Source organism: Lepidochelys kempii, chromosome 2 (assembly GCF_965140265.1).
Source record: "Lepidochelys kempii isolate rLepKem1 chromosome 2, rLepKem1.hap2, whole genome shotgun sequence".
In the NCBI taxonomy this organism is placed as follows: domain Eukaryota; kingdom Metazoa; phylum Chordata; order Testudines; family Cheloniidae; genus Lepidochelys; species Lepidochelys kempii.
The window spans coordinates 158,140,845-158,255,064 of record NC_133257.1 but is presented as its reverse complement, the minus strand read 5'-3'; the positions used below and the strand labels follow the sequence as shown (position 1 = coordinate 158,255,064).

General features: G+C 42.6%; 1 protein-coding gene across 1 annotated transcript; it reads right to left on the bottom strand.

Moving 5' to 3' along the window:
* Window positions 1-10,263: 10,263 nt before the first annotated feature.
* LOC140907199 (palmitoyltransferase ZDHHC11-like) lies at window positions 10,264-101,414 on the bottom strand. The gene is given in 13 exon segments (XM_073332579.1): window positions 10,264-12,683; window positions 19,741-19,828; window positions 25,946-26,054; window positions 33,803-33,861; window positions 36,956-37,077; window positions 43,698-43,853; window positions 45,324-45,448; window positions 48,140-48,241; window positions 49,204-49,382; window positions 57,917-58,138; window positions 101,182-101,212; window positions 101,214-101,240; window positions 101,242-101,414. Coding segments are annotated over 13 exon segments (1,743 nt in total). The 3' UTR covers window positions 10,264-12,333.
* Window positions 101,415-114,220: the final 12,806 nt, after the last annotated feature.

The window sequence follows — 114,220 nt, the reverse complement described above, 5'->3', positions numbered from 1 at the left end:
AATCTTTGATAGACATGGCACTGCAAAACAGAGTGGAAAAGGGCCATAGAATTATTTTGAGTGCTTTCAAAGGTGTGTACACTTCAAACCCAAATACTTCAAGCAGATGATTGCATGATGTATTTACTTGAGAATTTGCCAAAAATTTCTTCAAGTGGCTAGCCCAGTTTCTCTTTTATTGTTCTATCTAACTGCCTTCTAAAAGGTCTGAGTCAGGGCATACAACAGGGAAGAAGTCTAGAGGTTAGGCTGCAACTCAAAAGGCTAAACCCTCAAACAGGATTATGGATTTATTTCCTCAGTTTCTAACTGTTGAAAGAACTAGCCTTTTAAAAATAAAAATAATTAAGGCCTCCCTTGCAAACCCACTCCTTAGTCATTTTATGCATGACAGTAGTCCCATTAAACTCAGTAGGATTTCTCAGCTGTGTGCAGATACTCCTGTGTTTAACTGTCTGCAGGACTGAACCTAAGCAAATTGATGCCTAATTCAAGAGAGTATCCCAATTCAGGAAAGCACTGAAACTCACCTTTAAGTCCCTGTGACAGAATACATCCCTGTATTCACACCCTACACACTACTGTAATCATCTTTGTACAAGGTTTGCCTTGTAAGATATTTGAAAACTCAATTTGCTGGTCAGTATTGTCCTGATAAAATGGGTGGTAAACATTGTATGTGAAGTTATAAAAGTTCCCTGTGTGATGTTTTTAGCGCATGTTCCAAACCCCACACCCGTCTAGGCAGAAGACAGGTTTGTCTTGAACAAAGGAGTGTATGTTTACTGCTTAAATGCAAAGTAAGGCAAACAGCATAGGCACCGACTCCATGGGTGCTCCAGGGCTGGAGCACCCATGGGGAAAAATTAGTGGGTGCTCTGGTGCATCAGCAGCCAAGTTCCCCTCATCCCACCTCACCTCCTCCCCCTCACAAGTGCGCCGCGTCCCCACTCCTCTGCTTACCTCCCAGTGCTTAGGACTTTGCAGGAGGGAGGGGGGAGGAGCGGGGACATGACACGCTCAGGGTAGGAGGTGGAGAAGAGGTGGGGCAGGAGTGGGGACTTGGGGGAAGGAGTGGAATGGGGGTGGTGCAGGGCCGATGCGGGGGCAGGGCCAGGGGTAGGGGTGGGGTCAAGCACTCACTGGGAACAGTGAAAGTCAGCGCCTATGGTAAACAGAGTCATCAAGCAGAAAGGGAAAAACCAAGGAAGTTCAAACAGGTGGAAAAAACCATCAGGGAACAGCCTGGTTCCCAGCTGGAAATGTTTTCAAGATGGGGGTTGAAACTACAAAAAGAAGGGGCAAACACCCCAAGATACCTTCCCATCTCTCACTTTTTGTCTCTGGCATTGCACCTAAAATGACAAAGGAAAATAGACATTGGACTCCGTGGTGGGGGGCGGGTCCTGACCTGAAGAATATCGTCAGTAACCTTGCTGGCAGCGTGTGGTTAGAAATTCTGCTAGACTTTAATGTAGTTTAAGTTGGGCACTAGTAAGTGTTTTATTTTTATTGTAACCATTTCTGACTTATGCCTCATTACCTGTACTCAAAATCTCTCTTTTTTAGTTAATTAACTTGTTTTATAGTTTCATCTAATCCAGTGTGTTTAAGTTGAAGTGTCTGGGTAACTGTATTTAAGATGAGATGGTATAATATTCCATGAAAGGAATAATGGACTTAAAATATTTGTACTATCCAGGAGAGGGCTGGGCAGTATAGGACATACATTTCTGGGAGAAGAGCCAGGACTGGGGGTGTGTTGGGGTCACCCTGCAGTATAACCAAGGCTGGTGAGAGGGTATAATTGGTAAGCTGCCGTTAAACACAGACACTCGGGCTTGGTCTACCCTACCAGCTTATGTCGGTATAACTATGTCGCTCAAAGGTGTGGAAAATCGGGAGAAGCTGTTCCGTCGGCATCAGTAGTGTCTTAATGAAGCACTCTAGTGGTGCAATTGCACTATGCAGCTGCACCATTGCAGCAGTACAAGTGTAGACAAGCCCTCTACCTGTGGCTTTCGTGCAAGTCTGTCTGAGAGGCCCACATGGGAGCTACTTCAGCAATGCTTTGTAAGGCACCCAAGGTTACAGAGCAGAGTGACGCAGCCCCCCACTAGTCTGAATTGTATCCTGATATGTCACAGTCTCTCTGCTGCAGGTGTATAAGGTGCTTTAATGGTCAAATGCATAACTGAGACCTGTTGGCTGCACTTGTCTGCTGTATCCATCTGCCACACAGATTATAGCATGTGCAGGAATGCCTTAAGTGAACTCTGTCCCTCCCCTGTGTTTCATTCTGGATCAGGCAGGACCGCAGGTAGGGCTGTGGTGGGCATTTAGCCTCCACCTCACTGAAAATGTCAGTAAGCATTAGCTAGGCAAGTACTGCAAATCATTACAGCAAATATTCACTTACATATTTAAACAAGATAATTGAATTTGTTTGGCTCTTGTATGTGTACAGTTTCTATGACTATTCCAACCAATTAGCTTCCTGGCAGGAATGCTTGTCAGAATAGAGGGTTTTAAGCCTTTAATACAGAATAGTCACCGAAAGTACATTTCAAACTTGTAATTTTTAAGGTTTTACGTATTTTACGTATCTTACTGATTTTAAAGGTTAAACGTACCCACTCAGGGAAAAGCAACTTGAATTTTGAATGCTCAAAGCTAATTGCTCACAAACAACATACAGATCAAGAAATCATTCACAGACAGTATTGAGGGTGAAATTCATCCAGGATCTGCAAGAGGCCTATGTACCACTTATGCCCTCAGAATAGGACTTAAATCCAATTTAATTGGTGCATAGACCTTTGCACTAGGTGAATTTCACTCAGGAAGAGCAGCCACTACAGGAATTTTGACTTACAGTGAATCATTTCAAATTTGCCAATTTGCAACCAGAGTAAGGTTAGGGTGACCAGATGTCCCGATTTTATAGGGACAGTCCTGATATTCAGAGCACTTATTACCCCTCACACTCTGTCCTGATTTTTCACACTTGCTAACTGGTCATTCTAAGTAAGGTAAACAGTGAATACACTATTCATGTAGATTATTCACCAAGAGGACATTTTGAAATTCATAACTTTGTAGATGCTAAAAATCCTGGTCTTAGGCTGTAGTGTAGAGAGAGAGCCTATGTTGCTCATGGGTGTGAATAAACCACCCCCGAGCGACATAAGTTACACTAGCATAAGCGCTTGTGTGCCCAGTGCTATGACTCCCGCCGACATAGCTTCTGCTGCGTGCAGAGAAGCAAATGAGTGGGCACCTGGCCAAAAGAGCCAATGGGAAGGTAGAACTTTTAAAATTGGAAAAGAAACTTTCCTTTTGTTGTTCTCTGGGCTGCAGGGATGGAGCAGCAATGCTGTGTATGGCTTGAACTAGGTATGAAAATTCATCTTCCATACCTAGAAGAAATTATTTGAATAGGGAATGTTTAGACAGACACAATCAGGTTTATATTTTATTTTGGCTTGTGGATCTCCTCTGTGCTAACCCCTGATACTTTTGTTTGCTTGTAACCTTTAAGCTGAACCTCCAAGGAAGCTGTTTTGGGTGCTTAATTTTTGAAATTGTTTCTTTTAAGATCCAACAAAAAGCCTAAGTTCCAGATGTATTTTTTTCCTTTTTGTTTTTAATAAAATTTACCTTTTTTAAGAACAGGATTGGATTTTTGGTGTCTTAAGAGGTTTGTGAATATGCTGTTTGATTAGCTGGTAGCCACAGCTAATTCCTTTCTCAGCTCTTCCCTGGAGGGGGGTGAAAGGGCCTGACGGCACCCCCCCCCCCAAGGGAGGAATTCCCAATTGCTCTTTCCTGGGTTTAAAGGGGTTTTTTTGCACTTGGATGGTGGCAGTGTTTACCAGGCCAAAGTCAGAGAAATGCTGTAACTTTGGGAGTTTAATACAACCCTGGAATGGCAAGTATTAATTTTTAGAATCCTTGTGGACCCCCACTTTCTGCACTCGGAGTGACAGAGTGGGGATTCAGCCTTGAGAGTTGTACAGCACCACCTAGCAGAATGGTCCATGAACAGGGCTCCTAAGCCCTATGGTAATACAAACAACAAATAGTTTCAGTATTGATTGATTATGTGCTTGAAGTAAAATGCTTTAAAACTTACAGTTTCACATTTTAGAGAGTAATTTCCATCAGTAATGCATTACAAGAAGTCTTTGTACATTGTTTTTAGAGCAGAGTTTTAGAAAATATGCCATTCCCCTTTAATTTAATGGGTAGCAACTTTCCCATATCAACTCCTACTAAGCCAACAAAAAAGCGATGCTGTCACTAGCTGTAGAATATCAAACTATGAGAAACTCAGGAAATGACTGATATGATCATTCCAGTAGCTAAAATAATTTTTTAAATAAATAAGTGTTGAGAAATCTAATACGTTTCCCAATAGAGGTGGAAATATTGCCTCTGGTTTCATTATTGAAGAAGCAGCAGCTAATCTTAATATCAGACTCTTCATTATGATAAAAGTTGTGTAAGTACTAGCCCAAAAAATGCAGTCTAGCTTATTCTGAAAACATCTACATTCATAGGAAGGCACCAACTTCTTGGTGGGGAGGATTGGTACTGTATTTATAAATTCCCAATATTTAAAAAAATAGCTTTCCTTATTAGAGAATAATTTACTTACAATGGTCAGTTAAAAACCCAACATTTGTACAGGTACCACATAATAGGTATCTGACCTTACCCCAGCTTTTGCCTTTACTCAGGACAGGAAACAGCTCGAGAAATAGCTGAGCAAATTTCATATATGGCAGTGGGGTAATTGTTCCTAAATATTGGAAGAATGCATTCATTTATTATTTTATAAATGAGCCCCTAAGTAAGCCTCCAATCACATGAACAATAAAACACACAAACATCAGTTACACAGTTACCTCTGAATAGGGTCAAATGATAAGCTCAGGAGACGTTCATAATAGGAAAAGACAGAGACCAACGTTCCCTCTATTTTTTCCCACCCATGTGCGGAATGAATTTTGTTATGTGCACCGATATGGAGGTGTGGCAGGGGCGGGGCTGAGGGGTTTGGGGTGGGCTCAGGGCTGAGGCAGAGGGTTGGGGTTCAGGGGGTGCAGGCTCCAGGTTGGGGTGCAGGCTCTGGGGTAGGGCTGGGGCAGAGGGTTGGGGGGGTGGGGTGAGGGCTCCAGCTGGGGGTGTGGGCTCTGGGGTGGGGGTAGGGTGCAAGCTGCCCCAGGGGCTGCAGCAGAGAGAGAGGACTCCCCTCAGCCCTCTCGTCCCACAGCAGCACCTGGGCTGGGGGACAGCATCTCTCCCTGCTGCAGCAGCGCTGGGGCTGGGGATGAGGCGCCTCGCCCTGCCACAGCCCTGGAGCTGAGAGGGAGAGGTGTCTCGCCCCGTCGCAGCCCCGGAGCTGGTGGGAAGCGTGCGTCCTCGCCACACCGCAGCCGGGTTAAGTGCGTGGCCCCCTGTGCCGCTGCACAGGAACGCACCTCAGAGAGAATTTAGACAGAGACGTGATAACAAGAAAAAGCACAAAGAAGAATAAAATCAGAAGTACATAAAAATACATCCCAGCCAAAAAATTAAGTATCAGATATGAATGTGTAAGAGAGATGAGACAATTTACTACAACTAGGGTAGCAAAGCATTAGGGACATCAGTTTGACAATTTTCCCCATTTATTTTGCCCAGGAGACCCATTTCACCCAGCCTGGAGGCCAGAGAATAGGTATAACTTAGATACAGGTGCTGAGTCTTGGTCTTCTGGATGGGGGGTTAAGTCCCCAGGCACAGAAACAAACCACTGTGACAACACTCAAAAGGTTAAAAAGTGTATGGAGGGGGAGGGGGGGGGGAGATTTACAAAGCAGAGATCATCATTTTTAGTATTTTCCAAACTCTTGATTCTTCAATGTAAAGAAACATTATCCTGAAACTGTTTGGGCCTGGAGAGAGGCAAGTTTACTTGCTACACACACTCTTTTTGTAGGGAAAAAAAAATGGAGAATTTAGATAATTTCTTTCCCATGTTTCATAGGCCAGGTACAGAGGATGGAATCAAATCCAGCTTCTGTTCCATCTGTAACAAGGCCACGAGTCATTCAAAATAATTTTTTTGATTGACCCAAAGGGAGGTTGGGGTTGCTCGGCCTTCAGAAAAGCACTCAATTTCTATTCAACAACTGTTTAGAAGTTGTAAAAGACTTTCCCCAGCACCTAATGCAGTCGCTCCTTAAAAGGACACTGAAGACTCAATCTTCACCATAGGTCTGTACAGAGAATCCCTCTAGAATGGGTAATCCTCTTGGCAGTGACTTATTCCCAATTTAGAAGTTGCCCATTCCTGTTTGCACTGAACTATACTGGATGAGTGGAACAAGTTCTCTCTTTTGATACAGCACACGTAGACATTTCAAAACCACTTTCTTTCAGGAAAGACTGAACACCACTCATGAAATATGCCTTCAACAATGGATTACCAGCAGCAAACAAGCAAATTAAAGAACAAACAAAAGTTCATCACTCTTAAAGCTCTGTCTTCAGTGTACGATACAATGAAATGACTCCAAGGATTTAAAAGAATTTGATTTCTTGTTAGAATCACATAGCTAGACATGTCATTTATTACTTTTTTAAATGAACACAATTTATTCTGAATATATGGTTTTGGAAAATCCCCAAGAGTAGTTATTGCAATGACCTCTCCACCCACCCTCTCATTTTATCCCACTGCTGTCTAAATCACTTTTATTTATTTAAAAAAAAAGTCTTATATGGTCTAGTAAAAGTGAAGTTGAATATTTATTCGTGTACCAGAGTAATTTTATTGTTACCGAGACTAGTGTAGTATAAAAATCCCTTAGTGAATGCATATGTTTATGGACACACGAACATATTAGTATATGCGCACAATTTCAAATGGTTTTGATCACAGTTGTGTATTGTGTATTACATTTTGTGCTTTTGGTTTTAACGCATTTCATTCAACTGTAGACCTATCTGTTTATCATGTAATGCTATCCTTCTAAAAATGAATCTGCTTTACATTTAAAGGAATACTAGTAGATCTAGGTTCAATCTGCTGCTAAGTTTAATTTCCCTCCATCTGATAGAGCTGACATATGGGAATTCTCTGTGACCACCTGGTTCCAGTCCCATAAAGGCCCTGATTCAAGAAAGCACACACTTAACTTTCAGCACTTGATAAATTCCCTTAGCCTTCAAGGTGACTTAATTTAAGCATTGATTAAGTACAATCCTGAGTGGGGATGTTTTCCAGAATCAGGGCCATAGTGATCAAAATGATTGGGAAAGCCCCCACACCTGCAGCTCTTATAGAAACCAGGGAGAACATCTCCCAGGTACCCACAATCCCATACCATCTCTCAAGAAGAGGCGGAACCCTGGGTCACTGATTTATATCTGTGATGGGAGAAAACATTACCCAAGATTCTATCACTGCATTTGTTCTCATTAAGAAAAGTGGCCCATTAACAAAAGTGGAATTGGCCCATGTGCTTGCATTTCCAACTTGATGGACAGAAAGATTTTGCTGACATAGATCAATTTGCTGCCTGCTAAGAATCACGGATTTGTAAGTTGAAAGTAATTGTTGGAAGGAGAGAGAGATTCAAATATTTTTCCTGCAATGGCAGCCTTACACAAAATTAGGGTTTATTAGGTTGCCGCAAAACAGAAGATTTTTCTATTCATTTAATAAAAATGAAAAATTGAATGGATCCAGAGAGCCTGGATTGCTGAGCAGGTGTACAGCGCTTTTGCTTTGTTGTGTGTCAGGGGTTGTTTCCATTGCAGAAAGTTACTGCAGTTTTTCCAGAATCATGATAGCAACAGAAAAACCTAACAGCAAGTTAAGATTTCTACTTGTATTATAAATACGCACTGCTTTTTCACTGTGGCACAATGACAAAGCTGCCATGAGCTCACCAGGTGTTTCCAACTAGGTGATCTTCTCAAACTGATACTGCATGAACGATTGGAGCAGGGGATCACTCCAATAGCTTCCCTGTTGTTAGCTTTAGATTAATAGATTTTTAAGGCCAGAAGGGACCATTACATCATCCACTCTGACCCCCTGTATATCAGAGGCCATTATATTTCATCTAGTTACCTCTGCATTGAGCACATTTGTCTACGTATCAAAACTGTTTTTCATGCAGCTTGTGTGAAAGAAAAGCTATTATATTATTAACTTGACGTGTATTCTCCCCCCAAAGTGTTGAAAATACTTTTCTGTTCATAATATATACCTGATCATACTGCCAGGCACAACTACAACATACACTCACAAATCGTGGATAGACTAACAAAAAAACCTGAAGACACCATCCCAGAAACAACTCACCTGAATCCACCTCCTCAGGCCAAAGACTGAGTGAACAGGCATTGCAGTGGGCCTGCGTGCTACAAAGGGTGACGTTTCATCAGGAAGTTTAACCCTGACACACACCAGGCAGGATGCTACAGGTATGGCTTCACTGCAGAGTTAACTTGGGTGCTTGACACCTGGGTCTGAGCATCTGGATCAGCCTAACCTGAGTGAGAGCAGCTACAGTGCAAAGCCATATCTGAGTTACTGAGTCCTCACTGGGGCTGCATTCAGGACTTCTGGGGCCATATCCCATGGTTCTTTGTGCTGCAGTAAATTGAGCCACTCTCATTCTCTCTCAGTGAATTGTGGAAGAACTCTTGTGTCCTTCTGGGCACACAGGCAGACTTATAGGTAGGCATTGAAGGATTATCAGCACTAAAGGAGTTAGCTCACATCCTCAATGCCAAGTGGGCAGGTTACTAGTGAAAGCTGAATCCAGGCTCTAAACCACATCCCCAGATGGGCCAGTGTGAGTTTAAGACATCACCATACTCTGGGGAGACTGTTTGTGTATGGATGGAAGGGAGATAGTGGCAATATCAGCGTAAGAGCCCAAGTTAACTCTGCAGTGAAGACATACCCTGTGGAATGCCAAACTTCCTATTGGCTCTTACAGACTGACTATCTTACACATAGACAGAGACCAGTTGCAAAGACTAAGAGAGACAATATGGCTAGATAGATTATAGCAGTACTATTGCATTTATAAGTTATTTCTTGTTGTTCGTTAAATGAGTTATTTTGAAACCATGAGCTCCTGGAGACATGTGAGTATGTGAGAATCTCAGCTTCCATTTTAGAAGTTTGTTTCTAGCCCTCCTGATTGCAGAGAAAAGCTTGAAAATGTGAAACCTAAAAGCTCAAGAACCTGAAGGCAAATAAATGGAATGCAAAATGTAATATTTTTAAAATATCATGATTTTTTGGCATCTGTTTCATGGTTTTTGAATGGTTGGAATTCACAATACTACAAATGGGGGGGGGGGTATTCTTTTAAGAATATGCCCTCACCAGCCCTAGACGTACAAACCTTATATCACAATGTGGCCCTGATCCTGATTATGTTCCTGTAGTAGAAAAAATAATAATAATACTGTCAATCAGCTGATCTTAACTATCAGGATGGAGCACAGGGACACAGATAATCAAACTCAAACCATACAGGATTAAACTAAGCCAACCCACTGAGCTGCAGCTGGAAATGAATTGAAAGCCAGTGCAGCTTCAGACCATCTAGTTTGGTATCTCAGGAGAACAAAATACTTGCCAGAAAATGTCCCTCTTTATTCCAGTGTCTGTGCAGGGATTTGAGTTGACAGGAGCATTTTTTTAAACTAGATCTGAAAAGGAGTGCAGGAAGTCGTTAGAGGGCATAGATGCCTGATCAGTGGTCATTTCCTGTTTTTATGCATTCTTCTGAAATCAGGAAGCAAATATCCCTCAAAGTACATAATAAAATATTAAATGAGAAAACATAGAACAACATTAGAATGAAATTAACCCATCTGTGACTCTACAACTCCATTAGTTGTTCACTCTGTGTTTGTCTTAAAAAAAAGAAAAGAAAAAAGTGTCCTCAAAGTATACCTAATAATAATGCCTAGCTCTTATAAGGGTACTTTTCATCAGTAGATCTCAAAGCACTTTACTACAGAGGTCAGCATCATTATCCCCATTTGACAGAGGGGAAAACTAAGGCACAGAGGAAGGAAGTGACTTGTCCAAGGTCACCAAGTGGGCCACTGGCATAACCGGAAACAGAGCCCAGGTCTCCTGAATCCCAGGCCTTTGCTCTTTCTATTAAGTCAAATGGACGTAGCACAGTCAGGAAACAGTTTGGTTATAGCTGGGTTGCAGCGAGTGTGCTTGTGGCAGATGTGTCTAGTATTTTAGATATTACCAACAACATTTAAAAATGTTATTGCCCCCTATGTGTGCAACAAGAATGTTGTTTAATAAAATAAAGTTTGAACTTTTAAAACATTTTTACAATTCCTATGAAAAAACCTGAATTTATTGGATGACCATATTCCTTTAGAACAATTCACTTCAACTCACACAAATAATAAAAATTAAATAATCAGCAAAACTCCGCTGTATAAATAAAATATATTTTGCCCATATATAGTGAATTTCAAATATGCCCCTTTCCCTGTGAAAAATATAGGTAGATGTACATTTTCAAAATGAAGATTGATCCTAAAAAGGAAAACTGTAATTTAGAGACCACCACACTAATTGAGAGTTCATTAAAATGTTTCAATATCAAAAACAAATTAGGAAAAAAATCACTTTTTTGTAGACATAAAACAAGCCATTTGAGAAAATGAGAAATAGTTCAAAATACAAGTACAGAGAACTTCATCCATTTTCTTCCAAAAACTGGGTTTGGGAAAAGCAGCTACCTAAGGCAAACGTTTCTAACTGGAATTTTGGCAATTTGTAGCTGTAGTTTTGAGAAACAAGTTATTTTCTTTAAAGCAGTTTGAAATGTGCATATTGAAAACAGACTTGTGATATCTCGGAGACCTGTCATGTTATGCAAAGGCTGATTATTCATCCTGGCTGTCTTGCCCATCTGATCCCTCCAAACCCATCCCACTCTTTGGTCTAGTGCCCTCTCTCACGTCCTCTTCAAAATGGTCCTTGCCCCTTCAACTAGCCTCTCCTCAGCACAGAGGTGGGCAAACTACGGCCTGCGGGTCACATCCGGCCCGCGGGACCCTCCTGCCCAGCCTCTGAGCTTCTGGCCCAGGAGGCTCACCCCCGGCCCCTCCCCTGCAGCCTCAGCCTCAGTTTAGTGTATTAAACTGCTCCACGTAGGAATGTGCTACTGGTAGCAGTTACGGAGAGCAATTTACTACACTACACTGGCGCAACGCTCTGGGCAGCCGGGCAACACTCTGGGCGGTGCGGTTGTTGCGTCACCAGCCACTGGTGCTCTGTACTGTACGGTAAGGGGGCAGGGAGCAGGGCGGGTTGGATAGAGGGCAGCGGAGTTCGGGGTGGTGGTCAGGGGGGGGGGCGGTCAGAGGGCAGGGAATGGGGGGGGGTTGAATGAGGGCAGGGATCCCGGGGGGGCAGTCAGGAAGGAGGGCGGGTTGGATGGAGTGGTGGGGGGCAGTCAGGGGACAGGGAGCAGCAGGGGTGTGGATGGGGCAGGGGCCCTGGGGGGCTGTCAGGGAACAGGGGGGATTGGATAAGGTAGGAGTCCTGGGGGGGGCCATCAGGGAGCAAGAAGCAAGGGGGGGGCAGATAGGGGGTGAGGGCATAGCCTCCCCTAACTGGCCCTCCATACAATTTCCAAAACCTGATGTGGCCCTCAGGCCAAAAAGTTTGCCCGCCCCTGCCTCAGCAGGTGAATAAGCTCATTCTCACTGTCCAGCTGCTATTGACTATTGGCTACTTCTTCAGCAAGAGCTGCTATGATCTCCATGCCAAAGTCCTCTCTCAGTCTCTACAGCCACCCATCTGCTGTTGTGACAAGGCGGATGATGGGGTAGGGCCAGGCAGTAGGAGATGATTACTCATGTGAAGAGTGCAGGCAGGAAGACAGGGTGACTCTGAACAAGGGGAGGCAGAGCTGGATAAAAATTATCATAGGTAGTTATTCCACCTTGGCCCTCAAAGTGGCTACATCCCCTTCTGCCTCTTCTTTCAATACCCCTCAAACAGCTAGCATAAAATCGGGAATTCAGCCATTCCCCAGAAGATAGTCTGTATCAAAATTGTTCACCTCTCACAAGCCAATTGTAACCAGGATATCTGCTTTTCTGAAGGCCATCTCGTCTGCCTTTCTAGATCTGTACTTCTGGCTACTTCCCAATATGAAAAAGGTTCCAGTTGCTCAAGTCTTTATATTAGTATCGTGAATTGGTCTCTGAGAAGTCTGCCTTTCAGTATTTCACAGTACTGCTGTTTCTCAGAATGGAAGACGTGATGCATCAGACTGCAAGGGAACTGTGCGTTGAAATTGGCTCTGAGGAGTCATTTTGTTTTGGTGAAGAAAAAGCGGCAGTTCCACTTTGTGCCATTTCAATGCCTTCTTTTGCCAGTGCTGTCTTTTTGCAATGATTGGCAGATTCCTCTATAGAAGCATCTGGCCTTCCACTTTCAGGGGGACTCAGTACCTGATCGGAGACGGCCAAAGTGTTTGCATTCACAGAACACACTAGAAGAGTGCTGTTCCTTGTGGATTCCTCATGGAGATTTCGCGGAGATGGGATCTGCTTCATGGAGCCAAGACTTCCCCAGTGAGATTCCTCTAACGACTGGTTGCAGTTAGACTGTAAGTCTGCTCAGAAGCAAAGTGAAAATGAATTTTGAAAGTGCTCTGTGGGCTAGCTTTCAAAAGTGAGATTCAGGCCTTGAACATTATATAGCAGTGATTTACTTTTTACTGGCTTTAAAAGCAGAAGAAAATACAGAGTCACAAGTGAATATTTTTGTTCTGTTTTAGTTGAAGTGTTTAAAGAAAAATATAATAGCATTTCAATTTAAGGTAGCCCAATCCAGTGATACTCAGACCGCGGCTCGTGAACTGCAAGGGGTGCGTTAATGTGTCTTCTGCAGCTCTTTGCAGCACATGATAGTAAAACACTGTGTGACTTAATTATTAACCAAAGTTATTAACCAATCAGGATGCTTTTACTATGTTATTAACCAATTAAGTTATCAATTTGCACTCAGTTAACAACATATTTGCTGTAAGAATATATATATGTACACCCTAAGTATTTTCCCAGTCATACTGTTTAAGTATGAATAGTACTCTAGTAAATGAAACAATGAATTCATACTACTGAGGCTCTTTTGGGTAATGCTGATTGCTAATTTGGCTTCTGAACCACTTTGGGCTGAGTATCAACAGTCTAATCATATGTAAGGAGCCAACAAACAGCTGGAAACAGGGGAGTTTGAATAGGAATTTGTAGGAGTTGGGGAAGGGGGGAAGAGGGGAGCGTGTGTGTGTGTGTTTTTCTCTCTCTGTCTCTCGCCAGGAGCTTAGGCGGGAAGGCTATGACAGGCTACAGAGGCAGGAGTGGTAGTGACCCAAGGAATGGAAGAAACAATGTGGATAACTGGATGTGGAAGCTGAGGGATGTACATTATCCTGGAGTGGGTACCTGAAAGGTGCTTTGTTTGGTGTCCAGTGCCGCCTGATAGATCTGATGGAAGAGAAGACTGGAGGCTTGGATCCAGGCAGAAACTATGGCTGAGTTTTGAAGGGGACTTGAGTAGATGATGGAGGGAAGGCAAGTGGAGGCTAAACAGAAACTTCAGAACTTGCAGATGCAAGCTGGATGGGGGAACTTTGAGGGTGGATTGCTGGATGAGGAAAGTGGCCAGTGGAAGCATGTGATAAAAGTATCAGGCAGAGGAAAAAAGACAGGATAGTGAAGGAGAAATAGAGCACAGGGATAGGTTTACTGAGTTGGAATATTAAGAAGGGGCGCAGCAGGCGGTAACAGAAGGTGGAAGGGCAAGAAAGAAGAGAAAAGCGGCTAGTCCTAAAAGAAGAGGGGAAGAGTCAATGGAGACAGCCAGAGTTCAGAGGCCCAGAAGGACAGAGGATGAGTTGCGGAAGATGGCATGTGAGAACAAAAGACAAGGGGTCTTGCAGCCGGAAAGAACAGAAAGAGGAAGGCCAGAGAGCTGCACCAGGAAGAGTCAGATCTACATGACTGGGGACTCCCTATCAAGAAGAACAGACAGGACCGTCACCAGAGCTGATCTGAAGAACAGAAGGGTGTGCTGTCTACTGGGAGTTAAGATATGGGATGTGTACATAGAATCATAGAATATCAGGGTTGGAAGGGACCCCAGAAGGTCATCTAGTCCAACCCCCTGCTCGAAGCAGGACCAATTCCCAGTTAAATCATCCCAGCCATGAGGCTGAAGAGGAGCCTAATTGGAGCAGGAAAGAATCCACTGATTATCCTTTACAAGGGGACAAATGACATAGCCAGATTCTCACTGGAACACATCAATGGAGACTATGCCAAGCTGGGGAAGACTCGGAGAAACGGAGGCTCAGTTGATCTTCAGTGGGATTCTACCTGTCCATAGAGGAGGAGAATGAAGGAGAGACAAGATGATGATGATTAACAGTTGGCTCAAGGAAGTGGTGCCATAAGGAGGGCTTTGGGATGTTCAACCACTGGGAGGCATTCACCAACAGAGGACAGTTCTCATGGGATGGACTCCACCAGAGCAGGGTGGGAAATAGACTGCTGGGATGGAGGTTGGCACAACTGATTAAAAGAGCTTTAAATTAGGATCTCGGGGGAGACTGCTAGGAGATGCTCACGTAATCTCCACGCCCGATTCTAACGTGGAGTGGGAGGAAAATTAAAGAGAGGACCCAGCAATGGAGGAAGGAACGACAGAGGGTAGAAGAATGGACATCAAGAGGAAAAGATTGTTACTGTCAGTGGTATTGGCACCGTCAGGTAGGCGATACTGGCAGGAGAATGACTGTACCTAATTGGGCGAGGAATCTGGGCGAAGCCTAGTACAAACAGTGAAGATGTCTGTACACCAATACAGGGAGCCTGGGTAACAAAATGGAGGAACTAGACCTACTGGTGCTTAAAACCAGATATTATAGGACTAACAGAAACACGGTGGAATAGTAGTCATGACTGGAGTACAGTTATGGATAGGAATGTGCCGTGCAGAAAAGGCAGAAATAAAGGTAATGGTGGAGCAGCAGCACTGTACATTAATGACAAGGTAGACTGTAAAGAAATTGACAGTGATGGAACGGATAAAGTGGTATCTGCTTGTGTCAAAATCACTTTGGGAAAGAAAGCTAACACAGGCTCCACTGTGACAGTGTTTGGAGTATGCTACAGACCCCCAGGATCCAATCTGGGATATGAATAGTGACCTTTAATGAAATAAATACTACAGTGAATTGGTGTGATTATGGATGACTTTAACTTCCCAGATATATAGATTGAAGGACAAGTTCTACTAATAATGGTAGGGCCTAGATATTCCTGGAGTTGATAGCTTACAGATTTCTTCATCAAATCAACATTTTAGATTTAATATACGTAAATTGCAAGGTCCTCATAGAAGAACTGGATGTACAGAACAATCTTGGTTCAAGTGATCATGAGTAATTCAGTTTAAACTAAATAGAAAGAAACAAAAATAGGTCAGCAATTAAGGTCCTTGATTTCAAAAGGGCAAACTTAAAAAAATTAAGCAAAGTAATAAGGGAAATGGAAAGGATCTGAATGTGGAGGAGGCTTGGAAGTCAAAGTTGCAGAAGCTATCTGAAGTCTGCATCCCAAGCAAAGTGGAAAAAAATTCATAGGAAAGGTTGCAGACCAAAGAGGATGAACAAGCATCTCAAACAGATGATTAAGAGGAAGCAGAAAGCCTGCAAGGAATGGAAGATGGGATGGCTCAATAAGGAAAGCTCTCTCTTGAAGGTAATAAAAGCGTAGGGTTAAAGTGAGAACTGCCAAAAGCCAAGCAGAGTTGGACCTTGGAACTGAAATTAAAACCAGTAGGTAATGAAGAGCTATGGGGTAGTGGCAGGGTGGCTAATGGAAATGAGGATGTGGAAGTAGAAGTTACTACCACATCCAAGGTTGAAGTCATTCTCAAACAGCTTAATGGGAGCAATCGGGGGCAGGGGGGCAGGAAAGGGGCAGATAATCTCCATCCAAGAATATTAAAGAAACTGGCTCATGAAGTTGCAAACCCAATAGGAAGGATTTTTAACGAATTTGTAAATTCAGGGGTTGTACCCAATGGCGGGAGAATTGCTAATACAGTACTTATTTTTAAGAAAGGGGGAAAAATGTGATCCAGGAAACTATAGGCCTGTTAGTTTGACCTCAATTGTATGCAAGGTCTTAGAACAAATTTTGAAAGAGAAAGTAGTTAAGGACAAAGAGGTAAACGGTAATTGAGATAAAATACAAAACGGTTTTACAAAAGGTGGATTGTGTCAGACCAACCTGATCTCTTTGACTATTAGCGCTAAATATGCCCAACAGCCTGTGATGGGATGCTAGATAGGGTGGGATCTGAATTACTACAGAGAATTCTTTCCTGGGTGTCTAGCTTGTGAGTCTTGCCCACATGCTCAGGGTTTAGCTGATCGCCATATCTGGGGTCAGGAAAGAATTTTCCTCCAGGGCAGATTGGCAGAGGCCCTGGGGGTTTCGCCTTTCTCTGCGGCGTGGGGCATGGGTCACTTGCTGGAGGATACTCTGCACCTTGAAGTCTTTAAACCACGAGTTGAGGACTTCAATAGCTCAGACATAGGTCAAGGGTTTGTTACAGGAAAGTGGGTGAGATTCTGTGGCCTGCGTTGTGTAGGTGGTCAGGCTAGATGATCATAATGGTCCCTTCTGACCGTAAAGTCTATGAGTCTTTCTTTGAAAAGATAACTGATTTTTTAGACAAAGGAAATGCAGTAGATCTAATCTACCTGGATTTCAGGAAGGCATTTGATACAGTTCCACATGGGAAATTATTAGTTAAATTGGAGAAGATGGGGATGAATATGAGAATTGAAAGGTGGATAGGGAACTTGTTAAATGGGACACTACAACAGATCATACTGAAAGGTGAAGTGTCAGGCTGGAGGTTACTATTGGAGTCCCTCAGGGATCCATATTGGAACCAATCTTATTTAAAACAGTTTTATTACTGACCTTGGCACAAAAAGTGAGAGTATGCTAATAAAATTTGCAGATAACACAAAGTTGGGAGGTATTACCAACAAGGAGGAGGACCGGAAAATGTAAAAAGACCTGGAAAACCTTGAAAACTGGAGTAATAGAAATGGGATGAAATTAAATAGTGCAAAGTGCAAGGTCATGCATTTAGGGACTAACAACAAGAATTTGAAGTTGGGGACTTATCAGTTGGAAGTGTATTGGGCAACCACAGGATGACTATGAGCCGCCAGTGTGATACGGCCATGAAAAAGGATAAAGCAATCATAGTGTGCATCAGGTGAGGTATTTCTAGTAGAGACAGAAGTGTTAGTACCACCGGTGAGACCTCATCTGGAATACTGTGTGCAATTCTGGTCTCCCATGTTTAAGAAGGATGAATTCAAACTGGAACAGGTACAGAGAAGGGCTACTAGGATGATCCGAGGAATGGAAAACCTGTCTTATGAAAGGAGACTCAAGGAGCTTGGCTTGCTTACCTTACCTAAATGAAGGATGAGAGGAGAGATGATTGCTTTCTATAAATACATCAGAGGGATCATCAGGGAGTTATTTAAGTTAAGGGTCCACGTTGGCATAAAAGAAAATGCAGATAAACTGGCCATCAACAAGTTTAGACTTGAAATTAGATGATGGTTTCCAACCATCAGAGAAGTGAAGTTCAGGAACAGCCTTCCAAGGGGAGAAGTGGGGGCAAAAAAACTCCTAATTGGTTTCAAGACTGAGCTTAATAAGTTTATGGAGGGGATAGTATGAGGAGGTTGCATACAATGGTATGTGACCCATCTGCAACTGCTAGCAGCAAATATCTTCATTGGCTGGAGATGGGGCCCTCAATGGAGAGAGCTCTGAGTTAATACTGTTCAGTGAATTCTTTCCCAAGTGTCTGGCTGGTGGATCTTGCTGACATGCTCAGGGTCTAACTGACTGCCATATTTGGGGTCGAGAAGAAATTTTCCCTCAAGTCAGATTGGCAGAGACCATGAGAGGTTTTCACCTTTCTCTGCAGAATGGGGCCTGGGTCTCTTGCAGGTTTGAACTAGAGTAAATGGTGGATCCTCTGTAACTTGAAGTCTTTAAATCATGATTTGAAGACTTCAGTAACTCAGCCAGAGGTTATGGGTCGATTACAGGAGTGGATAGGTGAGGTTCTGTGACCTGCAATGTGAAAGAGGTCAGACTAGATAATCATGATGTTCCCTTCTGGCCTTAAAGTCTATGTGTCTAATGTAATGTTTATTTCTCGACTGTCTATGTTATGTTTTTGAAAAAAGTTGTTCTGTTTTAAGTACAGTAAATCAGAGTAAAGCAATAATGGTGAAACTGACTTGTGATAGTTGATAGATTTTCAAGAATTATGGTAAAATATAAAGTTTTAATTTTCAGAACCAAAAAATGTCATTTGTGACGAAGTATACCATTGTGGAATTATTTTTCTACAGAATGCTAAAATGCAGATTTTTGGATACTAGTTTTGTTACACACTCATAAATCTCACTGTTACAGTTGCAACAGAGCAAGTAGAATCATAGAATATCAGGGTTGGAAGGGACCTCAGGAGGTCATCTAGTCCAACCCCCTGCTTAAAGCAGGACCAATCCCCAATTTTTTTTGCCCCAGATCCCTAAATGGCCCCCTCAAGGATTGAACTCACAACCCCGGGTTTAGCAGGCCAATGCTCAAACGACTGAGCTATCCCTTCCCTGTGTAGTGATGATTTTAGCAATGAAAATCTATTTGTCAACTCTAACCTCTCTGTGTTATATGATACACCTAAAATATTTCTTATATTTACAATAGAAATAGCTTCAGTAACTTATCTGTTGGAAAACATTGACTTTAGCCAACAATAGCAAATTTGTACTAAAAATTGATTTACGAAAGAAAATGAACAAATCATACATGCATAGGAATAACTTTTTTAAAAGTTATCTTAGTAAGGATGTTCAAGATAAATTCAGCCCTGGTGGAAATCTATGCAACTCCAATGAAGTCAACAGAGTTGAACCCAGTTACACCAGGGCTGACTATGGGCCTCAAAATGTCTCCTAAAAATACCGAAAGTGATTACCCCACATTAGCCAACCCCATTTAAAGTTAGAAGAATGAAAAATGCATTAAAAACAATCCATTTTACTTTGACATTCTTACAAAACTGGATTTTCTACAAAGAAAAAATACTTCTTGGCTAAGCCTTATAAGAAAGGTGGTACCCCATAGCAAATATCATGGCCGTTATAAACTTGGTTTTCTATAAAAAACCCACACAAACCCTGAAAGATAATTAACTATAGTGTTGCTAGCAAGTCCCTCAGCAATGACTATAATGCTCAGCTGTCAAGCAGCACTGGAATACAGTATTTGCTGTGGTGATCAGGAGATAGTACAAGAATACATTATGTATATACATACATCAGTTATGTTGTCAGTATGTGTCCCGGTTAAGATTAGGTTAAATGAATATTTAGACCTTAGAGGGAAAAGCTGCACAGTAATTTTTCCACTGAATGCATCCGATGAAGTGATCTGTAGCTCACGAAAGCTTATGCTCAAATAAATTGTTAGTCTCTAAGGTGCCACAAGTCCTCCTTTTCTTTTTTAGTAATTCTTCTGTAATTAAAATCAAGTGTTATAAAAAGGTCTTACCTCCAAAGTCTGCCATTTCAGTATCACTTATTTCCTTGTTCTGATGAATATTCTCACACAGAGTTTCTTTAGTCCTTTTTGGCACGGTCTACAAAAAACAAATCAGATTCGTAAATTAATCCCAGCTATAGATTGCCAGGTCACTTGGGCGGAGTCTAATGCCAATATAGCATGCCACTGCGGTTTTTCAGAATGATGAAGGCCTCTCCTCTAACAGCCTCTCAGAAGTTTTTCCAAGAGACTCACGGAGTATGGAAACCAGGAGTCACCTTGATTTAAATTTTACATTGAGCTTTTGCCCAGTATGCCCACTATCACTACTGTTTAGCACGATGGTGATCTCCGCAAGTTATAGCACAGCAGGTACATAGGAGCACAGGCCCACTGGTCGGGTCTAGTATGGGAATTCCTGTCTGACAGTGGCAGGATACAGCATGCAGCAGTGAGTCTCAGAGCCCAGGTCGACAGATACGGGACTGCAGGGCTCAGGCCACCACTCTAAAAATAGCTGGATAGACACTGCGGCTCAGGCTTTATCTCCCATTCTAAAAGCCTAGCTAATGTACTGTCACAGGTTCTCATTACTAATATAAACGTCTTATCCTTTTTGAATCCTGCCCCCATCCCCTCTGGGCTGCTGTGAGAGGCAATGTGGAAAGCTCTCCACTGCTCCTCTGCCCTCCATTGTTTGTATCTTCACCTCCCAAGAACATCACCAGCATGGGCGGGGGGTGAATCGCAGGTTTGGAGAGGCTTGCCCCTGGCCATCTCCCTTCCCCCACCGGAGCCCAGAGCCCCCCATCCCCGACAGCCCCAGGCTGCCCGAGTGACCCCCCCCACCAACCCCGGAGCACTTGGTGGGTGGGCAGACAGTGTGGACCCCAGCCCCGGAACGCCCGGCTACCGCTGTTCAGAGTCCCGGGCTGCAGACTGGCTCCCAGTAGGCCCAAACTGGGGCAAGGGCGCTGGAGCCCTCCCAAAAGTCGAGGGGGCAGGGGCCCCCACATGAGGTGGAGGCAAAAGCAGCCCCCTGCCCATGTCCCAGGCCACCTGCCCAGGGCAGGTGAAGGGACCCCAGCTCCCCACACGGTTCTCCCAGTGGCTGGGCTGTGGCTCCGAGGGCCCCCACGGCCCGAGCCGGGTCAGGGAGAGCCGCACGGGCAGCTGGTGTGGTGTCGCAGACCCTCCTCCTGTTCCAGGTAGCTGGGGAGCCTGGCAGATGGGGATACAGGCTGGGGGCTGCCCCACCCGCCCCACACATCCCGAGAAGGTGGAGAGTCCCGCTGCAGCTCCCCACAGCTGCCCGGGTTCCCCAGCCAGGTTCCATGCTGGCCTGGCAGGGGTGGAGCCTTGGTGGTGAAGAGGCCCCCAGTTCTGGTGCCACTGGCCCAGGGCCCCAGCCATGTGAGAAGGAAGAGCCACAGCGGAGCATGGCGGGAAGCAGGAGGGAGTCTGGGGGTGGAGTGTGGGCAGGGCTACGCAGGCCGGTTGGGTAGGCTTAGCCTTCCCCGCCTTTGATACCTACCGCCCATAATCACCAGTGTCCGCCTTTGCAACTTATCAGGGCTGTTCCCAGAAGCAATGGGAGGTCAACATGATTCATGACAGTTCTGACACTTTTGCCCACAAGAATCTAAATAGCAGAAGTGAAACTGACCAATGTCTTCTCATCTTTACACAGCTGCTGCTTACAAAGCTATGAGCATCAGTAGATGCACTGGGGCTGCTTGTGGACAGCATTGCATCTGTTGTATTCAGATGACATTTGGAAACTTATTTTCATTTTCTAAAAGGTCCTTATGGTTATGCAAATCAAGTTCTGGAAAAGGCATGGCAAGGGAATGAGTGGATTTTTCAAGCCTTATCAAGATATGGGGAATTTATCTATGCAAAGTTTTTTAAAAAATCAGAACTGGCACACACAGAATTAAGTGATAGTATTACTTGCATGATTACTACTTTTACTGTAATACTTGGCATTTTTTTTTAGTCTTCACATATTTCCAGTAAAGAGCTGTCCACAGACTTCTACCTTTCCTTATCTCAACAGTCATCAGAAAAACATGTGGCTGCAAAAATAAATAGCTGTGAATAAATTAGTGAACAATGAACGGCCCTTTCATGCTAAGGTCTGGAACACTTTATGGTTTGCTTAACTGTTGGGAAAGGGACTATCTACAATAAGTTTGCTATGACAACTAACAGACTGTTTACTTATCCTTTCTTCCCTTTCCATTACTCTTCAATAATATTAACATCTGATAAGGATGAAAAATTAGAAACTATGTATAAACTAACACACCAGATTGTAAACTTTTCAGGGCAGCAATTGTGTGTCTTCTTCGCGGGTCTGGAAAGTGTCTAGCACCCTTTGGACACATCCACAATCTAAAATAATGTTAGGTGAAGATCAGCAAATCTCAAATGTAAGAACAGTTTGCAGACCCCAAGGAAACACTGTTCCCAGGCACTTAAATTCATAAATTTACCCTGTGTAGGAGGGAGCCATATAATTCCCCATTATTTAATGAAGACCAAAGAAAAGCAAGGCAAGAGAGCAGAGGAGACTTCTGTGTTTTTTCCACCTTACTATCCACTTTGATACTGGTTGGAGTGTTTTCTTGTGGCCAGGATACTGACAGCCATTTGCTACTGAAACTTATGGGTTCTCATCAGATCATGTTTACTTTTATGTCATGAATTTTTCTTTGTGCAACAAGTACCCCAGTGAAGGTGTCCAGTCAGTAATTTTTCCATAGTTTAGATGTTTCACCATTTCCTAGTCCTGTCAAGCATTTTCTGTTGGGTGAGGATTAGAGGCCCAGAGCAAGCCCTGAAGAATAGCCTCTATGTGCAGTGTGCCTTATTTCTGAATTTTCTAAAGGCTGTACCAAACAGCATGTAAAAGGTCCAAACTCTAATTCTATAAGCTAACCACCTCAAAGACAGCAGTTCTTTTCTGTGGCAAGAAGGGCATCCTCAACCACAGTTCCATCTCCTTTCCTGTCCTGCTCAACTCATATCTCCCATTTACCTTTGTTGTCTATAACTCTGGAAACATCCTTGACTCTGAATTCCCTTCTCCTGAAAATCTGTCTTATCACTTGTGGTGACTGACTGTCCAGTTACTCACCCCTTTTACAGATTGTTCCAGATCTTAAAAGTCGTTAGCTGCAGTTGGAGTTGGAGAATGAACGTAGGAATGGAGTGGACTTGCTGCAGTTTAGAATAAGGGCCCTAACGCTGTGCTAACTTAGTTCACTTTGTTACAACTGTTGTTTCTTACTCCAGCTGAAATAATTTGCATTTACTTGAAGGCATGACTGACTTCTCTCGATCAGGAGACAAATCACTACCTCCACCACAATGCCTATGTATGCCACTGTCTCTACTCCACCTCTGCTGAAACCCTCATCCATGCCATTGCCATAACTACTGCAACTCCATTATCCATGGCCTACCCAAGTCCCAGATCTCCCGATTCCAGCACAGAGACGGCTGATGCTTTCCTAGTCTTCATGTACAAAGCAGCACCATTTCATCTCCTCACTTTCCTCAAGTAGTTCCACTGTCTCCCCACTCATTTCAGGCTCCAGTTCAAAATACCCATCCTTGCTTATTAAAACCCTAACATGGACATGTTCCAATCTCTCTCTTTGCGTCTGCTTCAACACTTCAACACCTGCCTCCTTTTTGTCCCCTCACACAGCTGGGTCCAGGAGTCTCCTCTCCTGCAGCTCCTCCCATCTAGAGTAGGATTTCACACCACTCTTCATACCTCTTCTGCATTTCTCAATATTTTGAGGAAGTATAGGTTCTGCTGACCATCCCTGCCAGATCATGGTCTCTGTCCTCCTTCCTGAGATACAAAAGCCAGTGGCATGACACCCTGGTTACTTACCTGTTTACCTACCAATGAGAGCCAGCCACCTAGGCTCCAAAGAGATGCCACAGAGAATTTATGGTACAGAAGGAGCACAGGCAACATCTTACACATCTGTATTTTCAAAATAAACTACACATAATGCTCCTGCCTGTTGTACACCTTTAAGGCATACCTTAGAACACAGATGCATAAGGATGGTCATTATTTGTCTTCTGATGCACTTCCTGGGCAGATGGAGACACTCTGCCATAGTGCACCCTAGGTATTCACCAGCAGTCAAGTAACGTATGCGCTCTTATATGTAATGCCTGAACTAAAATACTCATAGCCCTGCCCCCCGGGCTTCAGATAAGTCTTTATCTTCTTTAAATAATCCACAGGAAAATAAAAATCAGTTTAAGACTCTAGAAGAATATTCTCCTAATCCTTGCTATTACACTAATACTACAACATAAAGACAGCTCATTATGCACATGTGCGTACACATGCAAACATACACCAACCTTCCCAGGTAAATCAGTGAGATCAGCGGTTCTCAACTGGGAGTCTGTGGCACCCTGGGGGTCCGCAAGACCTTTCAGGGGAGCCGCAGGGCCCCCTGGCTGAAACCTGGTGCCCCAAGCCCTAGCAGTGGCGTGGGGCAAAAGCTGGGAGCCCTGGCACCTCCCCCCAGGGCTGAAGCTGGGTGCAGCAGGGGAGCCCTAGTGTGTCCTCCCCCCAGGGCTGAAGCTGGCAGTGGTGTGGAGCAGAAGCCAGGAACCCTGGTGCCCCCCTGGTCTGAAGCCGGGAGTCCCGGTGCTCCCCCAACTCCCGCTGAAGCTAGGAACAGTAAGGGTGCCCCGGCATCCTCCCCTCAGGCTGCACCCCTCAGGCTGAAACTGTGAGCAGTACAACGCTGAAGCCCTGAGCCCCAGTGTTGCCCCCAAAAACTGCAGTGCCTTACCCAGAGTGGGGCAGTCCCGGGGGCATCTCCCCCCATCTCCTCTTCCCCGGGTCCTCTCAGGCCCCACGCTCTGGCCAGGTCATAGGTCAGAAGTCAGAGCCAGGCAGTGCAGGGCAGCTGCTCCTCTGGCCGGTGGTGCCATGGAGCCGGCAGTTGTGGCATTCCCCCATCCGCTGCTGGTGCCCGGGGGTGTGGCTGCTCCTCAGCTCCTAGGCCCCTGTGACTGCTCACGGACCTGGCTCCAGGGCAGTGGAGCTTTCAGGACGTAGCCACCGCAGGGGTAATCCTCCCAGCACACAGCCCCTACCTACCCCCTCCCTGTACACTGAGCAACCCCTCTGCCCATGCCCTGCCCCAGCTACCCCCCTCCTTGCACCCTGAGTGGTTTTCAGACTTTTTGAACTGAGTCTCTCCTTTGAGTTCTATTTTTTGGTTGTGTCCCCCTTGGGTGGCCTGCTGAGGTGTGTCAGGGAGTGGAGGTAGCACTCCCTTCCTGGACTGTATTGTGCGGAGCTGGCCCAAGCCCTGCCTGCCCTTCCCCTGCTGCCAAATAGAAGTTAAACTATGCCTATGCCCAAGGCTCCCCCTGCCGTCCCAGAGCCCGGAGTCCCCCTCTGCCACCCCTGCTGGGCCCTGGAGTTTGTATAGCATGTTGAGGGGGGCCTCAGAGAGAAAAAGGTTGAGAACCCCTGAGTTAGATAAAAGGCAAATGTCAATCCAAATAATGGAGGGATCAATTAGATGACAACTTTTCAATTAGAATCCCTTGATCTAAAACATTTAGCTATAAATAAAAATACTACTGAAAGAAAATCTGCAGTTTAATTAGAAGGTTTACAGAAAGGAGAATGCTAGGAGGACAGTAATAGGTAACCTGAACAATACTATTTGCATGTAATCAGAGAATCTCATTACCCACCTTGCTCTGGTTAGGTAAGATTGTTTACTGGCTAATCAAGCTATTTATGGCTAATTTAGTTCATCTCTGCTTATTAGGATTTTTTTGCTGAATTACTACAATGACTGCCACTTTCTCCAAAAGCCTTCTGATGAAATTATGAGAGAGGATAATGACATTAAGGATTTCATAAGGAGACTCCAGTAATTTTATTAACTGGTTTTCATCTCTCTAATTAAAAGTCTTGTGTTCAGCTCTAAAGATTTTGAAAATGGAGGTCGGGGCAGTGGATTATGTGCTACATTTATACTTCTGACTATGTTAAAACTTAGTACAGTGCGCTCCTGCTCTTTTATCTCTGCAAGGCTTGCATCTGCTTCATCTTTTTAAGATGGTCTGAATTCTGATGGTGAGATTCATTGCTGATAAATTAAGATAGAACATTTTTGCTTGTAAGTAATAAATGTATCATCATTACCTCTGGACCAGGAGACAAATTGGTAAAGGAAGCAATATCAGATGCTTCAGTACATATGACACTTGGGTATTTAATGGAGAGCTGTCCAGTTTCCTGATACCGTAGAGCACTAGAAAAAAAAGCAAGAGGAAATAAAAAGAAATGTCAGCTAAAGCAAAGTCAGTTAGGAATTGAATTTCACCCTGATTTTACAGTCTCTATACTCAAGCAATACTTCTATTGACTTTCTGCGCAGGACAAGACTTGATCCCTTATTTGTGAAAGGTGGCTTATGTGCAAGCATCTGGGTATTTATTACTTTTTAGCTAAAAGGTTCTCAGTGCCTACAGTAAAATTTCATTGGTATCCCAGAGTTGCATAACATTCAACAAGTCTGTAAGAACAAATGCCTTTTAAAACATGATTTAACAGAAACCTTCCTTTACCTCTAACTCATCATTAGACATATAAAACTAAGTTGAGAGAAAGTCAATTTCATCTTTTAAACCCAAAATTACAAAATATTTTTACTAGACTTTAATTTCTGAAATGGCTCATTTGAAAGGTCTTTGTCATGGCAAAATAAGTCACTTGATTTTCTCCATTTTCATTCTCTGAGAATATGATTCAATGGTCCAAAAAAGGTAAGAAGTTTTATGTGGAAACTGACCATTTGCTATAAATGTGAAAGAACAAGATAGGCTAATAGCAGAGAAGCGCCACAAGAGGCCACTAATTAAAATGATCATTTCTAGGGCCACTGCATGATGGATATACAAAAGAGAAGAGACGAAATTCTAATATTATGCAGAATACTGGCCAATATATCTAGAACTGGGTGCCTAAAGTTAGGCACTTAAATCCACATTTATGATCCCAGGTAAGCTGTTTGATTTTCAGAGGTGCTAAATACGAATATTTCTGCCTAAAGTCAGCAAGACTTGTGAATGTTTAACTATGAAAATCAGGACCCTTATGTATCTGGATAATTCAGGCAATTCAGTTTGAAAAATCTGGCTGCTTTGCGTTTAGATAGCATCTTTTGTCAAGTGATCTTGAAGTGCTTTGCCTACAGTCATTAAATTTCCTAACACCCTATGGAGGCATTCCATCTACTTTACAAATTGATCAACAGGCACAAAGAGTACCATAACATATATAGACAGTATCCTCTGCTGGCCTCACCACAGAGGTATTCTGCCAGCAATTTAGAAGAAAGCTACAATTCCTATCTTATTGGAAGTAGCGATGCAGAACAGAATCTGGCAGAACAGTGGATTGTGAGAAGATCTCTGCAGTACCACATCTTAATATTATCAGTAAATATCTCTGCAGTTCTCCCACTTCCTTGATCAGAGATAAATTTCATATAATGTAATTTTATAAATACAGTTAAAAGTATGGTATCTTTACTTCCTTGATTGTAGTATACAGTACAGGAAGTAACATTTCTTTAAACAAGTGGTTTTGTTCGGGGCTCCATTGCACATATGCCTCTCTCCTAGAAGAGAATACTTCATACCATTAAGATGCTTAAAACTGTAGCAGGGCAAATTTTCATAAACACTCAATTTTTGCAGTTTCTTTAATGTGTCTTCCCAATCATAAATATGTTTCCCTGATGAGCATGATTAGCTATCCACCTCTGCAAGAATTTAATATTTCTTCCTAATATGCCCTCTGTTTATTAATTGTTTAATTCATGGGTTTTTTTTTATTCTCTTATGTTTCCTTAGCATCAGGTCTGCCTCTTTGACATTTTCTGTAATTCTGTAACAAACAAAGGTGCTGTTAATACACTTTTATATTTGCCTTCCCAAGCAAAACAAAACAAAGAAATGCAGGCTCCCATTTTAAAAATAGACCTTATTTACTAAATTTAGTACTGATTTATTGCAGATACAATAAGAAAAGCACAGAAAGCAAAAGCATCACTCTTGTTAACACAGTTATTCAACTGTCAATTTACGAGCCATGCCAAGGAGATACTATTTAATAAAAGTAAGAGTAGAACCAATTCAAGCAACCACGACGAGAAATTAAACTTAAAAGAAAAACTCCATGTAACAGAAGAGGAGGAAATAAATTTTGGCAAGACTAAAACTGAACAAAACATGTTGCAATTACTCTAATTACTTTAAAAAGTTATTTTAAAATTTACAATTAATAAGTGTGAACAAAAATAAGATTTTCCTCACATAGAGGGCCAGATCCTGGTGAAAACTTGCACCGGTCCATTGAAGTCTATGGAGTAATGCTAATTTACACCAGCTGAGGATCTGGCTTGTAGAAAAAATTATTTGCCACTAACCGCCACTGTATTTCATTGTTCATCAGGCTGAAAATTTGTGTTATTTTATCACTGATGATCTGTTCATTCAATTTAAAGTTACACAACACTTTCCTGAATTAACAAGGCTACCCTTGTAATGTTTTCAGAGTTATGAGAAAGCAGTCCTATAAAACCCGGGAACCAATTTAGTTTAGTGGAGTAGTTCAAGGTTAGTTTAAATCCCCGTGAGATAGAATGTGCTATGAGAATACCTGGTTTCACAGCATTCTGCTCTTACATGTACTTTTGCTGCTGGAGAACATTACATCAGAGTTAACATTATAAAACTGCAGTCCTCCTTCAGTGTTATTCTCTGTTGCTTAGCTATAGCTTCAGTCAATTAACAGTTCAAAGGCAGCCAATACAAAATATTTGGATTTTCATTAATACTTTCCAAGCCTTAAGACAAAGAAAACGCCTTAAAAACAAAGCTTTAAAATAGCAGTTAAGTTTGATATTGACATCAGTGACGCAGAGATTACACATGCCTAATTACAGAGCATGTTTGCGCACACACCTCTGAACACCAGGCTGTTAGATAATTCACATTGTTAATGGCCTATTAGTTTTAATTTTTACAAGCACCTGAAACAATAATTCTTCAAAATACTGACGTTATTTCATCCCCTAAGTATGCTGCTTCAGGTTTTGTTGCATCTTATCGTCGGAGAGTTAAATCAAGCCTACAGGAGTTATATTATTGGAGATTGTGGGTATATTTAGCATAGCACTGCAATAGTCAGGGCCAGTGGAAATTCAAGTGAATAAATGAAATCAAAACTTTGATTCTAGAATTTTTCCATATTTTTTCTGTTTTTAAATTAAATACAAGTTCCAATTCTTCTCTAAACACAGAGAGCTATCAAAGGGAAAATACCATAATTTGTAGAACTTTAAATCAGATGTTTACTCTATAAAAGCACTGAACAATTACAAACACAAACCAAAATCCTGTTATTTCTTTCTGGTGGGGCTTCCCTCTCTATCTATTATTGCACCACTAAAATCAACAACCAGCCATTCAGTTTGTGTCATCCATAGATGTGAAAATATCCACAAAGCACAGGTAAGCATTATTATCCCATTATTATTATCTCCTTTTACAGATGAGGAAACTTAAGAGCAGCGTGGTTAAGTGGCTTGCCCAAAGTCACACAGCAAGTTCATGACAGAGCTTGGAGTAAAACCTATGTCTCCTAGCACACAGTCCAGTGCTATATCAACGGGTCCATGCTACACTTAGAATATAAGCTATTCAGGGCAAGGACTCCTTATCCATTTGACAGCACCTTACAACTGTACAGAGATATAGGAATTTAAGAGACTGCAAACGCAGTTAATAAGATCTACCATTCTACTTCAAGCAGAAGATCCAATGATTTCAGCTCTGCATTTGAAAGCATGATAAAGGCAGAAGAGTCTGGAAACATATTTTTACATTCAGAGTGTTAAATTAATTCCTTTTACAACAACATTAAAAAAGAGAGAATAAGAGAACAGACATAGATGTTAAGTATTGTTGTATATGTTTTAATAGAAAAGATATTAATATAAATGTTAGGGCTCAGAATTTATAATTTATGGGTGAGTGCAGACTTGGCATTCATGGGTGAGTTTATTAATATAATGACTTAATGTTAGGTGGACGGACAATCAAACAAAAAGGAAAAGGGTATTCTGATCACTGAAAAAAGATGTTTCTAGTACAATCTATTTACAGGAAACATGAAGAAAAATTATAAATACCTGAATACTTCTTGGACACAGTTACTATAGGTCTCTGCAGGACAATCTAATAGAAAATGGGTGGCAATACTTTTTTCTAAACACTTCCCTTTTATTGTTTCAGCACAGCGCATAGATACAGAGAACAGATGTATTTTAATTAAGGGGTCCTTGAATGGTAAAACTTCTCAATTTAGCCAATGTATATGCTTTCTATCAAGGGCAAGCTTCTTTCTTTTTAAATCAATTTTTGGGAAAGAGCGATTATTCTAGAGGGGGTTTTAACAAGGTGTTTAATCCCACTTTGGATCAATCGAATATACACACAGGGCATTCAGGAGGAAAAACAAAAAGGCCTGGTGATTGAATAGAGCTTTGTTCTATGACCCCAGTTTAGAATTAAAAAGCTGGAATATTTCCAGAAATATATAGAAGAAAATGACAATGATGGTTATCAATTAAATGTTCTCTGGGATGCTGAAAGGTAATAATAAGGGGGATCCTTATAAATAAAGCATCAGACCTCTGAGAGCTCTTGAAGGAGAGAGTTTGGTTAAAGAACTTTCTGTTTTGGAAGGTAAACATAAGTCTACAGGATCTAAAAGAGTGTATAAAAAATAATTTCAATAAGAGGGAAGATTAACCTGTTACAAACAGGCAAGGATGAGCAAACACTTAAAAACATTAAACAAAATCATGATGAAAAGGACAATAAAGCTCATAGACTTTTAGCCAGAAAGTTAAAAAAGAAACAGGATAAATCAGCCATCCCTCTGATTAGAAATAAAAAGAGATTTAGTAACTGGCATAAAACAGATTTATGAAACATTTTCCACATTTTGCATGTTTCAGAACATCCAAATCCTGAACTTATAAAAAACATATTTGAGAAGTGTGAAACTACTTCAGCTCTTGGGGATGATGTGGCAGCTCTTGGTACGCAGATTGCTGCAGAGGAAGTTGAAGTTGTAATTAAGAATTTAAAATCCAATAAAACTCCAGGTTTCAATTGGTTTTCTGGGGAGTATTATACAGCTTTAAGTGTTGTTTAATGGCATATTGCAGGGGAATGAGATATCAGATTCATGGAAAGGGGCAAAGTCTGTCATTCCTAAAGAAGGAAATGATCTTACCAATTGTGCATCATACTGACCTATTTCTTTAATTCATGTGGATGCTAAAATTTATGCCAACGTACTAGCAAACAGATGGAGTCTCATCAGATATGTTCACTCTAACCAATTTGGGTCTGTTGGTGGCAGGCATCTATCTGATAATATCAGAAGAACTCTGAATTTGATCTATAATGTTAATTCTACCAGTTCTAATGTGCACGAATCTCTTTGGGTGCTGAGGAAGCCTTTGACTAGCTGGAGTGGGAGTAGTTCAGGCAGATTTTGGTAAGGTTTGGTTTTGGAAATCAGTTTTATAGGGGCACATTGGCCCTATATAATCATCCTCAAACGTCTGTTTTGGTTAATGGTCATCAATCCCCTCCTTTTAATTTGAAGAAGCTACAAGATAGGGGGGATAACCGGCAACCCTGATTGCTTTGGCAGTGGAGCCATTTGCAATGAATGTGAGAAACAGATTCCCGGTAAAGGGTATCGAAACGCCTTTTGGATTAGAACACAAAATAGCTTTGTATGCTGATGATGTCTTGCTATATTTGTAGGATCCAAAAACCTCATTAAAAATGACAAAACAACTGACTTTGGAATCTGGGCCGGTTGAGGATTCAGAATAAACTACAAGAAATCTGAAATGTCAATAATTCATATTTCTGAAAAGGTATAAAAACCCTATGTTCAGCGACATAACTTTGAATGGATAAAGAAATCTTTAAAATATTTAGGAATAAATACTATGGAAAAACATACAAATATTTTTAAGGCAAAATTACCCTCCAATATGGAATAAAATACTTGGAGGAATAGAACACATCTGAAATTTGAAATGTCCTTTCAAAGTTATTTTTGTTTCACTCTATCCCTGTCTGTATCCCTGACATGACATCAAAAACATGGCAGGATGTGCTATTAAAATCCATATGGAAAAAAAGAAAGAAAAAAGGGTGGTTCTGTATAAAGGTGTGTATAAGCTTACAAAATGGGGTGAAGTAGCTTTCCCTAATTTGGCTTATTATTATGCATCACAATTAAAAGATGTGATCAACTGGATTAATAACAGACCTTCCAAATAGTGGGTGAAACTTGAAGACTGGAGCCCAAATATAGCTATTCATAGTAATTCGTGGGTTAAAAAGAAACTTAGGTCACTAAGATAATAATTAAAAAATCACCCATTCATGCAGCTGACCATAGCAGCTTTGGACATTTTTTTTTTAATTTCTTGTTGCCAAGGGATTCTTCCTTAGCTACTTTAATTAATATTTCCTTGGAATAAATTCCTTATTATCAGAGTGATTATTCATTGTGAGTAAGAGCTAAGATTACTCAAAATCAAACAGCTGTTCCTGGGTCTTCAGCCAGGTTGTTTGAATATGAATCTGATCCTGAATATGTACAATGTTAATATTTTATTGTACGGTTGCCTTAATAAAAAGAGGGATGGTTTCTAGTTTCAGGCAAGCAAGATAAATCAGGAGTCATGGAAGAAACCAGTCTCAACTTGCCTTCTCTATTGCAAGAAGTCATTTACTCTAACCTGTGCACCCAGTGTGATCTGCCTCCCTCACTACTTGTACCAAATTCCTCCTCTAAACTGGGAACCACTAATGGGGAAGCTAGATTATATCAGGGAGGTCAGGCAGGAGAGAGGAGACTTGGGTTGAAATCCTGGCCCCAGTGAAGTCAATTGGAATTTTGACATGGATTTCAATAGAACCAAGATTTCACTATATGGTGTACGGAACGGGGAGATAAGGCCAACAGCAGATTGCAGAGAGCATGAAGAAGTCAATCACGTTGGGTGGGAAGAGTGCTAGGATAACAAATTGGTTTCTCATTTGGGAGAGAAAGGGAAAGGAAGATAGATTTTAAGCCCTCCAGCGAAGAGCTTTAGGGAGGAGTGTACTCTACTGGGCTTATCATCCTGGACAGCTACCCTTCTTCTATCTCTTCTGCCTCAGAAGTCCCTCTCTCATTGCCTGCCTTCTGACCAGCCTATCTTAGCAGACTGTCTGTGCTGAGCACAGTTCTAGACAGGAAAGCAGGGTGACAGCATTCCAAGAATGGAGACCACCATTTCCACTAAGTTCCCATTGTGGAGAAGTAAATTATGAGAAAAAGGGAAAAATCTGATTATTTCTTTTAAATGCAGCCATGCTTGAGATGTTATCAAAGCTGCATGTGAAGTCTGGAGTTGCCATGGACTCTAGGCTGTTAGATCTGAAGAGACAAAAAAGAGTTAGGCTCCCAGGACCACACGTTAAGAGGGGCCACTTTCCAATGCTTCCTTTTCAAATCTTGCAAGATGATTGTCTGAAAACGTCACAGAAAATTCAATTGTCCTCTAAGAAATTAATATGCTAAATTTTGGTGAAGCAATCTAATCTTTAAGGTATTTAAAAGAGGGATTTTACTCCTGAATTTCCTACAAATCACAGTGCTACCTTTACTATGAAGCTGCTACCACCACCTCCACGATTTGGCTTTATATGATACAAAGTCATTATTGCTAAATACTAATGATGAGTGTGGTATTACACCACACATGATCCCTGCCCCAGACATCACACACTGATTTGAATCGAACACCAATTTTTAAATTTTCAGATAAAAGTTGTTAACTGTAGTTATGCACAGCTAAGGTAGGCTTTAAACATGGATACATTCTATTTAATTTTGTATTTAACTTACCCAGATCGAGATGAAACTGAAACCTCACACTCCTTTTGTTGACTTGATAAAGACAAATCCTAAAAAAAACCCAAAAAACAAACAAACAAAACCCCCACCACCTGTTAGAATTTTGTGCCTCTAGACAGTCTCTAGACAATATTTTTGAAAGGTTTATATTACTTTGAGCAAATGAGGTAAAACAAATATTTATATAATGCTATTAAAATACATTTTTAAAATAGTACACTAATTTATTAAACAAATAAACAAACTCTTTACTTGTTGAATAAGTCTCATTCTATGGGTGGGCAAAAATCTCCTGTTTTAATATCATTGATCTTATTTATCCAGCACTCAACAATATGTTAGGTATCTCTCTCACACACACACTCACACACACACACACACACACACACACACAGAGTCTGTGCCCCCAAAAGCTTACAATCTAAAGGTCAGAAACCACATTACACAGAAGAAAACAAGAAATGGGAAGATTAGAGGAAAGCAGGAGGAATGGGTGTCAACATTTTTACAGTAGGTTATGCATTCTTCTTCTTCTTCTTAAGATTGTAGATGTTGAGGTTTCATTTTAAATGTTCATTGGATCAAATGTTCAAAGCAATACTTGTACCTGAAAGTCAGAGCACACAACATATAGTGGCTCTTTGAATATAAAGATGACTATTAAAGAAAATAGTTATTATGATGGACAACAGCATTTGCCATTTTTAAGACCAACAGAAAAGGCATTCTTTCCCACATGCTTCACTGATCTAGATAACCAATCTGGGGCACCAGGTTAGTCTCTCATTTGCACGGATGTTATTTATTAGGAGGTCAATATGCTGGTGTTCTTCAACATGAATACATTATTAGACAATTCACAGTCAGCTGCAAGATTTTGCTTTCTGGTGTTGTTGATGTTACAGTGTTGCCACTTACGATTTTAAACAGAAGTCTTATGATATTTGGAGCTTTTCTTAAATCTCCAGCTCTTGGACTCAAGTGATTGCACAAGTCAGCTTTCATTTAAGGGAAAAAAAAAGTTGGAAATGTGTAGCCCTCAGGATTGGGAAGGAAAGCTTGAAAACATGAACCTGAAGAGCTCAAAAACTGGAAGGCAAATAAAAAGAACTCCACTTTCAAAACAAAACAAAATAGAATGCTCAGAATTTTAAAGCCAATTTCATACATTTTGGGGGCATGAATCAAGACTTCTGAATGCTAGGAGGTGGCAATATTGATGAGACAGAGTTTTAGGTTAAACTGCAGACATTCCTCATATCTTTTATAATGTTTGCCTTGTTTGCTTTCCTAGCTTCAGCTCAGAATATTGGCATTCTGTAGCCCTTCAGGTGCTAACTATTAACAATTTTTAAATGTGGACACAAAGCCGAAGTCTAATCATATGACCTCAGTGTTCATGGTCTTTCTTTGCTTCAGCACCTCAACATTGGTGATTTTGCACTGCCACTTAGCATATGCACTCTGGTGCTGGTGAAACTTGTCAGGAGGACATACTGAAAGAAAACACGCCCAGAATGTATATCCATATAAACGGGTGGTGAAGGCAACAGTCCAGTACACCATCAGCTTGTTTTTTTAATTTAAACCCATGCTGGATCCAAATTGTTTTTTGCAGGTGTTTTTAGGTCCATGGTTTAAGGTCCATCTTTCAATATGAAATAGCACTTAGTTGTCTTAGTCCAGCATTTATCAAGCTACCTACAGTAAAACAATTTGCTGGAAAAAAAATTCCCTTATCAGCATTGTGGCTGACTTGGTGAAAACTTTTCCTGAGCTCATAGAATATCAGAGTTGGAAAGAACCTCAGGAGGTCAGCTAGTCCAAGCCCCTGCTCAAAGCAGGGCCAATCCCCAACTAAATCTTCCCAGCCAGGGCTTTGTCAAGCCTGACCTTAAAAACCTTTAAGGAAGGAGATTCTACCACCTCCCCAGGTAACCCATTCCAGTGAAAACGTTTTTCCTAATATCCAACCTAAACCTCCCCCCACTGCAACTTCAGACCATTACTCCACGTTCTGTCATCTGCCACCACTGAGAACAGCCTAGATCCATCCTCTTTTGAACCCCCTTTCAGGTAGTTGAAAGCAGCTATCAAATCCCCCCTCATTCTTCTCTTCTGCAGACTAAATAATCCCAGTTCCCTCAGCCTCTCTTCATAAGTCATGTGTTCCAGCTCCCTAATAATTTCTGTTGCCCTCTGCTGGACTTTTTCCAATTTTTCCACATCCTTCTTGTAGTGTGGGGCCCAAAACTAGACACAGTACTCCAGATGAGGACTCACCAGTGTCGAATAGAGGGAAACAATCACGTCCCTCGATCTGCTGGCAATGCTCCTACTTATACAGCCCAAAATACTGTTAGCTTTCTTGGCAACAAGGGCACACTGTTGATTTATATCCACCTTCTCGTCCACTGTAACCCCTAGGTCCTTTTCTGCAGAACTGCTCCCTAGCCGCTCGGTCCCTAGTCTGTAGCAATGCATGGGATTCTTCTGTCCTAAGTGCAGGACTCTGCACTTGTCCTTGTTGAACCTCATCAGATTTCTTTTGGCCCAATCCTCTCATTTGTCTAGGTCCCTCTGTATCCTATCCCTATCCTCCAGCATATCTACCACTCCTCCCAGTTTAGTGTCATCTGCAAACTTGCTGAGGGTGCAGTCCACACCATCCTCCAGATCATTAATGAAGATATTGAACAAAACCAGCCCCAGGACCAACCCTTGGGGCACTCAACAGGTAGTGATCAATGGCTCCATGTCTAGTTGGCAGCCAGTATCAAGTGGAGTCCAATGATCTAGCCAGCTTTCTATCCATGTTATAGTCCATTTATCCAGCCCATACTTCTTCAACTTGCTGGCAACAATACTGTGGGAGACCGTATCAAAAGCTTTGCTAAAGTCAAGGAATAACAGGTCCACTGCTTTCCCCGCATCCATAGAGCCAGTTATCTCATCACAGAAGGCAATTAGATTAGTCAGGCATGACTTGCCCTTGGTGAATCCATCTGTTAGCTATCAAAGAATCCTTCCTTCTCAGGTGATAGAATCCCTAGATTTCTGGCACACCATATCAATTTCCAACACTAACTTTGCAGAACTCACAGGCACCAGAAAGAAGATGAATTTCTGGATGCAAGGTCCTACCTGTAGGGGATCCATTCTGACAGATGTATTTTCTGTCACTTCCACATCACTTTCTGGGTCCCTGGTATTCTGTGTGCGTCGCTGCTCTGTGATATAGTCAAAAGTACTCAGCTTCTTACCCACTGTTTACAACAAAGAACACAAACTACAATTTAATTTAAACTTATCCCATGTAGCTATGCAATTTACAGCACAAAAAACTAGCACCACATTTTAAATATATGGGATTATCCAACCTCTCTACACCACCTGAATCAAGGACCCACAATGTGTATTTCTTTTTTTCTGCATTTATATTTAGCACACTTGAAAGGCTGTGAAGTGGTCATTTTGTTTCATCTCTATCATCAATAGCATCTAATCATCGTAGCACTTGGTAGAATTATATTTCCTTATGAATATTCTATTGTGATAAACTTCAGCTTCATCAATCATCATCATGTGGGAATTGGCATTAGAAACTGTAAATCAACACACTTATAATGATATAACAGTGGAGAAGTGTCCCTGACATGTTCCATAGCGTGATTTGGCTGCAACCAGTTGTTACTGGCAGAATGACAGACAAGTTTTCAAGAGGCTGCACTAATACAATGTTCAGAGCACAGGAAGTCCTGAAAAGATTAAAAGAAATTTTAGGTGCTCACAAAGAGAGAAACACAGAGTTAAAAAGCTTCCATCTAAGCTTTGAATAGCAAGTAGAGCTGTTCAAACTGAGCTATTTCATTCTGGCCATGTCTATGTGTGAAAGTTCTCTTCAATTTCAATCCATGCTGATGGAAACTTAAGTTTCACTTTGGAATTTCCAGTTAGAAAGAACCCAGTATCACTAAGTACTTCTCCACACAAAGCATTGTCAACCTGTGGAACTCATTGCCAGGGGATGTTATGAAGATCAAAAGTATAACTGGGTTAAAAGAAGAATTAGATAAGTTCATGGAGGAAAGATCCATCAGTAGCTATCAGCCAAATTAGTCAGAGATGAAAACCCATGCTCTGAGTGTCCCTAAGCCTCTGACTGCCAGTTCCTGGGATGACAGGGAATGGATCACTCAATAATTGCCCATAACTGTTCATTCCCTCTGAAGCATCTGGCATTGGCCCCTATTGGAAGATAGGATGCTGGGCTAGATGTACTATTGCTCTGACCCAGTAAGGCCATTCTTGTGTTCTTAAATAAAATGCACTCAGAATGGCCAAGTTTCAACCCTGAAAGCATGCCAAAAGTCTGTGCAATTTTGATACAAGCTTAACATTTACCCCAATTGATTGTTAATCTTAGCAACTCTGCCTACATATATGATTGGTATTCAAGATGGTGATGGAACATGAAACCAGATGAGATTCATGTGGTTTTACACTTCAATAAAACTTTCTTTTGCCAATTTCTACCATCAAGTCTCACACAGTAACCGAATACTGGTACATTTCCACAAGAACAAGGAAAACGTAATGGATCATGAGTCTGATTTCTTTTTCTCATCCCTTGTCTCTGATCAATACATTTTGAAATGAATACAGTTAAGGAAAAACAAGTGATTTAACTTTTTACATCTGCTTGCTGTACCAGTAGTTCTAGCAGATTTGGAAGAAAACCAAGCCACAAATTTCTTGCTCCCCCATTCCTAATCAACAGCAACAACAGGCCAAGTAGCCTGAAGACAAGAGGAAAAAAATCCCTGATACCTTTTTAAGAAAGTTCTTTCACCATTTCCTGTAGCAGATTCTGTGCAGGCTGAAGCATTGCTCTAGAGAAATAGGCTGTGTACACAGGCACCCCTGAAAATTTTTCCCAATGTACACACATCAAACCCTGTGGGGCCATGCCCACTGCAGCTGATGGCCCCAGCACCTTGCCTGCCCAGTCTGTACCATCATCAGCCCTTGCCTTCTAGCCCGGCCCACCCAACTGCAGTGTTACTCCCCATCTTGAGAGAGGATGCAGGCTGTTGGAAGTGGGGCAAGGACGGGCAGGCCCCTGGGGTCGGGGGGAAGCCCTGGTGAGGAGGAGTAACATTGGCTGTTCCACTGCTCCCGGATCCTTCATCACGACAGAGGGGCTGTGAGGCCAGAATTGAGTGGCATTGCGACCCACACCCCTATGCATGGAGATCACAACACCATTCATACAGTTTTGGTTCCACTACCCCCTTGTCACAACAGAGACCTGGTGGGGCCAAACCTGAATGGGCAGTGGGTCAGCCAGTGTTGCTCCTCCTTTCCACTACCAGAGGTATGCACGATTGCAGGCCCCACTGCATGGGTACCTGGAGCATGGGACCAGACATCATGAAACCCCTCTTTTTTTCCCTGTACCAAAGTTCTGTTTGTGTCAGGTCTGGGTGACCTCATTATCCTTAAAATGGACATTTCTACACAAGGATTTTCAGCAAGTACCTTTGCATTCCTTCTGGAAAGCAAGTACAACTGACTTGGTTAGTCTGTTTGGTAGTTCCCACCCCTGGACAATCCCTGTGCTTGACTTGTGGATGAACTGGAAGTGGTTGTAAAGATCTGCAGGAGCTTGATAGGAAATTACTGGGTAATTCTGCCAGGTGTTTGTTTGTTTTTTAAACCAGAGTATTTTCCTTTTTCCTGCACTTGCGGAATTCCTGAGGCCATTTTCACCGTTCCCTGTTGTCACTCTGTTGTTTTCTTTGAGCACCTCACAGCCAACTCAGCTGCCCTTGAGTCTAAGCCATGAGCCCAGTGCAGCTCTCCCTGGCTCCATGTCGGGGTCCCGGGAGGAGAGACATATGTGGGGGAACAGTTGAAGAAGCAGCCCCACATTTGTCCCCTAACTTTGGGAGCAGAAAAAGAGGAGCTGTGGCAGAGTTTAAATGTGTGTCCAGTTCTGGGATGTTTGAAGGCCCAGAACAGGCTGCCCTGCAGCAAGGAAAAGAGCCTCTCTGGGGGGCATGAGGTTCAGGTGACTCAGGAGGGGGCTTCCTGGCTTGGAAACATGCTGCCCACAAAAGCAGGAGTTAGAGCCATAAACCTGTTAATACCCTGCCCAGCTACAGGAGTCCTCTCCCATGAGTGACTCCAGGCCCATTTTTCTTTATTTCGGGGCACTGTGTAGCTTTCGATCCCTGCTTGAGAGAGAAATAGACCTGTGGTGAACAAGCAAGCCCCACATATAGAGGGATGACACCACCAAAAGCGTTCATTGTATTGTCTCCACCTACTGGCTGGGAGGTACTATTCCCAAACATTTGCATTGATTGACCAAGAATCAGCAAACTTCCCTCTAATCATAGCCTGGCTAAGAAAAGTAGATATAAATGCAAGTATACAACAGTGTAATCTTAAGTTGCACTAAAATATAAATGTTTTTTTCTTTGTCAATGCCTTTTACATATACTAGTTTATTCTTTTTGGGTGCATTGCAACAATTAAGTGCACATATCTCAGTGCTTCAAAACGTTAGAGTGGAATTATGTAGTCTCAGTAGCAATTCCATAGTTAAGGTGTTAAGACTTTTTCATAAAGCTAAATTTTATACCATCTGTCCTCTAACATCCATCAGAAAGTGTCTTTCCACTTGAATTTTTGTATGGTTGATGTCCTGACAGAGAAGAAGCATGTACTCTAAAGCTAGAGATGGACTATGGCCATTTAAGATCTGAAACCTCCAAAAATCACTAGTATTTCATTTTGCATAAAGTTTAACTTATTTGCCATCTCACATAAACAAATAAAAACAACAACGTTAACCTACAAATTCCAAATGTGTTGCATTTACTAATCCTTAAGGAGAGTTAGCAAACAAGGTTCTATTAAAAACTTTGCTGGGAAGTTAACTGAATACTGTGTGCACTGTAGGGAAAAACATTCCAAGTGCTTCAGAAATTCTTCACAAAAATTATAGCTTTCATCAAGAACCATGCATAGTTTTGAGCATCATAAGAACTTTTATGCATGGATAGACATTTATGACTAGATCATAAGCTACAGTGACAAATCCTGTATTGCAGAGAGTTCTATTTGATGACACAATAAGTCACTTCCATCTCTTCTACAAAGGAGAACTGACATGAAAAAATGAATCATAGCATTAGGTTTGCATTTATAGCAAGTGATTTCAAAGGGTGATTGTGGGAACGTACTATACATTTCCCAATTTTCAAACGTTTGTTTGGAATTCAGATGTTCTAAAAAATGTATGTTAAAATAAATAAATCTTTATTTACCAGCTTTACTAAATTAAAGGTTTTCTGGGAATAGAAGTTTTGTGGCTATTAAATTCAAAGAATATTTGCAATGGTGTGAATATCGTGGATATTTAATTATATCCTCCAACCTACCTACACAGTCCAAACAGTTAATTTTCAAGAGGTATGTGAATATCTGTTTCAACAGGTATGGATAATTTTTAAACGTATCATGCTTTGCCAAAGCAATCAAAGGATGATTAAAAAAATATTATAAAAGTCAAAGTCTGATTTGTTGAGTAGTCGCATGACTATGGCAAAACATTGTCAAGAAGCACATTTGAAAAGGTCAAACACCTTGGTAATAATTATTTTAGTACTACCCCATACTCTGGACTTTAAAAAGAAAAACATGAAGAAAGCTAGGCTACCAGTGAAGTACTCTGGTACCTTTAATCTGATCAAATACAGTAAGAAGGGAAGAGAGTCACCGTAAAAAGCATAGAATGCTGTGGATTTCAATAAAGAGGCACCCATGTCACTGGTAATTAATCAATCGGTTTCCTTCGTGAAAAACAAGAAACACTCAAAAGCTCCCAATTTTTTTTTACTTAGGTAAAAATATCTACACAGAGGAAAAACATTACAATTAAAGTATGGAATGCAGCTTTGCAAAGCACGCTGTATAAGAGAACCTTTTAATGTTTAGTGTACTTCTTGACATGCCAATATCTAGAATGCTTTTCCAGCTCAGATATTTCATGGTGGTAAAAATGTCTTTGCTCTGGAAAAGGAAAGATTTGAAGCTGGTTGTGTTTACACCAGGGGTGAGATTCTGTGCTATGCCTCAAAAAGAGGTGCGGCACAAAACTTGCAGTCCAGGGTGAAGGTAGGCTGTGGTGGCATTAAAAGCCACCTTTGTGCCCTTCCAATCTGGGCAGATACAGGGTCTGGAGAAGCCCCTGGGGTAGTTAGATGGGCCCCCTTGGCTCTCTGAAGTTTAACAGCAACGTCCCTGGTCTGCCTTCTGGGCCACAGTGGTGCTTGGAATTTCTGCAATTCAGTGTGTCGTGGCCCCACCCCCAGCTCATTCCCCATGCCAGGGCTTGCAAAAGGGTCCTTGGAAGATGGATTCCTAGCTCTCTTTTGTAGTGTCTCCTCTGGGAGAATTCTCCCCCAGCTGGAACCAGGGCTTTTAGGGCTCCTTTGTGCCACTCCAGTCCTTTTACCTGGCATAAGCAGGCTGGTTCTTCTCACCCCACATACTTGCAAAAACAGAAAGCACAACTGGCAAGATCAATTGGCCATATGATCAAGATCAAAACGCCATTACATCTTATATATCACTTCAACTGAAGTGCATTTGTGGAAGTGAGGCAGGAAGAGGTGATGATCAGGAGAGGGGTGGAAAGAGGGAGAAATAACCATAAAGTGAAACAAAAGCAGCAGAGAGGCCAACTAGGCAGGCTCAATTCATAAGTTTTGAAATTACATGTACTTCATATTATTTTGAAAACTAGTTAGGAAAACATATTTGAAAACAAAAAGTATAAATATTTTAAATGGAACTTAAAATGTATTTATTTGGTAACTGCAAGACGATGCATTAAGTGATGCACTGGCACTGAATATACTCTAGATGTTCTCCTCTACTCCAGTAGCATATAAAAACTTTCAACTTCACTGTACCTAAAAACATACGTTGGATGCATTTGCATTTTATCGTTAATGAACTGCTATGCATATCCACCAAAGCAGTGGACAATTAAAAATGAAACAAACAAATATTAAAGGAAATATTCTTCCAACGCTTCTGAATGTCTGTATGTCAAACAACATGCAAATAAGAATCAAGTTCTTCTCTTTGGAAAACTGAAAAGTTGAAGGGACACAAGATTACAAATATTGGTCCGTATTGACCAAAGGAAGATACTGAAAGATAGTTAGCTACGCGAAAAGTATATATTTGTAGATTAATAGATTTTTAAGGCCAGCAGGGATTATGATTATCTAGTCACAAACTATCGAATTTCACCCCATAATTCATGCATCAAGCCCAGAACTTCTCATTGAACTATCATATCTTTAGGAAAGACACATAAACTTGATTTTAAAATGCCAAATAAAGAGAATCTTTGATCCCTCTTTAGACCCTCTAAAAGTAAACCCTTTAAAAGGAAGCAGAATTATTTCTTTCCATTTATAGGAAGAGTATACATTTCATTTTGTATGCAGGATTTTCCACAGGGGTGATGTTCACTCTTTGATAATTAAGCTAATTCAAATAATCAGTCTTCGTCTTTTTCTGTTATTGGTACATTTTCTGGCCAAACTGCATTTGTGCATGCAAAATGTAACGTATTATTGGGGACATAGTTGCCCAACACTTTTTGTTATAACTCTCTGTTATCAGTTGCTTATCACCAATGAGCTTTGGCCACTGAGGCTGAAGTTTTCCATACTTGGGTTTATAGATATTTAAAACAAATTAAAAAGATGGAACCTTTATAGTTGTTGATCGCAACAGACTGAGAAGGATGTTCCTGAAACAATCATTGCCCACCTGCTTATCGAGAAATATTACATACAGAGGTAAAGATGAAATATCAACAAGTGTCCCAGTAGCAGGAGCGATGCAATTCCCAGGAGCACAGTGATCACCGCTATAGTCAGGATTCCAGCTGCTGCAGTCTCCGCAGGAGCAACAGGAAGAAAGGCCAACCATGTGTTGTTTCCAATGACTCCTACCAGGGCAAAGTAAAGGGGGAAAATAAAACACTTCATCCTTCTGGTAATGGAAATAGGAAAAACCAAGTTACCCACAGTCTCTCCTACAGCTCAAGTAACTGTCCCTTAACAACTGGGCTTTTTGACGGTTCTTTGCACAAGGCTATTCACCTCTTATTTGTTTTGATTTAAAAAACTTTCTAAAACAGAACCAGAAGGATAAATAGACTTCCTAGCTCTGTTTACTGGGACTACTCATGGGTCCTCAAAAACTGAAGATTGGGGAGTGCGGGAGTGTAACAGACTGGGGGTAAAATTTTCGAAAGCAAGTAAGTGAATCAGGAGCCTAAGTCTACTTGACAGTCAATGGGACGTATGAGGCTAAGTACTTCATCACTTTTGAAAAATGGTACTTAGAGGTGCTTTTAAAAATTTTACCCTAAAGCACTGTCCCAACATTTCTGGAGATCTGGATTCACATCTTGATTCAGGTCACAAATCCAGTGGTTTGAGCCAAACCCAGCTCACAAAGCACTGGCTAACCATGGCACAATTACTTTCTGCTCAAATTGAATCTCAGAAATGGAATGGTAGGAAGGTATTACAGATCAGGATCAAGGTATAGCTAGAAGACTTATACAGGGAAGCTTTGCATCACACACATCTGGTTCCAGCAAACCCTCACTTGAATGAGTTTCAGATAGACTTATACTTCTCCCCCATCCACCCAACTAATTTCTGGAAGTCTAGAAGTCATACATCTCTCTAAATCTACTAAACATGTGGTAAATCATTTAAAATCGCCTTGTGTTTAAATCTCCATTTCCAGTGTTATGGAAGACAGAAAAATTGATATAAATATCTTTTTTAGATATTATGTATTTAAGAGTATTTCTCATAGAGCTAGAAACAAAATTTAGATTAGGCCAGTGGAATATCTGAGTAATTTAAGGGTATTTAAAAGCACTTTTACATTCTCTTTCTACATATCTACATGTCTACTCCTAAGACATGTGTGCAATAAAATTCCTCTAGTTGAACGTGAAGACAGTTTAAATGCATATGCTTTACACAGTAAGTTAGTTGACTACATAGGCAAAACACAGCAGCCACTGTGGGACCCAGAAGTCCATCATATACAGGGACTTGTTTTATTAAAGAACCAGGTCAGGAATATGGTGGTCTGTACATAGGGGTTATATTTCCTAATCTTGGGAAAAGGTATGAAATCTTTAACTTTCACCAAGAAAACCATAAGAGAGAGGCAGAAAAGAACTCACTTTAATTTCTCATCTAAAGAATGACCATCTTTAACATCCCCGTACCCTCCCAGCACTGCACTAGCGTCAACCAACAACCTTCTGACCAAGAAGTCCTATTGACATCTTCTTTCAATGAAGTTTATACATAACTGGATCTCTGGGAGCGTACCATTAGATAAACTACGTCAAAAGTACACAATATATTTTAAGTCAGTGGAAAAATACTTTCAAACTGAGGTGCTGTGCGTAGTTGTGCTGGATTCACAAAGTACTGGATGAAGACATAAAGGATCACCAGTATCAGGAGGAAGACACCAAGTACAGCAGAGGCAACAGCATTGAAGAAAAACCTATGTACATAAGAGAAACAAAACACTATACTCAGAGGATGACCAGGCATGCAGCTTCACAGAAATGAAGCTTTTGTGAACTTCCACTAATTTAAAAGAACAGTATTTGTTTATTTATAAAATATCTTTCAAGTAAAAAATACAAGAATGAAATTATATCAATCTCAGTTAAAATACTTCATTCACATCCCCAAACACACCCACCCCCACACAAATGAACACTTAACTCCCTCCACTCCTCACAGGCCATCCTCTCAAGCAAAAGCCTGTGTAACCTTATGCCTTTAGGCATCTACTGAAGGTAAAATAAATAATTGGGCTCTGTTGGTCCAGTGGTATGAGTTTCAGTATCTTTGGCTGCTCACCAAACATAGCCTGCCTCCAGCACCCAGATGTTTAAACCCGACAGCTCGTGTTTCTCAAATAAACTTAAGCCAATGGAATAGAAGAGGCAAATTTGTAAATTAGCCAAGAAGGAACCAAACAACATGGGACTTCCATAGATGAAAACAGACAGACAATCTGGGTTGTACCATGATAAGGGAACCAAGGTTCACCAGTGCTGTCAATTGTAACTTCAGTGGCTGTGATGGAAGAGAAGAAAACTTTTTTGTCTCCATTACAGCCATTGCATAAAACTTCAAAAGTGATTTATGATATGATCAATCAGATTTAGAGCTTGGTTTCTGTCACCAGCACTTAGCCTTCTGCTCTTCTCTTTCCATTACCTTTATCACAGGCTGCCTGAAGAAAAGGTTGACCTGTGAGGAAGGTGCAAAGCTGGGGGTATTAGAACTCTACTGACAGTAGAGGACAAATAAATCAGTGTCTAACCGGACCACTGAAAGAATAGCACACATGCATTGACATTGAATATTCTCCCTTAAAGAGCTCTGAAACCCTACTGGGCCACCTGTCTTTGTGGTTAAGCAAATAAAATGGTTCCACTGTACCAGAGAGAGCAAAGGGTAAGCCCTGATGCCAAACCAAAATGAGAACATTGACCACCCCCAACCCCTTCAAATCAGAGATAAAATCCAAAGCAAGCTAGCTTTAAATTTAGTGCCAAAACCCATAAGGGAGTGCCCCATGGATGTCATGGTACAATATGACATCTAAGGTCACTCCTGAAGTATCATCCACATTTGCAGTGGAATCACCCAGAAGAATAAGCCTCTGACTCCAACACACGGTTGTGGTACTTGGTCACAGCTACACTCTAAATCCCTTATCCATCCACTACTGTCCAATAAACCGTAATCTGTCTCAATAGGGTATATTCCCCCAGAGTATTTTATAATGGCAACAAGACTTTTTTCCACCCAATGACTCCCAGGCCATCTACAACACACCTGTTACATCATGGGATTGGAAGCTTATACCCCAGAGCCATTTGCTACTAGCCAGGGTAATGGGACAAGGTCAAAAGATTGTTCCACTCACCGACCAAATTAAAATAAATCCCTCTAAACATAGCCCCCATTCATCTCTCTAACATACACCAAAGAACCTCACCTACTTGTCATTTTCTAGAGTCTGTTTTGAACTGTGGCAAAACAAAGAACCACTCGAGTTACTGTGGCTTTACTACAAAATATAGATTTCAGTCATTTCCCACTCACACTCCTTTTGCTACTCTTCTGTTCAAACAATTCATCTTTTTCTTTTCCATTCAGCTTGTGGCATTTTAAATGTGAAGAAGAATTTACACAATTTTCACCATAAATCATATTCAGGGGCTGAAGTAGCTCACATTTTGTTCTACTCTTTTTGTAAGTGCTCACATATATATCTTTATATATCCATAGAGTAGGTAGCAGGATCTCACTCTAGACCTTCTTTCCTCATGACCAATGATGGGCTACTTTAAAATGGTGGGCTACTTTACAAACTGAAGACTGGCATGTAGAATTCAAAAACAAGGGGGATTTGGTAAAATAAATATCACATGGGTTTGCTTAGGTCTATTTTACCTTCCTTACAAGATATTAACTAGAATATTTCATGCCTAAGTATATTGTATGCATTTCTTTTCTTCACTCTGTTCTATGTAGTATAAAATCCAATAAAAGAAAAAAGGAAATTAATTTCTTTACTGTATTGTTTTTGGACTGATGCTGCAAATTTGAATAAAAATGAAATGCCTATAGTACAACAAAAGATATTTTTAAAAGCACAAGTTTTATTAATTACAGGATAACAACAATACACTTAGTACAGATCAAACAATACCGGCTAAGGACACTTATTTAATTCAAAGATCAAGGCCTGCAAGATAAGAATTAACTCTCAAATTGGTAGGGGAACATATATCTGCCATAGCTATTGTGACTAGAGATAGTGGTCAAGCAACTTCATGGCTAACACATAGATTGGTACAGTGGACTTATTAGAAACAACTGCAAACACAGTAAAAACTAGATGTTTCTGGGCCATATGGAGGAGGAATGGGATATATTTAAAACTGATTTCCCAGGGAGGAGTCATTCACTTGACTTCATTTTTCCACCATTGAATAAAAGGCTGCTGACATAGGAATGCTCCCTCCAAATCAGCCAATCTCTACCTAGCAGTTAAATGTCCTCAAAGGGGGGTGGGGAGGTGGAAAAAGCATCTGGTTCATTACACTTAGCTTCCATTGATTTCTCATGGACAAATCAATATTATCAAAGCTAGCCCGTATTGGCTTACCAGTAATTTCTGCCTCCCACACAGTTATTGAGCCACTTACAGTGGTGATCGAAGTCCGCAATGCACTTATTACAGGCACTACAGTGTTTGGCTTTTGGCCCTCTAAAAACAAAAAGATATAAATAAAATGGAATAAGAATTAGTCAGCAAAATAGGCCACACTTATGGAGACATGGGTAGTCTCCAACAGACAGATGTCTTGTAACAGGTTTATATATTACCCCCAAAAAACAAAGAAATCACAAGCAGTCCAAGACCACATAGCCCTTCCCATCCCCCACAATTCCTCACCCCCTCGGCATTCTAATCAGGATTTCTCTGGCTGTCCTTCTACATGGCCTGTGCACCAGCAAGGAGAGAGAGTCTCCCTGCTCTCAGTTTGTGTCTGATACCCCAGGATCCCTTGGCGGGTGGGAGGAGCGACTGCAGATAAAGTCCCAGTAAGGCTATGTCTACACTATGTCTTATGTTGGCATAAATGATGTCGCTCATAAGGGGGTGAAGAAATAATCTTCTCTCCCCTCCTGCCCACCCCCCCCCCCCAGCAACGTAAATTACACCTATTTAAGCGTTGGTGTGGACAGCATTATGTTGGCCGGAGAGTTTCACAGGGATGGCAAAAAGCACACCCCAGGGCAACCCTCCTGCCAAATTTCAAGTCCCTGCTCTGAAAGGACAGGCCCTCAGCAAAAAAGTTTTTGAGAATTTTTTTTTTTCTAAAAAACATGGACAGCACAATTCTCAGAAACAGACGAATCATGTTAGCTGAAACATTAAAATCACCCTGGAGCAAACCTCTGGTATGGAAAATTTCAGCCTGAAAGGTGAAGTCTGTGAAAGTTAAAAGCAATTGAAAATAGGATCTTATAAGGGAATTGTCAGGCAACTTCAACTATAGATGGTGCAAATTCAAAGCCACAAATTTCTTACTAACAGGTCAGTTTCTCTCCAATCTGGCCAGCAGGAAAATGACTTCACAACAGCAAAGAAAAATATAAAACATCTCTGGATTTAAAGAAAAACAATCCAGATCTTTTTGATATGTTTTTACTGCATAAACTTACACGTCAACTTCACAGAGATAACAGTGCTGGTTCTGAATGACATGCTTGTGCTTGCCTCTGTCAAAGACTGGCATGGGGCTGCTGTAGTTTTTCTTGGCCAGCACATTATGATCTGCTGGGTCAATGGTGATAGCAACAAGGTGAGCAACTAAGTGATGCACAAAAAGGACACCGATCACCTGCGTTATTGTTAGTTAAGGAGAAATTAAGTTTTGAGGATAAAGAAAACACGCAAAGATGAAGATCTAGGACGTACCCCTTTCAAAAGCTTTTGCCCAACACGTGTTCCTGTGCCATTTTAAGGACTCCCCCGCCCCCCTTATTCAGTGGTTGTATTTTTGAAGACAAAGGAAGGATAAACTGCACTATGACTTGTAAAATGGAAGAAATGTAGGTCTAACTTCCATGGCCTATGTTCCTTCTCTCCCTCGCCTCCCCGTTGCCGGTACGCATTTTCAATATTACAAATTATTAAAATGCATTTCAGTTTTACTTTACCTTAACAGAAGGGACAACTACCTTCCCCCCTCTGCGCCCCCCCTCCCCGCCACAGTTTTAACTAATAAGTGGCATGCCACAGTATCAGAAGAGTTAGAAACAGAAACCACCAGGTTTATCTACTAAGGGAGTTCAAATCCCCCTGACAATACAGGATTGTTCTTGGCAGCGCATTTTTTGGTGTTCCGTCCGGGCTATTTTTGTAAGTCCCATGGCACTGGGGCCACCATTACGTCCTTTGAGAAACTATTCTACAGCCGCATAAAGCACATCTTCAGATTCTTTCCCCTAATTCAGTGTAATTTTGCCTCTGACCATTTCTATTCCTTGCCTATGAGTTGTGACAGATGCCTGTAATTACTGCCTAATATTTACAAATAGGCACTCCTTCAGACTTCAACATGAAGAAGTCCTCTGGACTTAACAGGGAACTAACTAACAAGGTTCTATTCAAGTTACTCTTGAAACCTTTTTAGACTCAATTCACCCCCTCCCAAGATAAAAGCCACAGAGGAAATCTTGGGAGAAAACACCAAGAGGATTTCAATACATTGCCCTGATAGGAATCATATTTTACCCACACTCCAAGGTTACCAACTTTCAATTTGATCACTAGTCTTGTGATATTTGTTTTTTTCCTTAAAGTCTCAGCTCCTGGAACCAGTTAATTAAGTGGGACTTTAGGAGAATGGGTTGGAAGCCACAAACCACAGACTATGGGACATAAACTGGCAGTCAGTAACTTACTGTTACCCCTTTCCTGAGAGGTAGTCATACCAGGCTTTGGAGTTACTTGTTAGAAATGAAGTTAGTGACAAAGATTCAGGGTATTTCTTATTCCCATTTATTTATTTACAAATGTTCACACAAGTCATGTTTACCTGGCATAGAGCAAACAGTTCCAAGAAGTTCAATTGCAAAAAAACCAAGTCAAACTATCGCCTGCAAAGCAGCTCCCTTTCTAACCCTTGATTGATCTGTGTCCCACTTTCCGCATACTGTCTTTTCCACATCTCCCTACACTCTCACCTGGTGAGCTTGTCATCCCCAAATCACATGGCATGACCACTAAAATTCCAAATACAGAGCATGAACACTCAGTCTCACCTGAACTAGCTAACCACTTTGTCTAGCTGCTTTGCAACATAAGAAAGTAGTTCAACTATAACCAGCTCCCCAAGTATTCCAACCTCTTGCTACAGAAGTTAATTGTGCAATCACTAAGTACTAACACAATAGCAAGAGGCAAATGGATTATCTTTTCGCACTGGCTGATTCTAGTGATGATTACCTCCCCACCCACACAATCCAAAAAAAAAAAAGTCAAGACGCCCCACCCTTGGGCACCACACAGTTAATAGATTATTTTGTGATAGGCTTAAGTCATAGAGAGAGTCATCAAACTGCTGCAGTTTAGTAAACGAGCAGAATTCATTTATGAAACATTGAGAGCAGCTGCCACACCATGTTTTTGTTTTGTTACCATGGTAGCAATTACCAATACTTTTGAAGAGAATGAACACTGTGACATGACAGAGAAGGACAATGGGAAGGTGTGTTTTCTTGACCAGAGCAGGAAGTCTCATTGTGTGCCCCAAAGCAATAATTTCCTACATTGTTTAAAGTAGAATTCTTCTCTATTAGAAACAGAACAAGCACTGTATCACAGTGCTAGATCTGATTCAAGAGTAAACAAAGCCCAGAGAGCTAGAAAAGAAGTTACAAGACTTTGCCTCTTCACAAGTCTGCACTACAGTTTCAACTTGGAGAACAGAAGATAAGGAAACTCAGTGTAATACAGAACATTTTTTGGTATGATACAGAACAAAAAATTTTCCTGGATATAATATTTCTAACAGAGCACTAATTTGGGTTAAATCTTCTTTCAAAGTTTTAAATCTTAGTCTCTGAGGCTGTCTCATAGGCAACATCAGGATATATTACATGACTTTTTTAAAGTTATTTTGAAAATGATATAGTCACAGACAAACAACCAGCAGAATTCTAAGGTGTCCCTGGCCTGTAAGTCTTCCTGCCTCAAGAAGGAGATAATGAAAAGCCTTTGTGTATGCATAACTTGATCAATTTTTCACCCAGCAGTTCTTTAAATAGTAATTTTTATCAATGATGTGTTTCCCAGGTTCAGGAGGAAGTAGCTCTTCTACATCCAACTGGTGATAGGTATCATCTAAGCATTCTTCAAAAAGCAGAGAGATTGAACTCCGAGTGCATGGGCCAAGAAATATACATACAATATACTCTTTTTTTAACCCCAATGCAGAGCATGCCACACGCCTCTCACCCCCTCAATACACACACCCTTTGTAAGGCACAGTTTGAACTCTGGATCCACTCCCAAATGCAGTTTCTTATTCACTAGAAGGGAGCAACTGGGAAGCTTGCAGGAACAATTGCTGAGAATGACCTGTAACCTGCCTTAACACAAGTTGTTATTGCCACAAAAAGCTTGCCAAAATACGTGTGTGTACCTGAGATTCATGAAGTATGCTTTGTATAGTCACACTTTTTACATCTTAGATATGCAGAAAATGTCACATTATTAAGTGCTCAACCTTAAGATTTCTTCTATTGAAGACTAAAATATTAGTTTTCCTAACCCATGTTTTTATGGAATTGCAGCACTTTATTATATAAATGTGTATTTTTAATATAAAAAGTGATGTATTCATATATATAATGCATACATATATACTTCACACTCACACAGCTACATTATATATGTACACACAGATTTCCTTGCATGTTACAAAACATAGGTTTTCCAGCTATCCCACTCATTGCATGCAAAATTCTTCTCAGAATGGTACATACAGTATCCAAAAATTTTCATTTAGATAACCATAAGCTACATTAGACTATGCAGTATAGCCTGACACATCAGAAAGATAAACCCCCATGAAAAAACTGACCTACCAGGGCAGTCATAGCAACAAAACTTCCAATGATACATAAAGGCTCAGCTCCTCAGCTGAGGTAAGTCGTTGCAGGTACACATAAATCAAAAGAGATATGCTGATTTACACCAGCTGTAGATCTATCCCAAAATTCTTAGACCCTATAAGATTCTTTTTTATTTGAACATAAAGAGGGGCAAAAAGTTTGTTTTAATAAGTTTGAACTCCTCATCTGACCTACCACTTTCTTCCACAAATGCAAATAAACCAATTCAGTTTGAAGCTAAAACATTTCTTACTTCGCTGTCAAAAACTAAAAATATAAATTTTATCTTCCATTGTTTCCCAAAATTTGGCACCAATATTTGGCAGTTCTTTCATTAGAAGTCTGAAATCTTTTGTCCTAGTTTGCAATTCCTGGACCTCATCAGGAAACATAACAACATGATGACACTTAAAATCAGCCTTCTTTTAGTTTTGAACTTGTTTCTAAAACACACAAGTTTGATTCTTGTTAGTTATTAGATTGAAAAACAATTAAAGTTCTAGAAGCCACTCTGTCTATGCACCCCTCTAAAATTTCTATATATTTGGAAACAAGAAGCTTTTTCTATGATTAAGAAAGGTTCAACTTTCACATTTAAAGCTGTTAATGATATTGACAGGGCCAAAAGAGGATTATCTTGATCAACTCCTCCTTAAAGTCTAAAAGGCAAAGGTTGGCAGTGCTGTATTTATTATGCAGAGGCTCCAAACTGATGCATAGCAACATTAGCTTGAACTATTGTACTGGAGAGGGTCTTATAAAAATCTGCATATTGGTTTTCATTTGATTGTGGTCTTTAAAGAGATCTGTATGATCTCTCTCAGTTTGTTCCACAGATATGCTGTAAATTTTTTAGTTATTATCTGAAATAAAATGCATAATTTGATCAGAACAACACATTGAAAATGTGATGTCCATGTGCTTAGTGTAACCCCTTTCTCACAAGATCTAGATGAACTAACTCCAGCCAGTAGATCATCTGCACAAGAGAAAGGACTCTTTTTTAGAGGAGGAAAAACCACTTCCAGACAGTCTCTCTCACCACTGCCCAGGTCACTGGGATTTAGCAAGCAACTCCTTCCTTAGTTCTATATTACCATGAAAAGGCCTTACCTTGGGAAGTCTTTCAGAGAGGGAATGACCCCCAACTTTAGTCAAATCAAGATTAAAAAAAGCTGTCAATTTATCGAAGTAACGGGAAGGCAGAGAAGGGAAGGCAGAAATACACTTCTGTCATACTTATTAAAAGAGGAGGGGAACCTTCTCTAAATGAGAAAAAAAATTCCAAGGATTCTCAGGCTCCCCGAACAGTCATTTATTTTTCAGATCTTTCAGGAAACACCCACCTGAACCTCAGGGCAGTAGCCCTTCCTTTTCCCCAAACAAGCCTTAAAATCCACTCTCTAACATGCAAGAATATCAATTTCCTTAACAACCAACCAACCACCACCAAAAAAAAGCCCTCCATTGCTTTGTTCCAAGGACCCTCCCCCCGGCTATGACAGCACCAGCAGGACCCAGTAAGGACCGCGGCAGAGTGGACTTCAGCAAGGCTCTTATTCTTTTCAAACATGTGAACATGGTATGCAAACTGAATTTAACAGCTTTTTTTTTTTTTTTTTAAAAAGGAATTCTTATTTCCTATGAAGTAGGAAAAAACAAAAAAATCTTTGTTGTAAGATTATATTGTGTTTCCCACGTAAATCTCACTTTGACTAGTAGATGAGATACATGGCACCACTAATGCATTGTTTTCCATTATAAACACATTTGACTACACATGTATTTTATCCCTTACTGTAAGAGTTATCATGCTGTTATAAGAATACTGTATTGACATCATATCACTTCCTAGCAACAATCTGTGTTTAGTATATAAATAGTACATAAATTACTGGTGTATTGATGCTTTCCCTTTCACAACATTGTTAACTTCCACCCCCATCTCCACCCTTGCCATCTCAGTCACAGGAATTTCAAACCAGTTTCAAAATGTCCCTGTTTGGAGGTACTATAGAACTCAAGACCCCGATTCGCGATATAATGAAGAGCAAGCACTGTGTAAAGTAATCTGATTAGAAGCTGCTACATGCTACTGAAAAGCTCACTATAAAAATGCTAGCATTTTGTAAGTTTGCTATCCATTCTGAGCAGTTACTCCTGAGTTGCGTTTTGATTCTGCAATGTTCAGTCAAGGAGCACTGCAAGTGAAAAGTACACCACAGAGTTGTGCCCCAAGTCTCTTTTGCATTAGACCAGTGGGGGGACGGGGGGGGGCAATCTTTCCAGCCTGAGGATCAAACAGAAGATTTCACAAAGGTCAAGGGGGCTACAGTTGGTACTTGGGAGCAGATTTTCTTTTCTGTTCCACTCTCTTTGGAGCACGCAGGCCGTGGCTACACTTCAGAGCTCAGAGCGCTGCGGCTGCTTTGGTGCAGCTATGCTGCTGCTAGTGCGGACGCTCCAAGCCGGCGGGAGAGAGCTCCCCCATCCGGCCCCCGTGAGCGACAGGAGCTATGTCGGTGGAAGAAGCTCCCCTGCCGACATAGTGCTGTCCACACCAACACATAGGATGGTGTAATTTACATCACTGAGGGGGTGGCTTACTCACACTCCTCAGCGACATAACTTATACTGACTTAAGCTGTAGCGTGCACATAGCCTTAAGTCCCCAGCTGGGGATTTCTCAGCAGGTGTGGAAACAGCGTAGTGTGCTCCTACACCTCTCTCTCCCTACAGCCCCTGGCACAGAGGGCATCCCAGGGTCATGAGGGAACAGAGAAGGGATGGAGCACACAGCTTACTCTGCTAACATGTGAAACCTTGGCATCTCAGGGTGTCTTAGTCGGCCCTGGGACAGAAAGTCAGGGTGCAGTAACTAGCTGCTGTTTCTCAGCTTCTTTTTTCCTCCCCTTTCCCTTGGGCATTCTTGGGTGGCTGGGCCAGGGAAGGACTTTGCTAGGCACTTCCCCCAGGCTCAGGCAGAGTCAGCCAAGCGCTTATTCTGCTCTTGCTAGGGCTCCCACTACCCTGGAAGGGAGCAGCCAGAACTCCTTTCCCCTTCCTTACCTCTGACGATGGATACGACTGTGTCACGGTAAAATTAGGCAAACTTCACAGAGCAGTCATGGTAAAAATGTACAGAGTCAGGGTATGGTCATGGTGGGTCTGAAGCCTGAGCCCCGTCATGGGGGGCTGAAGCCGAAGAAGTCCCAGAGATGTGATTTGGTCACAGAATCCGTGACCAAATCACATCCTTACCCATGACACAACAGATGCTCAGAGCATTCCCAAGCTGAGACTTGTGCTAGAGCTGGCCACAATTGTCAGCCAAAAAAATCCTTTCTTTTTGGTGGAAACAAAAAAGAATGCAGATTTGGTGACAAAACATTTTGCTGGATTATTCTGGTCAATAAAGTACCCTAAAAAATCCACCACCACCCCCATCAAAGTGTTTTGTTTTGATATGTCTGTAATGAAACTGACTTTTTGGCTTTTTGACGTTTTGTTTAGAGATTTCCTTTAAAGTTAAAAAATGCCTGAAATCAAAACAAAATGTTTTGCTTCCAACTAAAAGTTTGACACACAACAAAGATTTCAGCTTTTTGATTGCTGAATATATATATATATTTGATTTTGGGCCAACCCCAAACTAACTTTTTTTAAAAAAAGGTTGGAATTGCCAGTGAACCAAAAACTATCAGAAATTGACCCATCTCTAACCTGCGCAGATCCTAGGGCTGCAGAGGAAGGAATGAGAGGCAGCACCCCTTGTGCCGCCTCCCCATAGTGACCAGGCTGATTAAAAACACTTCAGTTTAAAAGCCAGAGGGTGCTGCTCAAGGGGGACATCTTCAATTCAATCGAATGCACATTTTCTTCTTGATATGTTCACCTTCCAGGACCACCGTTTAGTATCTCAAAGGCCACACTTTCTAATCTGAATTTGTCTGGCTTCAGCTTCCAGCCATTGGTTCTTGTTATGCCTTTGTATGCTAGGTGAAAGAGTCCTTCAGTGTCCATTATTTTCTCCCTGTGAAGGTACTTATGTAATCAAGGCATCTCTCAGTCTAAGAAATTACACAGATTGAACTCTAAATCTCTCACAGTACAGTGTTTTCTGCAGCCCTCAAATAATTTTTTGGCTCCTTTTTGCACCCTCTTCAGCATCCTTATTAAAACGTGGACACTGAAACTAGACAGACTATTCTAGCATCTAAAGACCTCCCAACAGCCCTGGGTTTCATGGGACTATCCTGCTTTGACCATGGCTGGGCTTGGCTCCCCACTCCACATGTTGCAACCCACTTCCCCGCCTACTGTCTTGCAATCCTCTCCCTGTTCTCTAATTTGCTCCCTGCTCCCACCCCCACCTCCCACAGGCCTTACCCAGCCCATTTCCTCCTCGAGCCTGACACTCATTCAGAACTTTGGAGCTGAGCCCAGTCAGCCCCATAGGACAGGAGCCACCACTATAGAGTAAGTGCGGGGTGGGTTTGCTTTGCAACTCTTCCCCTTGGGCCTCCCATCCCATTCTCCCTGGGGCAGGATCTGTCCCCGTTAGCCACCGGGAATGTTGGGAGGTATGCATCTGTCTCACCAATGCCATCCATGGATGTAAAATTAGCTCCCTATTCCTACTCCGTACTCACTACTCCCCTCTTTATAAACCCAAGTATCACATTAGCCCATTATTCCTTTGCCGTAAATAGTTTTATGGTTCTTTATTTCCAATGTAAATAATTTTCCAAAAATAAAAAAAGTGATGGAACACCAAATTTCTGTGGAAGGTAGGTAACTCTGGGCTGAAGTGAGGTGTATGATTGGGAGTGTTTATCAATACACCAAAAAGAGTCCTTCAAAGCAGTAGAGAATCTATAGCTCCGCACCTGACTGCTGAGCAGCTCATAGTTTAGAACAAGGCTCACATCAATGATCTGATCCAAGCTCACTGAAGTCAATGGATAGACTCACACTGACTAATGGGCTTGGGGTCATAGCCAATATTAGCTGGCAAAGACAGATTTTATTTTTTTTTTTAAATATGGTCTTTTGCAGGAAGTGAATTTTTTATATAAGAACTACTATAACAAAACCACCCTCACTAAGTGTGGTTAAATATACAACTGGGGAAACGTACTCCACTCCTCTAATGCACTAACCCTTATTTATAGCATAAGCAGTGTATATGTAAATTTAACCCAGAACCTATGCAGAGCATGTCTTGGAAGGAGAGGAAATAAAAAAAGGATACAGCATAGGCAGCATATTTCCATCCATGGGGAAGCAAAGGTATGTAGATCCCAAACCCTACAATGGCCAGGTATGTGTAAAACAGCAGAGCAACAAACTGAAAGGTGTGGAGTGGTAAAGACCAGCCGTTCACCCTGGAATGCTGGGGTGGAGAAACCAAGTCATTTCTACTGTTCAGCTGTTCAGGTCCTGTCCGCCTTAACTTCCTGCCATAGCAGTTCATCTGCAAGAAAGCAAACAGAACTTTATATTCCCTGTTCAAAATATCTTCTGTGCTTTTCAGAGTAACAAAATAAATGCTACAATGTAAAGGGTAAGGGACGCAGACAAAAATGCTGTAGCATTCTCTCAACATTTCTCTGTTGTGCTGCAACATTTTCTTGTACAACTGAGTTTATCTTCCACCCAGTCTCGAACCGGACCCAATTTGCAAATTACATTGCACTGATCCCCTTGTTTACAATGAGCCGTATAATACTCTTGTGAAGGAGTTCACTCAACAATTTAGTCATAAACCTTTGATAAGCAAAGCAGGTAAGCTGTAGCATGGTACCGATGGTAGGTATCTTGGCTATACAGGCAAGGCTCTACAACTATTAGACAACTCCCAATCCTCATTGACACCAATATTGTATTTATATTCTGCTTAGTTTTGTTCCCTACCCTCTTTTTCACCTGCTTATTTCTTCAGCATTGCAACATATAAGTAATCCACAAATAGAAGAAATAAAAATCCACTAATATTACAAGCGTGTGTTCAATATCCCTTCCATAGTCTCTTTGGAGCATTCTAAAGCTGATGGATCTCTCAACCCAGTGTACAGGTCACATTTAAGAAAGCTTTGCTGGGAGGCGTGAGGGCATTCCTTTACATTAGATGGCACTATGGGAAACATGCAGTCACACATATGATACCATGCATGGCCTGTTGACATGTGTTGCCACCTATGTAGAACGGGTTAAGAAAAAAGTAAGGTAAAGTCCCAGTGAGTAAAACAAGCCTATATTTTTATACATTAAAACAGCTATTAAATGAAATGTCACAAAAGGAAGAAAGACATGAAGCTTCTATGATATGTATCAAATGTAGACTGAAAGGATGCTCATCCTAAAGCATGTGGTTAGGAGGCTGTTTGATTTTAATTGAAAAAAAATAAATAAATCACAGAATAAGCTACCAAGCTAAAAACATTCCTATAAAGTCTGCAATCAAGTGTCCCTAGATTCTTAAAACACACATATATAAATTTTCAATTTAAAATATTCATATGCTATGAAAAAGTTAAATACATATACTAAAACATAAACCCGTAGTGAAAGATAGGCAAATTTGCTTTTCTTTAATAACCAGCTAATAACCAAGAATGATCTCTATGCTGACAAGAGTTTTGATTTGATTAAACAGATACAAATTCACCACTACTGACATCCAACGTGACTGAGGGAGAGATAGTAACAGATTCTTTTCAAGCCTAAAAAAACCCAAACTTATCTAACCAGTATAAATAGATTAATACAAAACAAATGTAACTATCATATAAAGAGTACTCACTTCAACTATTTTTCCTTATCTTTACATCTGAAGCTTTTCTAGCTGAAGGCTGAAACCTTTCTTTGCAAAGAAAGAATCAAACCCTTTCAAACAGCATCAGGATTTCTCAATGATGGAAACAAAGTTTGTCTTACAGCATTCTGCTGCTGCTCACCAATGTACATTAGTGAATTTTGCACACAGATTTCAAATCACTGGTCTCCATTTATTTTAGGGTGTTACAGCATACAGGAAAAATCCCCATTAGCTTCAGGGAAGAAATTTTGTCTTAAAAGCAGTTTTGTCCTGGAGACTGCTAGCAAATGTCTGTTGAAGGATAATCCGGCACATTTAGAACCTGCAGTTATATAATGCTCGGCAGAACTGACATAGCTCAAGTACCAAATTCTTTGAATTATTAATAAGAGAACCTCCTCCAGGCACAAAGCTTCCCGATGCAGTGGCTGTACAACAAATACCCAATATTTTGAATACTCATCTGCCTGCCTGCCCCAAGGAGTCTTTACAGCTAGTATAAATACCTGCTGAAATTCTGTTTGAAATCTAAGATAAAAAGGCAAACACAAACCAAAGTATTTTATTCCAGAATTGTGTAATTTCACAGAAATCTTAGTAAAACTAACTGAAACCACCACACACCTCTGGAGGAACATTTACTTCCTATTCTTTTTTTGTGGTGTTTTAGCCACATGGTAAAACTTTAGGGTGTGACTCTAGAAAGTTCTAAGCTTTGGCTTAACAAATTTGACTTCAGCGGATGTATTACCATACGTTTCCATTCAAGTTATGGCATCACTAAACACTTTTGAAAAACCCCTTCCCGAAGGGCTTCTGGTACTTAGAGAACTACTCCTAGGGGATCACATCCAACTTACCGTAAACACAGTATTTCAATTGTATCTAGCTTACACAATTTAAAATGCACTGTACTAAAGGCCAGGAAGGCTTTTATTTAACTACAGCATACACACACAAATATGAATTTATCAAAAGTACACATCATGTTGTATATAATCATAACTGGTTACATTCTGCATTTAGGGCTGCCGACTTTCTACTCACACAAAACTGAACAACCTTGCCCCGCCCCTCCCAGACCCCCCTCCCTCTGTCGCTTGCTCTTCCCACCCTCACACACTCACTCATTTTCACGGGGCTGGGTCAGGGAGTTGGGGTGCGGAAGAGCGTTCAGGCTCTGGCTAGGAGTGCGGGCGCTAGGGTGGGGCCAGATATGAGGAGTTCAGGGTGCGGGAGGGGGCTCCGGGCTGAGGCAGTGGGTTGAGATGGGGGGGGGGTAAGGGCTCCGGTGGGGGGAGCTCTGGGGTGGGGCCAGGGATGAGCGGTTTGGGGTGCAGGAGGGTGCTCTGGGCTGGGACCAAGGGGTTTGGAGGACATGAGGGGCTCAGGGCCGGGGCTAGGATGCAGGAGAGGTGTGAGGGCTCTGGCTGGGGGTGCAGACTCTGGGGTGGGGCTGAGAGGGTTGGGGTGTAGGAGGGTGCTCCGGGCTGGGACCGAGGGGTTTGGAGGGTGGGAGGGGGCTCAGGGCCAGGGCAGGGATGCAGGAGGGGTGTGAGGGCTCTGGCTGGGGGTGTGGGCTCTGGGGTACAGGAGGAGGCTCCAGGCTGGGACTGAGGGGTTTGGAGGGCCGGATCAGGGGGTTGGGGCCCAGGAGGGGGTCAGGGTTGCAGGCTCTGGGCAGTGCTTACCTCAAGCAGCTCCTGGAAGCAGCGGCATGTCCCCCCTCCAGCTCCTAGGTACCATCCCTGCAACTCCCATTAGCCACTCCTAGACAATGGGAACTGTGCCGGCGATGCCTGCAGATGGGACAGTCTGCAGAGTCGCCTGGCCGCACCTCCACCTAGGAGCCGGAGGGGGAACATGCCACTGCTTCCGGGAGCCGCACGAAGCCACGCCAGGTAGAGAGCTTGCCTTAGCCCCGCTGCACCGCCGACCAGAGTTTTAACGGCCCGGTCAGTGATGCTGACTGGATCTGCCAGGGTCCCTTTGCGAGCTGGTGTTCTGGTCAAAAACTGTACACCTGGCAACCCTATCTGCATTGCTACCCAGGAATGGTTGTTTCAGTTTTGCTGCCTAGATTGACAGAACTAAACACACTTTTGATCACATGTCTGGCAAATAAGAGGACCGCAAATTTTAAGGAGCTAGTACTCTTCAGACTTGTCTGCATAGCACCTAGACTGCTGTTGGTGCTATGTAAATAATAAGCAGGGCTTGAAAACCCACCTGGCTACTCCCCGCTGGTAAACTGGGAGCTTTCCCCAGTACTCATAGGGGCCTAACCCATCATTTTCTGTACAATTTAAGCTTTCATTTAAAAATCTTACAAATGCGAAGAGTGTAAACTTATGCACTGCTGTTCCTGAGTCTGCATAAAAACCCCTGCAAATCCTCTGCTGCAGGTCAGAGCTTTTGCCAAACAGCCGCAGATCAGAACACTTTATATTAATGGTAAATATAAGCTGTGATTCTTTGCTGTTATTCAGAAACATGTGGGCAGCAGTGAGTGTGTCAAAAAATCACGTCAGTTTCAAATTGCTGCTGCATCTGGCAGGGAAAAACTATGAGTAGAAGCACCACATGCAGGTACTGGAGTTATTTACAGGGGAGAAATTCCCCTAAATGCAAAGGCTGTAGGACTGATAAAGTATCAGACATCTTTTCCTCACACCTCCCAGTCACAGCAGCAATGAAACTCTGTGGAGAAATGTAATTTGGGTGAAAAGCAGAAGGAGAAGTGAGAAAAAAAAATCCATTCTTCCTTCCAGAAGCTAGAGAGGGGCGGGGCTTCAAGTGTGTCAGAAATCTACTAGTCAGCAGCTCATATGAAAGACGAAGCTTACAAGCAAGATCTAGACTGCACAAAAATAGAGGCATGCAAAAGATTAATAAGCGATTATAAGTTATAAACCCTCCTTCCTAACAGAAAAAAAAAAGAAAAAAAAAGAGTGAGGAGTCCCTCCCCAACTATTATTTATTGCCACTTAATTCTAACAAAGCACTCAACATTGTACAAGACAAAAGTGAACACTGACAGAAGTAAGAGACAAGAGTAGTCTGATGAAATCAGAGCTGGTTGAGAAAAATTCAAAACTGTGATGAAAAAAGCAGGTAAAAATGTTTATATTTCATCCCAGCCAGCATTTTCGTAAAGCTCAGCTCCATCAGAGACACTTAGAAAGAAGGGGCTGGTCTAGACTGAAAACTTACTTTTGCATAGCTATGTCTCACAGTGGTGTGAAACGTCCAAACCCTGAGAGATGTAGCTCAGCTGACCTAACCCCGGTGTAGACAGTGCTAGGTCAGGGAAGAATTCTTCTGTTGACCTAGTTATCATCCCCTTGCAAGGAGGCAGATTAACTAGAGCAATGGGAGAACTCCTCCTAGCACAACAGTGTCTACACTGAAGCACTACTGCAGTGCAGCTATGGCATTGTAGTGTTTTATGTGTAGACATATCTTAAGTCTACACGTAGTACAAAACTTTGGAGAATGAGGCAAAGGGGGATAACAAGGATAGCTGGGCTCAGCATTGCTCATCTCCAGAGCTCAAAAATCATGGGACTTCTCCCCCACAAATGTAATTTAAAGCAATACTTATTCTGTGTTCTTTGGGCAGGACTTTTGACTTTTGAACGCATGATGGAAAAGTCCTCCTGACATCCTGCTCCCCATTCCTGTGCACACAGGTGCCAGGGTAAAACCTTAACCTGAAACCATCAGAAAACGCTCACAAAAATGGGGTTGGAGGCCACTTCCTCCAGAGAAGGATTTCATTACCTCTAACCACTGGCATATCATCCTTTCGGTATCTGACCCTGTACATCCTCATCATCCCCTCCAACATCAGTATGCTCCCCTTCATCCAGGGGAAACTCCAGTCCAGTCCTATCCTCTCTCGAGGCAGGCTCCACCTACCTGCCTGCAATAGGCAGGAGAAAAGCATAGGCGTCTCCTCCTTGGTGATCCCACCACCGCTACACAAAGGTTTCTCTCTGCCATTTGAAGAACGGACACAAAATAAATATTTTTCTTTACATCCTCTCAGCCCCATTCACCAAGGGCATCCAGGCTGCAGTGGGAACAGTCTCCAATCTGTCTAAGTTAACAGGACCTGAGGCTAGGCAGGTATGGGTTCCAGCTTGCAAAAAGAAATCGAACAAATGCTGCCTTGGCACAGAGCAGGAAAAGAGAGAGACTTTCCCCAGAGTGCTGCCTGCTCAGCTAGTTGGACAGAGGTCTCTGGTGGCCACTGTATGAATGGTAACAGCTCAGCTAAAATTCTTCAGCTGCCTTCAGTTTCTATCATGAGAAGCATAGAGAGGTTCCAAAACTGTGATGCTCAGAGTATCATTCCAAGGGCTCGCAACGCTTCAAGATCCACAGCCTTGTGTTTTCCAGAGAAAAGGCCAGATCACCTGCCAATATCACATGTAAGTGCAAGTATCACAGAACGGATGGGGCTCAGACTGCTGACCTTATTAACATGGAAATTTCCCATACCCAGCCAAATATTCCTGCAGGAAGAATCTAGAGCAGTAGTTCTCAGCAATTTTTGGCTCATGACCCATTTGTAAACTTTGATGCCCTTTTGCGATCCAATAAATAGCTTCAATGCAAGAAAACATCTGGTTTACTAAATATTTACTACCCACACTATATAATACACAGTAATGTAATAAGTACTCAGTAAGTACACCGTGCATACCATACTGGCTGCTCCTGCCCTGCAGGGCTGGCGTGGCTCGGCTCCCCACCTCAGCTGAGGCGCTGCAACCCCAGAGGTGGCAGTACCACACAGCATTGGCCTGGTGGGCAGATTTGTGAGAGTTGTGCTGTGGCCTGGGGGTCACTGCACCACTCACTCTAATTCTGGCCCTGCCGGCTTCCCCCTCTCCCCGTCGTCATTATGGAGGCACTGTGACCGTGCACCAGGATGCAATGCACAGAGCGTCAAGCTGAGCTCAGCCAGCCCAGCGGAGCCACTGCTGTGGAGTGAGTGCAGGGTGGGATCTGCAACCTCGCACCTCCCAGGGCCTAGTCCCCTCCAGGGGAAACACACACCCGGGCTCCCAAGTGACCCTTTGACACATTCTCATGACCCAATTTTGGGTCTCAACCCACATGTCGATACTCTGATTTAGAGGACCTGATCCAGCCAGCCTACATAGGTCTGTCTAAGAACGGAACCATCTCCACCTCCTCCCATGGAGGATTATTCTAAGAGCAATGAAGAGGGGAACAAGGCCAGTGAGTTTGAAGATGTCCTTCACATAACTTCCGACCGCAAATCTATCTTCCTTCCACCTAACCAAATGATATCCCTCTTCCAGTGCACTCAGTATCCTCAAATTGCTCCTCAAAACCAAAACAAACTTTTAATATTGATTTCCATCACTAACTTACACTCCCGAGTTGAGAGTCATCAGTGACAAGATATTTAACTCTTCACACCTTTCCCTTCCTTTATTTATCATCTTCATTGTCTAAAGTTGTTTGATGTAGATTGTAAGTGCCTCAAGGACAAGACCATTTAGTTTTGGATTTGGGGTTGTTGTTTTTTCAAGTCTTTGTAAAGGTCCATACAAGGTTAGTGTGAGAGCCAGTGTGGTCTAGTGGACAGGGCTCTGGACTGGGAACAAAGAAATGTGTTCCATTCTAAGCTGTTCCACTGACCTGCTGTGTGAAACTGGGCAAATCACTTCATATCTGTTTGTTTCCTCTCCCACCTTTTGTCCAAGCTCTGTGGGGCAGGAACTGTCTCTCACTATGTGTTAGTACAATAACTAGCACAATGGGACCCTAATTTCCATTAGGTCAGTAGGTGTGACTGTAATATAAATACACAGCACTATTCTATCCATGCAAACTATTCACAGTAATAAACAAATGTGCACACGAGCACGCACGTGTAGTTGATTATAGATTTTCAATATAATCAGTAATGGCACATTCATTCTCTTATCCGCAAGTCAAAGACACAGAGAGGGAGAAATCACTACCCCTGTATTACAGGCAAATCTCACAAACACTTACTTAAGTGTGACCCAGATTCCTCATAGATCTAAACGTTATATGCAGGGCTGGTAGCGCCACCTATTGTTAAGGTTGCCTGCCACTTCCCATTACAAGACCTTGTTTGCAGTTACTTACAACTTTGCCAAACTTTAACTGTTTGGGCTGAAATTTTCCATGCCAGGTGCCCACCGCAGGCTGAATTTTTTGGGCTTTCAATGCCTCCCTTCTGGACTCTCGCAATATGGAGGAGGAAGCTGCCCAATTCAAATGCAGAGGGGACAAAAGTCACCAGAGGGGAAAGGTGGGAGCAGGGGAGTATACTGGGAGAAGGAGCCTGGGAGGAGGGAGACATCTTGACAAGGTGCCAGGATGCAGTGGGAGAACTGGGATTGGCTGGGCAAAAAGTCAGGCAGCAGGGGAAGGGACGAATGGGAGTGGAGAAGACCGGGCCTGGGACTACTCCTTGCCCAGCCAGAACAGATCTGTGGAGCCCGAAAGCTTGTCTCTCTCACCAACAGAAGTCGGTGAAATAAAAGGTATTACCTCACCCACCTCGTCTCTCTAATCTACTATTGCTGTCAGATACTCTTTTACTTTACAGAGCAGAGGTTGGAACGGTTGATCTAAGTGTTCCAACCGTGCTAATGACCCATGTGGGTGTCAGTTATGCCACATGATGAAACTTCTGTCTTTTCAGTTTCAGAAAACCAGGAAAATACAAAAACTGTGTTATAAGAACTTTATTTAGGTTGCTAAGTCAAACATTCAAAAGTTAGGAATTGCCTGAATTAAGGTTGCCTGTGCACAGATGATTTCATGATTAAGGCAGCTGACTGCTGCCTTGGGGAATTGGATTATATCTCTGCTTCTGCCAGCTGGTTCACACAAGTTGACAATCAAATCACTAGTTTTCCACAAGTACGTTTAAGTGACCACCAGAGGCCAAAACAAATAAGTAGTCACTAATTGTATGTTCCCCAGTTTCTGTGAGCCTGGCTTGAGTGGCGACTAGTGACTTTTTTTTAACGGTGAGGCACAAATCACAAAATAGTTATTTCCACCCCCAGCCAATGTATAATTTAATAGCTATGAAAAGCTTATCTTCTTTACAGTGAAGCAGCAGCAGGTGGACCTGGGAGCTGGAGCTGCCACTGTTGGCTCCTGTGCACGTGTACAGGGCCCATCCCATGGGGAGTGGGCTGGGGATGCACAGGGTGCAGGCCCCATCCCCACCCCCTGACAACTCCCTGCCACAAGGGAGTAACTGCCACCATCCTTCTGTGACCTCACCAAGCCATGATTACCACAGCAATGCCTGATCAAGTGATTCCTGGGCATGGTAAATTGCCATAGTTACAAGATAGCTCCATGAAGCACTATTAGCTATACCAAGATTTGAGCCTCATGCAGAACTACATTCTTTGAACTTTCTGGCATTGTGTTTGGCTGCTGGAGAAGGCGATTTGTGACATTTAAAATCAAATCACAACAGAGGAGACTGGCTTACACACGTGTCTCCTATCAAAAAGTAAGGCATGACAAAAATAAAAATAAAGCTTGTCCATAAAAAGAATCTAAAAGACTTTTACTAAAGCAGAAACAAGTGATTTTTCTGTATCACACCTAACTGCCCAAACAAGCATTGCTCTTTGCACACCTTGACAAGCACGCAAAGAAAAAAAAATTTCACACCTCAGGGTAATCTGGAATTCACCTAAAATTAGTCTGATGACCATTTAAGTATCAACATTAGCACATATTTCACCAACAGTTTTAGCAAAAACAGCCAGAGACAGCACCAAAATGGATTGGATGATGAGCATCACACCAACTTCATTTGTCACATTAGCTGGATGCAATTTAATACAAAAGAATTTAAAACAATGTGTCTATGGCAAAGAGTATTAGTATAGGACCATAAAGGTGCTCATTACATAAATACTAATCAAGAAAACATTAGTTGTAGAAGGTTATTTTTTTGGTTAGTTTTGTTTTTTTACACAGAGGGTATTGAAAGGAGGGGTGTTGCTTTTCTTTTGGTTCTTCCTTTCAAATATGTACGATACAATCTGTGTTCTTTGATCAATAAATTAGGAGGGGTTGTTAGAGAGTAGACAAAATTCTTAAGGGCACAGAAAAGACAGATGCTGTAAAATTGCTTCATTTAACTAAAGAGATCAGGATTAACTTGAGGTAAGGAAGGATGAAATACTAAGTGCTTGTCTACACAGGGAAGTTACTGCAAAATAAACTAGGGTCTGAACTGAAAGCGCACTAGCTATTCAACACCTGCTTTCTGTGTGGACTCTTTTTCAGCACTGAAAGTCATTTCCAAAGTGGATTAAACTAAATTGCGAAGTGTCCATATGAGTAGCTAGTGCAGAATAGCTATTCCAGGCTATTTTCCCTGTATAAACAAGCCCTTAATTTAAACAGAATGTCTTCACATACAGGCTAACATGGAAATCAGTGCAATGTGAAAACAGTTTATAGAAGCAGTTTAAATGCAGTTTTAGAAAGAGAACTGTACCTGCAACTACAAAGTAGTATTTATATTTCAATTCCACATTTAGTGCATCTCTTTTCCATGCGATTTACAAACGATACACACAAAGATCTATGTAAAGTCCTGCTTGATAGTTCCTTAGTCTAAACTGTAATAAAATTTAAAAAAAAGAAAAAGGATTTTTATGTAGTTTTTACTATTGGAGAGTATTTTTTATTTATTGTTGTAATATGGCAAATAGTTCTAATGGAAAAATGACTGAAAACCAAATGATCTGTTCAGAGGCCAGAGAAGAATCACACATTGATAAACTAGATACTAAAACTGCAGCTCTGTAGATAACTTCTATGCAGAGCTCTGAGTAAGTCAATCTTCATGTTAGTTAGCTTCAAGCTTTCCTGGAAGAGTTCACTATTTGAGAGAAATTTTAGCTGAAATCAAGTTGGTTTCTTGTTAGACTTCGTGCTGTTCTACATTCAACAATAAATGAACAGACTGTTTCATTCACCCAGTCACTGCATCAACCCATCCCATCCCCAATAGTTTGTAGCTGAAAAGAATTGTAAGAATGGTTTAGGGTTAAATGTTTACAAAAAAGAAAATATGGAGGGAGGTTCATTTTGGAAGGAACGCACAATCTTTGTTCCAAATATTTCAGTATGTTGCAGTAAACTTTTAATGCACATAGAGGGCCTGATTTTCAGCCCCAATCAGAGATGTGCATGGGCCTGTTTTGCACATGCACTACTGTATGGGTTTTTGCAATCTGTATGCGCACAAAGAGTGGCACATCTAGGCACGTGCACATAAATCAGGGATTACAAGGAATTATTTTGGGGATGTTCTATGGCCTGTGTTATATGCAGGAAGGCAGACTAGCTGATCACAGCGGTCATTTTTAGCCTGAGATTTTATGAAGTTGCTTAGAGCCATAGTTAATGCAAATAGGTAAGAATGCAAGATAAGTGCAAATTTTAGAGTGAAACATCAGGCCTAGAGTGGATGAAGGAGTTATACCCTCTCTCTCTTCAGCTTTAGAAATCATGACGACTTTTAGATTATTCCTATTGCCACAAACAGTTTTAGTCTGTTCTTGGAAGCATGTCCTTTATAATTTGTTTTTTAGGTGTGTGCCTTTTATACATTAAGAGATTGTCTACATGGAAAATGTATGTAAATTTACACCACACCAGCACGTGCCACACACTAAATGGCCATAACTTTTAGTGCACAGTAGTGGGGTCCTCATGGCCAATTAGCGTGTGGCATACCTCAACTTGCCATGCAATAAATCTCACTGTAGCCAACCCTTAGTTATTGCAATTCCATTGCCAAGACCAAGTGAGTTCTACTATGACTTCTTCATTGCACACCCTTCATGCAGCTACATCTCAGGTTCTTGACTTGTTTCCTTTCAACCCTACCTGCAAACAGATAAAACAGTCAGATAATTTCAAGATTGTCATGCCTGAATTCTACTTAACTATACTAAAAGTTGTTTCAAATCAGTTGCATCTCAGTATAGTTATAAAAAAGTCTTCCAGAGATGTAATCAGTAGATTCATTTGCAAAAAACTGTTTCTAAATGTTAGTCTGCAATAGTATGACATATCTGATTATACATCTTGTTTATATGAAGTTTATTAAAGAAAAAAATTGAACCTGTTTGTCACAGATTAGACGGTCTCTTTGCTTTATCTACATCCTGATTAAAGCAACAGTACTCTGTGGCAGATGCCATTCCCAGGAGTGGATTTGGGCCATACTTGTTATGCTTCTGTACTACAGAAGCATACAGTAGTTCAGATGTAAAGCACTGAGACACTTATGATCAGTTTACTAGTTTATTCATATCCTTTACTCTACAGCAAACTAAGATTGCACCCCCGTGACATCAGCAGCTGCATTCACATTTCATTTCCTGCCAATAATAATCTGTCTGTACCTTGTGATTACAGCATTAGTAAACCTCTAGCATTATGTACTGTAAATTGTTCTTTCCAGTAAGCTGTCCTAGGAGTGAAATCCTGAAAATTAAGCTATCACCTTTTGAACAAATGCACATCATTCCATATACTCTTTTGATAATTTCCATTATATCCAGCAGAGCTGTGTCAGGAGCAATATGTAATTTTGTCAGGGGTTAACCGTGTCAAGAGAAACTTTAATGGATTTAAAAAACACTTTATAAACTAGACTGGAAAACTCAGAACAGCAGCCACACACTGGATACAGGACTCAATTTGAAAATATACTCTTTAAAACTTGGTCTTCTACGCACTGGATCATTAAGTGGGGACTGTTGCTAAGAGGGGGCACTACTCCCCAGCTATTTCTCCCTCCCCCCACCATAGAAATAAGAAGTGTTCCAGATTTTCCCCAATTCCTTGGCACGATTACACTAGAAACATAAGTTGACCTATGTCAAGTCGACTTACAGCCACCGTAGCAATTATCCCAGTGGTTCATATCCACACTACCCTTCCTCTGTTGATGGTGCGGATCCTCACCACGAGAGCTTCCACCAATTTAAGAGGGGCAGTGTGGGGGATTGAGAGCCTGGGCTTTCAGCTCCACAAGCAGCTCCCTCCTGGGAGTGCCTCAGACTTGGGCTCCCAGCGGGGAGCTCCGTGCCCAAGCTGCATTGGGAAGCCATGAGCCAGGGGGTGAGGGCAGCCAGGCTTCCCAGGAGGAGCCTCTAGGCAGCAGCCTGGCTGGCAGTGGGAAGCTGGGCAGGCACAGCCCAGCTTGAAGAGAGGAGCCCAGACAGCTGGTCTGGGAGTCAGGGGTAGCCATGCTCTGAGCACAGGCGCCAACTTTCCTTGGCGCCGGTGGGTGCTCGCGTCCCCACGTCCCCTCCGTCCCCGCCTCAACTCCACCCCCTCCCTGCCCCTATTGGACCCCTCCCCAAATCCCCACCTCGGCCCTGCCTCTTCCCTGAGCGTGCTGCGTTCCTCCTCCTCCCCCCTCTCTCCCAGCGCTTGCCTCGCGAAACAACAGTTACAGGGCGCAAGCGCTGGGACGGATGGAGGAGAAGCAGGACACGGCGACGTGCTCAGGGAAGGAGGTGGAGCGGAGGCGAGCTGGGGCAGGGGGGCGGGGTGGGGAGGTGCCAGTGGGTGCAGAGCACCCATGGAGTTGGCGTCTATGGCTTTGAGAGGAGCAGACGCAGCCTGGCTGGGAATGGGGAGCCCAGGGACAGCTGGGTTCTAGCTAGAGCACTCCACCCACCCTGGTGACAGCCCAGCTTTCTTGTCAATTTCACAGCTCCGCGAAACTGACAAGAATGACAGCCAACAGCCGATGTGCGTAATGCAGCATCTACACAGACACTGCGTCACCCTAAGTATACCAACATACTCCTTAACACCTTTCGTGCAGCTGGAGTTATTACATCGGTGTAGTTGGGCACTTACATCGGTGGGAGCAAGGCTATAGTGTGTACATTAACATAATTAGGTCGACGTAAGCAGCAGATATAATTTGAGAGCACAAGTCTCTATGCATAGTTTTTCATGGGCTTGAAGTGAACGTGCCGTATGAAGACCAGCACCTGCAAAGACTCATAGAAATGAGATGGACTGGTTACCTGAAAATCTTAGAAATAATCCTCAATAATTTGGAAGAGATTCAGAGTATTTGTCAAACTTTGTGAATGGATACAACAATCTATCCACTGAAGCATGAGGGCTGTTGAAAAGAATTTGGATGATTTGCCAACTTTCCTTAGCTGAGATTATAAAAACAGTTTTGAAAGTTTTTGCTCCAATGAACAATTACCTTCAAAAGGAATGGATGCACCTTGCTAAAAGGAGTTGAATCGATTACTGGTGCCTCTGAAGAACTTCAAATATCTCTTAAAAAAAAATTTGTTTTCTTCATAGATTTCATCCAAGCACATGGTTTTGAAAGATCCATGTGACGAAGCATCAACATTAAGATGTGCCACTGAAAGAGCCAAAGCACTGCGCCCAAATTTTCAAGAATCCATAGTCACTAGCCACTTACAGGATTCCAAAATGTAAATTAGCATTAGTGGTCCAAGATTAATCATAAATTGATTGATCAAACCAGGGTGAATTCCAAAGGAGATTTTTGGAGAAGAACTCCAAGTTATACAAAAGCTTGTCAGCAATCTATTCCTCCACCTCTCCAGGCTTCTTGAAATTGGAACACTGCATGCTTTGATTGACTTACTTGGATTGGATATTGAGAAGATGAAAGTTAAAATGACTGTATTTAAACCAATGATAAGTAAGAGAAATTGAAAAGAATCCGAAGACATTCTAGATCAGTGGTGGACAACCTGCAGAGAAGTGCTGGCAGCCGCTTCCCGGCCAATGGGAGCTGTGGGAATGGCGAACCACAGCTACTGGGAGCTGCAGGCGGCCGTGCCTGCGGATGGTCAATGTAAACAAACTGTCTTGTGGCCCACCAGCAGATTACCCTGATGGGCCACATGTGGACCGCGGGTCGCAGGTTGCCCACCACTGTTCTAGATGCTGCCATGGAAAAGAGTCTTTCCAATTTGTTTCTGAAATGTCAATTGCGGTCTTGTTGTTTGGTGCATTAACAGCAGCTTGTGAGATTTCCTTTTCTTGTTTGAAAATAATTTTACCTCACCAAAGGATGAGCATGACCCATGAAAGTAAGAGGAAACAAATTCTCCTGTCATACAAAAGTGACTTCAAAACTGAACCTAGATATATCTTTGAAGAAGAATTCAGATGCCATTATCCAAGACAACTTCAAGTTTCTACGAACAATCTTTACATAACACAGCAATTTCATATTAAGATCTATACTTTTATATTTCTGAAGCTTTGAATTTTTTGAATGCTTGAATATGTTACACTTAATGATAACAAATATGTAACTTATTTTTCCTGATTTCACAACCATAACATTTTTAGAGAGGCTTCTGGATGACACTGTTTTTCACTAACTACATGAACTTCTGAAGGCAAGCACAACTGCCCCTCTTGTAATGCAGTCTAACCCACCTGCTTTGCCCCATGTCGATGTCATAGCTACAGGGCTTTCAGCAATATCTTTTAAAAGGTTGCAATCCAAGAATATGCATTAGGGCAGAAAATATGAATTAGTAATCATTTATTCATTTTATTCAGATCTACTGAGAAAGTGTGATTATTTTGACACATTCACAATTTGAGCTACACTGGACCATTAGCCCTTTTAGACACTTTGTTAAGATGCAGAAACAGAAGCAGAAAACTGATTATATTCATACACTGCAAAGTAGTTATTTTCAGTATTATTTTTGTTTCCCACAGGGTTTATTATTCATGTAGCCATAAGCACACAGGGCAGTTATTAATACTTATTCTGCAATACCTAAATATCCTGTTTACTCCGTGATGCTCATAATCAAGCTGTCTCACTATGAAGAAATATCTAAAAAGCAGAACATGTCATTTTCAGCTTCCCTTTATCATAAACACTTGCATTTACAGATCTGAAAGTCCTGGATTCTGGACTCCAATTTTCATGTTACAGAGAAACTGTTCGACTATCCCTCCTCCCCCATTCTTATGGTAGATTTCATGACAATACTTGCATAGCTTCTTAAGGTGGTCTCAAATGTGATCTCAGAAACAGATCTTCCCTCCAGTCATTCTTTCTCTCTTTCACTAACTTCAGAGTCTGCCTCAACCTTTTTAAACATATTCCTAAAATCCAGTGAGATCAAACCATACACTGGTCTGTCTGCCTCTTTTTTGCCACACTTTGTCACGTTTCTTTCATTGGATCTTGCACAACAATCTGCCTCAATTAAGTTCAAAAGCACTCAAAATGACCTTGCGGAGCCTGTCTGGTAACCTACACAGCAGTCTGGTATAGCTGTGCAGAAAATCTAGCTAGTCGTCTTCGCTGTTCCCCGAGCAATAAAAGGTGGAAAAGAACACGTTACGTGGCCCAGCAGCAACCAATTGAACTAATTAAGAAGTAGGCTCTACCCTTTCCCTGGCTCCTCTCTTGATGTTATTAGATGAAGTAACAGAAGGGAGTTGACAGGAAGGTGGCCATGACGTAAGGCAAGGATTGAAGCCTGTATAAAAAGTGGCAGAGTAACAGCCGTGTTAGTCTGTATTCGGAAAAAGAAAAGGAGTACTTGTGGCACCTTAGAGACTAACCAATTTATTTGAGCATAAGCTTTCGTGAGCTATAGCATCCGATGAAGTGAGCTGTAGCTCACGAAAGCTTATGCTCAAATAAATTGGTTAGTCTCTAAGGTGCCACAAGTACTCCTTTTCTCTTTTTATACGTTACCTGTTTTATGTTGATCCTCTCCAGATTGCTGAACTTCACTTGAAAACAAGTAACAAAAGGCCAACTCCCAAAGAATCCATCCACAATTTACACTAGCCATGTCGTATGTCGAGACAGGATCTTGTAAACTTAGTTTGTACTATAGATTCCAGTGCAGTGTAGACATGTTCAATGAAGCTAATAATTAAATATGAAGACTTGACTGAATGCAGTCATTAATAAATTCTCAGTAACCTGTACCCTATATTGGAAACAAAAACTATAGAACCTGTATCTTACCTAATTAGAATTAGGGTAAAGTGAACAACAACAACAATCAACCAGAAACTTTTGTTTCCCCCAAGTGTAACAGAAAACAGGAACAGGTTGTGAAACAAAACCAGCACTAGGACAGAACAGAGACAACAAGAGCAAAGCTTACTCCAGGTACTATACACTGACTTGACATTTGACTTTACTTCCTCTCCTTCTACAGCATAGGAGTTAGACTAGCTTTTTCTTCCAAGTGCAAGGAACATGAAAATTGAGGGTGCCACATACAAGCCACTCACATGTGGGTGCTCTTCATTCAACAGTGTGAGAAGCGTGGCTGCACACCATGATTCTTCAAACACCATTTTGTAAAGTGAAACTGCAGGAAGCTTTTCACATCACTTCTAAAGTTCTTAAGAAATCACTTCAGCATAGCAAAAGCCAAAACAAACAAAAAACCCCAAACCCCCAACACACTCTACTTTGAGCAGTCACCAAACCACAACCTCCCAAATGTTTTTTGGAAAATTCCAACTCTACTCTTGGGCCAGCATTAGCTAGTATAATTAGTTAAACTTGTAATGATGAAATAAAATGAACCCTGCCACAAAGGCATGCTACCCTTTTGTACTTTGCTGGAAAAGGATACTATATACAGTAGAACCTCAGAGTCATGAACACCTCAGGAACGGAGGTTGTTCGTAACTCTGAAATATTGATAACTCTGAACAAAATGTTATGCTTGTTCTTTCTAAAGTTTAGAGCTGAACATTGACTTAATACAGCTTTGAAACTTCACTATGAAGAAGAAAAATGCTGCTTTTAACCATCTTAATTTTAATAAAACAAAACACAGAAACAGTTTCCTTACCTTGCCATTTAAAAAACAAAACAAAACCACTTTCCCTTTATTTTTCGAATAGTTTTAAAACACAATACTGTACTGTATTTGCTTTTTTTTTTTTTTTTTTGGTTTGTTTCTACTGCTGCCTGATTGCGTACTTCCAGTTCCAAACGAGGTGTGTGGTTGACTGGTCAGTTCGTAAATCTGATGTTTGTAACCCTGAGGTTCTACTGTGTTCAGGACACTGTCCAATACAGGAAACAACAGAGATTATGACGGAACAAAAGCGCCTCTCAAAAGACATCAAACCTAATAAATATGAACTTTGACCATTATATTGTCTGTGGAAGACATTTCAGCAAGAATGAAAAAATGTGGTATACGATTATACTGAATTAGAGTGTCTAGCAACTTTCTATGAATTTGTGGATGTCCATTTGAGGCAATAAAAATAGCTGCCTGCCAGACAAACTTAGAAAATGGAGTATATGAAAATCCCTTAATCCCACTTGTTATATTCTTATATATAGCTGATATAAGCAAGTATAGCAGGTATTAAGGCTCAACAGAATGGAGTTAAATAAAGCTAGTAATGAGACTGCCCTGACCATTCACGCGTAGCCTTTAGTCTCGCTCACCTAATTGAAGTAAGGGTAGCCATACCATGCCATGCTACCCTTACTTCTGCACTGCTGCTGGTGGCAGCTCTGCCTTCAGAGCTGGGCTCCCAGCCAGCAGCCACCACTCTCTGGCCGCCCCAGTATCAAAAAAAAGCATTCATGAGGAAATAACTAAAGAGGTCTATCATCATACATTAGTAGGGCCCTACCAATTTCACAGTCATAGGATTTTAAAAATAATACATTTCATGATTTCAGATATTAAAATCTGAAATTTCACAGTGTTGTAACAGTAGGGGTCCTGACCCAAAAAGGAGTTGGGGGGTGGGGGTCACAAGGTTATTGTATGGTGGGGGTGTGGTACGGCAACCCTTATATCTGCCCTGTTGCTGGCGACGGTGCTGTCTTCAGAGTGGGACGGCCAGAGAGTGGTGGCTGCTGGCTGGGAGCCCAGCTCTGAAGGCAGAGCTGCCACCAGCAGCAGTGCAGAAGTAAGGGTAGCATGGCATGGTATGGCTACCCTTACTTCTGTGCTGCTGCCTTCAGAGCTGGGCCCTTGGTCAGCAGCTGCCACGCTCTGGCTGCCCATGGTATGGTATTGCCACACTTACTTCGATGTTGCTGCTGGTGGGACGCTGCCTTCAGGTCTGGGAGCCTAGCAGAGAACGGCGGCTGTTGGCCAGCTGCCCAGCTCTGAAGGCAGTGCAAAAGTAAGGGTAGCAATACTGTGATCCCCCTAAAATAATCTTGCAACCCCCCTGCAACTCCCTTTTGGGTCAGGACCCCCAATTTGAAAAAGACTGATCGCTCCCGTGAAATCTGTATAGTATAGGGTAAAAGCACATAAGAGATCAGATTTCACGGGATAAGACTCAATTTCATGGTCCGTGACACGTTTTTCATGGCCATGAAATTTGTATGGCGCTGTACATTACTAATATCCACAATAGCCTGGGCAATCCACCAGAACAATAACAACAGAGTCACATGTAGAATCATGAGAGATAGTAGATGGGATCTGCTCTGGGATGGACAACTCCAGGATTTTTCATTCAAAAAAAAAAAAGTGTTTTATTTTATTACTTAAACAGCCTGCCTGCAAGCATTAAGTTAGTGGTCTCAACATAAGCTCCACCTACCAGGAGTTGAGTCTCAGTTTCCAATAAAGCAGAAAGTCAGGGGAGGAGACTTTGGCTCTGCGGCCTGAGCATGCATCAACTCTTCTCCCTCAGGATCAAATCTGTTGTCATTTTTGGAGCCTCCACACTTGCAGCCCCATTTACTTCCATCACCTGATGACAGAGTCCCTCTGCTACAGGACTCATTGTAGTACAAATCTCTACCAGCATGCAAAGAGTTATACCCTACGAAAACCATCCCCCATTCCCAATTAAGCAGGCAGCTTGTCCTCAGAGAAGTCCTATCCTGGCAAGAAGAGAAAGTGCTTAGCCAAGAGAAGACTAAGGAGAGACACCCACCACAGTTTCACAAGCCTACAGGTAAGTAAAATGGGGTGGGATGTGGAGAAAAGGAACTTTGAAAGGTAAGAGTCCTATGCAAAATGTCTCACTTATTCGGGGAAGAAAGAGGGAGGTCTTCACCTAATCACAGACCACTTCATTCTTGGGGACCACAAAACAATAGAGCCTCACCCTGTTATTCAACCTACCTAGACTGGAGCCCCTTCTGAGATCTTGTGCTCGGGGAAGTAGGAGGAGGAGACAGGTGAAATCCAATAGTGCAGAAGGTCCTCCCCTTAATGCCTCACATGGGACAGGGTACAGTGGTGAATTGCAGAGAACTACAAGCATTACAATGGATTTGTTTTTCAGCATTTTTTTTTAAACCATTCAGGGTATGTCTACATGGCAACCAGATATCTGTGGCTGGACCGTGCCAGACAACTCAGGTTCGCAGGGCTTGGGCTGCAGAGTTGTTTCCTTGCTGTGTAGACTTCTTGGCTCAGGCTGCAGCCCAGGCTCTAGGAGCCTGCAAGGTGGGAGGGTCTATATAGAGAGGAAACAGCCCCGCAGCCTGAGCCCCGTGAACACAAGTCAGCTGGCAAGGGCCAGCTGCAGGTGTGTAGTTGTTGTGTAGACAGACCCCGAGTCAAAACTCACCCAACCCAGGCATTACTTTTATTTAGCCTGAAGTATGCTAGACACTTTACAGAACACAGTAAAGGCATGAACCCTGCCCCAGAGAGCTTCCAATCCAAATGTACATTTATAACATTAAGTTATAACTAGTAAACAGAGGGTGGGAGCATGGAGAAAGAGCAAAGATTATGGTTAACACCATGCAATTGCTTGTTTATCTTTGTCTGCATGTTGCAATGAGCAGGGGATTTGATGCAGTGCAGAAAGCTGAACAAGGAGATCAGAAGGGTTAGCATAAAGGCTGTAATCCCACAGAGTGAAGGTGGGGACTGGAAGAAGAGGAAAACTGGGACATGAACCACAGCTCCCTATGTGCACAGAAAGCATCTAGCACATTTAAACAAAACAAACAAAGTGAAAGAAGAAGGAGACGGCAGAAGTTGTAGGAGGGTAATGTGGGTCAGGAACATACAGAGTGAGACAAGGATCCAGATGGTGCATTCTCTTTCCTCTTCCTATTCCTTCTGAAGACTAAGAGGGGAAAACCAACCCAACAGCTTTCTTTGACAGGCTAACAAGCTTTGTGGATAGGGGAGGGGGTGGGGAAGCGGTAAACATGGTATATCTTGACTTTAGTAAAGCTTTTGATACTGTCTTGCATAACCTTCTCATAAACAAACTATGGAAATGCAACCTAGATGGAGCTACTATATGGTGGGTGCAAAACTGGTTGGAAAACCGTTCCCAGAGAGTAATCATCAGTGGTTCAGAGTCATGCTGGAAGGGCATTACGAGTGGGGACCCACAGAGATCAGTTCTGGGTCTAGTTCTGTTCAATATCTTCATCAATTATTTAGATAATAGTATAGAGAGTACACTTATAAAGTTTGCAGAGGATACCAAGCTGGGAGAGGTTGCAAGTGCTTTGGAGGATAGGATTAAAATTCAAAATGATGTGGACAAATGCTTCCTGCAGCTCCCATTGACCGGGAACGGTGAACTGTGGCCATTGGGAGCTGCAAGTGGCGGTATCTGCAGACGCTCAGGTAAACAAAGTGTCTTGCGGCCCACCAGGGGCTTACCCTGAAAAAGCTGTGAACCAAGTTTGGGAACCCCTGGTCTAGATGAGTGCAGGGGACCTGACTAGATGACCTCTCAAGGTCCCTTCCAGTCCTATGATTCTATGAAGTCTGGAAGTAGCAGGAATGGGAAGGCACAATCTCAGTTCCTGTCTCTCCCCCTGTCCTCGTGGCAGAAGGAGAAAGCACTGAGAGAGGTCAGTGGCACAGCACGGGGGCCAGGTACCGGTCAGTTCTGGCACACACTATTGGGTAGAAGATAGAACGGTCAGATTTTTACTAGTTTTTGCTGATAGACTAAATATTTCAAAGAGCACAGAGACGAAAAAGAGTGAGGTCTGGCCATGGATTGCATAGGGTGACCAGATAGCAAGTGTGAAAAATTGGGACGCAGGTGGGTGGGGGTTAACAGGTGCCTATATAAAAGACAAAGCCCCAAATATGGGGACTGTCTCTATAAAATCTGATCACCCTAGAATGGCGGGTGGGAGGGAGGGAAGGAAGAAGGCAGCAGGAAGGGGATCAGAGGTGAAAAGTAATGAAGGCAGGGACAAAGGGGCATGGGAAAGGGGAAAAAGAAAGTCACCAGAAGCAAGGGGGCAGATGAGATGGAGCAGTAAGAAATCAAACACACAGTTAAAAGGCACTAGAACGCAGTACAGAAATCAAGTGATGCAGGGAAGTGGGAAGTCAGTCTTTTATCTAAAATGAGGCAAGAGAATCATATGAGAACTCAGGGAATGGGAGTGAAGTTGTGTAGTGATGACAGAGGGACAAGTCTACAGGCTCTAGAGGTCATGTCTGCTGTTCAGTGGAGTCCCAGCAGCTCTTTGTAAAATCCAGCACCTGTTGTCTTGGTGTCTGGTGGAGAGCGAGGAGATGGGATCCAGGGGACGCCTGTCCAGCAGCTGCAGACTCAGGCAGCAGAGCAGGGTAGTGTAGCAGTTGGAGGGAAGGTGGAGTCTCAACTTATGGACAATATATAGGTCCTCATACTCATGGATGCCCCCTCTTACTCATGGATGTTCTGGTGTTAACTTGTGTTTAAAGTTGTAAACAAGTAATCTCTACCAGAGGCATCAAGCATTATCCCTAAAGAAGGCCACAGCCAATCTTCAACTATGAGATATTCACCAGTCACAGATGTGACCAACTGGAAAAAAATCTCTATTATCTTTATGAATATTATGTGTGACTCAGTTTCCCTGTCCAATTTTGTATTGCAGCTTGGCTGAATCAAAGAAAGCTCTAAATACGATGTTACAGAACCTAGTAAGACAGATAAAACAAACACAGCCTCCTTTGAAGCTGGGTAACAATGGTTAGAATATCAAATGATGGGAGAATTTACCTTCTTGGCTCCATCCAGGTTAGGATACATTACTTTTACACAGGTAAAGCCTGAGATCAAAAGGCCCTTACCAGTTAAAAAGGTACCTCTGCCAGATAGGATGGGGCTTTTTGGGTGATCCGAGAGAGGCTGAGCAGGGATGTGTCAATGAAAAGGCTGACAGACAGAGAGACAAAAAGATTAGGTGGCAATGCAAACACTGTAAATTGGTTCTCCAAATTCAGAGACAGGGAATAAACCAGACCTACCTGAGCTACAGATAAAGGGAATATGCAAGTAAAAGCCTCTGTTATTTTACATCTACTTTTCTAAGCACTTTGCAAAACAAATCATACTTGGTTTTGAAGAAGTTGTTTCGGTCTCTCTACAAACGTATGCTGTCACACAGGCTCCCAAAGAGAAACCCTAACCAATAGTTTCAGTCTCATATGGATTATTCTTAAGTGGTTTCCTCTCTTTAGTAATTCCCTCCAACCCAGGAGCAAAAGATCCTTCTGTTCAGTTAATTCCACAGTTTACACTAGCAGTTCTCTTTTGTTCCCTTTAAGCAGTAGCCTTATCTCAAAAGCCCTGTTTCCTTGTGAGATTTCCCAGCAAACAGTTGTAACTAATATCTAGTTAACTTCAGGCATCTGAAAAAGGCCATTTTATTGCTTCTCCACAGGTTCAATGCTTCATTACCATTACAAGTTGAAGCAAAGGGTTTATGCACATCTTCACATTATTTTATGTGCACACATCCTCTTTTATTGGAGTGGGTAGGGTTATGAATTTTCATAGGTTGTACTATCAGTAGACCTCTCAAGAAGTTTTAGTCTATAAAGTGCTGCCACACCTATAAATGTGACAGGAAATCAAAGCTTGTTAGCCTTGACCAGTTACTGTAACTGTTTTATCCCGTACCTGGTGATCACGATACCACCTCTTCAAGAATTCTTCTAAAGCAAATAGTAACAGCAAAAGTAGCACACCAAACTGGCACTCCCTGTGCAGTATTCAACTAGTAACACAATCATCGGCATACTTTGAACTTAGTTGATGTCAGACTAGTGGACCCAGGAGAAATTCTGCCAGAAATAGACGAACACAGCCATAAGTAACCCATAAGGAAAACGCCCCTCTCAAGCCTACAGTAACACTGCCTTCCTTTTTCCATTTTGGTCAGGCTTCTTGTTTTCTTTACTTCTATGTAAATACCACCACCTCAGGCAGCCACCATCTTACTTACTTACAATGATGCAGCAGCAGCAGGGCCATGCATAAAATGTTCAATGTCCCCCAAAACCAGTCACTGATGAAAATGCAAGTCATTTGTGAAACGGGGCATTGCGTATCACAGCAAAGTTATTTGAGGAATCCAGAGCACAAGGTGCTCTAGACATGGATCATTATTTTGCTTTTCATGTAAAGAAAGAGGCTTTTTAAAACATCTTCAATAGTTCTGCAGTGTAAAAAAATGTTTTTGTTGCTTAAAATGTACATGAAACATACAAGCTCGGCAGACATACTTATATAATTGGATTTTAAAGCACTAGTTTTTCTGCTTTGTGATTTGTTTTTTCTTATTTGCTGTGGCATAGACTTGAGAGTATTCAAAATGAGACCCTGAAAGTAATCAAGCAAGGCAAATGTACTACCTTGCCATATGATGCACCTTTATAATGAACCAAGATACAGTGAAATTCCATTTATAGTGAAATAGAATGAAAGTCCAAATGTTTAAAACTATTTCTGACAGGGCACTTTTGCAACTAGTCTGATCCCAAAGTTTATTCTGTTGCCAGTTCGGATACATTATGCTAATGGTAATGCAGGTCGTCCTCACAGAAATGGTGAATTGGTGAAAGAGCTCCAGCCTCTAACAGCACTCCTTGCCAACTGCTGACTGATGTTAATGTGTAGAAATAAGAAAGGGGGTTTCAAGATTTCAAAAAGAGAATAGTAGGAGTACATATAATATTCCTATGTGTGGTCTTTAGAAAAGTGGACATGCTACCTGTATGAAAATAATGAGTAATATTCATGCTCATCCTGGAGTTGCAAAGCACTAGCAACTTACTCTGGTTCCCCTGCCTAATTGCTATGTTCTAAATTTTACTCAAGTTTGATTTAATTTTTTTTTAATTTTCTTTTTACTAAATTACTAAAGATTTGGGCGGGGGCGGAGGGGGAAGGAAAAAGGTTTCAAGTCCAACTGAAACAAATCTGGGTATACATTACAACAAAATACAACAACAAATATGCAACTTACCCAGTACCAAAATATGCAGCAGCATTGACAATAATGATCAACAAATCCCAAAGGTTTATAATGATACAACAGGATGCTTTGATATCCTTTTGAGAATCTAGACCTTTGTGGATTGCAAACATTAGAAATGCAGCAAGTAGGTGAACTCATGTCAGACGTTGTCTTTAACAACGAAAAAATTAAAGGAAAACAATCCTCCTCCGCTTTCATTAAGTCTCTGACTTTTGACTAGATTAATACAAGATTTCAGCCGTCAATTATGTCAGATTAAAGGCTTTTCAAAGCACCTAGAGCATTTTCAAATAAGATGAATAGTAACTCCTGTCTTTCTCTGCTCTGTTTTAAAAGAGAAACTCAAGTTCTAAGCTTTTGAGTTGAAGAAAGAGGAAACCACAACGAGGAAGTGAAAACGGTTGGTGAGAAGGGTCACATCTGAGTAAAACGTTAGCATTGTCAGGAGAAAATTAAAAAAAAAATTCCATCTTCAATGGCAGCTCTAATACTGTACTTCACACACATTACTTCAGTTTCTCTTCCCACACACACAGCAAAATCAATTAGAGAGTCACACACTTCGTTGCTTCTGTAGCTGAGTGCATTATACACACCAGGGACACCTTGCATCCTTACATTCCACTTTACAAGATTCCTGTTAGCCACCCTCCTCTCTGTATTTCAGCAACTCCTGAAACCTCCCCTCTAAATCCTCTTCTCACGCCAGGGGCTCTGTGTTCCCCTCATTCCTCTTACCATACCAGAGATCCCCACTGTCTCCCCATCTAGGGTTCTATGTATCCCCCATTTACCCCTTCTCCCATCCTAGGTGCTCTGTGCCCACCCCCCATACTAGGGACTCCATTCTCCCTCCCTGTCAGGCATTCTGTGCGCACCCTAGTCCCCACTATGCCTCCCTTACTCCTCCCAATCCCCATGCTTATTTTATTACACTGGAAGGTGTCAATGGCTGCCATCCACTGGTTCTTTGAGCTACAGAAATTTACAGAGCTGGCTGAAGCTGCTGGCTCTGCTAAACAGATGGAAGGAGGGGTGGGGTGCTGTGTGCCTCTCATTTCCCTCTTCTGGTTTTCCAGTTTCCCCCAAAATCAACAGGATTCTGCCTGCTGATGCCTAGAACATTTTCTGAAGCTTTGGCTTTGATGGGATGCGGTGTTCAAAAAATTAGCACATTGCATCCACACAGAGAAATAAGAAAAGGAGTACTTGTGGCACCTTAGAGACTAACCAATTTTCTTTTTGCGAATACAGACTAACAGGGCTGCTACTCTGAAACACAGAGAAATATTACTGAGCTGAGTATATGGTCTTGCAAGCTTGGCCAGTAAGTCTTGTGAGAAAGAATTTGAAGTGCTTATAATGTAAGTTTTACTCAGTATGGATCTATTAATTTTTATTTTTTTTAAATCAGAGACTATGGGGAATTTAGATTCCTTCCACTCCCAACACTATCCTCTTCTTGGTTTCAGGCAACAGCCCCAATACTTGCTGATGAGTTAACCCTTTCAACTTCCTCAGGGCTGCAGAAGTGGCAACTGCAATAGGCTCCAACGCCTATCACAACCTACTACAACTATCACCCAGGTTTAATGGTGGAACTGGGACAGACAGGGAAGATACAGGGAAAGGGCAGTACTGTAGGAATCTGCACGTAAGGACCACATTCCCTGGATTCTGCAAAGCTATGCTCCAAACGGGACTCGCTGCACCATAGGCTGCTTAGGCATTTCTGCCTCTGTGCAAAGCCATCAGCCATTCCTCCCATCCACAGAACAATCATGAAATGCTGCAGATGTCACTGCAGTTCTGAAGTAGCAACAGCAGCCATGGAATAGCTCTACTGCCCCCAATTGCACGATGTATCACACCTCAATAAGACCCCCATGTACAGGGTGACCAGACAGCAAGTGTGAAAAATCGGGATGGGGGTTGGGGGTAATAAGAGCCTATGTAAGAAAAAGACTCAAAAATCATGACTGTCCCTATAAAATCAGGACATCTGGTCACCCTACCCGTGTACCAAGTTTGTCTAGTAGGACTTTGCATCAGGGGAGGGGGAGAGGGTCATAGGAGAAGGATCTGCCTTTATGCCGGCATATTACAGGATATACCTCTTAAAGGGTTCATTTATACCTAATGAAATTAGCAACAGGCAAGCAGCTGTTTATCTGCTACAACACTGCTCTCAAGGCAGTGGGTTTTATTTTACCTGTAGTCCCTTACAGTTGATATGAGTTGAAGAGAAATTAAAAACATTATATGCCTAGCATTCTGATCTTTTACTGGACCAAAATGCTTTTTATAACTGTATCTAGTATGGCTCCAACACAATAAATCTCCTCACTTAGTACAAAATTTGGCAATTAAGTACCACCTGTCTCCAAGACTAGTTGAAACAGACAAGAAGACTTACATTTTACATCAGTTCAGGCACATTAATTTTAATTCTTTAATGCCTTGGAATGCATTTGTCACAGTTCTTTAATTTTTGAAAGGAAATAATTTAGATCAAGTGTAGATAGCTTAACAAAATTAATGCAAATAAATGATTTGACCTACCTCATCTCTTTTGGTGGGTAATACATTTTTCTCATAAAGAAAACAAAGTTTATATTTTAGGCATTATATTTAACTGTTCTTACTTCATTGTCAGTGGAAGGGGGGCAGAAACACCTCCAATTCCCTAGAATGCAATGCAGAACACTGGGAAGAAGCCTTGCTTTCTTTTGAAACCACTGTTGCACTATGGATAAGTGATGCATATTATTTATTGGTACATTTCCAAGCTCTAGGGCAGAGGTGGGCAAACTATGGCCCGCAGAACTGTCCTGCCCAGCCCCTGAGCTCCTGGCAGGGGAGTCTAGCCCCCGGCCCCTCCCCCGCTGTCCCTCCTCCCCCGCACTTGCACAGCAGCATGGCTTGCGCTTGCCCACCTCCCAGGCTTTCCAATAAGCCTGTCCTGCCACTCTGAGCGACATAGTAAGGGGGCAGGACGTGGGGTGTTGGATAAGGGGCAGGAGGTCCCGGGGGGTAGTCGGGGACGGTTGGATGGGGCAGAGGTTAGGCGGGTGGGCGGTCAGGAGACAGGGAGCGTTGGATAGGGGGTGGGGTCCCGGGGGGTGGGGTCCCGGGGGAGGTGGTTGGGGTGGGGGGGGTCCCGGGAGGGGGCAGTCAGGGGACAAGGAGTAGGGGGTGGGAAGTGGGAGGGGGCGGATAGGGGGTGGGGGCTAGACTGTTTGCGGAGGAACATCCTTCTCTATCCAGCCCTCCATACCATTTCGCAACCCCGATGTGGCCCTCGGGCCAAAAAGTTTGCCCACCCCTGCACTAGAGTCTCCACCAAAACTAAGAAAGTTAACATAACATTACACACTAATTAAGTTTTATATCAAACTTGATCAATTTTAAATCAAATCAATACTTCTATTAGCTGCCAGTATCTCCAAATTCTCAGCAACCTACAAGTAAGTTTCAAACAGCTCACCTGTAACCTAGTAACAGGCCATATGCACAGCAAAGGAGTATTTACACTGCTAAAAATCCACACTGGAATTTCCCCCACCTTTTTTAAACCTCAGCTTCATGCACCGGCAAAAGAAATCACATGACAGGGTGAGAAATACAACCACCTTTATGAAATCCTTATATTTTAGAACTTTAAAAATCTTTTACAACAATTTAGCAGGCATGAAGCAACTCTTTAAGAGTCTGACCAAGATTTTCAGAAGTGACTAGTGATTTGGAGATTCTCGATTTTTGGGTGTCTGAGTGGAGACCCCTTTAAAGGGACTTGATATTCAGAGAGTAGATGTTCGGCAGTTTCTCAAAATCAGGCCCCTTTAAGGAGTCTCCAGTTGGGCACTCCAGAATCACTAGTTACTCTCTGCATAGGCAGGGGTCTGCCTGCATGGATTCACGGCAGGATCAGGGCCCCGGTTAAAATTATGAATGGGGATACGGAGGGTGGAGCGGAGATCAATCTGAATTTATAAATTAAACCAATTGGATACAGACAGGATGCTACAGAGAAACAAAAAACAACTATATTTAGTAAGCATGAGTTTATTTTAAGTCTTTGTGACCATCTTCAATTATTTTAACTGCTCAGCCACCAACCGAACATTGCTCAGACAGGAAATGTTGGGAAAGTGTTTGCTGTCAGACCACAAAGTAGTTGTGCAGTCATAACTTCAAGTAGTTGCACTAAACTAGGATTAAAACTAGGGCTGTCGATTAAATCGCAGTTAACTCATGCGATTAACTCAAACAAATTAATCATGATTAATCACGCTGTTAAAAAACAGAATACCAACTGAAATTTATTAAATATTTTGGATGTTTTTCTACATTTTCAAATATAGCTATTTCAATTACAGCACAAAATACGAAGTGTACAGTGCTCACTTTATATTATTTTTATTACAAATATTTGCACTGTAAAAATTATAACAGAAATAGTATTTTTCAATTCACCCGATACAAGTACAATCTCTTTATTATGAAAATGTAACTTACAAATGTAGGGCTTTTTGGTTACATAACTGCACTCAAAACCAAAACAATGTAAAACTTTAGAGCCTACAAGTCCACTCAGTCCTACTTCTTGTTCAGCCAATCGCTAAGAGAAATAAATTTGTTTACATTTACGGGAAATAATGCTGCCTACTTCTTAATTACAAGGTCATCTGAAAGTGAGAACAGACATTCACATGGCACTGTTGTAGCTAGCATCGCAAGACATTTATGTGCCAGATGCGCTAAAGATTCATGTCTCTTCATCCTTCAGCCACCATTCCAGAGGACATGCTTCCATGCTGATGGTGCTTGTTAAAAAAAATAATGCCTTAATTAAATATGTGATCAACTCCTTGGGGGAGAATTGTATGTCTCCTGTTCTGCTTTACCCGTATTTTGCCATATATTTCATGTTATAGCATTCTCAGATGATGACCCAGCACATGTTGTTCGTTTTAAGAACACATTCACTGCAAATTTGACAAAATGCAAAGACGATACCAATGTGAAATTTCTAAAGATAGCTATAGCTAGTGTGACCAGACAGCAAGTGTGAAAAATCGGGACAGGGGTTGGGGGGTAATAGGCACCTATATAAGACAAAGCTCTGAATATTGGGACTGTCCCTATAAAATCTGGACATCTGGTCACCCTAACTACAGCACTCAACCCAAGATTTAAGAATCTGAAGTGCCTTCCAAAATCTGAAAGGGATGAGGTGTGGAGCATGCTTTCAGAAATCTTAAAAAAGAGCAACACTCTGATGTGGAAACTACAGAACCCAAACCACCAAAAAAGAAAAATAACCTTCTGCTGGTGGCATCTGACTCATGATGATGATGAAAATGAGCATGCGTCAGTCTACACTGCTTTGGATGGTTATCAAGCAGAACCCGTCATCAGCATGGATACATGTCCCCTGGAATGGTGATTGAAGCATGAAGAGACATATGACTCTTTAGTGCATTGGCATGTAAATATCTTGCGACACTAACTACAACAGTGCCATGCAAATGCCTGTTCTCACTTTCAGGTGACACTGAAAACAAGCAGCAGGCAGCATTATCTTCTGCAAACAAACTTGTTTGTCTGAGCAATTGGCTGAACAAGAAGTATGACTGATTGGACTTGTAGGCTCTAAAGTTTGACATTGTTTTATTTTTGAATGAAGGGGGTTTTTTTGTACATAATTCTACATTTGTTAGTTCAACTTTCATGATAAAGAGATTGCACTACAGTACTTGTATTAGATTGATTGAAAAATACTATTTCTTTTGTTTTTTACAGTGCAGATATTTGTAATAAAAAATAAAGTAAGCGTTGCACACTTCGTATCCTGTGTTGTAACTGAAATCAATATATTTGCAAATGTAGAAAATGTCCAAAAATATTTAAATAAATGGTATTCGGTTATTGTTTAACAGTGCAATTAATCGCAATTAATTTTTTTTAATTGCTTGACAGTCCTAATTAGAACATAAGACCCGGACATACTGAGTCAGACCAAAGGTACATCTAGCCCAGTATCCTGTTCTCCGACAGTGGTTGATGCCAGGTGCCCCAGAGGGAATGAACAGAACAGGTAATCATCAAGTGATCCATCCCCTGTCACCCATTCCCAGCTTCAAGACTTTTGCCTTAAATTTTTTTAATTGCTAGACATCACAGGATTGGGAAAATGCAAGAGAAAAAGAGGCATGAACTATATGTCCATTCCTACATAGGAAACAGCTCAAAACTTCATAGTGTTACAAAATTTATAGGAACACATATCATGACAGTTAAGATACAAAAATGAACAGGCTATAGGAGCAGATCTCCATCCCCTACACCAGTTCTATCCTCCTCGGATTTTGCTTTCTGTTAGCCCTGTGTCCTACTGAGGTCTCAATCATGTCTGTCTCAAACAATTTGACTTGTCAGATCATCCTCATCCATTCACATATTTTAATTTCAATTGCTCCCTTGATGTCTCGGTAATGCTCTGTCCATTCCTCTCCATTAAAGCAGGTTTTTTTCCCTGTTCTAAAGGAATCCTCACTCCGCCCCACTTTTTTCCAAACTTTCACCCTACTGCCCTCATCCCCTTTAAGTCAAAGCTCCTTGAGCAGGCTAGCTATTCCCAGTGTGTTGACTTTACCTTGTTAATCCCTAGTCAATGTTGCTTCTGCCTTCTCCGCAGCACAGTCCTCTTTCTTCCCAAGTCTAAGGGACCCTTCTCTATACTTTCCCTCTGTTTCTCTCATAGCATCATGAGAAGCTGCCTGCAGTGACTGCAGAGCATGAGTACCAACTTCAGGGCAGACTTAAGAAGCAGGACACAAAACTCAAATTGGTTTTGAGTTCTATACTTAGATTTCACCAACCTTCAAATCGAAACTCCTGAGGCACTACAACAGCCTTAGCATGGAGCCACAGACAGACCAATCTGCCTTGCCACCGAGGTAAGGTTACCTTTGTGAGAGACAGTCCCTTACACTAAGAATCACAACAATATTCAGGTTTCAGAGTAGCAGCCGTGTTAGTCTGTATCCGCAAAAAGAAAAGGAGGACTTGTGGCACCTTAGAGACTAACCAATTTATTGGAGCATAAGCTTTCGTGAGCTACAGCTCACTTCATCGGGTGCATAAAAGTGGAAAATGCAGCGAGGATGTTTTTATACACACAGATCATGAAAAAATGGGTGTTTATCACTTCAAAAGGTTTTCTCTCCCCCCCCCCCCCACTCTCCTGCTGGTAATAGCTTATCTAAAGTGATCACTCTCCTTACAACCATCATACACATTGTAAGGAGAGTGATCACTTTAGATAAGCTATTACCAGCAGGAGAGTGGGGGGGGGGGGGAGAAAACCTTTTGAAGTGATAAACACCTATTAGGAGAGTGATCACTTTAGATAAGCTATTACCAGCAAGAGAGTGGGGTGGGGGGAGGAGAGAAAACCTTTTGAAGTGATAAACACCCATTTTTTCATGATCTGTCTGTATAAAAACATCCTCGCTGCATTTTCCACTTTTATGCACCCGATGAAGTGAGCTGTAGCTCATGAAAGCTTATGCTCAAATAAGTTGGTTAGTCTCTAAGGTGTAACAATATTCAGGTTACTCCCAGTCCTGAAGGACCAGTCACTTACCCCAAGTCAATTGCACCTTCGATCTTACACCAAAACTACATTTGTAGCCAATTCTATAATAAACTATATTAAAAGAGTTATTAAATAGGAAAAGAACATAAGAACGTCCATCCTGGGTCAGACCAAAGGTCCATCCAGAGAGTTATTTACAAGGTTAAAGCAGGTAAACATACACACACTAATGAAAAGGAGTACTTGTGGCACCTTAGAGACTAACCAATTTATTTGAGCATGAGCTTTCGTGAGCTACAGCTCACTTCATCGGATGCATCCGATGAAGTGAGCTGTAGCTCACGAAAGCTCATGCTCAAATAAATTGGTTAGTCTCTAAGGTGCCACAAGTACTCCTTTTTGCGAATACAGACTAACACGGCTGTTACTCTGAAACACACTAATGAGTTACAATCTTAAGGTTCAAAAAGTAATACAAGTTTCTATAACAAGCAAGCTCTTGGGGATTTCTTGCATATGCCTAGTAACTTTGCCCACTAGAGTCCAAGCAGCATTGAAAGCCAGTTCCTTCTTGTTAGGGGGTTTTTATTCCCCTTCTCCCTTGTGCTTGGAGCTGTAAACTCAATTGATGGGAGGAATCCATTTGCATGACTCATCTTTGGGGGGGCAGTGGGAGTGCAGAGCAACAAAGTCTTTTATACTGTTTAACATTCCACCATAGTCTGTCTGGTGCCAATGGGTCTTTCCTGTTGGGCAGGATGTAATACCTTCTGTTGCAGAGGGACTTTTCACACTAATCAGTGTCTCTCTCTCCTGTCACAGAGGCTCACATAGTCACAGAGGCTCACCAGACAACCATTCAAATATTACCTTACAGCAGGGTGGATTTGATTTAAATCAGGATTTAAATCACTATTCAGGAAGACTCAATTTAATCATGGATTTCTACATAAAAGTGCATTCTTGTTGGTTGTTATAACCTTATTACATATTCTTCACAACTCAGAGACAGATGTAGGCTCCATTTTTAGAAGGTACACACTATACATTTTTAAGTGATTTATTTTGAAAACTTTTCAGATTAGTTTTACAGCTATATCAGAAAATGAATGATTGTTTGGTTATTTCATTTACCAAAGGTAATTGAAGCAGATATTTATGAAGTCATATCCCTAATCATTTTTTGTTACCTTTCTCTGTACTTTTTTCCAACTCTAATATACTTTTTTGAGATGGGGCAACCATCCAATATTAAAAAGTTAAAATAAACTCCATTTTTACTGCCTGATCATGTCACATTCCCTCCTGTCTCCCTGTCTCTTTCCACAGGAATTCCAGGTTTCTAGTCCCAACTGAAGGTTCTGCACAGCTCTCCCCTGGCCCCAGCCTTTTCTTCTTGCTCTCTTTGTCACCTTCTCATGCTGCTGCCTACCTTGGAATGACATTCCTCTTCCTGTGGACCAGGCGCCTCATCCTTCTAATTCAAACTCACTTCTATACTCACTTCTTCCACATTATCCTCCACTGTTAACTTTGTCCTACCTAGGCTTGCCACCTTTCTAATTGCAGATAACCGGACCCCCCAGGCTCCACCAGCATTGCATGCTCTTCTCCCACCCCCACCCCCCCGTCACTTGCTGGATCCTCTCAAGGAGCCTGCCTGCAGGCAGGAGGAAGCCCTGACTAAGCAGGGGCTGGCGTGGGTTAATGACCCTGTCCTCAGTAACCGGACTTTTGGTTTGGGTGCCATTTAGGGTTGCCAGGTCGCCTTTTTGACTAGACATTTTGGTCAAAAACCAGGCATCTGGCAACTCTAAATGACACCCGGACACAGAAGCCAAAAAATTGACCACCTGGGTAAAACCCAGACAGTTGACAACCCGACTATTACCCCTAGGATGTAGATGAATGCTTATGGGGAATAAGTTATAATATTGTTTTACCAACAAGCAAACACTAAACAAAAGATTTGAGACAGTGCTAATTACAACCATCATGATCCTGCATACAGGCAAGCCTACTACAGTGTTTCCATTCAAGAAATTCATGCTCAGGATATTTTCAAGAGAAAGTGGGTGAGTTAATATATTTTATTGGGCCAAGTTCTGTTGAGAGAGAGACAAGCTTAGACAGAGCTCTTCTTCAGGTCTGGGAAATGTACTCAGTTTCATAGCTAAATGCAAGATGGAACAGATTGTTTAGCATAAGTAGTTAACACATATTTCAAAGAGGACCATTCAAGGTGAAGTGGCCAGTTAACACCCCTCCAGTCATTGGGGGGGAAGTTGTGCTGGTGGAGGCTGCAGGGGATAGTGGGTTATAGACTGTTGTAATAAGCCATAAAAGCAATAAAAATAAGATATTACCTCACCCACCTTGTCTCTCTAATATCCTGGGACCAACAAAGCGACAACAACACTGCATATAAGATATTTTCAATCATTTGTTTGTTCACTAGTTACATCTGTAGTTCAGCATTGGTCTATCTCAAGAAGGTAGGGTCTCTTAGAACATAAATAGCAATTTAGGTAAGGCAGCTCCAACCATTCATCGTAAGAAGTCAGACAACTAGAAGGCAAAGTTCTTAGCCAGGCTGGACTGTGGTTCCAATAAAAGGACTTGACCTCCAGTCTGAGTCTGCAGGACTAGGACTAGAAAAGAGAAAGTAACATTTACATTCTGAGCAAATTAGATCTAGAACTTATGGAGACAATATTAAGGGAACTCAAGGCTGCCATTTTTGCAGAGTTACTTTTCAGAGCAGAGGTACACTTTAAGGTACCACAAGTATGATCTATTTCAGAACAGCATCAGTTTCCGAACCCCTTGAAATCTTTCATTAAATGTTGCTAGTGTCCATATTGCATATTTGCTTCTCTAATGATCTCAGCTAGAATATCTGAGCTCCTCCTTTTGAGCAGAATTGTCGTTCAGCACAACGCTAGTAGAATAACTCCTGATAAGGCATGTGGTGGAAGTACAGCTTTACGATTCATTATGGTGAGAGTTTAGTCCAAAATGAATTCTGCAAGGGGCATACTGTGAAACTGAAAACGCGTACAGTAACTCCTCACTTTAACGTCGTCACGTCACTGATCAATTAGAGAACATGCTCGTTTAAAGTTGCGCGATGCTCCCTTGTCACGTCGTTTGGCAGCTGCCTTCTTTGTCCACTGCTTGCAGAAAAAGCAGCCCGTTGGTGCTAGCTGGTAGGGGCTTGGAACCAGGGTGGACCAGCAGTCCCCCATCAGTCCCCCTGAGTTCCCTGTGTGGCAACTGCCCAGCAGGCTATCAATTGCCAGGCAGCTCAGCTCCCCCCACTGCCATGTGCTGCTCCTGCCCTCTGCCTTGGAGCTGCTCCCCAGAGACTCTTGCTTGCTGTACAGGAGGTGAGGGGGAATGTTGGATCATATTAAAGAAGTTCTGTATTAAAATCACAAATGAGTTTGATTCCCCAGAGTTTAAATTCCAGGGTATTACTAATTAAGAGGTCTCTTGGTTTTTGGTACTGTTTCTCTCCCTCTCTGTGTGAAACTTGCAAGCTGCTAATTGTGTTAGTACAATAATTTTATTAAGATAATGTTGAAATAAAAAGAAAACGGTACAGAGTTCAAGCATAGAAGTTTCTGGTTATCAGGGAATAAGGTACAGATGATCAAGGGGTGTGAAATTCGGTTTAGGAGCTGGTGGCGTAAGGAACACATAATCTGCAATCTCCCCGATTGGGGGAGAAAGTTTAACCGGTCGAAGTACAGACATTGAGATATGGGGGTATGTTGTCCATATAATGGCTATGTTCAGGTGTGGAGTATAATGAGTGGATACGATGATGGGGATGGATCTACCCACATTTAGTGGGATTTAATGTTCAATGAGTTTATGGTTCCAGTTCATATGGTCCAGTGGAAAAAGCCTCTCAGTCCCTTTCCCATAGTGGATGCACTACGTCGTACCGGCTCACACCTCCTGGTACTGTCGTGATGTGTTCAATGTAGATGTCCCTGGACCATCGGATGGTGTCAGAGACCATGAGGCGCCGCATGAGCCGTGCGTAGTGACGACCAATCCCACAGGTCCGAAGCACATGCTCGTTGTAGGTGTCCCAAGCGCCCAGGGCTCCAACGATCAGAGCATCCATCTGCACCTCGTAGCCCTTCACTCTCAGGGTGTCGGCCAGGGGGCATATTTTTCCAGTTTATGAGCCCAGGCTTCTCAGAAGGCCGGGGTCCTGTTCTCGAAGGATACCATGATGTCAACGAGGATGATCTTTTTCTGGGCCTCATCGGTGATTACCACATCGGGTCAGTACCGGGGATGGCGCAGTTCACGGTGACCTCCCCCAGGCGCAGTGAGATGGCTTTCACTAGGCGGTTCTGGATGGCGTTGTGGCGCAGCTGCCAGGCTCTGGAGTGGGGCTTGCAGCTTCACAGAACGTGGGGCAGGGTCTCAGAGTAGCTACACTTCCTGCAATGCTTGTCTCGGTTCCCGTGGCGGACGGCTCTGTTGAGCGGGACACAGTTGAGCCGAGCACGGTGGATGAACTGCCAGTCGGTGAAACGGGTGAAGCCACTCCCGGCGAGGAAGTTCGAAGGCTTTACCCTGGTCCGGTTTATGCTTCAGGGCTTCCATGTACAGCGAGTGCATGACTGCCTTCGGGGTCCTCTCCAGCATGCCCCTGGCGCTCGGGGTGACAATGGTGTTGTCCTCAGACCTGATCTGCGGCACCAGGACTCCCAGCTCCTGGTGCTCCTCGCACCACTCCCAGCGGCAGCCGATGCACTTCCCCAGGCGATGTGAGGCATTGCAAGCGCGGGACCACAGTGAAGCGATGTCACGCCCGTCCCATCCGAATTCGCCATCCAGGGAACCGCTCAGGAAGCTGGCGGTGTCTTGGTTGGAGGGGGCTCTGCCGATCCGCTTCTTTGTTGCGTCATGGAGGGCATTTGCTGCGATGTTCCTTACTATGGCGTCGGGACATGTCAGCAGCGGAAGGCGTGGGTGATCACCACAATGTCACACAGGTCACCCATGCGGGGGACATTGGCACCGCCATACCTGTGGGCAATATAGACCAGCTCGTTGCTGGCTCTCTGGGGAAGGAACAGCCACTTCTTCACCAGCTGCCGGACGATCTTGTCTGCCTTGTTGAGGGGTACCTTCACCATAGCGGATCCCCTTAGGACGAACGAGATGCGGGGCAGAGTCTGTTCTCAAAGCAATTCTTTGTAACAACAACTACTCACACAGAGAGAGACTCAAAGCAATACTCTGTAACAACAGAAACAGCACCCAGAGACTCCCCGCCCTTTTGTTGTATTCATCTCGCTTTGTTAACAATTGTGATTAAAATAGAGATAGAGGATGTATGTGGATGGATGCTTGGTGTGGATAATAACTGAATGATCAGGGAGGTGCCAGCCTAAGAATCCAGTGTCCATCGGCTGAAGAAGGCGTCAAGTGGAAATAACCAGAGGACCCCCGGAGGGCAGACTGGAATCCACCCAACAGCCTCAAGAATGGGAGAACCAAAGAACAAGATAACATCTGGCAGCACGGAGCCGTCAAGAATGTGCTATCTGTTGATTCAGCAACAGCATGATGAAGCAATTCCCACAGACTGGCATAGGAAGAAATTCCTATAAAAATGGACTCTAGAAAGTGAGAACTTTGGGGTCTGATTCTGCAAACCACACACCTGTTTGTGTGTGTGTATATGAATGAATGTGTGAATAAATATAAAATTGAATGGAATGTTAAAGCTATAACTAACTGCTTACTATGATTCTTTCTGTATTCACAATAAATGTGGCATTTTGCCTTTTCTCCTTTAATAAGATCCTGCTGGTTTTTATTGTATTGGTATAACAGGAAGAGGGGTGCTGATGTCAGCATGCCCCCCCCCCGTACCTCATCTCCACAGATGGTGGGGGAGGGGGGATAGGACAGGGCTCAGGATGGAGGGAGCTTGCTGGCAGCACATGCTGCCTCAACTTGCTGATCTACTTAAAAAGGCAATGTACTTAAAGCAGGATCAGCATTCTTAAAGGGGCAATGTGTAAAGGGGCAATGCACCTCTCTCTCTCACACACACACACACACACACACACACAGTCCCTGCTCTGGCACTTTGGAAAATGGAGGGAGTTGTGCGCTCCAGTGGGATAGTATGGGTTCATCATCACATTCAGTTTCCACAGGGAATGTTTGCATGCACTGCCATGCTGTGTCTCCTCCCTCCATTCATGCTGCCTTGTAGAGTGTGAGGCTACATTCACAACAATGTTTTAACCCTTGAGAGCTCAGCCGAGTGCTAGTTCATCATTTAGCAGTAAGGCATTCCCTGGGAAATATCCCACCCTCTGACTCCACCACCTCAATCAAGCTTCACAATCATCATTGCTGTGTATAGTATTAAATTGTTTGTTTAAAACTTATACTGTGTGTATATGCGCGCGAGTGTGTGTATAGTCTTTTGTCTGGCAAAATTTTTTTTCCTGGAACCTAACCCCCCCCATTTACATTAATTCTTATGGGGAAATTGGATTCGCTTAACATCGTTTCGCTTAAAGTAGCATTTTTCAGGAACATAACTATAACGTTAAGCAAGGAGTTATTGTACCATTTTTCTACTAAGTTTTAACACAAGGCTAAAGTGTCACAGCAAATTAAACAGCATTCAACCTCTAGACCATAATTTCACAAAATATATTTCCTAAAATAGGCGTACATTGTATGTCAAAGTTTGGGAGGCTTTCTGCAGCAGTCTAAGTTTTCAGAGATGTTTCTCTAGATGTCTGAAACTGTTTCTTTCTTTATGGACCTATGCCAGTGCAGAAATGTTATGGTGGAGCTCTGTCTTGCCAGGCCCCTTCCATCTCCAGTAATGCATCTTCATAAGTGGGTGTGGGCACTCACAGGCACAGGGCCCAGCTACACTGCACATGTGCCAGCCGGGAGTTCCCCTCCAATAGGAATTTTTTGCTGAGAATGTGCAGCTTGGTTACAGCCCCTCTGTACCATCCACTCTGTGAATTCGGCCCAATATCTTTTCCATGTGTACCCAAAAATCAGAACTTAAGTTGTATTTAAAATTCAAAAAGTGATCCCTCCAAGAAAGCAGGCTCACTTCCCTTGCTCATCCAGCATTAGACATTTCTAAACCTAAACTAAGGGTATGTCTACACAGCCAACCAAGTCTCCACCGGTGAAAAAGAAAATATCACCAAGTGTTTGACATAGAAAATAAAGGGTAGTGGGGGGAGCGAGGGTGGCAGATGGAATGGAAAAAAAAAATGTTTTTCAAAAACCACAGCACATTTGCAATGAAGTCTAGATACAAAACTTCTAAAGGTCAATGTATACATAACCTAATTTACAATAAAGGTAGTTATGAACTGCCTAACAAAGTACTCCCCCTTAATTTTCGTGAAAGTACGTAGGTGTCCTTTGAATGGCAGAGTCTCTACATTTAGGTGACTTACTTATTCAGTGTTAACAAACAGCATCTGAAGAAAAATAGGCTAGGGATCTGCTGTGTGCATTAGCCATCAAAAGTTCTACAAGAATTAGATTTGATCTGGTGAAACTTGAGGGGTTGAGGACTGCCATAAAAAGAAAAAGTTGCGTCCAACAACATTACAGGACAATATTAACTGAATTTAAACAAAACCTGAAGTGCTTCCAATCAAGTTTACCAAGCCACATCATCTTCCTCAAAACGTTGCCTTTTTACAGTTAAAAAAAAAAAGTTAGCTTGTCTAACTATTAGAACAAGTGTGAAAGAGAAATACCACCCCAAATTTTTTCTTTAAGTCATGCTCTGAACGTGTAGTTTCTGGATCATTGTAATTTTATTTATTTATTTATTTATTTGTGTTTCTCCCCAACCCAATTACATACCAATATTTTGACTGAGTAGAAGAAACAAAAACATACCTTGTCCTCTGGTTCAAGCCTACTGAAGACTGAGAGAAAGGATGGTCTGCTGGTTAAAGCATTGGACTGCGACTCACACCTTTAAGTGACTGCCGGTGAGATCTTGGGCAAGTCATGAGCAGTGTGCAGTCATGGTATGCTGTTGATCTGCATAGGGACTCTTTACGATGACCAGAATAAATTATTATATGGAAAAAATATTTTTTTTTAGCAAGCCAAAACAACTGCAGATATATATATAAAATTGCTTATGGTCATGTCTTTCACTGTGCCTGTGATTGGCAGATCAGTGGCAACAAGCTATAGCGAAATCTGCCTACATACTTTTATAATGGATCCGGCTTACTGGCAGTCAGTCCTTAGAGAACAAACTTGAAAGACTTCCTGTTTGTTGCTGAGAATACTGGATTGATACTATTAAATATGATATTACTGCTATTAATATGTAACTGTGCTCTTGTTGCTAGTAAGTATTATCACTGAAAGTTCCTCAGTTACTAAAGAACTGCTTCAGATAAATCTCTCATTGGCATATCATTCTTTGAGATAGTAGAGATTTTTTTTTAAAAAGTGAGATATCTTGACCCACATTGCTCAAATTAAAAAGCAAACATAAATAAGAATGATTAATTTGATTCCCAAAGTCTATTGTATTAATTATTATAGAAGTAGCAATATTAGATTATTAGTCTATTATCTCGGTTATCTCTTTACAAGAACTTTTAGTATTTTGAGAACTTTTGGAAGAAAACTAGAACTTTCATGCATGTACAGCAGTTCAGACTTTTGCTCCTCCTCTTTAGCTCAAATTAATTTTGTATGTACCGGGCAACATATAGTCCAGCCAGGCCAAAGGGAGCTAGATTATCACTGTCCAACATATCCTGGTCGTGTCAAAATAAAAGTACCAACACTGTCTTTAAAAACAAAAACAAAACCCTGATCTACACTATGGATATTTCTCGCCTAAAAAAACAAGACAAAAAACACATCTCAAATTGGTTAGAGGGGCAATATAGAAAAAGCTTCAACAGTCAGAACCATTTTTATAACAAATTTTGTTAAAGTTTTTTCAGGAACTTTAACTGAAATAGTTAAAAGAGCAGCTCTTGCCTATACTGTAGCTCCAACCAATTTTAAAACTGGACTGAATTTTTGGGAAGATTATGCTAGTGCAGTACAGACATGGCCTCATGAGACTGGTTTTGTGAATGCACCCATGTGCAAAAATTTGGATACAAAAATTGAGATTCTGTGATCTGCCTCTCGTTTCTCCACAGTGTGTTTAAATTCAAATACATTTGACCTGTAAACACAGACACATATTCTTGTCAAGGTTTGGAGACATTTTTATACTAGTTGAGCAGAGACGCGTCATAGCAAATTAGAAACATCACTCAAATGTATCAATTGCTGTGTAGTTTAAGTATAAAAGTATAGTGTCTCAGCAAAAACACAGAATACCATAGTCTGAGTCAGATTAAGCAGCCTCTCTCAGAGCTTTTATAAATTTCACTTAATGAAAATAAAGTTTCCTCTTACTTTAACACACAAGCCGATTTCCTCTAGAGAAATAGATTTTCCATCAGGTCAAGATTACAAGGTTGTCAAATTGAGTGGTTTCAGTTTAGTCATGAGAGTAGATTTTTCCCCACAGTAATTCTGTGTTACAGTGTGATTATCCCAACACGGGAATAGTTGACAGAACTGCTGGAAAGGAGAGGGCAACTTGCATCAGTGTTATTAGTTCATCACTTTCACATCTAAAGACTTTAACCCAGAAGTGTAAGATATAATGGCCATGAACAGTAGGCAATGGAAATTAAACCTAACCCCTCCTTCAAGGAAACCATGATTTGACAATTGAGCCATGAACTGAACTGTTTCTATAGGAAAACAAAAAGACACAGCTGGACTGGAAATGCCTCCAAATGTTGACAGAAAAGGAGTAAAGTGCCACAAGTACTCTTTTCTTTTTACGGATACAGACCAACACCGTTGCTACTCCAAAAGTTGACTGAAGGAAAGTCACTGGAAATGTTTCTAGAACTGCTTGGAGAATCTGGACTTTAATGAGAGGATTGCAAAGAACAATTGTGTATCAGTTCAGATTTTCTCATGAATAAATTGTTCTTAATGGACTTTCTGCATGAGAATAGCAAATGTCCCTATCACTCCTTTCAGCACTAACGTAGTTTGTTCATATTTAAGTAAAAACAAAAACCCCAATGTAAGCAGCGACAACAAGCATGTTTCCATCAGTCCATTCCCCACTAGACAGCACCTGTGCAGCCGGCTCCTGAACTCCCGCCCTTTCCTGCTATCAATTAGGCTCAACTCCTGTAAGAGAAAAGGAGGCAAGCTCTGACCGGGGCCGCCCCAAGATCTCCTAGGGGCCCGCAGCCTTGTTCCAACTTGCAATTGCCGCGCCAGCCCCCGGGGACCACCCGCCCTGGGCTTCCGCTGACTTGCCGGGCCCCGCAATGATTTCAAAGGCAATTTCTCCTCTACCGGAGGCAGCCCCCAACTGGAAGCAGAGCCCAGCGTGGCTCCAAAGCGCGTCTCTCTCGCCAACACAAGCGCTGACCTCCCCCACCGCGTCTCGCTGAAGCCCCGGCCAGCGTCCAACACGCGCGAGTGGCCCCCCCGCAGCTACCCCCCCCCCACACCGGGCCCCCCAGGCCGGGCCCCCGCTAGGCTCTGCCCGCACATAAGCCGCTGCCCCGGGGGCTGTGCGACGCCCCGCCCGCACCCCCCTTCCCCGGCGCCTGCTGCCTGCCCGCCGCCGCCTCTCCTTGCGCCCAGCGCCCCCCGCCGCTGCCGCCCCAGACCCACCTGCCGGAGACACACCGCGCAGGCCGGGGGAGCCGTGGCCGGAGCCTGGGGCGGCCGGGGCAAGGCTGGTTAGTTTGCCTTGAGGCAGCAGCTGCCTTTGCAGCTATGGAAACCGTTTCAAGTGCTCTCCCCGGGCCGGGCCGGAGCGTCTCCCGGGTCCTAAAGCTGACGGGGGGGGGGGGCGAGTCCCGCTCCCGGCAGGGAGCCGGTCCTGGGTGCGCGGCGATGCGCATGTGGCCGGAGAGCAGTGGGCAGAGCAGGCGGGGGTGCGCCCAGGCCCAGGGTTCTCGTGTAGAAGAAGCCAGGCGGGCCGCTAGCCAGCCATGCCGGTATGTTAAGGGCAGGGCAACATGCCCTCTGCTAATTGGCCCTGGAGCCAGCTTCTGAGTGGAGCACATGGACCTGCACTGCACTCCTAAGGGTGCTGGACTGGTGGCTGAGCAAAATCCCATCCTGCTGCCGCAGCTACAGAGGGGGTGACCACTAGCACGTGTTCAAAACCAGGACAGGGGGTGGGGGATAATCGGTGACAGTAGAAGACAAAGCCCTGAATACTGGGACTTCCCTATAAAATCAGGGTATCTGGACACCCTAGCTATAAAGGCCTTTAGCTTGTACAGGTTTCAGACTAGCAGCCGTGTTTGGGTATGTCTACACTACGAAATTAGGTCAAATTGATAGAAGTCGGTTTTTTAGAAATCGGTTTTTTATATTCGAGTGTGTGTGTCCCCACAGAAAATGCTCTAAGTGCATTAAGTGCATTAACTCAGCGGAGCGCTTCCACAGTACTGAGGCTAGAGTCGACTTCCGGAGCATTGCACTGTGGGTAGCTATCCCACAGTTCCCGCAGTCTCCGCTGCCCATTGGAATTCTGGGTTGAGATCCCAATGCCTGATGGAGCTAAAACATTGTCGCGGGTGGTTCTGGGTACATATCGTCAGGCCCCCGTTCCCTCCCTCCCTCCGTGAAAGCAAGGGCAGACAATCGTTTCGCGCCTTTTTTCCTGAGTTACCTGTGCAGACGCCATACCACGGCAAGCATGGAGCCCGCTCAGGTAACCGTCACCCTATGTCTCCTGGGTGCTGGCAGACGCGGTACGGCTTTGCTACACAGTAGCAGCAACCCCTTGCCTTGTGGTAGTAGATGGTACAGTACGACTGGTAGCCGTCATCGTCATGTCCGAGATGCTCCTGGCCACGTCGGCTGGGAGCGCCTGGGCAGACATGGGCGCAGGGACTAAATTTGGAGTGACTTGACCAGGTCATTCTCTTTAGTCCTGCAGTCAGTCCTATTGAACCGTCTTATGGTGAGCAGGCAGGCGATACGGATTGCTAGCAGTCCTATTGCATCATCTTCTGCCACGCAGGCAAGAGATGAGGATGGCTAGCAGTCCTACTGCACCATCTTCTGCTGAGCAGCCATGAGATGTGGATGGCATGCAGTCCTTCTGCACCGTCTGCTGCCAGCCAAAGATATAAAAGATAGATGGAGTGGATCAAAACAAGAAATAGACCAGATTTGTTTTGTACTAAGTTGCCTCCTTCCCCGTCTAGGGGACTCATTCCTCTAGGTCACACTGCAGTCACCCACAGAGAAGGTGCAGCGAGGTAAATCTAGCCATGTATCAATCAGAGGCCAGACCAACCTGCTTGTTCCAATAAGAACAGTTTCTTAGGTGCACCATTTCTTATTGGAACCCTCTGTGAAGTCTTGCCTGAAATACTCATTGATGTAAAGCCACCCCCTTTGTTGATTTTAATTCCCTGTAAGCCAATCCTGTAAGCCATGTCGTCAGTCGCCCCTCCCTCCGTCACAGCAACAGCAGACAATCGTTCCGCGCCTTTTTTCTGTGCGGACGCCATACCAAGGCAAGCATGGAGGCCGCTCAGCTCACTTTGGCAATTAGGAGCACATTAAACACCACACGCATTATCCAGCAGTATATGCAGCACCAGAACCTGGCAGAGCAATGCTGGGCGAGTAGGCGACGTCAGCACAGTCGCGTGAGTGATCAGGACATGGACACAGATTTCTCTGAAAGCATGGGCCCTGGCAATGCATGCATCATGGTGCTAATGGGGCAGGTTCATGCTGTGGAACGCCGATTCTGGGCTTGGGAAACAAGCACAGACTGGTGGGACCACATAGTGTTCCAGGTCTGGGACGATTCCCAGTGGCTGCGAAACTTTCGCATGCGTAAGGGCACTTTCATGGAACTTTGTGACTTGCTTTCCCCTGCCCTGAAGCGCATGAATACCAAGATGAGAGCAGCCCTCACAGTTGAGAAGCGAGTGGGGATAGCCCTGTGGAAGCTTGCAACGCCAGACAGCTACCGGTCAGTTGGGAATCAATTTGGAGTGGGCAAATCTACTGTGGGGGCTGCTGTGATGCAAGTAGCCCACGCAATCAAAGATCTGCTGATATCAAGGGTAGTGGCCCTGGGAAATGTGCCGGTCATAGTGGATGGCTTTGCTGCAATGGGATTCCCTAACTGTGGTGGGGCCATAGACAGAACCCATATTCCTATCTTGACACCGGAGCACCAAGCCTGCGAGTACATAAACCGCAAGGGGTACTTTTCAATAGTGCTGCAAGTTCTGGTGGATCACAAGGGACGTTTCCCCAACATCAACGTGGGATAGCCGGGAAAGGTACATGACGCTCACATCTTCAGGAACTCTGGTCTGTTTCAAAAGCTGCAGGAAGGGACTTTATTCCCAGACCAGAAAATAACCGTTGGGAATGTTGAAATGCCTATAGCTATCCTTCATCGCGAGTGCGTTTTTTTTTTCTTTCTAAGCTTCACTAGCCTCTGGGAAGGAGAAGATCCTGTGATCATTGAAACACATGCAGCTGGTGGAGAAAAAAAAAGGGACAGCGGTATTTAAAAAGACACATTTTATAAAACAGTGGCTACACTCTTTCAGGGTAAACCTTGCTGTTAACATTACATACATAGCACATGTGCTTTCGTTACAAGGTCGCATTTTGCCTCCCCCCCACCGCGTGGCTACCCCCTCAACCCTTCCCCCTCCCCGTGGCTAACAGCGGGGAACATTTCTGTTCAGCCACAGGCAAACAGCCCAGCAGGAACAGGCTCCTCTGAGTGTCCCCTGAAGAAAAGCACCCTATTTCAACCAGGTGACCATGAATGATATCTCACTCTCCTGAGGATAACACAGAGAGATAAAGAATGGATGTTGTTTGAACGCCAGCAAACATACACTGCAATGCTTTGTTGTACAATGATTCCCGAGTACGTGTTACTGGCCTGGAGTGGTAAAGTGTCCTACCATGAAGGATGCAATAAGGCTGCCCTCTCCAGAAACCTGTTGCAAAGGCTTTGGGAGTACATCCAGGAGAGCCGCGAGTGCCAGGGCAAATTAATCCTTTCACATGCTTGCTTCTAAACCATGTATAGTATTTTAAAAGGTACACTCACCGGAGGTCCCTTCTCCGCCTGCCGGGTCCAGGAGGCAGCCTTGGGTGGGTTCGGGGGGTACTGGCTCCAGGTCCAGGGTGAGAAACAGTTCCTGACTGTCGGGAAAACCGGTTTCTCCGCTTGCTTGCTGTTAGCTATCTACAACCTCCTCCTCCTCCTCATCTTCTTCGTCCCCAAAACCTGCTTCCGTGTTGCCTCCATCTCCATTGAAAGAGTCAAACAACACGGCTGGGGTAGTGGTGGCTGAACGCCCTAAAATGGCATGCAGCTCATCATAGAAGCGGCATGTTTGGGGCTCTGACCTGGAGCGGCCGTTCGCCTCTCTGGTTTTCTGGTAGGCTTGCCTCAGCTCCTTAAGTTTCACGCGGCACTGCTTCGGGTCCCTGTTATGGCCTCTGTCCTTCATGCCCTGGGAGATTTTGACAAAGGTTTTGGCATTTCGAAAACTGGAACGGAGTTCTGATAGCACGGATTCCTCTCCCCAAACAGCGATCAGATCCCATACCTCCCGTTCGGTCCATGCTGGAGCTCTTTTGCGATTCTGGGACTCCATCATGGTCACCTGTGCTGATGAGCTCTGCATGGTCACCTGCAGCTTGCCACGCTGGCCAAACAGGAAATGAGATTCAAAAGTTCGCGGTTCTTTTCCTGTCTACCTGGCCAGTGCATCTGAGTTGAGAGTGCTGTCCAGAGGGGTCACAATGGAGCACTCTGGGATAGCTACCGGAGGCCAATACCATCGAATTGTGTCCACAGTACCCCAAATTCGACCCGGCAAGGCCGATTTAAGCGCTAATCCACTTGTCAGGGGTGGAGTAAGGAAATCGATTTTAAGAGCCCTTTAATTCGACTTAAAGTCCTAGTGTAGACCAGGGCTTAGTCTGTATTCGCAAAAAGAAAAGGAGGACTTGTGGCACCTTAGAGACTAACCAATTTATTTGAGCATAAGCATCTGATGAAGTGAGCTGTAGTTCAGGAAAGCTTATGCTCAAATAAATTGGTTAGTCTCTAAGGTGCCACTAGTCCTCCTTGTCTTTTTACCTCGTACAGTGTGGGGCCCTAGAGCCACCGCCCTACTGTGGATTCTTTAGCTGGAAGATGGGCATGCTGTGTCCCAAATCCTCAAATCAACAGGAACTAAGTGCCTAAATACCTCTGAGGATCTGGGCCTATTTTTCTAAAGTAGCAACCTGAAAGGGAATTCTAACTGGGGCAAGAGACATCTTATTTGGATTTTATGTTCTAGTATTTGTGAATGAGGCAGTGCTCTAGCTGCCCCCAAAGGAAAAAATGCTGTTACTCCCCATCCGAGACAACATTTGAAATGGTCTAAAGCAGTCTAGATGCACAATTTTGAAGAATTGTTGTGTATTGTTGATGGCCGTCAGCAAGCCACTATGTGAAGGGAGCCATACAGGCTATGGCCAGAATGAGGTTAAAACACCACAGCAAACAGTTCTGCTCTCCAGTGTGAGTGGGTAAAAGGGTGATCCTTAGCCCTCCACAGGCTAAGGAACCTCACTGGCAGGTATAGAAACCCAAAGGGAAGGTATTACCAGAGAAACAGGATGTGGTTCTGTTCTAATGAAGTCTAAGCTAAAAGGAAAGTGGCATGGGGCTATTAATGATTATATTTTTTATGAAATAAGTTGCGCTCCATCCGTCTTTCAGCTCCATCCAGCCCCTCATGGCTGGCTGAAAGGGTCAGTAGCCTGTACTTCAAAGTTAATAGAAGACAGCTGAGACATACCTTTTTCTAAAAATACTGAAGAAGCTACCCATCACCCATTCCCTGTGCCAAACGCCTTTCTACTGTGCACAGAAGTGTTTGCTTTTGTGACCTTTCTGCGTAACGTGTTGCAGTCCAGTTAAGCTATTAGTTTTGCTGACAGTATTTTTTTGTATTTATTTTTTGTTTTGTTATACTTTTAACATCAGTTTTGGATTTCTGAATCTATACTACCTGTAACTCCGGTAGACCAGGAGCCAGCTCTTGCCAACACTGAAGGCATCAGCTGAGCACTGACAAATTCATAGCTGGAAACCAGACCAACTCACCTGTATGGTAGTATTGTTCAAGATAGGTTTTAGACTTGTAAGGATGTGTTTAGACACTATAAACTACTTGCAAGTAGCTGTGTGCATTAATCTTGCTTGTAATGTCTGTATCCCACATTATCAGGTAATATGTAAGTTTTTCTTTACAACTGTAAAAATGCCTGCTTTGAACTTGTGAACTCAGGCAGGAGGAGTGATTTTTTGGAGTAGAATCAACCATTTATCATAGACTCCAGCTTGCCTGGGTGACAAGACAGACGAGGGCCAAAAGGGACTGACTCTATGGTAAGACTGTCATAGTTCTTCAGGGGTTCACATTTGTTACTGGGTTGGTGAAATCTAATTATAGATCATACCACCATTACGGGGTGTTTGCCCTGCTTTTTGACCGTCTACCGTGAGCTTGGCACTCCCAGTCATGAACCACTCCAAACTGTGTGACAAATGGTGTAGTCTTTTAGTAAACTAAGGGTTTATTAACTCGGAAAAATAAATGAGAGAGTTATTTACAGGTTAAAGTAGGCAACATATGAGTTACCTTTTGGAACCATAGTCTGTAACAGAGCAGTAGTAATCTGTCAGCACTGAATGTCTTTTAGGGCTAAACCAGGTTGACCCTGGGGATCTCTGCGTTTGTTTCCTAGCTCCAGCCTTCTGAGAGTCCAAACAGTGAAGAGATAAAGAATTTTAATGTCAGCTATATTTATTTCCTCTTCCAGAATTTAAGATGATGGGATCTGCTTCCTCGCACATAGCACCACTCTATTAATGTGATCCAGGAATCTGTTAAACATGCCTTCCTCCCTTTTAGCACATTATTATGGGATTGACTCTTGATATCAACTTGAACTTGCAGCAAATCAAGGATGGAAGAATGCCATTAAAATTTAGGTATGTGTATTTTTTCACTTCTTTCAAGCTAGATAGGGTGCAAACCTCGAGTGTAAGGAAGGACTAGAACATGTAAACAAGGCCTTGTCTACATAAAAAGATTGAACTGTTTTAACTAAATACGTGATATTCAAGCCAGTTTAGTTAATCTGGTGCAAACCTGTGTAAACACACTTATTTGGGTTTAGCTTAAACTGATTCCTAATTGATTTAAAATAACCCAAAATAAGAGTGTCCACACAGGGATTTGAACCAGTTCAACTAAATCAGTTTGAAAAATCACACCTTTAGTTAAGCTAGTGCAAGTATATCAGACCTAAGATTTCTCCTGCCAGAAGTTTATAATGTCTTTGAAAATGCAGAGCAAACACTGTCAACTAACGGGCAAGGATAGTTAAACTAAATATTCATAAAACTGCTGGAACTGACATTGTATACTTGCCATCATTCAGATCGGTGTTTTGCTTGTGTACTGCATCATTGCTTTCCTCCCACGTTTTGTCTTGCTTATGAAAGATCCAGTTCTGCAGCATTCTGTCTGCAGAAGCCCGTTGACTACAGTGTTGACTGGAAAAGAGTGCCATCTCCTGAATTACCAACACTAATTCCTGCTGCTACCAAGTCTCCGTGGTGGTTTGACCTGGCATGATGTTGCTTAGCTTGTGAGATCGGACAGGATCACAGCACAAGGTGATAGAGCTGCAAGTACTTGCTTTGATTTGTGCATTCTGTGTTTTCAGAGTTAATGTATACAAGTGATTGCCTTTCTGCTTTCTATATAATACTAATAATATCAGTGAGGAATGTTGGACTATAATGTATGTACAGATGTATTTTATCCAAATTGTTGTAGCAATCTTAAAAAAATATTTATTTTCAAAAGCATTCTTACATTTGCGTCTTCATTTTACGTGTCTACAAATATCTTAACACCTACTCACCCAGTTTGCATATGCAGTCAGTAATTCTTTTTGTAAGTATGCAAATTACATATGGATTGTGAGCCTTCCTTTTCGAAAATGTGGCTATTGAAGTCTAACTATTAGAGTTATAATTATCAGACTTCTGGAACTCAAACTTCTGTGTGATATAGAACGTTCAGCTATTACTAAATAGAGGAAAAAGGCATGACTCAGCTTCTAAATCTGTCATATGTAAAGGTAATAAATAGAATGAGCAAATGCAGCTACTTTAGAGAACAATTTCAGCTGCTGAAAAGCAGGTCAGATGGAGAAATTATTAATTTTTTATATGGCTGGATTACTGACTGACTTGATTTACAAACTGGGTATTAAAATGCTATTACATGATGTGAATTAGTCCCTCTTAATTTAAATCACATATTGATTAATAGTCCTAATCAGCCTGGAAACATCTTAAACCTAATCCAGATGCAATAATAGTCTCCATAGCCCACCTTTATTTAAAATCTTTTTAATTTCAATGGACTGTAGCATATTGCAGCAGTTCTCAACGGGGGGTCCTCAGCCCCATAAGAATCTGCGAGCCTATTTAGTAGGGTCGTGGGGCCCGTGGCTGAAACCCAGTACCCCGAGCTCCAGCACTGAAGCTGGGAGTGGTGTGGGGCTGAAGCTGGCACCCACACGAAGCTGGGAGTGGCGCAGGGCTGAAGGCGGCTGAAGCCCCAGCCTTCCCCTCCCCCGCCGCTGAAGCTGGGATCCGCACTGGGAGCCCCACCACCTGTACACAGCCCCTAGCTATCCACCTTCCTGCACCCTGAGCTACATGCCTGCCCACGCACAGCTTCTAGCTAGCCTCAGCCTGCACCCTGAGCTACCCCCTGCCTGCACACAGCCCCTAGCTATCGCTTCCCTGCACACTGAGATACACCGCTCACTTCACACAGCCACTACCTACTCCCTCCCTGCACCCTGAGCAGTTTTCAAACTTTTTGAACTGAGTCCCCACTTTGAGTTATATTTTTTGATTGCGTCCCCCCTCCATCCCCTGTCCCACAGGGCCTCCTAAGTGAGTCAGGGGGTAGAGGTGGTGCTACCTCCCAGGACCTCGCTGTGCAGGGCTGGCTCGAGCCCCGCCAGCCTTTGCCCCCCCGCCAAATAGAAGTAAAACTATGACTATGCCCAAGGGTTCCCCCCCGGCCCGGAGCCCTGAGTTGCCTCCCCACCCCTGGGCCCTGAGTTGCCTCCCCACCCTGCTGGGCCCTGGAGTTTTTATAGCATGTTGAGGTGGGGCCTCAGAAAGAAACAGGTTGAGAACCCCTGGCGTATTGCATATTTGGATCATATGGCAACATCTTTAAAGTCTTTTTAAAATCAAAATGAAATTTCTACGTTGCAGATACAATCTTGACTTTCCCATATAGACTTATAAGCTAGTACAGGGTTTTTTACAGCATAACTTCAATAATTTTAATAGTATGCAAGTTTTTGCTGTACTTCTGCACTTCAACATTTATAAGAAAATGGTAGAGACTACAAATGAAAAATATTTACCTTTCATCAATACCATAATTTAATAAAGGATTATCTGCTCTGTTTTGAGACTTTGTGGGTGTGGGTGTGTGGGTGGGGGAGATGGGAACGGGACACAGGTGTAAGGCTCTGTGGTGTCAGAGCTGGGAAGGAGGATACTGAGGAAGGAAACTGGAATCATGCTTGCTGGAAGTTCACCCCAATAAACATCAAATTGTTTGCACCTTTGGACTTCGGGTATTGTTGCTCTCTGTTCATGCGAGAAGGACCAGGGAAGTAAGTGGGTGAAGGAATAAGCCCCCTAACATCTTGGTGCCGGTGACTCGGATGCATTGCATTGGATAGGTGAGTGGCAGCCTGCAAGTCCCCCTCCCCAACAGTCCGCGCAGCTGCTTGGAGGGGGTATCGCGAACTGTCGTGATGGTAGTTGCGGGTTCTGGCAAGCCAGGGTAAAGGATTTTTTGGATAAATGGATAAGGAAGAACCAGGGCCCATACAGGTGCAGGGGTCAACCTGGGATGAGATTAAAAAGGAAATGGGAGCAGTGTTAGGGGACACAGAGGGGTGGGGGGTGGCTGAGGAGCCCACCCTCCTTGGTATATGGGTAGTGGAAGAAGGTCCCTGCCCATGGGGACTGAATGCCTTCCAGGGAAAGGAGGCACTTCAGTCTGCTTGTAAGAGGTTTGAAGTAAGGGCAGCATTATGGGAAGCTGCCAGTAATTTTTCAAGTTTGGTGCTGCTTCAGCAAGGGCTGTGAAGGGTTGTAAGTTAGTTAGGGGTAGTGAAAGATGATTTGGCACAACAGGTTTAAAGTCAAAAGCAGAGTTAACAGACCACCTTTAGAGACTGAAGCTGGGACTTGGTCCTGGGGGAGTGGAGAGAAAGAAGAGGAAGAAAAAAAATGTTTCAAAGTGCAACCTGCCTTTCCACTCTTTTGTTTTTCTGAAGTTTTAATGGAGGGTACTTTGGATACTTATGTGAGATGTCAAGCAGGAAGTTTTTGTTTAATGATAAAACCCAGTTATATAAATGTAACTGTATGTGCAACTCTGTGCAGTCACATTGGATGGAAGCTTGGTCATTAAATTATCCAAGGGGTCAGGTCGAGTGGCTACTACCACCACTATGCTTCTGTCCCCAGAAGCCTTTACAGCTATTCTGAGGGAAAATGGGCCCTTTTCCCACAGGAATGGTCTATAAGGGACTGCTGCAAGCAGAGAGAGAATCTGATCAAAATTATTTGACTATTGGGTAATGTAATCAAAATCACTAAAGGATGTAAGGGGTTTCTATTGGAACTTAATTTGGCTGCCTCTCGTTGTGTCCAGTTGTACAAGATGGAAGTGTAATCGGGGTACAGTTGTGTAAAAAAGAATAATCACAGTGCAAGAAATGTTAGGCAAAAGAGAATTTTGTTTGGTAAAAGGAAAAGGGGAGGAATGATGGGAACACTGAGCCTTGGGGTGACTCTGGGGGATCAGATTGTTGCTTTGGTGGGTGTGCATGAAAACTCTGTGGGCATGGGGGAGGCAGTTACATCTTGTGTAAAATTAATATGGCTAATATAATGTTATGGAGGTTAAACTATATGAAAAGAATGTGCATTTTCCCAGGACGTGTGCAGTGTATATTGGAGAAGGGATAAAAGAAATGCGAATAAAACATGGTACTTAATTAAAATCCTATTAGAGCTCCAAAAGGGGCCACAATAGGTTGTGCTCTCTTTTTCAGATCTCTGTGTGTTTTGGAGCAGGAGATGAAAATGGAAAGTAATCAGAACTCTAGTGGAAGTGGAATGTTTCCCTTTTAAGACACTCTCTAAACTGCTAACAGCTTTGGATCCAAAAGCAAGCTAGTAAGCCTCTGTGTGTAAATGCAAATTACCTAGCTGATGGGCACAAATGAGCTGCAAATAATGAATACATCTGGTCAGCAAACAAGCTACTAGAAGACTCAGATTATGGCCCTCCAGGAAAGGGAGGTAAAAAAACAAGTCAAGCCTGAAAATAAGGGGGACAGGTTGACCTTAAGGGGTGTGTGTGTGTACAGTGCTAAAGTCTGAAGCTGTGTCTCAGCTATTACCTGAGAATAAACTTAAAGCTTGGTACGGCAGAGAAACTATTGCAAACATGGTCTGTTGTACAAGAGGGGAAACTGAGGTACACCACCTCATGAATTTCATAAATGACCAGTGAGTGGGGTAATTCACTAGCCTGACTATAGAACAAAATAAGGACAGCCTGGAGGTAATTCTTCTGTTTTTCCTGCAATTAGCAAGGAAATTTTTAAAAGAAAGTGGTATTATTATTAAGCAATAGTCTGTCCCCACCATGGGGGTAGAAATTGTTTCTTTTGTTTTTCAGACACTCTACAAGCAAGCTGGCGCCAGCAGGGAAAAATAACCCAGAATACCATGGATCTGTGTTTTGTGTTTGTCTGTGGTGTTTGTCTTGTTGCTAGCATTGTTGTGTTTTAATGAACAGAAAAATCTCATGATAGGGGTGGGGGATGGCTTCAAAAGGCTGACCCTGGGAGAGATGTGTATGGGAATGCAAAATGCTCAACTAGGAGGCCAGCACCTGTGTAATAGCTACCATGGTACCTGGAAATGGAATGGCAACCAAGGTGGCCCCCACAAACCCTATGGAAATAATGAGAAGGGGAGGAGCTCACTGGGAATCAGTGGAGGGGTGTGTAACATAGTGTAAATCAACAGAAGATGTTTGGATGTGCCCCTCTCCTATGACTATAGAGGAGCAGGATCAATGGCCTATGCAAGAGGTGGACAATTGGGTGTACTGTGTATAAGGTGTTTTGCTGGGAATGTACATATTACTGGGGGCACAATTACACCAGCCCATAACCAAACTACACACAGCTACATGCTGCTATATGGACTTTGGTGCACAAATGGATCTGTGAATCTTATTGCTGTAAATAAGCCAGGGCCCACTGCCTGATTCCATACCAAGTGGTCAAGCTGGTTTGGACAATATCCTATTTCTCTGTGAACATTCAATGGATTTATGATATGGACAAAAGCAAGCAAAACCTGAAGGGGCAGCTTGTTGCAACTGCCAGCAACTGGACACATAAGATCGTGACCCCGTCGAAGGAGGAGAGGCAGTGTTTTGGGGGTGTCTCGGATGTTGGACCATACTGCAGTGGTCAGGACTCGGTGTTGCTGTGGATTTTGTATTGTTAACGGTACTTGTGTTACGTTGCACAGGGAGATAAGCTATAAGTAATGTAATAAGCCCTCCAAACCCTGCAGTGTACTAGACAACCCGGACCCAACCTTCTCGGGCCCACTCTAATGGGAAGTCTGGAACACTAATTGGAATAGGTGTGGTATGCCCGTACGAGAGAAGGTGCAGGACACTATACTACACAAGGGGCAGTGGGACAAATGGAATATTGACAACTTCCATCTTGATGCCTGGCCCTATCAGGAAATGTGTCGCCATATGTCTTATGCTTTTCCAGGGATACCTGGACAGGAGGATCCCAAAAGGAAAAAAAGGGGTGGAGTGTTAGGATGTAGATATTCAGGCCTGTCTGTAAAGGCCTATACTCTAAGAATTTAGGTGTATTCTTATCACTTGGCTAGTTATAGAGATACAAAAAAAAGAATCAAAATCACTGTCTGCCGGTGTAAGGGCCTTCTCTTACTGTGACAGTTTGAGGCCCTGTGCTTAGGCTAAGGCCTTTGGCTAAGCAGCAGAGGCAGCCATAAGCTGGGAAGCGAATGGTCACATCCTCACATTCCAAACTAGTCACATTGAAATAAGTGGGGGGAGGGATAGCTCAGTGGTTTGAGCATTGGCCTGCTAAACCAGGGTTGTGAGTTCAATCCTTGAGGGGGCCGTTTAGGGATCTGGGGCAAAAATTGGGGACTGGTCCTGCTTTGAGCAGGGGGTTGGACTAGATGACCTCCGTCCCTTCCAACCCTGATATTCTATGATTAACCATGTATTCTATGATAAGGTACTATTGGGCTGTCAGGAATACAATCTTGTCCTGATAATGCCTGTCACCTCCAGAGAAAGGGAAGTGCCTAGAAAATATAAAAGGAAACTTAGTTTGATATCATCCTGTCTGGCAAGAACTCACTTATCAATAGCTGGGATGTGAAATCCTCACTTCTGTATTGTTTTGTCATTATAGTTCCCACTTTGCTATTGTTTGTCTGTAT